This window comes from Semicossyphus pulcher, unplaced genomic scaffold (assembly GCF_022749685.1).
Source record: "Semicossyphus pulcher isolate SPU_LCO1_2020_fin unplaced genomic scaffold, fSemPul1.0.p SCAF_24, whole genome shotgun sequence".
Taxonomy (NCBI): domain Eukaryota; kingdom Metazoa; phylum Chordata; class Actinopteri; order Labriformes; family Labridae; genus Semicossyphus; species Semicossyphus pulcher.
This window is the reverse complement of record NW_027211698.1, coordinates 14,256,352-14,400,530: the sequence shown is the minus strand read 5'-3', so window position 1 is coordinate 14,400,530 and position 144,179 is coordinate 14,256,352. Positions and strand designations below refer to the sequence as shown.

The 144,179-nt window shown below is 44.3% G+C and overlaps 1 protein-coding gene across 3 annotated transcripts; it reads right to left on the bottom strand.

Moving 5' to 3' along the window:
• Window positions 1–36,213: 36,213 nt before the first annotated feature.
• LOC138603673 (zinc finger E-box-binding homeobox 2-like) lies at window positions 36,214–132,840 on the bottom strand. 3 transcript variants are annotated; one of them, XM_069675548.1, is made up of 10 exons: window positions 132,283–132,840; window positions 130,934–131,072; window positions 61,351–61,602; window positions 54,656–54,724; window positions 51,530–51,718; window positions 49,108–49,322; window positions 45,188–45,296; window positions 42,769–44,777; window positions 39,961–40,141; window positions 36,214–38,294 (listed from the first exon to the last, which is right to left on the bottom strand). In XM_069675548.1, exons 2-10 carry the CDS (start codon window positions 131,004–131,006, stop codon window positions 37,723–37,725), a joined length of 3,669 nt encoding a protein of 1,222 aa, XP_069531649.1. In that variant the 5' UTR covers window positions 131,007–131,072; window positions 132,283–132,840; the 3' UTR covers window positions 36,214–37,722. The 3 variants fall into 3 exon arrangements, with proteins under 3 accessions (XP_069531649.1, XP_069531651.1, XP_069531650.1); XM_069675550.1 differs by having other exon boundaries at window positions 40,039–40,141; XM_069675549.1 differs by having other exon boundaries at window positions 130,934–131,065.
• Window positions 132,841–144,179: the final 11,339 nt, after the last annotated feature.

Below are 144,179 nucleotides of genomic sequence, written 5' to 3'. Positions count from 1 at the left end.
TACCATAACTTATCAGCCTGCGTAAAATCAACTGGTTTCAGTTAATTTATCCTGTGATAAAACAAACAACAACAGCATGGTCTTAGCTGAGAGTGTGATGTTAGTCAAAGCCAGTAAAATGTCTGCAAGGAGGTGTTTTCCACCAACAATATGTATATTTTCTAACAGCACTTGTTTTGCAGATGTGATTGGTATCGGCCAATACTAAGGTACAGGTACTTGAATCAGAATCAGGAAGAAAAACTGTATTGGAGGATCTCTAGAAATCAATCATAAAGGGTTAAATCGGTTGGAAAGGAGAGCAGCAACAACACCCAACACGCAAAGAGTTACACCACAATTAAATGCTGTAGCGAGACAGGCATCATGAGGAACAAAGATCAGGTTCAGTGATCGTGGTTTCACCGAGGTGTATTCAAAGTAATGTCTTCTTTAAATTGACATAATTCTTATTAAACGTCTGACTAATTTGGATGGAAATTCATGCAACAATAATGCACAGAGTATTTCCATCTGATGTAATGGTGCAGCTAAAAAAACCATGGAATCTTGGGCCTGAACATTTCACTCAATATAAGCTTCATATAGCTCTAATGAACGGGTGGAACAAGCAGACATATGGTGTAGACGTCATGTTGACTTAACGTGTGGAAAACAGGGTTTCTACTTCCTTTAAAGTCACTTGAAGTGAAATTAAAGGTGAAAATCAGGGTTAAAGTTTCCCATTGACCTTCAGTCTTAAGGCAGTACCGAGACCGTGCGGCTTTTCTCACAGCATCCATATATCCAGCTGTACTTAAACGCATTATCTCTGAGCTGAGCTTCATGTGAGCTAACCCCCTCAGTGTTTCGCCGACGGTGACTCCTGCAGCAACAATCAGAGGATCAGAGAGAGAGAGAGGATCCGCCGCAGCGCAGCGCCGTCGCTCCCCCCATGATAAATGAGTTTGTATTGTCTGTCAGGCCGGCTTCCTGCCAGCCCAGGTCACTGGTTATTAAATTACCACTTGCCAATGTCCTAAATACTGATTGATGGATGAGCATGGCAAATGAAGGACTCCTATGACTTTTGTTCCCCCCTCCCAGTTTTCTCAGCGCGCGGGGAAACCTATACCAGATTGTTATTGACATGTATTGAATGCAGGCTGGTGGCCTCCTTCCTGGATTGTTCTCTGTGGTTTTGTTGCTGCTTCAGTTTCGCACACATTTCTTATAGATTCAAACAGCTTTAAATGTTCAAATGTGACCAGTTTAAAGCAGGTTTTTTCCCCCTTTTTGAATACTAGACAGATGTGAAAGTAAATACGTCCAAATTCTTATTTTTCTTTAACCTTAAGGGCTTGTTTTAGGGATGCCCTTCTGGCCGATTCCGATAAATTAGTCACATGTTTTTTTCCACCTAACTGCAGACAACATCAAGTCTCCTCTGTAGTGGAAGTGAAATCATGCCTATTCTTATTGTCGTGGCCAAAACTGCCATACCGCAGACATCTTGCACCCTTGTAGGCGTGTACAAAAGGTTGTGTGTCTGATCACTCATGTTTCTGAGCGCACCTGAATGCAGCATCGCAGTGAGGGAGACATGCCCGGACTTGTTTACGGCACCTACTACGGAGACATCAATGATCGCTGACGGACTCTTTTTATCGTGTGTGCGTCCGTGAATATGTGAGTTACTTTTGCACCGATGTTCATGTTACTCCATTAGCGTCGGCTTTAGCCGTGAGTGTATTTTCGGCGTGTTTGTTGAGACCGGTATAATGACGAGAATGTGAGCTAACTGAGTTGTGGCGGAACATTTAGGCAGAATATATCGGCAGAAAAATGACATATCTGCCGATGCTGCTAGTCATTATTAAGCCATTATCTGCACCGATAACGTGCCAATAATAATCGCGCATCCCCAGCTTGTTTCACCGTTCTATAAAACAAAACTGCAGCTTTAAATAAGCTTTAAGAACCTGCCTCACAAACACTTTGAGCACCTTTCTGAATAAAATCTGCATTTCTGAACGGCTGAGATGAAATGTGAAAATTGTAATAACAATGCTGACTGCTATGCGTTTGATTTTGACCAACAAAGACAAGAGTGAGTTCTGGAAAATCCATCCCAAACTGTCCCCTCATGCCTTGTTTTCTGCGAGCCCCGACGTCGGGCTGGTGTGTAGCCGTGTGGGTTGTGTGTGCGAGCCTGTGTGTGTCTCAGGGGCGTGCTCAGGGTTAGGGGCATTGATGAGTCTGTGGCTGACATTTGAGTATGATTGAGGGGGGAGTGCAGATACTAAATCACTGCATTGTTCTGCTGTCCGTGCATGCTGTCCTTACTGCACTTTACCCGCTAACATGCGTCTAATAGGATAATAACCAATTAAACAGCAGCACGGAAACTTGCAGCTTGGCTTGCCTGAGGTGCTCAAACCAAAATCCTAAGAAAGTTGAAGAAAAAGGACGCCAAAAAGAAGAAACGGAGCTGTTGAAAATGATTAACTGTGTCTTTATTCAGCAGTCACAAAGAAGAGTTTTTGGCTGCAAAGCCTTCATCAGCCGTATGAAGAAGTTCTGGCTCGCTGTGGTTTTTCCTTCTCCCGTCATTGTTAACTATGCCACATTTGTGTCTAATGATAAGGTAAATGAAAGGATATTTCAAAGAGAACCGGCCCTCCCTGAGTAGTTTGTTCTTTTTTTTCAAACACTGGACAAACTGGAGCACTTTGGAAAAAGACCGCAGGCGTGCCGAATGATTGTCAGCCATGCAAATAATCACTTACTTACACTCAGTGAGTTTGCTTCGGATAAGGCAAATTACCATTTGAAAATGAGCTCAAAAACACTCTGGGCGAAAAGCTTGCATCATGATTCTCAGTTATATTATTGCGGATATGTAACCACTCATACACACACACACAAGTGCCGACAAACATGCACAAACACACAGCTCTGTGCAGCCTCTGAACTGGCTGCAGGGATATAATATGAATGCTCTGATCTGATGGAAGCTTTGTCTTATTGCTGCATCTCATGAAATTGGTTTTCAGCCAGTCAGACGCTGCTCCCGCTTTATTTTCCGGCTGCTGATGCTCCGATTGTTTGAAGGCATTTCTGCAACATTGTACACAAGTAGAAATGGTGGATGTTGACGGAGTGATTATGACATGCCGGAAGGTCAGCTGACTCAAAATGTGCACGATGGGTGTGTTAACACAATTACCCCTCTTCTCGACATGAAACACAAGGGAGCGTAGCTGTCGGCCTCGCTAAGGAGGTGATGCTGAATCCAAGGTCACATGACTTCTCGGCTGAGCGTAGCAATAGTCTTAATAACACTTTTGATAACTACTACAAGGACGACACCGCTACCTGTTTTGTGCATCATTGTCGCGTGGCTCGGACGTGCCATGAAGGCGTGAAGTCAACAATACATCCTCGAGGCCTCCTGCACCCTCAGACAGGTGTTAGAGTCAGCGAGGCCCTCGCACAGAGAGCATCAGGGAGAATACCCAGGTTATAAAAAGCCCTTTAAGCCCATCTTATCCTTTTACTTGCTGAGTCTCCGGCTGAATTCGAAGCCACTGTCAACAATATGAAGTTCCCGACCCGGATTGGGAGGTAAGCAAAGTTTTAGCTACAGTGCTGAACTAATGCCAGTTTGATTAAATGCTCTGGATACAAACAGCAGGGGTTTCTGATCCCTGCACCGTTATAGTTCTCAGGGCTTACAGAGCTCCCGTCATTGTGCTGCTCTCTTCTGACCTTCTATCATATCATCAGAAAATGACCCAACAGTACAGCGGAGTGATTACTTCATCAGCGCGGGGTGTCTGCTTGCCTGAGAACACTGGAACTATTTTCAGCGGCTTTATTTCCAGCAGCCGATGGCAGAGAAGGAACATTTGTTTGCATCCCCAGATACATTAAGTGTTTATTTGATAGCAAACACAATCCAAATTGTCACTTAGCAATGCAAGCTCCAAGTCCAATAAGCCGCGGGTCTTTAAAAGTCACAAAGTGCTGCCATGTTTAACAGGGTTAAACACACAAACAAAGATGGATTGAATGTGTAATTTGAAGCATTCACATTTGGTGCATGGAGGAAAAAAAAAAACAATATTTCTCAGCGAGCGTGCCGCGCTGCATATTAATTCTTATCGTGGTGATGAATAATCATGCGTCTTATGAGGAAGAGTCAGTAGAATACAGCAGCACTTTGAGCTGTCATAATTAACAGACTCACTCAACAATGGGCACATTCTCAAAGAGACTTCTTATTAACACAGACATAATGGGTAAAGTGCATATTAAAATGGGTATTTAGAGTGGAAGGGATCACAACGACCAATGAAAACACAGTTTTATGCTCGACGTGTTTCATTGTTTCAGCGGCGAGTGGATGCCAGCTGACAGTCGAGGCCCGGGCCGTACTGTACGGCTGCCCCGAGGTGTCAAAAAGCTCTGGCGTGACACTGCCATTACCCACGGGGCCAGTGCACACCTCATTAGCGACAGAGTATCCTTTGGCCACCCATGGGCGAGATTCAGTCCCTCGGTGGCTTAACAAGATCACGTTTAAATCTGTGGCGAGATGGAGAATCGTTTCCTGATGAACATTAATCAGCGGGGCGCAATTATTTCCCCGGCTGCTTCCATTTCTGATCGAGTGTTTGTCAGGAATTTACAAGGATCTCACTGACTTCTTGGTGGAAACATGGAACAAAAGGTTTCAGGGTTGGTTCAACCAAATCTCACGTTTCTAATTCACCTTTAGTGGCATCAAGGCAGGCGGAAAGTTTAGGGTTTATATGCAGGTTTTTGTTTATACTGGTCTCTGATATTTTTGCAGTGAGGTTCTCAAAGTGTTAAAATAATAGTTCCAGAAACATTTTCCTGGCTACTGTTAACAATCAAGGGTGTGAAGCACAGTTAATGGAACTACTTTCTACCAAGAAATAAAACGCCTCAGAATCTGGGAAGAAATCTTGAAGTTTGGTGAAGTTGTAAGACGTCTCAAAATGTTCAAATTAAAGAAAACTCTCTGCATCTCTCAGAAAAGACGTGTTTTGTTTAAGAGGTGAAACGTGGCCGGACGGGCCTCGAGGAGTCACTGAGCAATCCTTTGTCTTCCCTAAAGGTGCCCTTGAGCCGAACATCAACACAGAAAAATATCAAAACTCACACAAATTAAAAAGCGGCAACTCGGCCTCGTCAGCGGACTAAAGCTAGAACAAAGAACTTCCATCTTCTAAATGTCTCCTCACATCCTGAGACGGATGGTTAGGGTCCGTAATTCAACGATCAGGCCTGAATTCCTACTGAATAGCCTGTTCCACAGTGTGCCTGTCAAGGGTGATTACAAGCTTAGCAAGAAAAATGAGATACTGGTTGACCTATTTCTGCACACTTTGTTTCATGCCGTCCCCCCACCATCTCCCCTTCCTCCATAACCATCCTTTCTTCCAACCAAGTTTGCTGGTTCTTTTCATTCTGTATTTCTCTCCCTCAGCCCACCGGTTCCCTCGGAGTAGAGGTCGGGTCAGAGGCCATCCTGGCTCCACCACGTTGCAGAGCGTGAGCAACCTGGCAACAAAGGCCTCTGCTGTTGGAGATCTGTCGCTCGGTGGCAAACTTTCACCTTCACCCCCTCCCCTCTAGCCTCTCTGTGAAGAAAACCCCTGCAGGGATGCTTCAATGGGGGGGCTGTGAGTGCTCCGGCCTCTGCGCTGGCAAAGTTTGGACGCTGTCATGAGGAGAGTCACACTGGGAACTCATCAAGGAGAAGAAGAAGGTGGGAAATAAAGGAGGTGACGCACCTCTGTTTCGGCACACGGACAAAGACACCCGGAGACGACGCGGCAACCTTTATGCTCGCCATTTTCTCGCCACGTCTTTGACATCCTTCCACGATTAGAAGCCTCTTTTGGCTGTCAAGATATGTTTTCTGAATGTGTTCAAATGCTGCTTGAAGAGCCTTTTAAAAACAGATTTTCAATCGGCTAATAAAAAAAACGCTTAATTGAAACAATACGCTGTGAAATGAGATGAAAGAGCGTTGGTTTCTTAGCTCCACTGATGTCCTGAATCCTGTGTTGAGTTTTGCAGATAAGAGTTGAAGAAACAGTCTGGCAGCGGGCCCTTTCTCTTCTCATATCCTCAGCAAAGCAACATGGGAGACCAGGGGTTTGGTCTTAAGAAGAAGTAAGTAGAGTTTGTTATTTCACCGCCTTTGACTAAGGTCATACCAAATTAACAGACGACTGACTGAATAAAAATAGCATACCATTAATTCTTTTTTTCTCCTCTCTGCTCATAAATCTTAAAGGTTGACCTGATTTTTAATGTTAAACTATGTGGAGAAATTAAAAAGGAGGAGGAAGACGGGGGGAAAACATTCAAATAAGCAGCCGCGGACTAATTTCAACCATGTCGCCAGCTCAGGTTTCATGTGGGATCTGCGGGGACTAAAAATACTTTTGGTCTTTTGTGGGGGAAACAATTTAAAACCTCAGAAAAACAATGCAGCGTTTTCAATTACGCTGGTAGAGATTCAGAAACTTTATGGTCAAGCAAATGCTGAGAGAATTATAATCAATTTTCAGGTGATAAAAAACATAAACAGTAGGGGGGGGGGGGGGGATGAGCCATTTAATTGCCAGCACATTCGTTAACAAGCTTAGCTCTTGTCTCAGCACTGTGCTCCACACTCAGCATTCAAATACGTCCTAATTATTTCTAGTGAAGGTCTTAAGATTGTCAAACTCTTGTGTTGGCCGATGATAAAACATGGCTCTTTCAAACTCAATCATTACAAGTACATTCGACGAGCATAAATGGCTCAGAGGTTACAGCTGCATTAACTCTTGTGTCCATTTTTGTTTGGATGGCCCGGCGCGCGCCGAAAAGCAGATTACATCCTCGAATCAAACTCCAACTGATGATCGCGCTCCTAAACAGTCAATTATGGAATGTTTACTGTGGTGTTTTGCGGCATTATTTGTTTCTGTTCGCTTGATAACATGCTAGACCGACTTCAGATTGACAAGGATTTATGGGGGAAAAGCGGCAAAAGCCAATCACGTAAACACCAATTACAAGTCCACTGAGAAGAATTAAAGCAGCTGAATCAAGATTTTTTTTTCTCCCCTCTTTTCCTTTTTCTAAAAACAGACGAAAGAGGCGGCGAGATACCGGATGTTTAATGAGGAGAAGGGATGATGGGCAGTGCTCAGTGCATCATAATATGCAAATCAGCTCCGGAATAGTGTCTGATGCATTTCTGTACAGCAGTGGATGTGAATGAAGACGACGGCGGGTACATTATTATGAAAACTGAAGAGTTTTTGGAGCCAGAGCAAAACTTAAACTCAAAAACTAAAACAAGCTCTGCCAAGTGTCGCTTTCTGCGGAGCTCACATAATTCAACTGTTTTTTAAGGGTTGATAAGATGCAGAAGGGTCCTTCCAAGTATGTCATGAGATGAATGCAGAGAAAGTTTGGCACACCATGCTGATCACATGACAAGAAGACCTCAGAGTGTCCATATTAGCTCTGCATTGTCGATATAGAACAGGTAAATGTAATACAAACTGTCCTGGCTCCCAGCAAGGCCGAACAATCAGGAAACCAGTGGCGACAGGTCTGACTGAACAGAATGAGCTACCTGAAGTGGTATCACCCAATTTTCATTGGTATTTTCTACCTGTCAGGATGAGCTACCTTACTTTTGACTACATTTAAAGTGGTATTACCCAATTTCCATTGGTATTTTCCACCGGTCAAAATTAGCTACCTTACTTTTGACCACATTTAAAGTGGTATTACCCAATTTTCATTGGTGCTTTCTACCTGTCAATATGAGCTACCTCAGGTTATATACATTTAAAGTGGTATTACCCAATTTCCATTGGTGTTTTCTACGTGTCAATATGAGCTACCTTACTTTTGACTACATTTAAAGTGGTATTACCCAATTTTCATTGGTGCTTTCTACCTGTCGATATGAGCTACCTTTTTTGGACCACATTTAAAGTGGTATTACCCAATTTTCATTGGCATTTTTTACCTGTCAATATGAGCTAGCTTACTTTTGACCACATTTAAAGTGGTATTACCCGATTTTCATTGTTATTTTTTACCTGTCAATATGAGCTAGCTTACTTTTGACCACATTTAAAGTGGTATTACCCGATTTTCATTGTTATTTTTTACCTGTCAATATGAGCTAGCTTACTTTTGACCACATTTAAAGAGGTATTACCCAGTTTTCATTGGTATTTTCTACCTGTCAAAATGAGTTACCTCAGGTTATATACATTTAAAGTGGTATTACCAAATTTTCATTGGTATTTTCTACCTGTCAGGACAAGCTACTTTACGTTTGACGACATTTAAAGTGGTATAACCCAATTTTCATTGGTGCTTTTTACCTGTCAGTATGAGCTACCTCAGGTTATATACATTTAAAGTGGTATAACCCAATTTTCATTGGTATTTTCTACCTGTCAGAATAACCTCACCTACCTTGAGCTACCCTAACTATTTTCTATAGTCAGTCAATTCAACCTTTTTGGTAGGTATATAAAGATCCATCGGCTGCATCGAAGTATTGATTCGTTCATCAACAATAATCCTCAATCATCAGCAAATTTTGAAGTTCAGAAGGTGAGTTAAATGACGACATAATGTGCTTTGATGAAGTTGGCAAAGGTCCTAAAATGAGATGAAAAGAACACACGACAAATAAACCACAGACAGTAAATCCGTCTCCTGTGATCAAGGTGTAATTTGCAGCTCTGAAGCTTTCATTCTGTCCCCACACTGCACTGATTGTAGAACAATGGAAACAAGAAACTCTGGTGAGCGCTATTAATGAAAGACACATCTCGTCACTCTCAATATGGCAGGGGAACCTCGCAGGCTTTGAAGTCCTCTCCTCTCGCTTAACTTAACCCAGTCTCCTCTCATCTCTCGCTCAAACTCTGCCTTTAATGTGGTGAGCAGGCCGGCCTCCTCGTACCGTCCCAAAAATCACGTCACTGCACGTCTTCAGAACCGGGATTATTTGCATTTCCTGGTCCGTTTGAGCTTCAATCACACAAAAGGGCCAACGAAAAAAAAGAGCAGGAAGAAAAAAAAAATCACCCCTAAAGTAATGTGGTGCCGCAGAACTCAAACCAGATGAATCTTCTCTATTTTTACCTTTTCCTCTGCCAAGGAAACATCAGGCACATCCTGTACGCTTCAGTGAAGACGGGCCGGCTAAAGCTCTCTAAAGAGGAGAGGGAACAAAGATGTTTCACCCCCCCTGCACACAGCTCTCCCTCCAATGTTTGCCTGATTCTGCTGTGTATGATCTTAGAGATGAGGATATTGAAAATGATACGACACACACTGGCATATGTATACACATCTGAGAGGATAGAGCCGAGAACAGAACACACAGAGTCTTTCTCCTGCAGTGTGGAAGCGGTGCGACAGATGTGAAAGACAAGAGATAGAAACCTGAACATTTAACAACGAGCGAGTCAGCACTTTGACGCAACCAAACATATAAATCTGGGCCTGAAACCTTTTTCAAGATGCTTTTTCAGTCCAAGTCCTCATGCAGTCGCCCTCCCCTCGTCAAACTTCAGCCAAATTTACAGCAGCAGAAAGGGAGGCAGAAAAACAGCAATAATTGTTTCATGATGAAGCCCTGGCCAGCAACAATTCTGCTCCTCTGTTCTTTTATAATCACACTTAAGTAACTGTCAAATATGTGGAATAAGTACGTAATTAATAAATGTAGTGACAGGAAGTTGCGGGGTGATCTCTATTTACAGTTTCTACATAGAGAAGTAGAATCTGTAGGTACAGGAAGTGTTCTGGTTTTCATTTGTGGAAGGGTTGGAGTCCGTGTAGCTCTGACCAATCACGTATCAGCAGCCCGCTCCCATCAACAATAATCTGACGATGATTTAGCTTCTTATTAATCTCTACAAACAGACAGCAGCATGTCACAATCTAACAATCTGTTCTCGATCTACTACTCGTGACGAATTCGCTTGACGCCGTGTCACGAATGCGGATCAGCGTTTAGATTTCCCGACCTCCTTGAACGCATCAGAAGTGATGGATCTGACCGCCGTAAAACAAAACGTTCAACTTTTTGAAAGATGTTTTCTCATTCATTTTGACTTGTTACAAATCTGCATCATGATGTTGTTATTTCAGCAAACTTAAAGGGCCAGTTCGCCTATTTACAGCCTCTGTCCTATCATGCTATTAAGGGGAGCTAATGCCATCATGCTAGAAAAAATGCAGTTTCCGCTTCTCCAGTGGGGCCTGGAAAACCTCCGCTAGACTACGTAAATTGTTCAGGGAGCTCGCTAAACTACACTTCCTCAATCTAGGACGCCCGCCTCTGATGTCATGTCTCGTTCAAAATCGTCAGGTTTGAAATGTCGACTGCAGACCTGAAGATTTTTTAGACGATCCACCGGTATATTCTCGCCGTGTTTCAGATTCTGTCCCGCTCTGAGGCGTCGCCTGCAGAGAAACGATAGTATTTTACTCCAGCGTCTCTCGCTGGGCCGTTCCTCTCAGAGGGAGGGGCGCAATGCATGCTGGGTGTTGTAGGAATGTCGAACAGGCGAAACCACGAGCTGTTTGTACAACTTTCTCCACAGCTATGGCCCCAATTAGAAATGTTATTGCTTCTATCGATTACAGAGAACACCAGCTTTGACTGACAGCGGCTTTTTCCAGGGGCGAACTGCTCCTTTAAGAGCCGTTAATTAAAGTCAATCACGAGAAAATCTGTTTTTAGATCTAGAATTTTATCTGAACACACGGTCGCTTCTCAAGCTGCTAACTGGACTGTAAACAATGCAGCGCACGGAGAAGGAAGTCTTAGAAGTCCTTCTCGCTAAACGCTGGTTACACCTGCAGCGTTGTTCCCAGAGGATGTACCGTTGTCACGATAGCCGATGGGTGTTCAGATCGTGTGCTGGGTAAAAAATCAGGAGAATAGAAACAGCAAAAAACCTGCAAGCCAAGGGTTGGCTAGCATGGGATGCTAACTCGATAGCTAGCATAGGTCGTGCACTCGTATCGATAACTGGCAGAATTTAAAGTCGTAGAGGAGAGAGATTAAAATGTCGGCTTTTCATTCGACCTATAAAAAGTAAACATTGCAGGATGAGTCATCAATTTATTTTTATGTTTTACAGGAAATAACCAACTAAAAGTAATTGTTTGGCCAGATAAGTTAAGGCACGGAGGTGTCGATCAATGCAAGACATATAAAACATTTTTGGAGCTCCACTGTTTGCGTTCATGTTTGCAAGCTAGCATTCTTCTTACCTGCCAACGACGGCCAAAATCATCGGATCACTATGAATCAATCAGCCGGTTTGCTTTGCTGCATGCTGCAACAAAACATGGACCTGCTCTTAAACACATTTCTCTCCATACAGCTACATAAAAAAAATGAAACCTTAAAGCTGCACACTAAAAAAAAAGGAAGTGTACTCCTTTGCTTCCCGCCCGTGTGGTTTCACCCAGCCAATAAAATATTTGTGCAACTAAAGCTCCAATCTGCTAATGGCCACATAAAACAGCGCTCCGTTCTGAATAGACTTTTGTGTGCTCTCTTCCTGCACACTGAGGAACACTTCAGCTATTTGCAGCTAGCCCGCCTGATTCAAACAACATGGCACCTGTGACTATTCAACAAGGGCACTTTCAAATTGCCCGTCATCAGTAAAAGCTGCAATTTCTGCCACAAAGACGGGAATATAAAGACGCGCAGCCGGGGAAAACAGATACGAGCCCCGATCGTTGTAATCAGGTGGAGATTGCGAGGCCTGCGCGCACATTCCTGCAGCATCCTCCGAGTATATCATGATCCAAATAATTATTGATTTTCATCTTTGCCTTATCATATTTAGATTAAGCTGATAGCGTGGACAAACCGTCCTGCACAGAAACACTGATTTAAAAATGTGCTGTTTCATATTTTAGTCAGGATATCAGTGGACACTTCTCCTGCACACACTCATTTCTATAATTGCTTTTTCATATTTCGGTTAATGGCAGCGGCTGTTTCACACACACACACACACACACACACACACACACACACACACACACTCAGATCTATAAATGTGCAAACGAGAAGCAGAGATTAATGTGTTGTGTTTAAAGCTAACCTTTTCTGTAAGTCAAGCGTTCTGCCGGGTTATTTCTAATTTAAAACTGGAGCCACACCAGCCCCTCCACGTCCTCATCCTTATTAAAGACATTTCAGGACACGCTGTAGCCAGGAGGCACGGTTCAAATATATATGATTCAGTGTCATTTGCAGAGGAAATCTGGGTTTTAGAGGAAGTTAATTCTGCCTTGTGCGACGGCAGCGGTGACGGATGGAGCCTGTGGTCGAAGATTGAACTATAACAGTAACGTAAGAGCTGCTGTTGAGCTCGTAAAGTGTCGCTAATTACCGTGTAACGGCGCTTAATTTGAATTATTCTCCTGATTTAGATTCTTATTATGCTTTAATCCCAACGTGGCACTGTTGGAGAGTAGCATGACCTTTACTTTGTGCCAGAATCTGTTTGTTTTTAACGTCACAGGAGCAACTCGACCTAACACAACCTCATCCTTTCATCAAGACCGTCTCCACCAGAACGACAACCACATCAGCCGTCTGTGCGTTACTCATACGACCAGTGTTTTCATTTAAGCTAGCTCTAGTGGCCGTCACGTTGTATAAAGGACCTTTCATGAGACCCTGGCCGGGCTACACTGACCCAATCAGCACCGACTTCACAGCTGATTGCCATCAACAAGTCGTTGTCAGTTTGTCCTTCCTAATGTGATGTTGTGTTGATAAAAACAGCAGTGCTAATCCACGAGTCATTTCAGATTTAAAGTCCACTTGCCGTCATGCAGACGGATGACAAATGGCGGCTCGTTTAGAAGCAGTGTTGCTGCTTTGTTGCAAACAGCATAATGAAGATAACTTTGACAATTTGTCCTTTTGAACAATGATTACTCGTTGACACGTCTGCTAACGTTAGCATTTCTAGTTTGCTATCATCTGCGTTGTCTGAGTCTGACCTGTGATCTGACCCTTCACCTCCCGATCAGAAGCAGCTGGAGCACTCGCTCGGCCGGGTCATTGGTGCCACTTTGTGTGACCATCGCTTTCTAATCACAGCCGGGTCTTCCGGTATCCACCCAGGTATTACACATAATGTTGTACAGATCGGATTATAGAATGAGTCCCAACCTGAGACACGTGTCCAGGTCCAGGTCCTCTACATTTCAGTGCTATCAAACGTATATATAATGGAGATTGTATTGTTTGAAACAGGTATCGAAAAGTATTGAAGAATTGGAAAATTCTGACAACCTTAAAGACTGTTTTGTGGCCGTCAGGAGGAACGTACGGCTCAGACTGTGTGAAACCAAAGCTTATCGTTTCCTTCTTTATGGTGACACAAGGTCACATAAGAAACTTAATAACATAAGTCACGACTTATTTAAACCCAGACCATCATCTTTTATTTTAAACGCAGAAGTTTTGGTGCCTAAACCAAACAGAACTGCAATCATTTGACAACATTAACAACGTGTATCAGGCACTAATACAAGCGTGTAGGTGCGGCATGTTCCCTGCAGGAAACGCCTCTTTTCCTGCTTAATCCTCCAACATGCTCGCCAGCTAGCCGTCAGCTTTGAAGGTTGATTGGTTGAACGAGAGCAACCAGAAAACACAGAGGACAGTGTTGCTAAGTTGTCGGGGTCATCACTGAATGTACTTTCCATCTCTGATGTGTAACCGCTCCTCTGAGCCCTCCAACAGTGAGAGCCCCACCCCTCTGGCAAACACAGAAGTTTAAAACAAATGCAATGAATTATTTGCAGCTCCTATTTACCCCCGCTTTGGTATACATAACCAGTGTGTTTATTTGAAATCAAAGGGTGTGGCAAAAGCCGGGTAATGAAAGCCAGCTGCGGGCCGCAGAGACACTGGATGGCTTCCCTCTCGACGTGGGCCGGAGACGGGGCCGAGCCGGAGCGTAACACAACAAGAAAATCGAAAAGATACAAACAAAACGAGTGATTTGCACACAAAACAAAACTGAATCAAGCGCAGCCCATGAACCGGCGGGAGGTTTTTGTAAACAAGTGGCCGTGCTAAAACAATACAGCTGGATTTCCTCTCTGTAAGCGACGATAATCATCACTCACTGTTTACCACAGAGGAGAGGGGTTCCAGCCCTGAGAACCTCTGCTTCCCCAACAACACAAATGAAGCTGGATCCACTAACTCCGTCTCTGTGATGATGCATCTCTGCACCAAGATTTGGCACCAGGCGTCTCACTGGTGTCCAAACAAACCGGAGGAATGTGCTTCATGTTTGTGCAAAGACAGAAAGTTTAGCTTTAAAGCGTTTTGGCATAACTTAGCACCTAACTGTGACAAAAAAAACTTGCTCTTTTTTTAATGTATTCTAAATGTCCTTAATATCTTAGCGCCTGGAACACTTTCTCCCCAGCAACATTTCCTAACCATTCCAAAACTAATCATTCCTCTTTATGGAAAAAGAGCTTATCATATGCAAAGTGCTCGACATCAATGTCTTCATATTCTCGTTTGAGAAATTCATTGCGCGGTGAATTCCCTCGGGAACGCCGCAGCCAAGTTTCTGCCTCGCAAAAGTTTTTTCTTTTTTTTTTTTTTTCATTCTCTCACTTTAATTCAACTTGGCACGTTATTTCTGAGAAATACCGTCGGGCTCGGGGGAGAAACATAGACGTGGTCTCACTTGTTAGTGCGGGTTTTAGTGCTGAATAAGGATCAGACAATGGCTGAGGGGAGAGGGGCTGCAGTCGAGCGAGGTATTGACACAGGAGATATTGCCTGAACAAAGTGGATCCGTGAGAAAAGGGAGGGAGCGAGCGTGAAGGAAGGAGAAAAAAAGAAAGATTATCTTAATTATCATTCAGGAGCTGCTTAGTGCAGCACCTGTGCATGAATAATGTCATTTATAGGCACATTGAGATGTGCATAATTCCCCCTTAAATCATACACATTAGCGGCATAACAAGGGATGAACAAGTCGGCCTCTTGCAGGCTCAATCGGAGCGAGGGGGTTCATTGTCAGCCCCTCACCTCCCCAATAAGAATGTATTTCTTTATTCAAAGACTCCACTCTCCTCTCATTTAACACTTGCTATTCGGCCCAGAAGAGCTGTGAGGTTACATATCCTGCTTCATATTACGGCGCAGGGTTTCATTTGTGCACCGCGGGACTTCAAAAAAGAGGATATTTTCGGGCTGGCGGTGTGATTTAACAGCAGAGAGGGTGTGTGAGAAGAAACAAAGCAGGAGGGAATTCACACTAAAAAAGCAAGAATCAATGTAAAGGTGCTCGAGGTCAGTGCTGAGATGAAGTAGTAGTTAAATTAAACGTTTTGTTCCCTCTAACAGGCGCAACAGGACGAGCTTCCTAAAAACTACATTTAAATCTAAATCTTATCAACATCACTGCCACCAACAAACTGTGCAAACACGAGGCTACAGACGAAACTAGGGAAGGTGTAGCTCAAGAAGAAGCAGCGGTACGAGAAGGACAGGTAGTTTTTGTGCTTTTATAAACGTACATGAACGAGCAGGAGCTGCAGAAGCAGCAGCAGCAATGGTACTGCCGTTCTGTGAGTTGACATTCTCGTCTTACCTTGCGTTATACTTCGTGTTGCTGTGAGATCTGTGATGTTTGAAGATCAAGTGGATGCAGACTCCTCCTGGAAAAATATAAAACATAGTAAGTAAGTAAACTTCATATGAATGTGCTTACACATGCACAGCACTTCTAAGCAGGGACACAGGCCGACGACTGATACATTCCTTATTTTAAAATGAGTCCATAAATAAAGTCGCTGATATCAGAATAATTCAACAACAAAATGCCTTAATAACAACATTAATATTTCATTCAGGGTGAATTAAGATTCAACATTTAACAGAAAGAAAACTTAACTGACAGGAGCGTCAGCAAACACTCACCTCCGCTCAGTACGGCCTCAGCTAACAGCTAACCGGGGGAATGGGCTGTGACATCACCAACGGGGTCAAAGGTCACCTTATAAAGAAAAATAAAATGCGCAAAATAGAAGCTCATTTAAATATAAATAGGGGGAAATAAACATGATAATGTTACGCAGAATTTTTTTTTTAAAAAGTACTTTTTTTATTCACTCAAATTTGGCTAACATAATGAGCCGATTAACGACATGTTGTTTGTGGCTGGAAAAATAACGATTATATATTAAATACATTTATCAGTCTGTCCACACGTACGCGGGTGTTCTTCAAAACGTAGCTGCGTTTTTCGTCCACACACAAACGCCGCTGAAAACGGATCTTTAGTAAAAGAAGAACTCTGTTTCCATGGAGACACGACATACAGTGATGCTTAACAGGACTTGTCACATGTTTACACTTATATGTGAACAGTTACTCGTTCACGAGGAACAAAGGTTTCGGGATAGATTTTTTCTGACTTTTGATTCTTCTTCTTCTTCTTCGCATGACCGGGTTATATCGCCGCCTGTTGCCGTGGCGTTCTCATGAGGATTTTTTATAACCGTGCTCGTGTGGACGGGTTTTTTTTTGGAAACGAAGGAGGCAAAACCTCCCGTGTACGTGTGAACATGGCCTAAAATTTGACATACAGAGCTTCACTGAAGAAGGGGAAAAGAAAGCTAGCATTCCAAGCTAATCTGTTTGCTAGCTGTCTGTTGGAAATTGCGCTAGCTTGGTCCCGAACAATCAATCAAGGTTATACAGTTTATGGAACAGACATACTTATGCCATTGGCTTGTTTTCATCACTAAAATGCCATCAAAGGTTTAATAGGTATTGTAGTAGCGCTAGTTGTAGCTTAGTAGCTGTGCTAGCTTTTTATAGCATGTTGTAGCCTAGCCGTAGCAGCAGCAATAATACTGTTTGTAATCGTGTTTATTTACCAATTCTTCTGTACAGATTGAACACTAAACAAGTTTACAATGACGCGCCGGCTTTATCACATTTAATCTGCATACACACAGAAGTTTACGTGATGTGTAGCCACTGTGTCGATTCGGTAATTGAATAAGTTTTAGAAAACTAAAACAGGAAGTTTCATTTGACATATAAACGGTTATAAAAACATTTGTTCTCGGAGGTTTCTGTTGTTCTTTCAACACTTTAGTAAACTAAAAAGAGCTTCTGATTCTTCATCCTGACCCCGCTCACTGCGTCCCTGGAGACCACATTCACGCCCAGTGCAAGTCAAACAGTCCTTGAAAATAACTTTAGCAGGCCTCAATTTGAGAACAAGCCGAGGGTGGAGTTTGCCAAAAACAGTCCACACTCCGGAGCCGGAAAGTATTTGTCATCCAAATCAGATTTTGTGTTGCATACAGCACGAAACAAGAGTAGTAACAAGGCTGTCATCACGGAGAAATGTCAAATATTCCGCCCCGCTGCCGACTCCTCAGCGCTGCTCGCCGCTGTCGAGGCCCGGCCCACGCAGTCAAAAGTTCAAAACAACAATAGAGGGCATTGTGGGTAGTCTCTAATCAGAAGGGCCTTCCAGTTTGAGCTGAATTCTAACTATGCCAACAGAGATATGGAGTAGGATTAAACTCGCAGTGTGTGGACCTCCTCTGTGCCGGGGTCAAACTGCAATTTTAAAGCACTCCGAGCGCTGGCTTTTAGCCTGGGCGGAGGGCCGGGTGGGCGGGATTCGTCATTTTGGGAGAATGTCAGTCGATTAGAGAGAGCGATGTGATTGGATCACAGAGGGAACTCAGGGGGGAGACGCGCACATCCTCCTTAGATGTTACATCCAAAACTGAGAGCTGCTTCACTCGTTATTTCTGATGAGAAACTAAACCGAGTGTTCAGGCTGAAAACGGTGCTTCATGTGTCATTTTGTTCTCTTGTTTTCACAGCTGAAGGCTCCTAGATCGAATTCTAGTTCCTAGTCTGCGTGTTCTCCCCGTGCATGCGTGGGTTCCCCCCGGTTCTCCGGCTTCCTCCCACAGTCCGAACACATGCTCGTTAGGGTCACTGGTGACTCTAAAAATGCCCGTATGTCTGAATGCGAGTGTGAAAGGTTGTCTGTCTCTATGATTGACAGGCCAGTCCAGGTGTAACCCCGCCTCTCGCCCAATCACAGCTGTTATAGGCTGCAGCCGCCCTGCGACCCCGAACAGGATAAGAGGTGTGGATGATGGATGGATTAAAACATTTCTTTATTTGCTGTTGTTGAAATTAAACCGTGTAAAACGTTACAAAGTTAATTCAATAATTTCGTGTTGAATAAAACATACTGACTCGAGGGCCTCTTAAAGAATCTTTATAGAGAACTCAAAACAACTGCATCTATATGCTGCTTACTTACAAGTAGAGGATTTTAAATGAGGCTCTACACGAGAACATATTTTAAGTATTGCAGACGAGAGCTAAGCGGCTGCTTTTCCGCTCTCTGCAAGTGTTGGGAGTAAACAGTAATCTACTATGGCTGAACAAACAAAGAAAAGATGGATGACTACAGATACAACTTCAACAAGAAGTGAAAATGCAAAGAAGAAGAAACATAAAATAAATAAATAAAAGACTTCCTCACACCAGTCCTGCGTCTCCACCTGATGACACCGCGAGCTCCGCTCTGCTCTCCACTCCCCCCAAATGATCCCTCCTGCACCTCCGCAGCAACATAATGATTCATATGCAGATCATTATTCTTAATACCTCCGAGTATTCTGGTAATATTTGATAATTGCGCTGGAGTGACCTTAGGACAAACGCCATTATGAGTTTAAAGCCCGACGCCTGAAATGAAAGCAGTAATTCCCTGTGAACGCTCGGAAAGGCCTGTCGACGCTCCGCCTCGTGTCTGAACTCAACTTTTATTTATCCACCGCTATTTGATATCTTTAAGATTCTGCAATACAAATAAATTATTCATGTCAATTAGCTTTTCATCTTCCAAGATGCGAACTTGTGTGATCCCTTTAACAACTATTTATTTCATGCTGAAACGGAGCTCTCCCTGGAAGCCCACTGCTATCGCCCGAGGACATGTCTTTTAAATAAAAGCATCAGAGCTTTGCATACCTTTCATTTGCATATTAAAGGCACCGGGAGACACATGATAGAAGAATTGGGTGAAGCAATCTAATCATCGCTCGAGTCTGACTGGAATCCCAAAGTCTTTTGGGCTCGGCCTTCAGAGACGAAGCGACAGCGGCGGAGAAACCGTTCGCAAATTAAGTTGTTTTTGTCGGAGTCTTTCTGGAAGCCATGTTTTCTTTTTGTTCCTACATATTTCTGACATTTCAATTATTTTATAAGCGCAGTGCTGGGGCTGCGAAAAGAACAGACATGTTGAGGTCTTTGAACGCAACCTGCTTCAGAAAATTCGTCATGATTAAGAGTGTGGTCGTTCTGACGAGGTAGAAGAAGAGTAAGACGCTGGTTCTGGAGGAAAGACCGACACCATCCTGTGGAAATGGACCGGAGGACGTGTTTCTGGACTGTAACAAACATGAAGTGGTTCTGTGAGTGTGTCTGTGCGTCCTCTCAGCCGGCATCATGCTGATCACCTCTGATACGCTGCTGCCCCGCGGCTACAAACGTCCCGCTCAGGCACAGACGAGAAGACGTCCTGCTCTGCACGTCTAAAGTTAAACCAACGCACAATCTAAATTCATCCTGAGCTGACACTGAGGAGTTTCCAAATAAATGGAGCGCACGAGACATGTAGAAAAATGTTTGACGTGGTTCATCTGAAAAGGTCAGTAGGCTGGACCGTAAGGTGAGAAAGAAGGAAAGGAGTCGAAAGAAGGAACCTTAATGGAAAGAAAAAAGGACAGAAATAAAGAAAGAACCTTTACAGAAGGAAGGAAGGAAGGAAGGAGGAAAGGGCTTAAGGTAAGGAAGGCAGGGAGGAGGGAGGAAAGGGCTTGAGGTAAAGAAGACAGGAAGGAAGGAGGAAAGGACTTAAGGTAGGGAAGGAAGGAAGACAGGAAGGTAGGGCTTAAAGGAAGGAAGGAGGGGTGGAAGGAGGAAAGGCCTAATGTAAGGAAGGGAGGAAGGGAGGGAGGAAGGAAGAAAAGGCTCAATGTAAGATAGGAAGGAAGAAAGGGCTTAAAGTAAGTAAGGAAGGAAGGAGGGAAAAGGCCTAAAGAAAGGAAGGACGAAATGGTCTAATATAAGGAAGGGAGGAAGGAAGAAAGGATAGAAGGAAGAAGGGAGCGGGGTAGGAAGGAGGCAAGGCTTAATGTAAGGAAGGAAAGAAGGAAGAAAGAAAGGGCTGTAGGGAAGGAAGAACGGAGGAAAGGAAGAAAAGACTTACTGTAAGGCAGGAAGAAAGGGAGGGGTTGATAAAGAAACACAGATACTAATAGAAACTAAAAGAAGGGAAGAAGAAAGGAAAGACAGGATCCTAAATAAAGAACGTTTACAGCTCAAAGGAAGAAGAACAGGATGAAGACGGAGAGGAAGGAAGAATGAGTGACGAAGCTGTAAAGAAATGAACCTGATAAACATCTGCTCGTCTGTGACTCAGTCAGAGAGAGAACGAAACAATCACAAGAACAAATATCCGTGTAGCTAACCCTGCTCACAGTCTGAAGCCCCGGCTGACTGGACTCGGAGTACAGTGAAGTGCAGAGCTGCAAACTTCTCAGCCAGTCGCTGTGACTTCCTCTGATTTGTTTGCCCCGTGGCTACCAGCGTCCTGCATCCACTCGCAGACAGACAGAGCTGCCCCGAGTCCATCCACCCCTCCGCTAACGGGTCACATCACACGCCCGTGTCACTCGCACGTCCACTCACTTCGGACCTGACCCACTTCACCCAGTCCGACTCTCCTTCCACTGCACCGGCGTCATCACCCTCGTCCTCGGCCGATAGGCCCTGACACCCTGCAATCCGAGCCACGCGGCTATTTAAAGCCTTCATACTCGATCAGAGGCGGCGGCTTCTCCTGCGACATCGTCACCGACAGCAGATTGATGCTCGGCGAGATCACGCAAACGAGGGCGGCGAGGGTGTTTATGAGGAGCGGATCATTGTGATGAAGAAAAGTTCTGTGACAAACTTCCTGCTGGAGAATGTCGACGTGTTTCGGGGCAAGATGGTCAGCAACGGGGCGTCAGCTGGGATTAACGTCTCTGGGTTTGTTTGGTGTTTAATTCAGCTCTTTATCGAAGCAAAAACAAGAAAGAAAATAACAAACAAACATCAGAATCATGACAAAAATGCTCACCGGGAAGATAAAACCCCTGAGGGCTTGTGAAAAGGACCTGTCTAACATTGAAACTAAAGAAAGCTGCAAAGATTTGACGTGAAATAACGAGCAGATTAAGGTGTTTTTCAGAATCTCTGCTGTTCTGTGCTCCGTCAAGAGAGCTCGCCTGAGACGTTTTTAAAAGATGGAGGACAAAGAAATGAGGAGTGGCTGCAAAGTGAGGCTGCAAAGCTTTAAATACACGCCAAATTCTAAGAAATAAAAACATATCCGATGCTGTAACAGTGGATTAAAGACAGTTACAGAAATTAAAATATAAAAGTATCTTATTAAAGAAAGAAGCAACCTCTAGAGCTCAGAAATGAAGCCAAATTGGAGGCGCAGTTCCCCGAGTGTCCACTCGAGGCTGTCTCCGAAAGTGAGTCGACCCCCATTAGGCCTCATGTTAAACTTTACAGCAGAATTGGACATGTTTACCGCCTGGTGCAAAGATGGTTTTGGTCTCTATAGCTCATTTCTATATTCATAATGAATGCACAGGTGGAGACTCACCTGTTTATATTATATTAAGGCTTAAAGAGAAGCTACAGTCATGTTTTAAGACGTGTAAAATGCTCCTCCTGCTCCCTCATTAAAAATTCCTGAATCTGCATAGGCCCCGCCCACTATGCGCATTTCCAACCGCCACACAAAAACACGTCTCTGCCGTCAATTAGTGGCAACTTTTTAAAAGTAGCTAGCTTGAAATGTAGCAGTCAGTAGTGGTTACAGCCGGCTCGCATTGCCGAAGTGGTTGCCATAGGTTACACAAATTATATAATAACTTTATTTATATAGAACACCACATGCAGATGTTCACAAGGTTAAACACTGGATCTTACTGGAGGGGGTCTTTAAAGCGATGCATCATTAGGGGCGTGGCCTCTTTGAGTGACAGGTGGGTGCTGCTAGCCGCTTTTATACTGACGGAGATTCTAGGATCAATATATCGATATGTGAGCATGGGAGTCAGGATGTCGTTGGCTTTCCACGCAGAGAAGGAAGCAGGCCGTAGTAGGTAATAACTATACCTACGGAACAAAAGCCTCATATTCCAGTGCATTGTTAGCTATAAGATTGTGTGTAGATGATCGATTATTGCAGGAAAAAGAGAGAGAATTGGGTCAGAAACAAAAAATAAAAAAGGTACCAGCTACAAAAACAAGTTAAATTCCCTGATTTTTTTGTGTAGCTGAGGAAAGGAAGCCGTAGACGAGAGAAAAAGCAAAGTCTTCCCCCATTTCTTTGTCTCGTGTGACTCGTTGGCCAGACGTCCTGGCTGCGTGTCGCGTGCAGGGTCCGAGTGGCGTGCAGACTTCCTCAGCACACATGGCGGCGGGCTCACCCCTCGCCGCCGCCCTCCACGGATCCATTTAGAGCCTCTTTTCTGGAAGGTTCCACCTCGCCTCGCCCGGGGGACAAATGTGAACAGTTACAGTCAGAGCGGCTTTGTTACAAACACTACGGTCTCACTGCTAGCACGCCGGCTGGGCCCTGCTGATAGCTAGTGCCACTGCCAAGGTGGGCTCCAACACGCACACACACACACACATTAACACACACTTACAGAGTGCCACTAACTCCTCCAAGCTGCCCGAGAGCGCACACACACTGAATGGAGATGTGCAGGAGGACGCCAAGTACATGTCGACCCTAACAAGAACACGGAAATCTGATGGGATGACACGGCGGGATGCAACTTTTAAATGTGACACAGAGACGTGCAGGTACGAAGCACCGAGGTTGTTTTAGAGGCCGCGTTTCTGCAGGTTTCTGAGACGAGAAATGAAGGATTATATTTCAATTATCAGCTCAGGTCTCGTCAGCTTCACAAAGAACAAATGCTGCCAAAGCTACTCAATACAAAGTGATTAATCTTTTAAAAGAGCACAACAGTGTAATTGGTCCTCAGAGATAATACAAGATGAAGATAAAAACAGAGAGAGTCGAAGTGGTGCGAATGGAACATTTCAAACTACTGAAAGTGGACATTTTAACGGAGCAAAAGCTGCAACACAGGTGCTTTTTTCTGCATTTTTAGAGCACATATTTGTTTGATACAAACAGCCTCAAACGTAGAACCTAACGACTTAAAAGAGCCGACTTTCTGCAGGAAATATTCAGGAAAATGTAAACGCTGCTTCGAAATATCTGCAGAGCTTTTCAGAGCTCTACTTGAGACAGAAGAGAATGTGTGGGAGGATATTTGGACCAATGCACGAAAGAAAATATCAATCTGTAACTGAACTAGAGCAACACAACTCAAATTAGTACACCTATCGCCTGAGCAGCTCTGCAGGTGTAACCGCATGTTCTCTTCTTTGTGCAAAATAAACACTGGAAACCTCACGCGTCGTCTTGTGCCCCAAATTGCAGACATATTGGGAAACTCCTGCATGAATAACAAAAGATGTTTCAAAGTGAGCTTCTCCTAGGTCTTCCTAATGCACACGTTACTAATGCACATCACAGAAAAGCGTTTAACGTGGCGCCGTTTTGTGCACGAAAGAAGACTTCACTGGATTTCCTGCACGGCTCCGACGCTCCCTGCTTGCTTTAAGATAATTACGGAGCACGAGACTTCCTGACTTGTCGAAAACACTCCCAAACAGCTGCCTTCACCTTCATGTGGAGACAAGTTCTCCAATATGTAAATGTGAATGTGCCGTTTAATTCAGAGGTTTAATATTTGTATATATTATATATTAAGTTTTGTGAGGCATCAGGGCCCAACTACGGTGATTATTATTGTTGTAATAGTGAACTAAAAGACTTAAAGGAACATGCAATGGTTGATAAATGTGCCTTTACTGTCGCTGAGCCGTCGTGCTTCGTTTCTCGTTGTCTCCTTTGTTAAATGCAAAATGAAGAAACTGAATAAACACTTTCTTTTTTAAAAAGACAATTTTTGATTGAACACCAAACACGAGCCTGCAGAGGAAACAACAAGTACAGTGGTGCACATGGGAAATGTCACATTAAAGAACTTGCAATATTGAATTTGCAAGGTGAGATTTTAACGGTGCAAAAACTGCTGCAAACTTCAAACTAAATGTTTATTTGTTTTGAAATTTTAAAGCTTAAATTGATCATAAAACCCTCATAAATATCACAAATACTAAAACACAGAATACAAGAATTAAAACGTCAAACTACCAAAATTGTAACTATAAACGTAGCCGTATTAAATGTGCATATGAAGCTTCTGTTTGGCTCAAGAGCTGCAAACTTTAAATGCATGAGCTATTGTTACATTTTCAAGCATATATCGATCAATAACCGATAATAAATAAAGTGAGACATTTTTGATTCGACACTAAACACAAGCACGCAGAGAACATGAGAGAGGAGCACATGGGAAATGTCAAATTACAGAACTTGTTGATATTTTAACGGTGCAAAAACTGCTGCAAACTTGAAACTTTTTTTTGCATTTTTAAAACACAAATGGATCAAAAATCTCTCAGAAATATCACAAATACTAAAACACAGAAGACAAGAATTAAAGTTGAACATTTAAATCGTCAAACTGCCAAAGTAGCGGAATTAAATGTGCATGTTTAGATTCTGCAAATATGAAATGTATGAGCTATTATCACATTACCGGTATCGGCAGATATTTTCCGTCGATAAAACTTTAACGCTTTAATTCTGCCTAAACGCTCGATGATTCCCTGAAGAAGCCTGATGTAATGCTATGACATTAACTCGCCACGCCTCTTCCTTCAAGCGTGAAGATGCAAGATGTCTGCGGTGCGGCAGTTTTTTTAAGTGCAATGGTTGCTCTGCACCGGTCATGCGAGGAGGGGCCGAATCTCATCATCCAAGCCTGTCTAAGTTTTATTTGTCAGGAAATGTTATATACAAATAAATACAGCATTTTGTACACAAGTTTAAGTTGAAGTAGTTTTAAAAAGCATTGTATTATGTTGTTTCTGCATCTGCCAGCAGGCCACCACAGTAAGAGCAGGCACGATATCAATTCCACAACAGAGACTTGATGTTCTCTGCAATTAGGTGGAAAAAAACTTGCCTAATTTATCGGTATCGGACATTGGAAAATATCAGATAGCGGATATTCAATATCGTGCATCCCTAATTTTCATGCATGAATTAATCAATTAATACAAGACGTTTTTGATTCGACACCAAACACAAGCATGCAGAGAATTCGAGGATTAAAGTGGTGCACATGGGAAATGTCACGAAACAGAAGATTTGCAAGATGACTTTAACACACAGCTGCAAACTTTAAACTAAGCGTTTGTTTTTGCACAAATTTGTGCTTTAAAAATAAATTGTGATCGTAAGAATCCCAAGTGGAAAATATAAATGTATTAAATGTGCCTATCATTCTGTTTGGTTCAGGAGCTGCAAACTTGAAATGCATGAGCTATCTTTACATTTTTCATGCATATATTGATCAATAATCAATCATAAATATCAAACTGGAAACGCTCACTGCTGCTGGATTTATTCAGATATTCCTTAAGTTTTGGTTCCTCTAAGTTGTCCGACTTGTTCACCAATTACCTCGGAGGTTTTCTCGCAGCGAGGACTTCTCTCTGCCGTCTTTACATTTATATTTTACCTACTTGTTACTTGGCAGATATCGAGTTTCTCCTTCCTCGAGCCAAATTTCACTTTCACTTTAAAAAAGGGACGCAGAGGAAGAAATGTTTTTGAGCTGGGCGTTTGAACGGCTTCAGAAGGTGATTTGGATCTCGGGTGTCGGAGAGATCGGCGGTAATCAGAAGCGGGTTTTTGTATGTAATAAAAAAAAATAATAAAAAAACAGAAAACACCCACACAAGTTGACATGGCTCTCCCCTTCCCCCTGCCTTCCTGTGCAAATTTGGACATGATTACAAGTGAGAAAAGCCAAGGGGGGTCTGGCTTCACAGCGGAGATGGAAGACACCGAGAGTGTGTGTTTTTGTGCTTGCATAGTTTTGCATGCGAGTGTGTGAGAGAGAGAAAAAGACCCCCCTCACACACACGTACACATGCACTCCAGCCACACAGAACATACAGTCCCTGCCACATGAAATACCAAGTAGATTTAATATGCACAGTTGCACAAATGGCATGACTCGGAAAGCTTCCATGCCTCTCGTTCTGAGGTGAAAACCTCCTGTAAGTACTTTAACAATGGCATTTTGCTGGTTTAACACACCAGTTATGATTGAATAATTCTTTCTCGTGAGTCTTTGATCTTAAAAAAAAGCGAGGCCAACCTAAATTTTGTACAGATTAAGGGTTGTTCAAAGCCGCAGAATGACTGCAGTTGCTCTTTTTTCCTCCCTCTTTTCCCTCCTGAAACTTTTAAGTCGCCTGAGAGGAGAATCATTACACTTCAAAAGTCCCGGCCCTCGCTGTAAAAAGCCAATCATTAAATAAAAACTCAGGGAAGAAATACACCTAATTACAGGCAGACAAATGCATAATTCTCCTGTTTCCCTTCCCCACCTCCTGTAGAGCTGCTTTAAAAATGCACGTCGTCAACTGTTTGGCGGATTACAACGGCTCAAGCACTTTTCACTTTACGCGTCGACGTTTAAAGGAGGGGGGAAAAAAAGCAAATAAAGTAACTGAGGACGGGAGTCGTAGTCGAGTGCGGAGAGGCATTGGGAAAACGTGCGAAAGCAGATGGTGACACCGCTCGTGCGTTTATGAGTTTACTACGAGCGAGTGATGTCAACGAGAGTGCACGAGAGGAGGCAGAGCGAGGGGTTCACGTGCATTCAGAAGACGTGAGGTGACGTCGTTAGCTGGAAGTTTAAAGCAGCTGAAGGCCTCTTTATTATGGAGTAAAGCTCATGTGGTCCATTTTTATTCATGTTGACAATATATCTTTAATTTTGCAGCTAGAGGAGGCGGTGGAGACCCAAACAGAGCTAAAAGACGAGACCACGTCCACACGTACACGGGTATTTTTCTCTGCGTTTTTCGTCCACACACAAACGCCGTTTTAGGTCGCTGAAAACGGATCTTTTGTAAAACTCCGGCCAAGGTGAAGACTTTTAGAAACTCCGTTTCCACGGAGACCTGCAGACGGGTTAAACAGCGTTTTTGGCTCGTGACGTCAGGCTGTGCGCCGTTATCTCCTTTGTGAGGCGCCACAAAAACAGTGATGCTTTACATGTTTACACATATATACGTACAGTTACTCCTGTACTACACTGAGGAACAAAGGTGTCGGGGTATATTTTTTTCAGTCTTTTTATTGGGCACAATTCTTCTTCTTCTTTGCATGACCGGGTTATATCACCGTTCTCATGACTGCGTTTCTGTTGTGTTTAAGCGTTTTCGTTTGGACGGGGATTTTTTATAACCGTACTTGTGTGGACGGGATTTTTTTGGGAAACGAAGGAGGCAAAAACTCTGTTTTCAATAACTCTCATGTAAGTGTGGACATGGCCACAGAGAGGTCAAAAACGGGACTCATCAACGTTGCATTTTTCACAGAAACATCCTGTAAATATCTCAGTTCTGATTTCATGCATGCACCATTAGCAGCTAAACTCCCTAAACGTTCCCCTCACCATCGCTCCTGTCCCACACGTTCATTGTCTTTCGATATTCGGCCATTTAATTTCAGGGGTTCACAGGTCGAAGAAGCGAGGTGATGCTTTCGTCAGCTAGACGTTTAAAGCAGCTGAACTTGTTTTTTAATCATCTTTACTCTTTATTGTGGAGTAAAGTTCATGTAGTCCATTTTTAATCATGCATGTCGACAATATATCTTTAGCAGCTACAGGAGGCGGTGGAGACCCAAACAGAGCTAAAAGACGAGACTGAAAGAGGACTCTTCATCAGAGCTGCGTTCTCCTCCCTGTGTCAACATGAAAATGTGCTTTGTTTTGTGATTTCCGGCACAGAAACATCCTGTAAATATCTCATCTCTGATTTCATGCATGCACCATGAGCAGCTAAACTCCCTAAAAGTTCCCCTCGCCATCGCTCCTGTCCCACACGTTCATTTTCTTAAGATATTAGGCCATTTAATTACAGTTAAGAGCATTAAGGAGCAATTTTAAGTATAATTTGCAGTTCATGAACTGTTTTTGAAAATTACTCTTAATATAATTAACTTCTGTCATTAGGCCTAATCCCTGCAGGCTACAGAGGCAATGCTTCCTGTAAAGAAATTACATACATGTAACGCTACATTCATTCCTTTTCAGCAGGAAGGTTGGCCTGCAAAGGTTCGCCTCCTCAATGGAGTAATTATCTATTTCCAGTGAGGGAGTACAAAACAGTGCTAAGTCCATTAACTGCTGGGAGTCTCTGTAGCATGAATAATCATAAAGCAACCGAAAAAAGTAATTGGCCTGTTCGCAAGACAAAAATACACAGAGAGGGAGAGGACACATTTAGGCGAGAATTTAGGGGGGAAACGCCACAAAAAGGAGGGCAAAGGGCAAGAAATCATGGATTTTTTATGACCACATTAACCCAGCGTTGAATTGCATGTCTGTTCATTCTCTAACGCTTAATTAGAGCAGATATTTCCTTGTCGAAAATAGTGGGGGCCAACGTCTAATTAAATCAAGAGGACAGTGGCGTATTAGGGATGGGAACGCCCAGGCAGCCATCCACCATCGGCCACGATGATGCCTTCATAAAAAATGCATGCACGCTCCCCGAGAAGAAAGCTCTAATTTACAAAAAGGAAGAAAAAATCATCCGGGGCTGAGGGTCTCGGCGGGGCGAGCCTCGCACCTTGACGGGTAAGCGATGGTTTGCTTAACGTCTCCTTTGATGAGGTTAAGGACGTGTCACTTTGTCTTTGGCCGAGCTTTAATCAGGCTCCAGCCGGCCCTCTGGCACGAGCCGAGGCTTCGCCGGCGCGTAACTGACCGGTGATTTAGAATGATATGATTACACCTACACCGGCATGCTGCGCCGCGGTGCGAATTAGCCTCCCTCCCCTCCTCTAGAAAATGTGTAATGAGCGATGTTCCCTGCACCCAGCTGAGGCCCCGCGGACTCAGCCATGAGCCGGCATCCTAATCAGCCGTCAGCCAAAAACGCCGCTGTTGCCGGCGCATTAGAATCTGTGTTTGTGCATATCAAAAGATCTCCACAAACACATTGGCAAAACACATAATCACTTACCCCTGAGAGAGGGGGGAGGACGGGGGGGGGAGGCTGGAGGGAAGACGGACAGACTGACCGAGATCATTTCCTTTGAGTGTTGCAGGAAATCACCGGCGTCACGTGACAGCTAGTTTGTGTTTAATTGAGGGCTGCAGAGCTTCTCTGTGAGGGAGGAAGTCGAATTCAACAAACTAAATGATCAAAATAATATTAGACACACGGAGGTTTCGGCTGTGATGTTCCTGCTTCACCTCCGAGCGGAGAAAACATTAAAACACGACCACTGAGCTCGACCAGTTCACTCGCAGCAAGTTGAGAAACATCATTAGTGAGAGCGGCGCTGCAGCGTGGTCGCTGTGTGTTCATGAAAAGAGCAGCAGACGCGCCGCTTACACCTGATATCAGCGGAGTGCAAGGAGAGGGAAAGTTTTAAAAGGCTTAATTTCCCTGCAGATTCTCGTCACTACTCTTCTTCTTACACTAATAAACAGTGCGAGGAGATTTTCCAAACATCTTAGACGCTCAGTAAACATTGTAGTTGCTATGTTAAGAGGAAGTCGAGCCTACTACCTATTTCTTAAGTTTTTAATTGTTCGTTTTTGTTGCTGTTTGTTTATCGAGTCGTGTTTGCACATAGAAACAGATATTTACCTCCTACCTGTTGATGCTCCTGCAGGAAGATCCTCCACAAGCATCCTCTGCACTGAAGAGCACAAACAACCAGATCAGAGGGAAGTAAGATGACACCGTCCTGTGCAGAAAGAAGCTAAAAGAGTGACTTTGCAGAAGCTTCCTGTCGTGGAAGCTCGCCTTGCAAATGCATAAAGAGTGTAAATGATTAAACTGTAATGCTAACACCTTCTTATCGGTCATGTTCGCGTCTTTTTACTCACAGAAGTTGAGTTTTCCACCAGATTCAACAACCAGGATGTCGGCGGATGTGTATCCATGTGTATCAGCTGTCAAAGGGAATTCAAATCCTTTGAAAAAACTTTATTTAGATGAACAAAGTGTCGGCCAACAGGGGGAGCTAAACCAGGAAGTGTGTGGAAACATAACACACTGATTATCTGAACAAAACTAAGGTTCAAATCTTTATTGATAAAAATGCCTTTAATTTTCTTTATTTTAAAACCTAAACGTTTAATTGAGCCGACTTTAACAGCAGCAGAGAAGCTGTTTCCTCTGCAGGAGCCTGCTTTACCATCACCATACCATGCCTCCAGACTGTGCCAAACCCGGTGTTTCGGTGGCAGCCAGAGCATAAAACCATAAATGCAAATTAATAAAAGTCCACGCGGGGGTCTTTGCAGAGCTGTCCAACATCACCACGGTGCACCGAGCCCCCCGCCACGGCGGGAGCATTGTTGTCTTTGTGGCGCTCTGCAGCTGCTGTTATTCACTGTCCCCTCAGACTCACACTGTCACCTCCAGTTCACACGACACTCTCCAGATACAAGGCCACAAAGATGGAGACTTTTAATGCAATCTTAAAAATACATTTAAAATGTTACAAAGAGTTAAACGTTATAAAACCTGCAGGGTGTTTGTGTGAAAATGCATGAAAGAAAAGATGCTGAAGTTTATTTAAATACACTTTAGAGCGTGCAGAGCGCCCTGTGCATTCTGGGAAATGTAGGATATCATCAACTAAAGCTAAAATAAACCTCAAACAATGTAAGTAATATAATTTCATCAGAGAAAAGCTTCTGAAAACAGGATAAAATCCTGCTTTAAAGATCTTTTTAGCTCCATTTCCGCTGCGTTCCCAGCTTCCCTACCTTCCTCTAATTGCTTTTTCATTTGTGCTTTGTGAAGCATTTTGGATCTGTGTGCAAAAATGGCACGTAAATAAAAGCCTGAGGTTTTTTTCTTCCAAGAGAAAACAGAGGAATATTTATGCACAACACTGCGAGCTAAAGCGTTAAGTGCCAGGCAGGGAAGAAAGAAGAGTCCAGAAGTAATGCACTAACGTCCACACATTAGGCCTTTTTTTTTCTTTCATCGCCATCTTCTTCTTCTTCTTCTTCTCCTTCCCTCCTCTGTAGCACCGCTGGCACCGGGCTGCACCACCTGCTCCGTGCCTCTTTTTTCCGCTGCGGCCAGAACGAACAGCTGGCTGCTCTTCTGACGCTCTGATTGGCTAATCCCTGCTGGTCACTTGCGCTTTTTCCTCCCTGCATGTCATTGAACTTTCTCTCGCCGAGTGCCAGGTCTGAGGAGTGCTCCCTCTCTCTCCTCTCTCTCTCTCGCCCGTCCTTCATGTGCCCTGCGAATGGTCCGGGTGGCATATGGGGAAATGTAAATAATTTAATGAGGTCAGAAGTGTGAGAGTCGCTCACACAAACCCTCCGAACATGGAAACGATGGATGATAAAAGAACCGTCATACAAGCAGTTTCTGTGTCCAGTGTTGACCTTTATCGCCCGGGGTCATCCTCGTCTGATTACATCAAAACCACACACAAAAATGGCGGGAAAATTGTCTTAATGTATGAGGATTTAAAGGAACAGTACGCCATTAATAGTCGACACTTGCAGGAAATGTTCAGGGTGTGATTAGCGTAGCTTAGCGTAAGGACTGGAAACAGGTGGAAAGAGCTAGCCTGCTTCTTCTCCATGCTTTACCTGCCCCGGTGCTCCAGTTGTAACTTGTTGCAGTGGTTTTCGCTCGGCTTCCTCTGACTCACTCACTTCGTTTGCGTTTCAGGGGCTGATCTGTTCTCCAGCGCGGCTCCGGCTCGCTCCAACATGGAAAAAATACACTCCCAGTCCTCCGTCGCGACCAAACCTCAGACCTCATCTCATTCGCCGGGCTCCGACGTTGCTCTGTCATGCTCTATCGCTCTTATTTTGTGCATTAAAGCGTGCTCTTTTTTTCCCCTTACGTCTTCATCCCGCGCGCTCTGCCTCTCTTTTTCCATACTGTAACCCTCCTGGAGCCCAGCGCACATTTACACGCTGGTTTTTTATGTATAAATAAAGTTGATTTGACAAATGAGACCGCCTTCACCACATGTAATTTAGGCTTTTTTGTCTGTGGAAAGATGAGAAAAGCAGGTAGAGGAGACGAATGAAACGAGACAGAGGAGAGTTTTCAATGCAAACGAGTGCATCAGTGGAAGCAGCGAGTAGCCCGAGGCAGAACGTACACTTAGCTTTGGTCTACAAACGGCCCAGCAGTGAATCATTAGAGCTCAGCTGTCCAAAATACACCACCAATCTGGCCCGGGCATATGGCTGCATGACACTCGTATGAATTATTCTTACTACTACACGCGTGTTGTTGTGTTTTTTCCTGCCTTTTAAATGTTCTCTGAGCCGGGCAGCACTCCCAACACCGGTTAACATCAGAGCGGATCAAAATCACAGCAGAGCGAGGCAGGTCTGAAACCTGAGCCGGCAGGTTTACACGCGTCAAAGGCTCATTTTAGTTTGTTTTCTTTGTGCAAGAAGGTGTTTTTTATTGGATTACGCCAACTGAAGACATAAAATCATACAAATCTGCCAATTTATATACCTGTTCAGGTGTTTGCATGCCTTTTAAGTTACTGAACAGGAGGTTAAAGTGGCAGGAAGCAACATGCACGCACATTTTGCAACCGTTGCTGCGCAGCCGTTGTGCGGTGCGTCTCTCTGCAGCACCGAGGCCACAAGAAAGAGAGAGAGGAGAGGTGCTGTTTATTCCAAAAAGTGCACTTCAAATACGACTAAAGTTCGGATGCTTGGTGTGGAGCACCTTTTTACCTCGAGGTGTTGGAGCTTAGTGCTACTGTGAGCTGCCGCCGTAAGAGCTACCGTTACCTGTCAAGCAGGAGCAAGGCATCGCTCTTCAGCTCCCTCCACTCGTCCGATCCCTCTTTTTATTTTGCACTCTATTTGCAGCTTTCTCCTCCTGCGATCTCGTCCTTCTCTCTGCTTCTTTAGCAGTACATGCCGTCGTCAGCAAACTAGGTACAGGACGTTTACCACAACTGACACAACCTCTGCGTCACGTAGAAGCCGGATGGCGCTTGTTTGTGCAGTCGCTGTGATTATCTAGGTACATGGAAAGCTAACCCTGATTTGTCAAATTCTCGAACAAACTAAACACAAAGGGGCGGGCGCTCGCAGTCACAGATCAGCAACATCGTTTCAATGTAATATTGTGCGGGAAATGCGTCGATCAATCTTTGGTATTTTGACCAAATTCTTATGAAGCTTTTCCAACTGCAGCTTTAATAGCTGTGAATCTCTACAGGGATCATGACAGGTAAAGTTTTAGGACTAATTAAAGTGTTAAAATAAAGAAATACTACATGCACAGACTCAGAGAAGAACAGGTCTGCATTTGGAGCAGCTCAGCAATCAGGTGTGCACGTTTTCTACTTTATGGCGGGCGCAGCGGGCCTTCCTGTGTGGAGTTTGCATGTTCTCCTCGTGCATGCGCTGCTTCCCTCCGGGCACTTCCTCCCACCGTCCAAAGACGTGCTCGTGCGGCTCATTGGTGACTCTCCCGTAGGTGTGAGTGTGAGCGTGAAAGGTTGTCTGTGTGATTGACTGACGATCTGTGCAGGTGTAACCCCACTCCCTGTGATTTGCTGATTAAGTATCTCTTATTTTTTTTAGCATGAGCCTTAAAAATCCCTAAAGAAAGACATAAAAGTGTCTGAATGTGGGGTTGAAAGTTGCAGATGTTCGGTTTACACTGTTGGAATCGCAGGTTGTGATAATAACTGAAGGTTTCAGCGTCTGATCGTCGCTCTGACGCCATATTTATGCACCGATCTTTAATTCATGTCTGCATGCATTAAACAAGATGATACCAGGAGCAACACGTTACGCCAAAACATATTTATCTAAGAAATATAATTATTATTAAGCACGCAAAAAATCAATGGAAGGCAGCATCATGCAGCCTGATTGCAATTAAAAGCTCTCCTCCTTTGAGCCTGAGCTAATAGTCTGAGACAGTATTGATCGGGTGATTGGATTAACATCAGTATCAGCCGATACTCAGAGAGTGACGACTGGACTTACAGACACGCAGAGGACGGTCTGCGGAGGGGGAAGAACATGTAACACAGGTTTAAATGTTTCTTTTTGCACCTTTTTCTCCGAGCTAAAAAAAGTCCTGCGGCGCTTCCCTCCGAGGTTGCAGGAATATTTCATCACATCCCTCTCGACCTTTGACCTCCCTCTAAGTTGCCTGTGAAGCCGCTGAACTGAAGCTCTTCTGCGAGTCTTACAGATGTAAAATGTAAAAGTAGAGGAAGGTGGAAATTTCTCTCTTCGTCTCCGGAGGGTTCCCCCCTCCTCGCTCGCCTCGACACGCGCGCTCGTTTTCCGCATGTGTAATGGTTCGCAGCACATTATCAAATTCATCAGCTAATCATTTAAGACCCCCTCTTTTATCCGCGAGATGCTCCGCCAATGATCCGATGGCACGCCGATCGATAGCAGCAATCGGAATATGCAAAGCGCGTTCTGATGTTTGGCATCGCTCAACCTTTGCCGCTTTCATCTCGGCCTTTTGATGTTGCTTTTAATCTGCATAACGCGGCGAGGGCGGCTGATGGAGTCGAGCGTCTCCTTCAGCGGAGGAGGAGGAGGAGGAGGAGGAGGCCGCTGCTGGAGCCTCCACCTGTCAGCGCTCAGGAAAGTTTAAAGAGGAGACGTGAGATCCTGAGCTTTACAGAAAGTACGGATATTTTCTGGAGTGCATCTCACGGTTATTCTCATTATTGATGATTTGTGTTTTTCTGGTGTTGTTATCAAACGTTTGAGGTCTTTAAAATGCTGCAGAATCCAAGATGTTGCATTCAAATGTCCAAAATATGACGCGTAAAATTATATAAAACAGCAAATCCTCATATTTTCTTGTATGTTTAGTCAATAAACTGTGTGATACGTGGTCCAAAACCCCAAAATATTCAGTTTAAAGCTTTGTAAATGAGCAAATCCTCATAGAAGCAGCTATAATTTGGCATTCTTTATCTTTTTTAAAAATTGATATTTTTTAGTTGTCTATCAGTGGAATACCCGATTAATTGACCTTTAACCTTTACTCTCACTCTGATATCAACATAAAAGCTTCTTGGGTTACCATGCAGCATATTTGAGGTTAACAGCTGTTTGTTTTTTGAAGTAGATTCCTCAATAAAAACTGGAAACATTAAAGTGATTAACAGCTGAAGCTCTTCAAACATCTCGTGTTAAATTAAGAATTTAAAGAATAATGCCGATGTTTTTTCTTATTGTCAACAAATCCCATAAAAACACCAAAAGATAAACCTTTAAAATGAGTCACAGAAATATAGTTTGTTAATTTCCTGAAACAGCTGTCGTCTTTACTTTGTGGCAACAACAAGCAAAGCAGGAGGGAACTGTGCAGCTGTCTGGGACTATTTTCTGTGGCGGATTAACACCCATTTGTTGCTCCAGCCTGTATTCAAGCAGGCAGAACTTATTAGCAGCAACAAGTTTTCGTCTTTCGCCGGGTTTTGTTGACAGTAAGAAAAAAGTTGCTTCTCATGTTTCACTGTGCAGAACAAGCAGGTGAGACGCTGCAGATGTTTGGTTTCACTTTATCATCCAAACGAGACGTGATCAGCGGCCGGGCCGAGGTCAGCTCACTTTGATCCGTTTGAAACTGCATGACATTAACATAATAATGAGAAGCAGAGAGTTCTGGATGCGAGCGCACAACGATTTCCAGTTTCTCTCTTTGCAGAGAATTGAAAGCGACTCGCTGCCAGCAGAAACCTCAGTTTGTCCTCTGTGAATAAACATGAAGCGCCGACGCTCTGGTACTCTGTAATTTGGCTACTTTTATTCGAGCAGGGTTCATTTTCAAGAGAAATTACAAATTAAGAATTCAATAATACTTTTACAAAGACATTTCAGGAAAGATTCTTCTTCAGTCATGATATCATACATAGTATTTAACAGTCCCTCTTCATTTTTTTTAGCTTAAAAAAAGAAACAAAGATGAAGAAAGTGGAATTTTTTCAGTCGAAAATACAGTGTTTTCACAATTGTATAAAAGTTCCCAAATTTGGAATTTCCCAGTAACTGGAAAATAAAAAGGAAATAAAATAAAATAAGATTAAACTTCGCATTTCACAATGTTTCAAAACACAATAAATGCTCTCTTTACGTAAAATTTGCCCCTATGATCGACACCATGTTCCTTTTTACTAAAATATATCTATATATTGAAGAACTATAGTACTGTACACAACAGTATGAAATAAATAAAATTAGGAAATATAAAATGGGCCACATAAATAATGTTGTTTTTTTTTCAAACCTACAAATAAAATGAATGCAGTTTGTTGTTTCCAAAAAGAAAGAGTTGGTTTGGTGTAATACTGACAAAAGAAACATTGCACAACATAATGTAAACTAAGGAACTGCTGCCTATAATACTGACACAACGGTGAACCATTTCATAATACTGAAGCTGGTGAACAAAAGTAACCTTCCTTTTACACAATACGAGGGTGGCACTTGCAGAAAACACACAGGTTAAAAGGTTTGCATATAAGGCTTCTTTTTTCTTATCAAAAACACCTTACAAAGGCTTCATCCTTCATTTTTTCCCGCCCCGTCCGCCCGCCCGTCCGTCCGTCCGCCCGTCCGTCCGTCCATAAACTGTATTTTCCCTTAAAACGAAGGTCTCTGTAAAACTTCGTCCTCTTTCGCACAGTTTGTCTGTTTGTTTAAATTCCTTCGTTTGGAGTTGATTCAAGAGGCCTAAAATAGTGTGGCTGGAGATGTTTGTGGCGAAAACTAAAGACGACACCGTAGGTAGGTAGGTGATAACAAAAGGTAATACTGAAGGACTGTAGTGCAGACACTACTGCTCTTTTCCAACACTGTATAAATATATACATAGGCAATACTTTTTATTATTTTTGTTCATGATTATAGAAGCGGAGTGCAATTTGTACAAGTCACTAGTTGTGCTATAAATACTATGGAACACAGGGGGTTTATTTGAGGAGGTTAGCACCACACATATTTTTAGGCCTTAGTACTGTACATTTTTTGAAATGTATTCATGTATTCATTGTTCGGTTTGCATAATGCAGCTTATTTCACAAACCCATGCCTCCTCCAGATTGATTTTGAGTCCACGTCTTGTTCGGCAGATTTCTTCCCCCCCCCTTTCAAGGAAAGCTTCCCGGAAGCTTCAGGCACGTGCACGTACAGCTTAAAACACGGCTGTTTTAAACCGAGCGGGTAAGAATACTGAACCGAAAACAGAGAAATTAAAACTCTTTTTAAGATGGGAAGCTTTTTAAAAATCTCCGATTACATGCCGTCCTCCATCGCGTCCTCGTGATCCGATTTGGTTTCCGTTTTGCCGTCCAGCGAGCTATCGTCCATCGAGTGCTCTCCGTTCTCCTCCTCGTCCCTCAACGTGTCCGGGTCCGTGTCCATGCTCTTGCTCTCCTCCTCCTCCTCCTCGAACTCGTCGTCCCTCCGTCCGATCTTCGCGTACGTTCCTTCCACTTCCTTCCGTCCCTCTCTGATCCCTCCGTTCACGGCGTCGTGCCTCAGGATGGCCTCGCGCTCGGCCAGCTCCGGGTAACCCTGAGGAGTCATGCCCTGCAAGTATGCCCGCGACATGAGCAGCTCCGTGGGCTCCAGGTGGCCCTTCTCGCGGGCCTCCCTCTCGGCCGCCTCCCGCTCCTCGGCCTCCCGCTTGCAGTAGGAGTAGCGGTGGTTCATGTGCTGCGAGTAGGAGCCCGAGTGCGAGAACCTCTTCCCGCACTTGTCGCACTGGTACGGCTTCTCCCCCGAGTGCAGCCGGGAGTGCTCGATGAGATGGTGTTTGTGTTTGAAGGCTTTCTTGCAGATCTGGCACTGGTGCGGCCTCTTGCCTGCAGAAACACACAAAAAAAAACAGAGAACAAGACGTGAGTCGGCTGCCGCGCTCGTCCTGCTGCTACAGCAAATCACACAAGTCAGACGAAAAAGAGCAAAAAAGGTTGAGAGGGAAAACTCTGATGGATTGGATGGCATGGAGTAAAAATGACATCACGGAGCATTAAATCCAACTTTGACATACGACTTTGGGGTTATTTGTTTATTCAAATTGCGAGCACGATGAGAAAGTGCGCTCGCATTCATGGGCCGACATTATGGAAATTCCCTCCCGTGGTTTAAAGCATGGAGAAACTCAACCACAACTACTTATTTAAAGCTCATGAATGCAACATAAATAAAGAAAGCAAACAAACAAAGAAGGCGCGACAACGGAGTAAACATATCCAAAATGGGCGGAGGAGGAAGGAGGAGGCTCCGAGGGGTTACTCTGCTTATCTCCAAACACTATTCAAGTTCATGGCCTCCGTTAGGTTTTGGGCTGAGGCTCCGGGACGCTTCGGATGCCAGGGCAGAAACAAGAAACCCAAGCTGGCCACAAAGGCAGGGTGAGATAGTTTTATGACACAGGGCCATAAACTGTCGGGCTAAATAAATGTCCTCCTGCTTGTAATGTGGCCGCACGGCTGCTGTTACACTTGAAGTTTATTCCGAAACACCAACATAAACTTCTGCACTCAGGATTTCTTCTGAAAACTAAACATATCTGCTAAAAAAAACATTCAACTCTGGCTTTAAACACTCTTTTTTCCTCCTTTTTCTGCTGCTCAACATGTGTTTAAAAATGGCCGCCTGCCGCCCACAAATCAGGACTCCCCTCTGACACTTGAATGCAGCACTTCTGTCCAACATCTGGCCGCTTCAGATGCTTTGTAATATTCTTAAAAACAACGACATTAAAGCGACACATCCTGAGCAAGACGCAGGAACCGCTGCGCAGATAACGCACCCCCTTTTTTTTTTGTTGAAAGAGTTCAGCGCACTCTTCTAACGGTGAACCCCTCCCTCCCTTTTATGTCGGACCAGATAACATGAAGGCTGCATAAAGCGGCGAGCGCTCGGCTACAGATAGCGGATAAAATAAATGATGCAACCTAGTGAAAGAGGATCTCTGTATAATAACTATAATGAAAGACTTGTTATCAGCGCTGTGAAGCTTCTGAGCGCTGCTCCGCTGATGTGATCTATCACCAATAATGGGGCCGATAAAGGCATTAGGGGCCTTTTTGCTGGGCTTTATATATCTAGGTGAATTGATGTGTGTCTTTTAAGATAGCAAAGTGGTTAATACAGCAGGGTATGATTGGAAAATAAAGAGCACAATCACTTGAGAAGATCCCTCTGCTTGCCTACCTGCATTAATTACAGTCTATTCTTTCCCTCTCAGAAATACCTCTTTGTATTTTAAAAAAGAGAACACACAAATATTGAAACAAATCACACGCTAGCAAAGTAAAAGCTACTCATTCCTGGACAAGCCTGTCAATGAAAAAACAAGTTAGGTGTTGGTTTACATACAAATTAAACAGAGAAGGAAAGAAAGAGAAAAAGGGGGGGTAACATAAAATATATAAATATTCATACTGAGAGGATTTGGAAACACAAACATTTAAAACATAAAAAAGCATGGGGTTTAAAGTAAGGGTCTAGAACAGTATATACCTGTGTGTTCATATTTGTGTCTTAGAAGGGAACTGCTCTTCTGGAATGTTTTGTCGCACAAGTCACACGCGTACATACCACTTTCGGTCTTCTTAATCTTCTTCCGCGACAGACAGGAGTCGGGGTCTGTCATGTCGTCCAGCCCTGACATGTAATCTGGTGTACCGTCGAGCAGGTCCCCCTTCAAAAACACAAACAAAAAAAGAAAGAGAGGAGAGAGAAGAAGAGTGAGTCCGGTGCGTCAGAAAGTGCCGCGGCATATTTTGTGAATATGAGAAAAGTTAGTCCGTTAGCTAGCTAGCTTGTTTGTCATCATTTGAAGAAGAGCTGCAGTTAGCATTAGCTAAAATAGCTAGCTTGTTCACTGTTAAATATTCCCTAGTAAAAACAATGTAGCTTTAAGATCTGAGCAACAAAATGTACTGCAGTTAGGTTTAGCTTAAGCTAGCTTGATGAAGAAGCTAAGGTGCTAATGTTGTTGACATCATTCTAGATGTAATTCAGTAAATTAAATTTGTCTAGAGAACAATATATCTCTAAATGTTCTGTACAAAGCCAGGTCTTCTGTTGCGAAATCTAACTAAACAGAAGAAGCTAAAGACGATACCCGTAAGCTAAAAGCTAAACAAGGAAGCAACAGCTAATTTGAGCACCACCAAAAACTGGTTCAGTCCCAAGTTTATTACCAAAAATGTTGAAAAATCTTCAGTATTTTAGGAAATAAATGTCAAATAATTGCAAATGTCTGATTTAAAAGTGTAAAAATATAGTTTTCGGCTACTGAACTAGAAGCTACTTAATGCTAAGGAGGATATCTCTTTGCTAACAGCTATCCTTGAAGCTTAGCAGAAGCTAATTTATGTTGTGACATTCCTAAAAATGTTTTTGTTTAGAAGCAACATTATCTCTTGATATGACTTTTATATGCTTCTATATAAGGTTATTTTGGCTAGCTTGGACAATTAAGCTACATGCTAACTGCTAAGCATCAAACATTAGCTTAAGATTCTGACAGTATTTTGGATACAGATGTCATATAAGTGCATTTAAATGTTGAGTGAGTCTGCAAGTATTGTTTTCATTGAAACAAAAACAATGTAAAGCTACACTAAATGATATTTCTGAGTCACTTGACGCAACAGAAAAAGCTAAAAACTGAACTGTACCTCCAAAACAATCACACTGCGCTACGTGTTCTCATGCATTTTTAATTACGAGCACACACCAGCGCTGATTTCTTATAAAACTTTCCGCTCTGGAGTAATATCGCCCATCTGTAACTGACATGCTCCCCATTATGAGAGCCAGCCGTAATGGCGGATTCAGTGTGGTCTAATTTTGTACGGCAGCGTTAATTCTGCACGTTGCTTTAAAATTCCCTTTTATGATGAAGATTAGTCTTAAACGTGAATTGATGGGGAACAATATTACGACATTAGAGGCGGCACGGCGCACCATTCTTGAAATTGCAAACTCATATAATGATTAAAATCAGAAGGAGCACCTTAATGGCCAATATTGAGCCACCAAAGCTTTCTTTAATGAATATGAGTGTGATAATGTGAGGACAGCCTGGCACTGTGTTTTAAGAAGGGGCCACTATCACTCTGCAATCAATTTGAACTAAACGCCTGTAGCTGTATTTTTAAAATCTAATTTAATAACTTAGAATAGGAAACATTATTAATACTTTTTTTCATCAAAATGGTTCCCTCTATGTTAAACAGCCTTCAGCATTCAGTGGTAATGAACATGGAGACTGTGCATTATTAATCCACATGTAGGAGCTCATTTTGTGCTGTGGCTCTCTCTTTAAAATGCAGCAAAGTTGCAGTGGGAAATTTCAGAGAAGTGCACAGCTCCGGGGCTCACCTTTGTCATTTTTACAAAGGCCTTTCACCCATATTTAATAACAAAATATCCGAGATCAGGCCAGCGCTGGAAGAGGACTGTGCGCTAATGTATTCCACACACAGCGGAGGGGGAAATTTACAGCGCAGAGTGGTAACAATTATGGCTTTAGTGAGAGGAGATTTTAGGGCCAATATGGTTCCTGTTATTTATTTGAACCTGATGCTGCTTGATGCTTTTTTAAGGCTTAAATTGGTCCCGTTTTTCAGGGTACGAATTAAAACATTGTAAATTACAGATCTTCAAAGTAAAGGAGGACAGTCATAACAATCTGAAACTTTAGAGTCGGATTCTTGTGATAAAAAGCTACCAATATAAGGGAAACTTATAATTATACATTGACATGTTGAATTATAGATAATTTCTTAGAAAATTCAATTACAGTCGATAAATGTCAGAAAATTGCTTTAAGAGCTCAATATTGCGTCTTCAAATTGCTTATTTTCTTGCTCCAAAATGCAATAATTATTCAGTTTACACTGATATAAATCTGAAGACTAGCAAATTATTACATTTGAGAAGCTGAAACCGCATAATATTTTCATTTTAGCTTGATAAATGACAAACTTTCAGGACAACAGGAAGCAAAACTAAAAAATGTGGCTGCTTTTCGACTCGTATTTGTTCACTTTTCTTTACCAATCTTCTTCTGAAAACCTTTAAAGGTCCCCTTTTCCCTCCATGACGCCACTAACTACAGCTCCCCTTTCTCCAGCCCGGGGTCATGTCACTGCTGTTTATCTCCTCTGCCAGCTCAGCCTACCTCAGGTGAGCGTTCCTCTCTCCTGACTCTCCTGAAGTCGCTTTTTAATTAGCACTAAAAATGAGTTCAGATCATTTCAGAGGATCTGAGTGAGCCTGGGGGCTTTCTAACAAAACCACAGGTGGCTTATTTACCTGGAAACCTGGTTTCCGCTGGTATTTTCTCCTCTGCTGCATCTCGGCAAAGGTAGCCGCCCCTGCTGCATAAGTGTAGGCCATGTGTGGTAGGAAGCCCATTTGATCCATGCCCGGGTAGGGCCTGAGACCCGGTATGCTGGCCTGCATTGGGGGCATGAATGTGGCAGGTGGGAAAGCGCTCTGAGGTGGAAGTGACGTGTACAGGGGTTTGGCAGCAAACGGGTTAATGCCGAAGATGGGGCTAGTGCTTTTTTCAAGGTTCCCGTTGTTGAGCGAGCCTGAGAATTCCTTCTTGAGATAGGCGAGGTTCAAAGGCTCTTCGAAGTGCTCTCGTGGAGAGGGGATGCTGTTATGGTCGATGGTGATGCTGTTGACTTTCGGCCTGCTTTTGACAGTCAGTGCATGCTTGGGTTCCTTCATTAGTCTCGGCAGAGAGAGGTCCAGTGGCTCGGCCTGCAGGTCCTCTGAAGTCAAGCTGTTTGGAGTGTAGGAGCTGCTGTGGGAGTTTTTGGAAGATGTGGAGGACAGGTTTAGCGGGGAGGGGGTGTTGCTGCGGGAGTGGTCCAACTTTTCACCTTGTGGTTTGGCGCTGCCGCCGAACTGGTGGTTTTTCAAATGTCTGAGCGGGTTGTCACAGTTGTTCACGTTGTTGTGGAGCTCTGCGATGGAGGGGGACGTGATGCGGTCAGAGGGTTTGAGTAGAGACACAGGTGACCTAGCTGCCATTGAGTCTTTTGGTGGAGTGTGGTGGTTATTTGTTCCGACAACCATATCCATGCTGTTCCTGTGCTCGAGCGGCGGGGTTCTGGTAGTGCCGTACTGGTACATCTTCCGCTGCTCGAACCACTCCTTGACGAATTCCTGAGGAAGGCCGACTGCTATGGAAATCTTGAGCAGCTCCTCTGAGTTGGGCTCCATGTTCATGGCGAAATACGCCTTCAGCACTGACATGTGGTCCCTGTACGGGTTGATGGGCCCAGTGAGTACCTTCTCAGACAACATGGAGGAGGATAGGTGGGAATTCTTCTCCATGAACATCGCCGGTTTGTTGGGCATCAGATTCTCGCTGGGCTGCAGCACGGCTTTGATCTCCTCGTTCATTTTACACAGGTAGCGCTCGTGCTGATGCAAAGGTATCGGCCCCTGGAAGGTTTCTTTGCAATATTGGCAAGCGTAAGGTGTAAACATGATATTTTCCTGCACCTTCTCATCCACACCGCCTTCAAGCATGTGGTTGGATTTCTCTCGTTTGATATTGCTAATCTGTCTCTTTGAGTCTGTTGTCAAGCTCTGGAGGCAGGCTTTGGCTTCGTTCACTTTCTCTAACGTGTAGTCGATGATGCTTTTGGTGGCGCCGTTGTGATTGACAAGTGGAAGACCGACCTGTCCCGCTTGTGCAAGCCCCTGTTTCTGCTCCTCCACCTGGGACCCCAGCTCCTTCATGTAGGCCTTGAGCTTGGAGAGCTCCTCTGGCTTGCAGTCCATTTTCTGCCTGCACACAGTGTTGTCTACGATCTGGAGAACCTTCTGCACCTCGCTCAGGTTGTTTGCGAGCGGACCCGGGTAGCACAGAAGCTGCGACTCAAGCCCGGCCATCCCCAGGTGCTGCAAGGGGCTCTGACCAGTCGAGTTGTGGTGCACCCCCAGTGGACTGTTCCCTCCCATTCCTCCGTTCATGAACGGCCCAGGAGCGCCGAATCCGTGGGACGCCATCATCAGCTTGTAGTCGTTGAAGTCCAGCGGCTCCGTCTTGATGTTCAGGTGGTTGTTGTGGTCAGGGAGGCCGAGCGGTTTGCCGTTCTCCAGCTTCTGCCGCAGCTGGGTGATGGCGGAGTTGGTGGGCGAGGAGGAGGCAGAGGTGGGGGAGGAGCCTGTCTTCATGTTGCCGCGCATCCGGCCGTTGACGGCGATCAGCCCGATGCACTTTTTGCTGCTGATGTGGGAGCTGTAGGAGCCCGAGTGGGAGAAGCGCTTCTTGCAGTTGGGGCACTCGTACGGTTTTTCACCTGCGACAGAAAATATGAAGCATTAGATATTTAATATGAATGATTTCAGATTAAAAGCCTGCTTGGTGTTAAGCTTTAAATAATACTTGTAGATCCCATTTTAGAGCATTTAAAAAAGAAAGTAAAATAAAACAAACATAAATAAATTCAATTTCTTTCAATTCCTTGACATTGTTCCTGACAAATAAGCTAATAAATGAAATTTACTGCCATGTTTCACACTCATACACATTCCTAAGCTAATATTTTACTTGGCAACTGCCCTGATTCTCAACACAGCAGAGTTCAGTGTCCATCAACTTGCAGGGAGGCTCCAAAATAAACCGAAAGGAATTTCTGCACATTCACGGTGTTCTAAAAATCAGTTATGAATATTCACAGAGCGTGCCGGCGTTCCTCCCGCGACTCACCGCTATGAATCCGGAGGTGTTCCTTCAGATGGTGCTTGTATTTGAAGGCCTTGCCACACTCGTTGCATTTGAACTTGCGGTTGCCGGCCGCTTGGTTGAGCAGTTGGTGCTGCGAGAGAAAAAGGAGAGAGGGAGAGACAAAGGGAGAGGTTGAAAAAAACAGGAACGTACAAACATCATGGGGGTGAGAGTTCAGTAAATAATCACAATCAGTCGGCATGAAAACAAGCAACAAACGGTCCTGTCGCCAACCAAGCATCTTGGCTTTCTACTCCCACCTCCGCTGAACGACTCCGGGCAGCGGCGGCGATAACACAGAGAATCACATACCTTTTAATTTCCTGGCTCCTCAGCCAAAGGAGGCATGCCTTTAGAATTTGGCAGCCCAGAAAATAGAATAAATGAAAAGAGGCTTTTTTTAGAGCGTTTCCCCTTCATTAGAGCTGCCGATTTGATCTACTTTTCATTAATTTGGGTCTAATCAGTCTGAAAGGTATTCAGAATGAGCTCTTTCGCCCTGCATACCTGCATTCACTACATCTGAATTACACTTTGTACTTCTTTCAAGAGCAGTTTCAAATGTCTTACAGTAATTGGGTCTTTTTTTAAAGCCTCAAATGTCGCTTTAATAATCTTCGGATACAGAACAGAGCGTATAGGCCCGGCCTTGATTCGCTGTTCAAAGGTAAACATCAGTTGCAATCCAGCGAATTTGCAATTCAAACAAGGTCTGTTCTCTATAAAAGGAAAAGAAATCTAAATATAATACCCAACAACAACAACAACACTGGGTGTGCAGACCTGGCGCATCACTCACGACACAATTAATTCCAAGTGGGAGTTGAGGACGTTAAACGGTTAGTAAATAAAAAAAGAGACATTTTCTGTGAGCTCGCTGGGGGGAGAAACACCCCCTCCTCCCAGTTCAGCCTTGACAAATGCTGGGGTGTGTGCTGACTCTACCCACATTCCTGGGGAGACAGATGGTGGCGCGCAGGACACTGGGAGGACTGGGAGGAATTGTTCAAACAGCCCCAACCTTCAAAGATCAAGCGGGGAGAGTCAGGGGGCCCAGTCAAGCGCCGGAGAGGGACCCCACCGCTCGTATGTTGCTGAGTTGCATAAACAAACAGCAACAGCTGCTGCAGTCCCTCCCCCTCTACCTCCACCTCCATCCCCTAACTTCCCCCTGAGGACCCCTGCCCGGTAAAGTTAAGTCTCGCCACCGCTGCTAATAAGGCACAATCTCTCCGCGCTCTTAATTGTGAATGGCACCGGCAAAATGCTCTCCTTCTTGTCGGCGTGAGCGCCGCCACTGCTGGTTGTGGGCGGGGACCCGACTGAATGTTTGCATATGTATAACCTCTAATTAGTCATATTTCAGCTAATTGGTTAAGAGGAGGAGGAGTATTAAGGCTTGTAAACATACGAGACGGAACAGCAGAGCACATGTTTACCTATCAGGACATTATTCTTTATGTTAATCTGATTGCTGCCGAGTTGGCTGCTAATTGCCAAATGTATGTCTTTTAAACACGTCAAACAGGAAGTGATATATTTGCGGAGACGGGAAGAAACGGAGCACTTCTCTACGGTACTTGTGCAGGCACCTTTTCCTATTTTTCTGCCGACATAAATACTTTCTACTCCTGACATTTGTAAGACAGGGTGGTTACTTTCATGCATTTGAGGGGAAATATCAATTACAGTAATATTGCATCATCTTCCCAACATCTAGACTGATTTAAACCTTAATAAGGGGACGAAAACACATGGAAAAGACGATTAGTTGGTGTATCTATCAGTGGAAATCATGCACGACAGACGTAGCACGACAAAAATGTTGTAAGAGATGCAGAAGACGGGAGGTAAACTCGACCGACAGAGCAGATTCAGAGCAGGAGGTTAAAAGAGTCCTTCCTTAGACGAGTGTCTGTGCTTCTGTGTGCTTCTGCCACCTCTGAATATTTGTGGTTTTACTCGGATACAAAAGAACAAGAAGAATCTGTGTCTGAATAGATATCATGACCAAAAAGACCGAGTAAGACATCACCTCAATCTCATCTCGAGGATTACCACTTAAGCAATCCAGCTAATTTACAAATCAAGATAACCGGCTTTGTGGAAAGGAGCCGCGCTGCCTGAATGGGAGCCTGTGGCCATTGACTGGGCTCCGGAGGGGAGCAGCGGCAGCATTGTAATATGAGGATTGGGACGGCCGGCCCATCTGCTCACGTTTACTCCCAGCTGGTAGATCAGGTGAAAGTGCTGGCTGCTGACATCTGATCAAATCAGCCACAGTCTGAGCCTGTCGCGCTCGCTTCAGAGGGCACGACACGACAGGCACGACCTGGGACCGAACGAGCCGCTGTGATTGGCTGATTTTCTGCTGTACATAACGAGGGGTTTCTAGTGGATGCTGTTCATGAGAAAATTATATATCAAATTATTTTACTTCAGTTTTAAGGGGAGCGTTCTCAATGTATTATTCTGTCTGGTAAAACAACCTGTAATCATTGTGTAATTTAATTAAACAAAACTATTTTAAAATCACTTTTTGACCTTTTTTCAAAACAGATTTTCTATAAATGTAAGAAATGTTTATATTCATTTTTAAATCAACTATTTTTTTTGTTGTTTTTCCAAAAAAAACAAAATATTGAATCCGTAAACAAAAACGAGACCCTAACACGCCTCCTGCTGCCGCTCTTTAAGATGTAACGGGGAAAAAAATGATAAAAATATTAAATTTACATTGAAACGTAAATAACAAAACAATTTAATAAATAAAAAATGAACTATAGTAACAATAAAATACATTAAAAAGTTAATAATGATTATAAACGCATTTAAACCTTTAAAAATCTATAAAATAAAATGATTATTATTAAACCTTTAAGGATAGATTTTTTACACATTTACAACATTACATAGAGCGTTGAGAAATATATATGAAGAAATATAATAATATATAAAGTGACACTAAAACTCTCTGAGGCGTCAGTGCTTCCTTTTTGTCGCCTTTTGCAGAAAGTTCCCCTTCACAGAAAGTTGCTAAATAAGAGAATATCAGTATTAAAAGCAATAAATACTCCTAATTTCTACATGTCAGTGTGTTTCTAAATAAGAAAAGTAGATCCACTTCATTTCAGAGATTAATTTGAGGCCTGAAAACCGTTTTTAAAAACAAATTCCTCTCTAATAACCCTCCTTCGAAGCGCAAAAACAGACTCCATCTCCTTTAATATTTACTGCTCTAATTTTACTTCACTGAGAAGTTATAATTATCCCCCGATGTGCGAAAACTCTGAAAGCGTGCAATTTTTTTTTTTTGCCACAATCTATCTCGCCGCACATCTTCAGCTTAAAGCTGACAAGCGGGTTAAACGCCCGTGACTGCTGGATGTGTTTTCACCTCGCAGGACTTTAAGGTGATTCATGCTAACTGCCAGCGGATTCACATTATATTTCAGATGTATAGGCGGATAAATCGCTTGAGAAAATTCAAGTATACACAGATGTTTATGCAGTGCATGAAATTAGAAGTGGAGGGAGGGCGGAGGGAGGGGGGCGTTGATGGAGTGCTACGACTGCCGGCTGCACCCGAAGAACATTAAAGGCCAGGAAGTGAAGTGAAGTTAAGGAGCTGATAAAAATTTCCAAATTGGAAATTCACACAATCATTCGATCGTGAACACGCGACTGGAAAATCATATCAGGGAGGGCCATCAAAAAACCATTTAGTCCCTCAATTAAAGTTATTACCATTAAAGGGATCTGCATCTTCAAAATGCCATGAAAAATTAATAATGATTGCCAATCAGAAAAAATGATCTCTCTTCTCGGAGGGACATTAGAAATTAAATAGGGGACAGAAGAAGGAGGAGAAACAGGAAGCAGAAATTAAAAATCCGTCTAACCTGATCCCTCGCAGGCTTGTGTGTGGCCATATGCCGCTCAAGCTGAGTGCGGTAAGCAAACGTGTAGTTGCACAGGGGGCAGGCGAAGTTCTCCTCGTTCTTCTCATGGCGGTACTTGATGTGCTCCTTCAGCGATGTCAAACGCTTGTAGCCCCGGTCGCAGTAGGGGCAGGTCAACAGTTGGGCGAAGGCATCTGGCGTTCCAGGTGGCAGGTCTGCACGGGAGACAGCGGGAGGAGGAGGAGGAGGGGAGGAAGGAGGAGGAGGAGGAGGAAAAGGGGAAGGGAAAGCGGGCCAAAAGGTCAGCGAATCAATGGCAGCTAACGGGCGGGCTGCCCAGGAGTGGTATGGGAGTTATCTCTGCAATCTGCTCCACATGAGAGCAGCAGTGTCAGGCTGGCATCCGCTGCACTACGACCTCCTCCTGACTCCTCTCACACACACACACTGTACTGTTTAACACACTCGCCTCGTCCCTGTTTCCTTAACAGAGTAACAAAAGGTACTGTATGTACAAAAACACATGCTAATATGTACACAAAGCCAAGCCCCACTCATACGATCATAATTTCTGCAGCATGATTCATAAACTCATTCCAATTCAGCCCCCCCACCCCCGTTTCTCTGCCTTCAGGGAGCTTCAGAGGTGCACTATCTGATTTCAAGCCCCTGCCCAGCTGTTGCTTAAGACTGTAGGTAAACACCGAGGCATCCGGTGAATCTGTGGGACCAACAGCTGCCCGGCCGTGTCAGCGGGAAGAGCTGCTGCTCTGTCCAGACTCCTGTTCTTTCTTTTTTTTAACCTTTGCCTGGAGCTTACAAGAGAGGGTATCTGAGCATGCTGTGTTTATGCTACAGAAGGGGGCTGAATTTAATATACAGCTAAATATTAAAGACATCGTTCAAAATCTGAATCTGTTTTGAGATATGTGGCATTTATAGGCCTTCAGTACCTGAGAGATAATAACTTCAGCACCAAGATCAAGACTGTGTAACTTATTAAAGAGGAAATAAAACATTTGTCTTGTTGAATATTACAATATATATGAATAACTATTAAAATGTGACCTGTTTCTGCAGCCTTTCAAAGTACGGTTATGTTAGCAAACTGAAGCTAACTAGTGCAGATAGAGTACAGTGACTTCTTTATTATGCAATAACAGTTTTAAGCTAACTCTACACCATCTTAACACAAATGAGTGTAAATTAATAAATAAGTAATTAAATGTGACCCGTCTCTACAGCCTTTAAAAGTCTGGCTAGACCAGTACCTCTTGATCGCTAATGTTAGCTAATTTAAGCTAACTAATAAATTCTGTATAACGAACATTTCTGAGTGAGTTTGCCAACTTCCTAACTTATTAAATTACTTTGAATCTAATACAAAACAAATGTACCATCACCCTGTTAATGGCAGCATGGTCTTTGTTATGCTAATGTTTTGTTTGAGTTTTAAGCTAACTTAGCACCAGCTCAACACAACCAACAATTCCACACAATCTGGGTTCTTGTTGCTACAGCCTAGTATAACCACTAGCGTTTGGGGGCTAATGTTAGCTTTGAAGCTAGCTTTAGATACATGCTGCTGACTCCCTGACTGACCTGTACTTGTACAATGTTTTAAGCTACTTAAAGCTAACTAAACTTGATACTGTTTCCATCACTTTTATTAAAATAGGTAGGCATTAAACTTCTATACTTTTTGAGTTCCCACTAAACAAAACTGATACTTAATTATTATTTATTAAGACATTTTAGCTAGCACCCCCACCCTCATGACAGTAGTGATCTTTGTTATGCTACGTTTTAAGCTAACTTAGCACCAGCTCAACACAACCAACCACACAAGAAAGTCTAAAATTAATAAAGAAGTAATAAAATGTGAGTTGCCTCAATTAAACACAATGTGGGTTCTTGTTGCTACAGCTAAGTCTAGTATAAGCGCTAGCGTTTGTGGGGGCTAATGTTAGCTTTGAAGCTAGCTTTAGAGACATGTTCCTGCCTCCCTGCCTGACCTGTACTTGTACAATGTTTTAAGCTAAGTTGACACCTTATTAAGCTAATTTTACGTCATTTTAAGCTAGCTTGACACAGTTTTAAGCTGACTTTCATAAAGCTGTTCCCTGTATCTTTTAATTAAATGAATCAGTAAATAGCTTTAATGTTTTATCAGGTAGTTTCCAACACTTTGATTGAGGTATTAAACTTCTGTGGCCTACTTTTTGAGACATTTTAGCTAATGCTAGCGATTCACCATTTTCCTGTATTTGTATATAAAACCTTCAGGATGTAAGCTGTAATTTGCTGACAAGACCGCTAACACCTCCCTTACTTCCTTTCCTAACTTAACGTTGAAGCACTCTACCAATAAAAAACACTTTCACCTTTGACCCCTCCCACAAACCCCTGACAGTACTCGTACCGTTCTCCTCCGGTCCGGTGGCCTCCGGCGTGCCCAGGCGGGACAGCTCCTCTGGGGCTTCCGGGTAGATGATGGCAGTGTCTCCCCGCTGCAGGTACTCGGCGATGCTCACCACGTGACTGTCGGCGTCGTCCAGCTTCCGCTTGGCGAAGAAGTCCTCGAACTCTGAAGTGCAATCGACGCTCTTGACTGAAGAGAGAGAGAGAGAGAGAGAGGAAGGGAGACGATGAAGGAGGAGGCCAATAGAGGAAAAAAGGAGGAGGAGGAGGAATAAATTGGATTCATTTTATCCCCGGAGAAATGTCTTACAGGAGGATATTGGTGGAAATGCGATGAGGACAGCCACCCTAAAACATTACAGCCGTGCTTTGGGGAGAATACATCTAAATTACCGGGTTTGCTTGTCACGCCATGCCGCCTAAAATAAGAATTGTAACTTAATCCGTCCAAAAGTCGGAGATTAAGGCGCTACCATGAGCTGCTGAGGAGCGACGTGCAAAGAAACTTCACTGACCCAATTTACTCATGACATGAAATCAGATTTTGGGTTTGGGGCTGTAAAATAAAAACGGATACACATACAGGAACATACATGCACAAGCGTGGCTTAATCAGCAACAGAGCCACGTTTCTTTGTATCGACTTTCACATATAAGGTCAATCAAGACACTGTGGCTTTTGTTGATTCTGTGTTGAACAGATTACCGGGGCCAAACCACAAACCAGCGCTGAAAAAGAGGAAAAAAAAGGGGAGCAGAATGTATCTTAAGCCCGCCAAAGTGCTGAGGCCACACAATGCGTTTTCTCAAATTATTTCCCAGTCCCTTCTCTTTGGGGAAACTCTTTAAGCTGCAGCGTGGAGATAGCTGCCTCCAAAAACAAACCGGAGCTAAAAGAAATCAGCAGGCTTCATTAGTCAAGGGGATGGCCGACTTTCAAGCACACACACACGCACGCATTTATACATTCACACAACCTGGAGAAATTCTGCAGGCTGTTTGGGCGAAACGTCAAAACCCAAAAGCGAGTGACGTCTCATCAGGCTTCATCCCCTGTTAATTAGGCGTTTAGACGGCGAGCCAAGGTGAGGTTTAAAGAGCGATTTGTTCGCCCGTGATGAGTTTGCGGTCCAATTTGCGAAAGGTCAAGGTAGTAGATATTCGGTTGTCAAAAATGGCACCCAAATGTCATGGGTGCCAATGCATCTCTTTTGATAATCGCAGAATATATACAGCATTCTCATTAGATGATTCTTTGTGGCGTTTGAAGGCATGCTAAGCTAATTGTTAGCGACTGAATAAGCAGTTATTTAAGATTGACTGATGATTGACAAGGATGCAGCTTGGTGCAATCAGATTCTAGACCTCGAATGTTATTTAGTGCATGTTTTACTTCCCTTAATGCGACTTTTTAAGGTTTGATATCAATCAAATGCATGAAATAAGCAATTATTCTTCCTTTTTGAGGCATTGTGGTTGAAAAATGTGGATGTTTCTTTAAGGAAACGAACATTTCTGGACCTGAAATGTTGTTTTAGTTTCACTACATGCAACCTTTAAAGCTTCTTTATCATTTAAATGCATAAAATGAGTTTTATTCTTCCTTTTTCAGGCATTATCGTTGAAAAATATGGATGTTTCTTTAAGGAAACGACCATTCCTGGACCTGAAATGTTGTTTTCTTTTCACTTAAAGGAACCTTTTAAGCTCAAATGCATAAAATAAATAGTTATACTTCGTGTTTGAGTCGTCTTGCATGAAATATCTAAATGTTTCTTTAAGGAGGAACGACAGAGACTTCGGTTCCAGCGCAGGAGGAAATCACCTGGATCAAAGTGTGCTTTGGCACCGGCGACGTGATCAAACTGCTCATGTCTCTAAACGAAATCACATGTGATCTGGTGGCGGAGGAGCTTCCACAGCGGTGCCACAGTATTGTTTCCAAAACTCCTCCGAGCAGTTCAAAATGGAAAACATTTGCTGGAAGTGCTCGGAGCGAGAGAAGAAGAAGAAGGAACACGGCGACGGGTAATGAGAGCTGAAGGGAGGGCTTTGAGGCAGGGCTGCGTGGCGTTCTGTGGGGTGCGTTTGGTTCACCATAACAGCGTGCAGAGCCAGTTGTCAGGGTGGCCAGGATGATATCATGGAAGGGAGGGGTGTGTGTGGCTGCAGATCAGCTTTGGTGGCTTAATGGAAAATGGCAGGTAGGGTTCGGCTCCTCCAGGAGCAGGCAACGGGACACAAACACACTCAGACTCACTTCAGCTGCCTTAAAGGGATTTGTCTTTGGTGGCCACTGAGTCAGCAGGATAATATTCCCCTTTAATTACGGCTCACAGTTTGTGGACGTAATTGTTTTCTTGGTGTTATTTTATATGAATGGGCGCCAATTCTGGGCCACAAGACGAATACAAAGAGTCAGGAGATGATTAACAGGATACGAGAGCATAAGCATCACTTCTCTGCGACAAATTGGTCGTTTCTTTCTTTTATGTCATTTGAAAAACAATTAACTTTCGTGAGCATTCAATCCTTAAAGTCAGCTTGGACGTAAAGAATGGTTAAATAAATGGACGCCTACTTGGGGCAGCCAGATCGATGTAAGGGGTCAGGAGGTGATTTTAAGGATGTAAATGCTGCAAATTCTTTCATTTCTTGTGCATTACTCTGAAATTTGCTTTAAAAATGTTGAATCCTTGAAAAAAAAACACAAAATCCATTTAATATGTCAAATATTTAAAGATTTAACAGGGTTTCTGTTGTTTTCTTTGGCGTAGATTGCTTATTAGACATGATTCTCTGTTTTAAAATGTCCACTATGACTAAAGAGACAATAATCTAACCTATGAATACCTGTATTACTCATTCGTATCGATGTAACCTTCCATTATCCCAACAAAAGTCCAACAACAGTCTCTGTACTTTGGTTGAATTGGGTTAAAATGGATATTCCAGGAAATGTAACGAGAGTATGTTTCTTTTTAAAGGCTTCAGAAGCAAAAACAAATGTGGGAACTGTTTTAAAAAGCATGTAGCAGTGTAAGTAATGGAGACATAAAGTCAAACGTACAACAAGGGGAAAGAAAAACACATAAAATAAGACATTTAACGTCTTCAGTCGACTCACCTGTACCGTTTCCAACCGCCTGCAAAGTGGCATCAGGCCCCAGGGTGTCGAAATCATCTTTTATTTCATCTGCACGGAGAAAAGAAGGAGAAAAAGAGGGTACGGGGGGGAGAAGAAGGAGGAGGGGTGAGTACCTCGGCGCACAATCCAAACCAACAAACGCTGACAATGAGGCCTTTAAGAAGCAGGTACGGAGAAAGCAATAAAGGCACCGCTGTGCATCGCAGCGCGCCGCCGCTTTGTTCGGCATGCTTAATGAATGCTATCATCCGGGCCAGACAGTGACTTATTTACCTTTAACATGACAACAAGCGGCGGGGGAGGCAGCGGAGGCTTCAATCGCCAAACAGAGTGATTAAATACAACACGGAGCACATCCACCTGAGCAATCATAGAGCTCCAGCCAACACGCAGGCTGAGCTTATTACTCCCTGGCTGTGACGCCGCTGCAATCCTCTGCATGCACCATCACGCTTGTTTTATCATATGTCATTTGGTGGATGCTTTTATCCAAAGCTGCACACGTTTTTTTCTCCATTCACAACCCCCCTAGCAGGGAGGTGGTGCCTCGCTGCTAGCTTAAAGAATACAAGCATTAAAGCACAAATTAAGAGTTGCACATTTCTTGGAGGCAGAAATAACCTCATTGGTTTGGTTAAACCTCAAGTGGGCGGGGGCAAGGAATTAATCTTGTCTTATGAAGCATCTTGCAATGAAACAGATGTTTAAAACAGGAGGCAGCAAATATTTGAAAGCCTCAAAGTGTTGATACTTAAAGCTAAAGAAGGAGGTTTATTTCAGAAGCGAACGCTGGTATTGGGGCCATCGCAGGCCTTTAATAAGTCCGTCCAATCAATTATTTTGGGCAAATGAGTACAAGCTAAAGCTAACTAGCACACGAGTTATTTCTAAACAGTTGGCACACAAGCTAAAGCTAAGGTGTTAGCCGCACAAGACAGGCAGATAAAACTAGTTTGATACACTTAGCGCCAACAACGATGGGCTTTGCACATTTCCTGTTGGACACCATACATTTGTTCTTACTTTAGCTTTTTTCTGCGGGGTTTCCCACCCAAACTTTAAAGGAAAAGTGGATTTAAACCTAAAGATCTCCAACAATAAAAATGGCAGACCTAGAAAACATTGATTTGGTCTTGGAGAACATTTAATCTTTCAACAAGAAACTTCTAGCACGATGATATGCGAGTATTGTTGGAACCACCGATCGAGATGTTGATTAAATCAAGAAATCAATCCTTTCAGAATGAGTACAAGCTAAAGCTAACTAGCTAGCACACAAGTTAAATCTTCCAGTGAGGCCACAAGCAACCGCTAACAACTTAGCCACACAAAACAAAGGTTGACGGCTACAACGATGGACTTCTGCACATTCCCTGATGAACACCTTGTTTCTGCGGGGTTTCCCACCCCAACTTTAAGGGGAAAGTACATTTGAACCTAAAGAAGATGTTTTAATCTCCAAAATCAAAAATGGCAGACCGAGAAAACATTGATTTGGTCATTTTTAGGTTCTCAGGTTCTACAAGAACGACTTCCATTTGATTTAACCATCAAGTCTTTCGACAAAGATCTCTGGTGGTTGTATTGTTGGTTCCACCAATTTAGACGTCTATTAAATCAAGAAATCAATACTTTCTAGGTAGAATGAGTCACTTTTACTCTGAAAATCTCTGTTTTTTTTGGTTCAACCCTCTGAGATTTTTATCAACCAGTCACTTCTGCCTCCTGGAGAAACCTGGCTCCAACAAACGCTTGCACAACCATCCCTCCAGGAGCAGCGGCTCAAACAGAACTGGTTCTTACTGCCCATCAGGATAATGGCCCCCAGTCTGCGCTGATATTGTCCTGGCACAGGTGAGGCGGCTGTAAACAAGCCGGTGGATTGACAGGCTCATAAACAAACCCTCTTCTGACAAATTAATCCCTCCACGGTCGACAGGAGGACACCGACCGGACAATCAGCTTAAGGAGTCCCCGGTCCCTCCTTCCTGCCTCGTCGGTAGAAATTAAATCAAGGTGCTTCCGAGAACACGGGTGTTTTTTTCTCTCTTTGTAAAAAAAAAAAGGAACAAAAAACCTGCATTGTTTGCCTTACACGCATCTGTTCTAGCTCTGCTGCTCCTGCAAGGACGTTACAAGAGTTGCATTGTGAGGATTTTTCCTTTTTTTCCAGCAGAGCCGGATCTCATGTATCTGCTGCTCCAATGGATCCTTAACAGGGATGAGTATGGAGGGACCTGGCTGCGATATCACAGGAAAGGTGGGTGGGTGTACTGTTGATAATAATGCTATCCTGCTTACATTACAGTGCACAAAAGCCAGAAGACAAACAGTTGTTATTTTTAGTTGAAAACAATGGCTTTAATAGTTGTGGAATGCTTTCCAGGCCTCGTAATTCAGGGTTTCTTGAAATTAAAGATCTGGCTTGTGCGGTGAAATGATAAATACTGCTGTCGATGGCTTCGGAGAATAATGACAGACTCCTCTGTCCTAGTTTAACTTTCCTCTTGCAGGGTTTTTTTTTTTCCCTCTACTGTACATTTGATTGCACGTCTGCCAAACAGCTTCTAAACCACAGTTGCAGCATGAGAAACGGGTTTTAAACAACATAAATTATGACAAAACAAAACAGGTTTTAAAAAAAAACCTCCGCCACAGATTAAAATATACCCACAAGGATCAGATATCAGCAGAACTGCCTCACATTTCCGTGTCCTCGTAGGCACCGTGTTTGCTTTGGGTAATCAAATTTGGCTGCATACTTTCGGTCTGACGCAAAGGGGATGACCGGTGGGATTTACAGGCCCTCCACTCTCCCCTGTTTACCTTGGAGAACTTTTGTTATCTGTGGTCTGAAGGCAGGGAGGGACGCCTGCTTCCAGTAGGAGGTAGGCTAATACCACGAACGCCTCGCTGCTGCGGCCCTCTGGCACACATGCATGCAGAGATCCAGTCCTGACAAAGTGTCATTAAGAGGGACTTCACTCAGTCTAATTTACACACAAGGATCTTAAATGTTTAGAGCATGTCTCAAAAACAAGAGACGGGCTTTATTTCTTCTGCAGTCATAGATGCAACAAATATTTGACGGTTAAATATTCCAAAAGTTTAAGGATCTTAAAATGTTCATTAAAAATGTTGCAAGTTATGTAAGAAAACCAGGAAAAAGAATTATTTCGTCTCCATGAGATGTTTGCAAAGTGTTTTGTCTGCAGAAAATCATCTCCCTGAAAAGTGCAATGTGTTGCACAAAGATTTTATAGGTTTTGAGGATCAAACATTTTTACTACATATAAAAATAATAATGTAACGTGTCTACTTTGGACGCTTCGAAGAGGCTTTGAGGATCTGGAAGTTACACAACATGAGAACGAGGAACATAAAGGGATTTTTCTTCACCACATACATGTGTCTATTTTTGTCCCCTGAATGCTGCGGAGTGTTTTGTCTGCAGGAGATCACAGACGACCCGAGGCAGCGAGGTGCACACCTCTGTGAAAAGATTTGATTCCACTAAAGGCTGCAAAAGTGAGTTTTTATTTAAGATGAACTTTGACCTGGGGCTGTTCTTTAATTTCATAAAGCAGGTCTCAAGTTATGTTAAACAAAAACTAGAAACATAACATTTTATTTCTTCTTGAGTCGTCTATACGACATGCTCGAGTCTATTTCTGGATTAAATGTCGCCTGAATGCTGGAAGAGTGTGTTTTCTCTGCAGACGACCTGAGGCGGTGAGCTGCACACCTGGAACAAAGATCTTATATTCTGACGATCGTTCACTACATAAATATTACAGGTAATGTAACAAACAAGGGGACGAAAAGGACTCGACTTCTTCTCGAGTCATTTATGCCACAAACGTGTCTACTTTCAATCTACGACCGAGGCTGTTTTGAGGATCTGAAAGTTACACGACACATAAAACATTTCTCTGGTTCTGTAAGAAATGTTCTCCACCACATACGTGTGTGTATTTCTGGATTACAGTGTCCCCTGAATGCGTGTTTTCTCTGCAGTAAATCACAGACGACCTGAGGCGGTAAGCTACACACCTCCCGGCTGAGGTTTGGAGCGGCGACTCCGGACTCAGGAGGAGTCCAGCAAACCTCGGCCTGAACCGAAATTCCACCTTTTTCCGCCGCGGCTCGGATGCTGTTTATTTAGAAAACATTCCCCCGCTCGCCGCAGTCGCTTTAAACTTCTGCTTTTTGTGTGATTAAAACTGGTTTTGATGCAGGATCTGATATTTTTAGTCTGTTGTGGTAAATAGCAGATATTTAGTGTCAATGCTCCTTCAAATTTGCGCCTTCGCAGCCAAAGAATCTTCTGCTTTCCTCTGGATTTTATTCTTGGCAGGGTGGGGAACATCTGCACTTAGTGAACAACACGGGGAACTCCTGGATGCAGTAGGTGTTTAAACGACAAAGTCCAAAACTTGATAAATGTGCGAAGAAAACAAGAACCACTGTTTTATCAGAAGCAGCCAAATCTGGCAGCAGACGTCCTAAAACAGAAGATTATTAGTGAAATCATGTGTCTGAAAGATGGAGCGTCTACAACCCAGCAAACATGGAGGAAAGAGGAGGTTTTTTTTCCCCCTGACGCCCTCGAGGAGTTTAAAAAGGGCGAACGCAGGTGATTTATTTGAAAATGTCTGTCAGTGATAATGATGTCATGCTTTCCAGCACATCGCGTCCAGCCTCAATGTGGGATGAAGGAATGTCAAGGACAACGCCAGACACAAGACTCTGATTGTGCCCTGGAATCAGAAGACGCTCGCCGATAAACTGTTTTCTCTTACACGCGGCCCCGGAAAGCCCCCCGAGCTGTGTCTCAGACAATTACAGACGATTTGAAAGCATCAAAAGGCAAGAAATGACTCCTAAACGTGTCTGTTTCGGCGTTTTGGCGACACTTTTATGAGCTTTTACTGCAATATAATCGCTTACATTCCCCTCACACTTCCACAACGTGTGTAAAAACTCCCGATAGGGGAGTGACGACCGAATCAGTCCGAGGAGGAAGGAGGGGTAGAGGAAGGGGAGGAGGGGGGTGCTAACTTATCTCAGGCCTAAGTTATGTGCTGAGGTATCACTGCAGACACTTAGGCACCGAGGAGGAAAAAAAAAAACAGGCTGGGAAACACAGCACCCGCAAGATTGGGAAAGAGACTCCCAAACGCTCTAATGAACTTGACTTGCTCTCCGAAATATGTCAGACGCTTTATCACACGAGAAGCATATTATCTGGGGATTGCAACATAGTTGAATTACAGACATTATGGCACCGCAGGTCTTTATCAAATAAACAATTACCGTATGCAACGACAGCTTGTTTATCCTTTATCTTGATTTATTTACCCAACCGTCTTTTCTTTCCCTCCGCCCTTAAGGAGCCGATACGAGCTGTTATTTAGGCGGGTGTTGATACCCACTAAGTTTTTTTCACCCCTAATAAATGTGCAATTTTCCCCCGTATTAAAATTTAAGACTGCTGAATGTTCCCCCGTTTTTTCGGCGGCGTGCACAGCTAGTTCATTAGCAGAAATGAATAGCGAAGCCCGGCTCATTTAAATTGGCTGTCTTACATGACTTCTCGCCATACTCTGTTCCTGTCACATGCTTCCAAGAATCATTGACTCTTATTATACATGTAAATGGCTATCATAAAAATAAAAATTTCATTTAAGATTGTTAATGACTTTTTTGCAGCAGTCTGGCTTCCTTTAATGATTATACCCCTGCCCCCTAATTAAAAGTATTTATCTTTCAAGCATCCGTGACTGAGGCCGCGGCGATCCAGGCGCTCCATAAAGAAAGAGACGATCCGTCAGTCAAGTTTGGGAAGGCGTCACCTGCCTGGGATTAAGCAGCTTGTTACGGGGGGAGGAATTACACGGCATCAGGCGCTGCTGGAGGTTTTTAAATACTACAAACACTGAAACAGTTTGAGTAAAAGTATCATCTCCTGCAGAATCTGCACACTGAATCGCTCCTTCCTTTGCTTTTCATTTTCTGCAGCTCTCCGGCTTGTTTTGCGAGGTTATACATTACTGTAAATATTTTTCGTTGTTTGGCTCAGAGCGGGACTTTTCTCTAAGCACGAACCAAATGGTCTCTGTCGCTCACAAAGAAACTGTTTATCGCGTCTGTCTGCCGAGGGAGCAGCGCCGGGGCTCCTCCGTCAGACCTGGCTCAAGCACTGTTTGCAGAACGCTCCGCGGGGTTTGTTTAAGTCTGCTCGGGCACCAGATGGGTGGGGTTTACGGCGTAAGACGACGCCGCGAGTGGCAGGATGTGCACACATTTGCTATAAAGTAACCGAAAGTCAGCTTAGGGGTTGTTTTTTTGGATTGACAGCTCACCTGAAGCCCACACATCTGGTGAAACAGATTAAAAAAGCTGCTTTTTACAGTTTTCTTGAGCCAGATGTGCGAGAAATATTGACACTTTTCCCTTAACTTTATCGATTTTATTGCAACATTTACCCTTTAATGTCGGGTTTTTTTGCCTTTAAAGAATGCAGGTCATCCTTCTTTAACAGCAGACATTTTGGTTTCTTGAAAGCAAGAAAATCTTTGTCATTTTTAAGTCAACAAAACCCTTCGGTGCCTCTTTAACCCCGCCCACTTTAACCTCAACCAATGAGATGAAGTCAAATTCAAGACACTCACCAGTACCGTCGACCGAGGCACTCAGCATGTCGTTGTCGGGCCAGATGTGCTCCACGCCGCTGTCCCTCATCTCGTCGTCCTCCTCCTCCTTGGTCAGCAGGCCGTGGCTCTCGGCGCGCGGCGAGGCCTCCGGGTTGCCGAGGCTGGCGGGGCTTCCCGTGCCGTTGATCAGGGGGTCCTCCTCGGACACCGGCAGCTTGTCCTCCTCCTCCGTCTCTGAGCCCGTCTCCACCACATTCTCGTAGTTCAGAGCTGTGACACAAAGAAGATGGAGGAGTCCGGTCAGTACGGGAGAGACTTAATGTAGTGTTATATATGGGCGAGGAATGGGGTGGAGTCAGTTAATCAGCTGTTTTAGGGCTGCAATAATCCTAATCATCAAGAGTACGTGCTTTTTTTTATCAATAAAATAAAAGTCCTTCCCTTGGATCGTCTTAAGAACTTTCACATTTTCCTCATTTCCAATGTTTTGTACATGCCAACATCACTGGCAGCTTGTGATGTTATTGATGAAGGAATGTAGGCGTTTACTTCTGAGTGAGTGTCAGCGAAGTGATGAAACATAAATGACAAATGCATGTGAAAAGGGATTTTTTGGAAAGTGAGGTTTGTTCCCAGATTAAAAAGGTCACCCCACATCACTGCTCCCTCCAAGGCGTAGGCGTTTCTTTTTTTTTTTGTGGGTTACACCCCAATTACAGCATCCGCAACTGGAATCTGTGACTGAACCGCAGCGGTGGGCAGACAGCTGTCGAGGAGATGCGAGCCAAAATAGCCACTAATTTTCAGTCCTGCACACATGCCTCGGATGCCAACGAGCTGCACCTTTCAGGACGGCTCTGCTCGGGAGCATACCCGTCACGTCTGAGATGCTCCGCATAGCACATACGATATTACAAATGTCGCTGCTGCGCATACAAAAGGCTTAACCTATAGTCATTTAGATTATTCATCACCCCTCGGATGTCTTCCCATTTGCATTGCCAGTGAACCATGAACATAAATATAAATGTTTCCAAACATATAGAGACATGACAAAGCCTTAGGCCTGTGGAAGCACACACACCCTCACACACACTCAAAACTCCACGGCAGCATCAGCAGGGCCCGCCCGTCTCCACAGCACTCAGGTCCCAGACATATGCCTGCTTTTCTTTAAATAGACGGCCTGTAAATACGGGCTGTGAACTCAATCAAAGGTGGCTCGCGTGCAAATTAGTCACCGCCATCGGCAGGTTCTCCGCGCATATTTCCCCGCACCGTAAATCGTGGCAGAAAGGGACATCAGACGACTTATTGGTGGAGTGCAGATGGAGCGCTGGGCCAAGCCAGAAGCATGGCATCACATGGGGACACACCTCATTGGCAGCTTGTGCAAGAATGTTCTGCGGTGAGATCCAATCATGGGAGGGCCCCGGGAGTTTGAGCCACCATAGGGAAGAGGTGGAGGCTTTTTTTTACGCGCTTTAGCTGAATTTATGTTTCTGAGTCATAAAAAAAGCTGCAGCGAGCTCATAAGTCTTTGGAGAACATCAACAGATTTATACCTAATGGCTTTGAGATGGCATGTGTTAACGTTTTGTACATAAATAGAGCAGAATGCCTCACACAGTGACCCTATAAGGATTCAGCAAGCGTCATTATGGCGTTTAATGCGCCTGCTAGATTCCCTGCCTCTTGAACTTTCCCAGAATCAAGAGCGCCAAACAGATGAAGTCCATGCATGACATTTCTGAGGACATTATACATATCAAAAGATAAGCCTCCCCACATCTCCTCCAAACACGTCTCCGTACGATTGACTGGTCCGCACTTGCCTTCAGCGAACAACTGCACAACAGGTGCAAATTAAAATGAAAACAGGGCTTTCAAACGTGGGAGGGGGACGGGGAGGAGGAGGGTGGCGGGCGGGCAGGCAGGCAGAAGGGGGAAGGAGGAGGGGGAGGAGGGTGGGAGTGCAATGACCTGCCTCGAATACCAATCGACGGAGGAAACAAAACCTTTTCAAGAGGTGTGATCACAAGGGTTTAGGCAAGTTCAGACTCAGTAATGCTCCTTGGAGATGACAAAAAGGCAACCGGGGCTTGAGAGAGACGTTAGGAATTCCTGGGTGGTCCAGATATACCTTGGTACAATTGATTCTGGGCCTTTATTTGAAAGGTTTTACATTTACTATGAAAGAGAAAAAGCCTTTACCTGCTAAACTCATTCAAATGTCCACCAATCGGAGGAGCCGCTCAACCAGACGACCCTTTAAAACAACATCCAAATCTACCTTTGTGCCTTTATTTGAAAGGTTATACTCTATATGTTTTGAAGGAGTTGAATTCAATCTAGATTTCTTTAAAAGTTTTAAGAGTTAGGAGTCTCTCGACCAGACGACCCTTTAAAACAAGAGTCATCCGGAAGCTTTAAAAAGTCGTCAAATGTTGGATTATCTAAACCAAACGAGCCTTTTATCTGAAACTAACTTGGTACAATTTAAATTGTCTTTATTTCAAAGGTTTCATTGTTTTTTAAAGGACAAGACTTTATCTGTTAAACTTCACACCTGTAATCATTTTAACGTAGGAATCTCTCCGCCGGACGACCCTTCGAATCTACCTTGGTGCTATTCATACCTTAGCTTTTTTTGAAAGGTTGTATGTCTAATTTGAAGTCAAAAGTCAATCAAACTTTAAAATATCTCAACTAAGTTACCTTTCTTTGATGGTTGTATATATTTATTTTGATGGACAAGCCTTTACCTGTTGAACCTTCTGGAATCATTTAAAAGTTTGTCAATCATAAAAGTCCCTCAACCAGACGACCCTTCAAATCTACCTCGGTACAAGCAATATATTGACTTTTTCCAAAGTTTATAGGATTCATTAAACATCAAACTTTGGAATATCTAAACCAAACAACCCTTTTGTTAAGTACTTATTTTGAAGGACAAGCCTTTACCTGTTCAACTCAATGTCTGGAATCAGTTAAGTTCGTCAAGTCTCTCAAACAGACGACCCTTCAAAACAACAAAACAATCGTTTTGGTATTCACCTCCCCGTGCCCCGTGGCCCCCGAGGTTCTGAACTTTTCTCAGCAATGTCCCATCAGCTCTGTGTCCCCCAACATCCAGAGGAGGGGGAGGCAGCCAAGAACAAAAGGCCAAGAGGCTTGGGAAGCTATCAACCCGTCGCTGTGAACCTGATCTCTGGATGCAGATTCAATGACGGCGGAGCAGGGGCCGGCTGAATGAAATTATCTAAGGCTGGACAGGTTTTAAAGGGCCCATTCTTCCCCAATAAAAGGAGCGAGGGAGCTTCTTTTTGTTTGGCAACACATCCAATGCACAGCAACGCACACCGTCCTGACTCCCACGTAGGGAATGCAGCATTGTGGCGGATGGCGAGAAACTTCTCAGGGCATGATTGAGAGTAAATCCTCCAGAAGAGAAGGGGAGCTTACATTTTTATTTTTGACACCATTTTCTGACGTCTTGTTCCCAAGTTTCTGAACAAATTCGAGCGCGGGGGCGTTGAAGTTGTCTCTGAAAGCTACAGTCGACGCAATCAGCTGTCTCCTCCGCATTCAACGTATACCTCCAAGAAGGCAAAATGACAGTGGGGTGCTCGTCAAGAACAAACGCGAAGCATTAACGTCAAGAAAGCTGCCATTGTTTAGGTGCCACCGCTGACAAGTGCCTCTCCCTCTCCGAGCATGAAGCATCTATTGGTATTGTGTCACGCAACAAAGTAATTCTAACCTACTAATATTTTGCAGCCAGTTATTTCGCCCCCCCTTCTTCCAACCTCACTCTTAATCAGCCTTTTGTGTTGCTGAGGAGAGAGGAAGACAAAGAAAAGATAATGTTTACTCCTCAAATCCCTCTCCTCTTCGCTCCCTTTCTTACCTTAAGTGTCATCCACGACAAAAGCAATTACGCCTGACGTCTTACAAACTCTCGCTTTACCTGTTTGCCGTCTCCTCTTTTATTTCTCCCACCATTTAAGGTAAATAAAGGGAGCCTCTTTGACTTGACTTGTTCAGATAATTAAAATGACAACATGTAACAGCGCAATTCTTGTTTAATATCAGGTTTTAAACTATCTGACATAACCCTTTCACAGGCCTGGCATTATTCTGTCACTCACTAAAAAAGTACAGAGTGGAGAGGAATATTGTATATTGATTAGGATGGCTGGAAGCATCAGCAGTGACAGCCCGAGAGAGGAGCGAGAGAGCAAAGTCTTATTAAAATCTCATCATTTCTTTGATGAAGATAAATAAAGAAGAGAAAAAAACAATGGCGCAGGCAATACTTCAGCTGTGACAGTTGTATTCTGCAGATACTGAGGATTAATTTAGTGCCGGGAAACAAACTCCAAATCTAAAATGATTGTATTTACAAGGCGTCAGGTTTGACAGTGAACAAATGGCTGCAGTGATCAAAAACGCCTTTAAAGTCGGGAGTCATAATCGACTCCTGCAAAGACCCAGAGATAACTCACTCGGTGCGCGCCTTTTGACAACAGTTGTCTGACCACATGCTGCATTCAAAGACGCACCAAAGTCACTCGGAGGAATACGCAGCCGCAAACTTGCGCTTTTGATGTTGACCCCCGCGCATCTGTTTGTCCAAAATCTTTGCATGTACGGTATGTATGCATGGAATTCCTTTCAAGGCGTGAGTGCGTGCCATGAAATAAAAAGTTGGAAAATGAGCTTGTGGTCACATTTAGGACGGAGTCTTTGATTTACTTTTCGGTCTTCTCGAGGTCATTAAAACTCGCATGTTTTCTTCTTCTCTGGTCTATTCCGAGACTCGTTCCAACCTCCTTAAAACATCCTTAAAGTGAAGTGAAATAAAGGTTTCAATCTGTCGCAAATAGATCGCTGATTTTTGTTTTAAGGGCTTCGCTTCCCAGATATTCCCAAATGCAACATCAACACAGTAAAAGTCCAACACTTGACGACACAAGGGGAAGGTTAAGCAGATTCTAAGGAGTTTTTAAATCACATGCAACAAAAACAATGCTGGAAAATGAGCTTGAGGTTCCCTGGAGGTCACACAAACGTCTCCAAGGCTGCTTCCAACCTCCTCAAATGGCAGAAATCTGCTCGTACGTGAGGTTAATTTGGAGTGAAATAAATCACACGTCTCCAACCTTTCACCAACGGTTAGCCAATGGTCGGCCAAATTTCTCAAAGAACTACATTACACAAATATCAGGAAATGCAACGACAAAATGGTTTAAGTCCAAATATCAGCAGCAACACAGGAAGGGAAGGATCTTCTGAAAGATTCAGCTCAATTGATTCAGGCCAGCACACCAAACAATGCACCAAACGTTGGATTAACAGCAGCTGGAGTTTAAAGTTTTCTGACCGACAGCTGAATTGATTTGAGTCAGGAGTCAGAAAGGGAAACTTTTCCCTGATTTCCAACGCTTTTCACCTCGGAAACCTTCCCTGCTGCAGCCCTGAAAGTTCCTCGGTGCTACACCTGCACTCTGCCGAGGAAAACCATTTCACGATGCTAACAAGTATAATCACATTTATTTAACGCTCCCTGAGTAGTCGTCCAGTGCCCCGGAGGAGGCTGCACTAAAAGCCCTTCCTGCTCGGGTCTCAGAGCCAGAGAGAGAAAGAGAGGAAGAGAAAGAGAGCTCTCTCTGTTCGGCAGGCCAACGGTGGAGGTGATCGCTTCGGGGAGAATGACTAACACCCACATTCGCGGTCTCACTCTAACCCCGGCTGACTCTTTTTTAGTCGAGTGTCGAGGCTTAGCTCCAGGTGACACGCTCGGCCTCCTACGCCGATAATGAGCCAGGACATTCTCCCTATTGGACGATAACTGCTCACGCTCGCTCCCTGTCTCATGAATGTGAGCCAAGCGGATCACCTGGATGGCTGCGAGGGAGATGGGGAAGCAGGAGTGCAGTGTTAGTCAGTGTGTGTGTGTGTGTGTGGGAGGGCATTAAGGTGGAAGCGAGGTCGCTGCCTTGTGGCTACGGCCAGCGGTAGCGGATTCTCATCGTGACCTTTTGTCTGCCATTGTTCCTGTCTGCAGCAGTTTAAGCACTTCCCCGGGTGAGTCTTACTCCTGTGCGAAGGAAACCTCGCACCTACAGGAAGACGGCTTTCAGCGCCGTTGTCTCCTTTTTGCATTACAAACTTATTCTTCGACGTGTTTCAGAAGCTTTTTGGCCTTTCTTTTGCACTTTGTAACATCTTTCTCTACATTTACGTTCCTTTTTTTCTTCTTTTTCTGGATATATTCTCCATTTAAAGAGTCCTGGATGCTTGTTTGTAACTTCGTTTGCTAAATTCTAATGTTTTCCTTTCAAAATAAAACGCCCAGTTGCCTCTTTTTTACTTTGCAACTTATTCTTGTACATATTAATAAAATCCTGGATGCATATTCGCCTTTTCTCAGCTTTTTTAAACCACTTTAAATCTCCTTGTCGCTCTTTTGTAGATATGTTATTTGCCTTTCTTTTGCTGTTTGAACCACGTTTGCTAAATTTAAATGTCCTTCTTTATGTATTCTTGGTTTTCCTTTCAAAATAAAGCACCTGGTTGTCTCATTTTTACATAAGCAACACTTTTTCTTTGACATGTTTTGAGTTCTGAAGGTCTTTTGCAGTCTGTAACTCATTCTTTTTCTTTGTCCCTTTTCTTGACCTTCAAAATAAAACACCTAATTGCCTTATTTTTACTTAGCAACTTATTCCTTTACACCTTAACCAAATCCTGGATGCTTTTTAGCTTTTTAATAATCTCCTTTTCCCTCTTTTCAAGATATATTCTCCATTTAAATGAGTCCTGAATGCTTTTTATCCTTTTCTTTTGCTGTTTTTAACCACGTTTGCTAAATTTAAACGTCCTTCTTTATGTATTCTTGGATTTTCCTTTCAAAATAAAGCACCCAGTTGTCTTATTTTTACATAAGCAACTTTGTTTTTACATGTTTTTAGGAGTCCTGAAGGTTCTTCTTACATTTGCATGTCCTTTTTCTTAATCTTCTTGTGTTTTCCTTCGAAATAAAGCGCCTAGTTGCCTCTTTTTTACTTTTTGCTTTTTAGCTTTTTATTGCTTTTTAGAACCAGTTTTTTCTGTATGTAAATGTCCTTTTCTCAATGTATTGTTATATTATATATATTCTTTTGCATGTTTTAAAGAATTCCTTTAGATTTTTGCTTTTTACTGAATTTAAATGTCCTTTACTTGGATAGATTTTAGTTTTTCTTGCCATCAAACCATTGATTAAATGCTTGTTTGTAACAGAAAGCATTTACTGAGTCCTTTCTGACAGTTGAAACTTAATTTAAAGGCTTAAACTGAGTAAAATGTTCACTTTTAAAGGTAAAATGTCCTCTAAGTTCATCATAATGTATTCTGAGGTACTTTGGTATTCGGGCCGGGTACACCAGCGGCCGCTCAGGAGCAAACTGAAGTCACGGCGGACAAAAGAAAAAGCCGACATGTTTGGATATTTTGAGCTATCTTGTCTCAGTATAATGGTGCGATCGAGCACAAGGGCCAAATCAGGGCCAAGTCGGTGAAAGGACGGTGGCAGAGGGCAAACAAAAGCTCTGAAAAGAGACGGAGAGAGGGAGAGAGAGAGAGAGGGGTGAGGGCCAGCGAGAGAGGGAGGGAGGGACGATGAATGGTGAAAACTCAGTGAAGTGTAAACGCAACCTGGGAGAGTGTGTGTGTGTCTGTCTGGACTGTGTGTGTGTGTGTGTGTAGGGAGGGGGAGGGCTGACAAATGAAGGGAGAGAGAGTGTGTTTGAGTGATACGAGTCGTCGAGGACGATCGCAGACGTTTAAGAGATGATTTTAATGAACAGGAAGTTTAACGTTAGAATAAACCTCTTTGCAGTCTTTATAGTCATTTAACTAAACCAACAAGGTGAACACAAGTTTAATTCGAGTTTAATAACAAAAGCACGTCACAAGTGCTAAATATAAAGCACAAACCTGCAGAGTAAGCCACTTTTTACAGGAATTTAGGTGCAATTCAGTACGAAAAAACCCCGTAACTCATATCAATTATATTCCCAATAAAATGTTACTGGTTTAAATTTTCTTTTTGCATTTTTTAGAGCTCAAATTCATCTTAATGTTGTTTGCAGACCTTAATGGAAAGTGGGGGCAAATCTTTAAAAGGTTTTCACTATGTCAGGCAGCACATTTGGGCCTGTGCAGACGGCGAACACGTTCACACGACCGCTGAAAGGTCGGGACATCATATTTAAGGCTGTTAATTGCATCAATTTCTAAATTCAGAGCTGTTATATCTGAAAATATTAAAATGATATCCGATTCAGGAACATTTTGTGATCAAAGGTCGCCACCAAATCTCCCAGTTAGTCGCCGCGCATCCCTCAAATCGCCGCTGGGTTTTGTCTGCGAGGAGACCCTCGCAGCAGCTCGGACTCTAATTCAATTAAAGTCCCATTTATTTGCCGAGGAGGCCGGAGCAACAGGCTGGGAGGGGGGAGAGAGAGAGAGAAGGGGGGGAGGCAGAGAAAGCTGCAAGGTTTGCTCAACAGCTCAGAGGTCCCACCTTTGCCGGGTCCTGCATGGATTCACCATCTGTGCCCCCCTTCCTCCCCCTCCTCCTCCTCCCCCAGTTCACACATGTTCCTGCCTCCAACAAATGTTCGAAGTAAACCTCCCCCCTCCTCCTCCCCCTCCTCCCCCTCCTCCTCCTCGTCACACAAGCCAAAGAAGAAGAATAAAAAAGACACACAAAAGCTTCCCCTGGCTGCCCTCAGGACTCCCAGGCCAGGGGAGTGGGAGGGAGGATTCAGAGAGGAAGAACAGAGGAGGGCATGCAGGAGGGAGAAGGGGGGAGGTAGAGTGCATGTGGAAGGAGGAAGGGGGGAGGTTAGAGAGCGTGTGTTTTTTATCCTGGCTCAGGTGAGCCTCCTTTGCCTCCTGATGTTACCCTGACACACGTCAAGCAACGGGAAAAGGGGGAAAAAAACGGTTAAAATTAGAAAATTTAATTTATTTGATAATTTCCCAGAATAATTAGAGTTAATATGGGTTAATTAATATGCAAATCTCTCAGCAGATGTTCGGCAGCAAGGCAGCGCGCGGCTGAGGAAAAACAGCCCCCTTCTACTTTCTCCTGCCTGGTTTTGGCTGTCAGTTATTGGGCCGTAATTACTGTAACTAACCAAACACACACACACACACACACACACACTGAGGGGGAAAAAAGGAAAACGTTTGCTGGGTGAACCGCTTCCAGTTTTGGAGTCGGCGCAAAGCAAAGCGCTGCTTCTCACACACATAAGAGAGACCATCGCTAATTTCCCCTCCACTATAAAAGCCCTTTTTATGCTCCCAGCTGAATGAATGCAGCGAGGAGTTTAAACTATCTGAAATTTGCTCGGCTTTGTGTGTGTGCGCGTGTGTGTGTGTGTGTGTGTGTGTGTGAGGATGTCGAAGAAGCAGCAGCAGCAGGAGCAGCGACTAGTGTGACAAGAGCACCTGCACGTTAATGTGGAGAAGAACACACAGCTAATGACGCAGATGTGTGGAATCTGCCCCGCCACAATAAAAGGAGGGACACGTGTTTATATGTGCGGCAGAATGCTGGTGCCATAAACACGCATGTATTTACATTAAGGGGAAGCAGGAAGAAAAATATAATATTTGCGTGATAAGACGCTTTGATTTTAAAGAAAATAAAATTTGCTCGTCTTTTATTTTGATAGGTTGAGCAATAATGTTGTAAATTTAGCAAAATACGGACACATTTGTACAATTTTATTTCAATAATTTAACAATCAATCGATTAGCTGATCAACATAATAATCCAAAACTATTTCGATTAATATTTTTAGTCTTTTTTTCCCAAAAAAATTTGACATTTTTGCACAATTTAAACATTTGTAAAATAAGTTTGGGTTGTTTTTTAGCCAATTTTGAGACGCCATCTTTTAAGAACATCTTTTAGACAAAACTATTGATCAAATAATTGAAAAATAATCCAGAAAATGATCGCTGATCGCCAGTTTCATCCTTACAAGGAAGACTTCTCTCTCCTGTTTGGCGTTCTTGAGGGAGGAGGGACGGGTTACCTTTAATAGAAAGATTTAATTCATGAATTCTTCCCTGGGGAGGGAGACAAATATAAGAGCCTATCTCAGGGTGCTTGCCAGGGTTCTCCCGTGGTCAGCTCTCTACAATAATAATGTGTTTCCGATAGCAGTAAGTGTGTGTGAGCGTGTGTGTGTGTGTGTGCCAAAAGCTGAGACTGTTATCTAAATCGTTCCTCTTTCTCTACGGCCATGACTCTCTCTCTCTCTCTCTTCGTTTCCACCTCCTCCTCCTCCTCCTCCTCCTCCTCCTCCTCCTGCCCAGTCTCAAAGGGACACCGTGGCTCAATGCCATGAGTCCACGCCCCGGCCTACACACACACACACACACACACACACCTACATGTGGGCAAAGCAGCAACATGCATTCATAAAAATAGACGCGCAAACACACATGACGAAGCGGCATGCGGAACATTTTTATAAATAGAAAACACACGCTTTCGCACACAGGGGAAAACACACACAAACAAACACACACCTCGCTCACACACACACACACACAGGTGGTGGAATCTGCTGACGTGGACTCGTATCAGGTTAGGTTTTAAGGAGGAGGAGGGGGCGCCTAAGTGATAGTCACAGCCTTTTGTTATCAGGTCTGCTTAATATTAGAACCTGGCTCTATATGTGTGTGCGTGTGTGTTTACGTGTGTGTGTGTGTGTGAAGGACCCACGAGAGCCGGTGTGGCCTCGCACCACTTTGTGCACCACCATGATAACACATCTGCTTTGGGTTCATCTGTTTATGAATCACTCTTATCTGCCCTGGAAGTGCTACACCACTCCTGAGTGTGTGTGTGTGTGTGTGTAAGTGCGAGTGTGTGGGAGTGTACATCTGTGTTCCTGTGTACCTCAGTGTGTGTTTTCTCTGTAGGATTGTGTCATTGTGAGTATTTACAAGAGAGGAAGACGAGGAGGAAGAGCGGAAGATCTACTTGGAGACGAGTCAGAACACACACCAGACCTCATTTAGATTTTTGCCAATTTTACGCAAGTAGCTACAATGCAGGCCAACAGTGCAACAACAGGCTGCTTTAAGTATAAAAATATGATCAGCATGATGAGTCATTTGTTTCGGGTAGAGTAATATCTTATTAAAGTTATTATTTAGTTGTCTAAGGTCACAAAACTGCAAACTTTTTTCATCTTTACAGAATGTTTCAGGCGCTTCCTCTCAAGCTAAACGACTAAAACTACAAATGCAATCTGGTTAAGTATGAAACAGCTTTCATCTTTACTCCACATTTTGATCCATATTCATAATTTCTTGCACCCAGAATGCTTCTGAATATTCATAGTGACTTGCAGGAAGTGCAACAGTTAAACACATTTGGTCAGAAACAATGAGAATTGACGACTTGAAAAGTCGCTCCTGCGGGTACAAAAGTTCAATGACAGCCATTATGGAGAGATAGTGCATCAAATTCCCTCACACCTATGAGAGAAACTCTTTCCCTCGCAGCAGCAGAGAAGCAAAATCCAGCAATTCTTCATCCCTGACGGCCCCCACGTGCCTCGTTTTAATAAAAAAGAATCTATAAAAATAAATTACTTGCACTAAGTATATGCAAATTCAAATGTAAGCAATCATTGCAAAATTAATTTTGCCAGAACTGATTAAAAGCTTTAATAAATCTATATACAGTATTGCGCCAATCTGATATTGTAAATTTATTACGCTCCCTGTAAGATTAATTAGAAAGCTACGGTAACATATTGCACTGCCAGGCCAGATTACTGTACTTTTTTGTTAATAACAGTTAAGCAGAACCTGAGCTGTAATTACCGGCTAACAGAAGCTTTTGATGCTGATTTTATTCACCGGGAGGAGGGAGAATAAAAGGAAACAAATGAAGGCTTCTTTGCTCAAAAGCTATGCATCTATTTTGGATAAAAAAAGAAGAAGAATTAATCAGCGCTTGGAGTTCATCTTTCATGCAGAGTGGGAGATCTCATTTTGGGGAATGGGGACATGAATTAGAAAGAATGAGCGTTAGGTGTGCGAGTGCAGCAAGGCATCAAATACAGCCGGGGTTAGGGGTTGAATTCCCCCACAAGAACAACATATTTTCATCTTTTTCCTCAGGCACCAAAGCGGACGAGGAGGCCGCCAGATAGCAGCGAAAGCAACCGGTTTGATCTGGCCAAGGTTGTTTTGCATTCTTGTCCACAGTGACGGAGGCCACGGCCGCGTTTATCTCTGCAAAACAGCACCTGAGAGCTAAACCGACCGCTTCTCACCGGCCACAAAAGCAACACAGGAGAGTTTCTGTGACTTTAGGATTACCCCTAATGCATTGTTTCCTTTTGACTGCTCTTATTTTGCAAGAAAGAAACAGAAAGTGACAATGACAAGCAAAAACAAGAGGGAGTGAGACCTCTTGCTGTCGTAAAACTCTTGCCAGTCACCAGCTGTTAAAAGGTCGATCAGAGTGTGTGTGTGTGTCAGGGGGGGGGGAGTGGAGCGGGGAGTCAAGCAGGGACCTCAGATGGACTGAAGAGATCAGACAGGATGAACCAGGGGAGTGGGGGAGGGAAGGGGGGGTCCAGGTGAGGGGCCACAGGAGGGTGAGGAAGGGGGGGGTGTTGGATGAGGAGGAGACCTCTTCTTCCTCGCTGGTCCGAGCCAATCTGGGGGCCCGGGGCCTCATTCACATGGTAATGAGAGTGTAAAATCACATCTGTTACCCCAACTAACACACACACACACACACTTACACACACACGTGCACACACGCACACACATAGAAGATCTTTGTCACCTGAATAGCATCCCCACCAGGTATCAAACAAGCACCAGGAAATGGTGTGTGCGTGTGCGTGTGTGTGTGTGTGTGTGTGCCTCATCCCCAGCAGGCAACCGGCAAACTGGGCTCTCCAATCAGTAAATGACACACACACACACACACACACACACAGACACACACACTGGAGAGGTGGCCTGGGCCCTCGCAGAGATGGGAAAGCCCTCTGGAGAAAGGCGACTCTCTCTGACACTGTTACCAAGTTCCCAATTAGCTACCAGCCAGCCAGAGGGAGGGGGGAGGAGGGTTTGAGGGGCAAAGAGGGGAGGGTGGGAGTCTGGACCAATAGGGGGTATGGCTTATTGTCACGGCAGCGACCTGAGAGTCCAAAAACCATCTCCTGGATGCTCTTATTTTGGCGGAAGTCAACATGATTGTTGGTAAAATCTCGTCACGTGTTCAAACCCCATAAGTGTCCAATAACAAAAAAACAAGCTAACATAGTGCCCTTGAGCTTGAGAATGACCTGCCTAATTGCTAGGGTGAAATGTGCTAATAGCTAATTGCTAACGCCTTAAATTTAAATATGGTAGTCTATATCTAAATAACACGGGTGGAAATGATCAGAAGCCCGACAATACGACATTATCATGATACTTTAGAAACAATACGATAATATCATGATACTTTCATAGTCACAAAAAACGTATTATGATACCTTCTTTACAATACGATATTATCACGATACTTCAGTCACAATACGATATTATCACGATACTTTAGACACAAGACGATATTATCACGATACTTCAGTAGTCACAATACGATATTATCACGATACTTCAGTAGTCCCAATACGATATTATCACGATACTTCAGTAGTCACAATACGATATTATCACGATACTTCAGTAGTCCCAATACGATATTATCACGATACCTTAATTTCATTACGATATTATCACGATACTTTAGACACAAGACGATATTATCACGATACCTTAATTTCATTACGATATTATCAAGATACTTTAGACAGGACGATATTATCACGATACGTCAGACATAATACGATACTTTAGACACAATACTATATTATCACGATATCTTAATTACAACACGATATTTTCACAATCATCACAATATATTGTCATAATATATCAGCACAATCTAGTTGGCAAAAAAAGCAATTGTTTATTATTCTAGTACCAAAACTTTAATTTGCTTTAATCACTGTAATAATCTGTATTATATATTTCAATAAGCAGGTTGTACATGTGAGCAGTGGTATATTGGTTGATGAATTGACTTTTTGTTAAACTGAATGCATAGATTACAAAAAAAAACGACCTATAGTTCCAGCTTGTGCTTTAAGCTATGAGGAGGAAGTGTCTTTTAAGGATGTAAACGTATATATCTGCTTTCCTTAATCGATTTTAGTGGCCTTTAGTCGATTTCTTCCCTGCCCTTTGTGTGATCGCCAGCTGGATGGGAGATTTTGCACCTTCCTATTTACATCTGCATGTGTGTGTGTGTGTGCGCTTGTGTGTGTGTTAGACAGTGCTAGCGGCAAGGTACGCCAGGTGTAAGACAGCGGCGAGATGACACAACTTAACCTCTCTCTCGATCTGGGTAAACGGCACAAACAGGCAGCGCTGTAGTCGGAGGCCCCAGAGCCCATGACTTATACATGACGTGGGTGGGAGTAAACAGGAGCAGACCGAGGCATTTTGTTTCCTTTTTTCCCTCTCTTGCCAGTTGCATTTTTTTTTCATGTTGTACCTGTCTTTCTTATCTAGCCGCAGGAGGGCGAAAACTACACTTTTAATTACATGGTGGGAGTTGAGGGTGGAAGCAGGAGGCGGGGGGAGCGGCAGGGGGATGCGGATACCTAGGGCTGTTTCACATACTGAGCTACACCTTAATAAGAGAGCGAAGACCTTAACTGGATAGTTCAAGACACCAACAAGCTCCATTTGCACAGGTGTAAGCTCCAATATATCCTTTTATTGGATTCTTTGTGTCCTTTACAGCTCAGTTTCTGCCACTTACATCGCTTTATTTGTTGCATAACCAAGGTTGCAAAGTGAGAAATGAGAAGATAATTGGCTTAAATACAATTATGACAAGATATGAATCGTCATAATCGAGGGTTAACAGGTGTAGATGTGCTCTAATGAGGATGTTTGGCACTAAGACGTTTAACCAGCAGAAAAACGCAAAAAAGAAATGTGACATCCAGATGCAAATTCACATTTCTCGCTCTCACCTTTGATTGCATATTCTCAATCATATGTCTATGTATATACGTCGTACATAATTGAGCAGCTCCATTGGCATGACGAGAGTGACTGCAACGCGCACACACACACACACACACACACACACACTCTGTAGTCTCCATATAGTGTAAGTAAAAAGGAAATTTTGATCTAAGGCTTTTTCCCCCCACCTACCCTTGGGTTCTGCCTCCCCGTGTTTCTGTCAATCCTCTCCTTTTTTTTGATCAGTGGCTTGAAAGAGTCGAGCATGTGTGAGTGCTCAGGTACCTGGGGTATGCCGAGGTGCTAATTAGCTCGGCAGGATAATTGATGTGTAGATTACACCGTTGAACAAATGCTCTGACTTGTTTGTTCTTCGCACTTCTCAGGAAAGAAAAAAAAATTCCCCCCTCGCAGCACCTCCCACCCCCCTTTTACCTCAGCCCTAATGAACAATTTACCTGGCTTGTAAAGGAGGTGGTTAAGCCTGCCAAGGCAGAGGGAAAACAAAGAGCGGGTTGCGCTGGAGTTCATTTCCCACAGGTGGAACTCCTGTCTCCTGTGCTTCAAGACCTGCCTCTATTCCCTGGTGTTAGCGGGGCTGGCTGAGGAAGAAGAGTATGTGTGTATACGCTTTGCCAAACCCTGAAGGAGAGGATGGCGAGCATACATAATTCCAAAAGGGAAACAATTTAAAAAATGAAAGAGCATGCCATTAAGAGCGCCGGTAGGCTTCCATTGTTCTGCCCCCCCTCCTATAATGCTATTTCCTCCATCTTTTGTCTTTGGGACGCTATTATTAGCCGAGCGCGCACGTGAATAACCTCCCCCTCCCACCCGCGTCCGTTCAATAGGGTTTGAATTTGCTCATTAACAGCTAAGAATCCGCAAACACATTCGCCGGAGCTTTTGCTACTGCTAATAAACTAATCATGCCCTCTCGTCTAATTGGGAAATAGAATGAGGGGAGGAATGAGAGCTTCGCCTGAGGATTTTAGGTTTCTAACGCGCTGGCAGAGAAGTGGAAGTGGAGCCCATTAGCAGGACAGATGTAGAGGCAAAAGGTGAACGGCTGAGACGTCGGCTCCTTGCCACACTGCTGGACCGCCCGTAATCTGTCACCCACACTAGTTTACAAGTTAAACACATTATTGTGCTTATTGAGTCTCATTTCTAGGATGCATAGCGCCGGCTGCCTTTTTTTCCCTCCCTGGTGGAGCGCTTACAAACCTGCCAGGGCTCTGTCACTGCATGCAAGCTATTACCATTTTTCTTAGCGGTCCTGATTAGTCAGGCAGGCAGGGCGGAGAGAGAGAGAGAGAAAGAGAGAGAGTAGAAAAAACAGAGATAAGGGAACTAAGCCAAGACATAAAGTCTTACACTCATTGTTTCTTGATACTTCCTTCACATCCCTCAGAAACCTCGTCTCAGCGGCTCAAGAAGCCCCAATGGTCTCCGATTTTCACAGCTCCCGGAAGTCATATCACTGCTATTCTCCCATGTAAGGGTCATATGATTTGCAGAGTGTAAATGTGTTCTGCAAGATGTTCAGTGAGACTGTTAACTCTGTGTTTACCATTGAATTAAAGCCCACCGTGCATGACATACTTCAGCCATGAAAAATGCACTCAATACCACCTCCCTGAAGAAGATCGTTTTATTCTCTTGTTATTGTGTTAGTGGCCTTAGGCACCTCGAGTTTGCTATGTCGGTATGATAAGGGAGAAAAGAGATGAGCTCTGTTCTTTAGATCAACCCTGAACTCCCTGGGACAGATTACCGTGTCATCGAAAACCCGGGGCGGCATGTTTGGACTACACCAGATTGGGAGTCTTGCTGACTAACTGGCAGTTTCCGTCGCCAACCTGATAACTCTCCTCCAACATCCCTCACCCCGGCCCAGCCAGCAAGCCAGCCAGCTACGCAGGCAGGCACTCTTTTTTTTTTTTTTGTTTTTCCTCCCTGCCTTTTTCCTGTCGCCATCTCGGTATTTAATCTAACACCGGCAGGCGGCAAGAAGGGTTTACTTTTCCCCCCTCAAAGACAGCTCTGCAAGGCGGAGAAGGCAAAAGTGGGAGGAAGAGAGCTGAGCACTCAGGCGGGGAGGGACAGGGGAGTCTAGGCAAGGCACAGGAAACCTGGGCCAAGCGTCACTTTTAACAAAAGCCTTTCATCTTTCTCTCCGCTTTCCCCCAAGACAGTGCGCTTCCAGCAGTGGGATCCTTTTAAGTACATACCTGATAAGGAAACTTTTTTTCTTCCCTTTCGAGAGTGCATAAAGGAAAGTATCCCCCTCCCACACACATATACACACATCCCGGCGCAGTTAAAACCCTCTCATCGCTTTGAACGCAAGATACTGTCCCTTTATCCCCAGCAAGCGGGTTTCCTATGGCTATTAACTCATTCAAAACAGGTAATTACGGCGGGCAAACAGAGACGCCTAAGGATCAAAGTGAGACGCTCAGGCCCACTCCACCTTTGCAATCAAACCAGGCAGCGTCTCAGCTTTACAGGACGGAGGTATTCGAGGATCCATTTGCGGATAACTGCACCTAATCCATTTTAGTCAGGAGACGCTGTGGCAGGGCGGTGTGAGCGCCAAGGGAGGACCCATGGGATGTATCTGATGGAGAGGTCATAAATCACAAAGAAGTTGAAAAAGTCGAGCTCCCACGAAGAGGGAGAGGTAGCAGACAAGGGGGGGCGGACGCCCCTCAGAGGAAAACAACCAAGGCTATCATCACCTTAGTTAAAATATCATCAACCTCAGGCCAAACAATGGCCTCGTCCCTGCGGTAGGAGAGGAGACGGATTCAAGCAGAACCTCTGGTGGGTGGTTGTTATTGCGGGACAATTCCCTCAAGTGTAGTTAACATAGCTTGAGCCAGTTGGTGGACATTTTTATCCAAAGCGCCATTGCTGCATACATTTTTAGCACGGTTGATCCCAGTGGGAGTCGGACTACTAGCCTGGCAGTGTAAGCGACTCGCACATGGGGAATTGAACCTTTCACCCTGGCAGATCTAATGCACTGAAAACGGCGTCTCATGTTCCTAAATTGTAACAGAGTCGCATATAAAAGAAGACAGGGAAGGAGATGGAGAGAAAAAGGACAGGATGAGAGAAAATCTTAACTCAATCTCAGGGGCCAAGTGCTCCTTTTTCACCTATCTTCTCATCTGCACAGGAAGTAAATGGCGCCCCGGGGGAGCACTCACTCTTTCCTTCCTCGTCTCGTCTTTTTTTCTCCGCTGTTTGTTGTTTCAGGTAATGAAAACAGAGCGGGCTGACAGAGACGTTTTCATGTTGTTTTCGTGACCCGGACGACATGCCAGAGCCTCCCGCAACGCTTGTTCAAGCCAGAGGTGAAGTTTGACAAGATTCTTAAACATTCTCCCCGCCGCCTCCTCCCTCCCTCCTTCCACTCAAAATTTGAAGCAAGCTGTTGCGTAAGAAACTCTGTATCTATGGTAATGGGCAGCTAATTGATCCCATGGGGTTTCTCTGGCATGGGGAGAACTTATTTACTCTTGCGACAGAGGATATTTCAGCTCAGACATTTTTCTCCCTCCTCTCAAGCCTTCCTCTAATGTGACTTTTACTCTCAAATTCTCTTATCTGTACAAGGTGCAAAGGGGGCCAATGTCTACACCATTTGAGGAGCATGTGTTCATGGGGTGACAACCAGTCGGCCGTTGCGCCGCAGAGAGGAACCAATCAGGCTTTAACACCTTGACTCGTCTCTCCAAATGTGGCCGCCGCCACTGAGCTGCTTCACCCGCCTCGATGTCAGTGCTACAAATTGGCTTCCAACAGGAATCCAAGGTGCCAAAGAGCCATTAGACGGACAAAGGCTTGAAGTCTACCCAGGGATTAATGTGTCAAAATCCTCGTGTGATACACAGGACTCAACCCTCTTCATTAGGGCTTTCTAAGGAACAAGACATACCCTCTTATTCCTCATCTCAGTGTGCACTCTGCTGCTCTTCTTGTAAAGAGAAATTGAACCCATTTGACAGTGAGGTTTCAAATTTACCTGATCCTTTTAGTCGGTGCGAGGTGCCGGAGCCGGCTGCCCATAAATAGGAGGATCATTTCTAAGGCTTTTAGCAGAAACTTGCAGCTTCATTGGGTGATTGCTGATTTGCTATTCCGTCCCCCCAAAGGTCCAAACTCTAGGTTTTCTTGTTGACATTAACACCTGTTCAGAATGCATTTTCACAGGCTGTAGACGCCGTAACACATTGCTGCCTCCACTCCACAACAAGAGTCTAAGTTCAGCCCACAGCTTTGGATGAACTGGTGAATGCACGACTGATGAAAGCACCAAACAAACACCTGCACCTCTGCGCAACAACAGGCCCCGATTGTCAGCGAAGCCCATCTCCAATTAAACAAAGTCGTAATCTGCCCCTGACAGAGCGGATTAGGCTTTGTCCTGGTGGGGGCCTCATAGGGACACCAAGGAGAAGGAGGGGGAAGGAGGTGGTAAACCGCGGCTGGCGACTTAATTTCCTGCGAATACGCCCTTGTATCCTCCCGTGGAGTTACCTGACTCAGCGCCGTCAGTCGGCCGGGTGGCTGACTGGCCGGTCGGCAGGCTGACTTGCCGTCTGCTTGTGGGAATCAAATCCTGTCCGAGATAACAGCTAATCATTTGTCACCCCGAGAAGCAATTCCCTCCAATCACCCGGGAAGAGAGCGCCACTTTATTCTGTGGCGCTGTCAGGATGGCAAGAAATTACATTCGGCCATGCTTTTTCTCCTCAACTACCCAGCCCCCAAATCTCTCCTGAGCCCTGTTTGGAACGACAGAACAACAGCTGACAAGATTGGAAATGACTGTTTTTCCATCTGCAAACACACACATACACGTGTTTCTATTACTACACCTGTGAGGATGTTGCGCAAAAAGATTTATGCGTTCGACTCTATCAATTTTAACCCCAAACCAGGGCCGTAAAAAGGCTTAATCTGCAAAAACTGGGGAAGAATCTGACTTTTCAACCCTTGTGAGAACATATGGTGCAGAAATACAAGAGACGTAATCGGACAGGAGCTTTGGGAAACTCTGGGAAAACACATGCTGGCAAATACATGCATGCAGGCCTGTGTAACACACACAAACGCTGTGGCCTGCCCGTGCAGCTGTTTCCTTTTGGGATTCCTTGAGTTTTTACACTGTGACACTCTCTCTGCTTTCTCAGTTAGACAATCGTTTGGATGGAAAAGCGCCCAACAGCCGGGGCAGTTACAACTTCTATGAGGGCCTTAAAAGCTCCTTGATGATGGGCACAAAACAGATCTACACCTCTCACTTTTTTTTTTTGTCCCTGCAAGCATTTAACATGTCTCAACTTCAGTTTTCTTTGGACAGAAGCGCACATCTCTTTCAGTTTCCTCGTGAACTTTAGCTTTGTTTTGAAATTCGCACCCATTGTCTAATTCTTGAGCAAGAAGAGACATTTCACCGGCAGAAATGTTGATCTGTCTCGTAACTCGGCACTCTGCCAGTTCCTGTCGGACTTTGTGTTATGACAATTCTCCGACTCGATCCTCTTGGCAAGGGTACTACCTGCGCAAAGATGAACCTGTTTTTGTGATAAGATGATGCCAGATAGCTCCAAAAATGGTGCACAAAACAGCAGATGCATTTAAATAATTTGAGACTTTTCCCATGAAGCACAAACAAATGGAGGGTTCAAATTCAAGCCCAAACTAAATAAGTCCTTACAAACCTAAAGAGGGATGTCGTATCACGTCTGCAGCAGCTCCAAATGTTTCTTGGCGCGACCACAAGAGCTGAATGACGGTAAAAGCAAAGCGATGGCAGTTCATAAGGTTTTATATTCTGAGTTAGTGAACTGACTGGCTCTGGGACAGCTGCCCACACTGCATTGGCCATACTTAATTACATTATGCACGGCGCGGGGATATTCATAACATACATGAATGGCAAATTAAAAGCAAAGAGAGACACTAGTGCCAGTGTGGAAAAGGACCTCTGACATTGAACGAATTCGGTGATGTATTCAAAAAAGGCAGCGTCCTATTAGATTAGCGATGCTAAATTAGCGACGATTTAGAAAGAGGAGAAGAAGTCCAACCTGAGAGGAGATCAGTGTGACTGGGAGACACTAGCTCGTTGATGGCATAATGCTAAGTCTGTGCGTTGGAGATAAGAGTGCCATACAGTAGGCCCTAGGCCCAATGCGCGGTGTGTGCATGCGTGTGTCAGAGAGCGGGGGGAGGACGTGTGTTTGTACACAGATATATATGAGTGTGTTAGCGTGCAAGACAAATGAGAAAGGTGCTTGACGGTGTGAGCGACTTATCTCTCATTATGGGGATGAATACGGCGGTCGATAGAAACAATTAGAGAAAAGCATCCAGCGCTGAGTGGAGATTGTTATTTTTAGGTGTGCGAGGAGGGGCGAAAAGTATGCGCCATAAAACCAGGTTACAGGTGATATCAGACGAGCGGCGAGTGATTGCCTAAGCTCTGACTTTGAAGGAGAGCATTGATCGCCTCGGCCCTACAAGTTTCTTTTTTCAATTTCAAGGTAGTATTTGTAAAATGCTCCGTCAATAAATGGATGTAGCAATCATGGAAGAAGAGGAGGAGGAGGAGGAGGGAAAATGTCCACCACGGAGAAATTCAAGAGCACAAATACCGAGGGAGGCGTCTGATTCTTCGCAGGTTTTACTGAATAATGTATGCATACCTTCACTTGGGCATGATGAAGCAATTTTGGCCTTTACAACCTGCGAGCGCAGGGGTGGGCTTCACTTCCTGCATGTTTGAATAATTCAGACGGCCAGGTGGAGAGTCTCAGAATACTTGCCGTCTTTTTGCTGAGAGTAAAAGAGCCGGGTTCTTATTCAAAACGGCTTCATGAAAGATTAAAATAGGTGTTAAGATACGGGGGCCATGTGGCAGGGGACGGGCTGTGATGACATGATGCATCCTTATGAAATTTGGATTAAGATTTCCGGGATCAAAAGGTCACACAAAGAGCTCGCTAAATCATAATAAACACAGAAGGAGGCTGACCTTTTCTCCTCGCCGTGCTTGTTTTCACCTACATCCCAACATTTAGGCTCAGTCTGCCGCTGCACTCTTTGCAAGTCACTCTGGATAAGAGCGTCAGCTAAATGGCTAAAATGTAAATGTAAAATGACAGGCCCTGGAGATCTCCCTGCCCTGGATGTGTGTGTGTGTGTGCGCGTTCAGGTTTGCCCTTGATAAAAGAGAGAGAGGCGGGGGGAGAAAGGAAAATATATTTGTGCCGAAGAGGAGAAAAATGAATAGAGGGATTTGGCGTCACAAAAGTGTGTCTGACAGGTTGAAGGGCTGGAACCGTGAGCGAACGGACACCTTGGTGAGTCTCCTCAAGTGGCGGCGGCTCGCGGGCATGTATGAGACTGAAATATACGATATTAGGAACGTTCAGCAAAAGATCTGCGTAAAAATATGAGATATTTAACGGGATGTCAGTGATTTAAAACATAGGAAAATAAGGCAGAAACAGCTGCCTGGATGCTCTGTATTTCAGACACAACATGTATTTATTGTGTCCCACCTTCTTGCTGCTTCTTGCTGACACTTAAATTTCCCTCTGGGATAAATAGACCCTGTATCTAGCAGAGGCCCTGCTGTTTTAACACACAAGCGCGCACTGAGCGATCAGAGAGAAACCCAGGTACTAGTCCCTGCAGAACCTTCAAATTACTTTAAATCGATGCAGTAAAATAAAGCAAAATGCATAATAATGTGTTAGCTGTCCGCCGGGAACGCAGGAAACGGAGAGAGCAGGATAAAGAGGCAAAAGGTTTCCCAGGCCAGGCGAGCGCTGTCGGTTTCTCGTCTCTCTCTCAAACTCCAAACACCCCACGCTGCTCGCTTCTCTCGCTGCCCCCGGTGGCCAAACAAAGAGGAGGATGTTTGTCAGAGAAGTAACGAAAATCAATAAAAGCGAGACCCGACCACCAACCACCTGGCCAAAGGCTCGAGTTTTCATGCACGCCGCTGCGAGTGCAGCTCCTTTCCCTCCTAGGTTTTTCCTTCCTACGCTAGCCTGAGCAGAGAGGAGGAGGAGGGCTACACAGGAGGCCCGAGGAGCTGCCGGGCTCCTCCCACAGGGTTACCCGTGGGCTGGATGCAGGTGTTGGATCAGGAGGGCAAAGAGCCCTGTTACACACAGTCACATTGAAGATATTTAAAGTAGCGGTTGTAATCTTTCTTTGACTTTGTGTCAGTCGTTGCTAATTCATTTTTCAGCTCTTCTGCATGTCTCTGAGATCACTTGGCAACCTCGCGGTGTGGGCGGTGCTGCGTGAACTCTGCTAACGAACGGTGGGAGAGGAGCGGGAAAGTTTGGGAGGGTTTACTCAAATATCAGAACCAAATATCTGAAACTTCTTTAACTTTCCGAGCGCCCCTGTAGGAAACTGCTGTTTGTAGTGATAATAATAGATAACACAAACTGACCTCCGATTCTTGCACATTTCTTTCGATTGTTCTGCAAACTTTTAGACTAAAACAAGGCAGAAATGTCAACTTTTAACCTTTTGCTCCTAACATTCATTTTCATGCTTATTTGTCTCGACTTTAAAGGCCCGATTTTTATGCTAGTTTCAAGAACATCTTCACATCTTCCCTGCTCGTCCTCCTGCAGGATTCCTCTCAATAATTTCACAAATATTTTGTGCGGTTTCTTCTCCCTTTCTTGTTGCACTTTTCTACCTCGGGCTGTGTTTCTGCACACATGGTTGCACGAGAGAAAAAAAAAATCGTTCAAAAAATCCCGTCCCACTCGCCGTTTGAGCATATGACATCATTTATGAGGTCCTCTGGGTAAGAACATCAGCTGAAAATGAAAATATGACTCACTGACGCTCCCCCCTTTCTCTGACACACTGTTCTGGCAACATGCACTCCAACTGCGGCTCGCCTTAAAACACCGCTGCACCCCTGTGAAGAGGGAGCACTTGTTTCCTCCCACACAATATGAGGGCGACTTAATCTCAATTACACCCAGAGGTGAGCGCCGATTCACTTCCACTACCTGGGCGATTGAGCCGAACTCTTAAGAGCAGCGCTGTTCTGCACTCCTCGACTCCACTTACGCACGGAGGGGGGAAGAGTATTACGGTTGAGGTCAGCAGAAACTGCGGCTGAAGCCCTCGCGGTTCATTCCTGCCTCGCAATCTGTATTAGAGCGTCTTTACAGGAAGGGGCTTTAGCGAGCTGGGAGTATTTTCCTTCCAGTTTTTCCCCCGGATAAGCGATGCCAGCAATGAGAGAATCCCTTGGATACTGTCCGTGTTAGCCGCCCACGCTGAGACCTCATCACGACCGGCTGGTATAGGGGTCAACGCTGCTGCCCTCGACCTCACCGCCGCAGCATTCGGGGGCAGTTGTAGAGATGTAGGTGGAGGTTACGCTGAGGACCTTTAGTGAGCTCAGAGGGGATTGGTTTCTTTGGTTGTTTCCCTACCGGATGCTGTCATTGCATATCGTATTTTGCTTTTATACTCGCAGGGAAAAGAGCAGCAGGAGCGAAACATTCAAGGCCCTGCGTTCTTCTCGTGTCAAAGCACCGAGCAGGACACAGGGAATCTGCTCTTATATGTTTGTATCGCATTGAAAATGTATTATAAGGTGAGGCTGCACTCATTACACCCTCAGCACGATGAGCCGAAGAGAGGGAAAAAGTCAAGCACGAAGCCTAATTGCAGCCCCCCTCCACTCTTACCTGCCTCCCCTCTCAAAGAGGAGAGAAAGTGAGAGAGAGGGGGAGGAGGGGGGAGGCTGAGGACAAGGACAGACGTGTGTTTTTGTGTTTTAAATAAACATGACCCTTGTGGTTTCTCCCAAGGCGAGGCACACAACAACAACAACAAAACAAGATGTCTGAGTGAGCGAGAACGGGAAGGGCTCTTAGCGGCGACGATACCTTTCGCCCGAACAAAAAGAGACAAGAGGAGTTATCGCACGAGGACGGTGGAGGAGGTGGAGGGGGCTCAAGTGCCATTCACTCAGACCTGCAGGCTCTGTGCGGGCTAAAAATAACAGGAAGTTCGCCTCGTGATGCGAAATTAAGAAAATAAAAGCCTGGATTTAAGGGCGATTGCTTGATCTGCACATGCTGCTGAGAGCACCGTGTGCTTGCAGATAAAGCGTGTGAGACAAAATAACAATCAGGGTTCAACAGGTAAAAGTTCAGGCTGCAGCAACGCAGGACTTTCTGTCTCTGTGCAGATAACTGATAGAACGTCCTAATCTCGCTCGCAGGAACATTTGTTGCATCTTTTGGTTACCAGCTTCTTTAATCCTCATGATTTATTTCTGAATTTTGACGCTTTCATTAAAGGTTTTTCTTGCTTTAATTTCTAAAGCAGCTGCGAACGTTGACTTTTAAAGCACTTAAAGAAAGCAACAAAACTTTCCTAAACACCGCTCTTTACGATCAGCTTATGGAGGCAGGAAATGAAGCCTGTCTTGCAAGTTGCCGTGAAGAAAAGCACCAGTTCATTACGTTAAATGTAAAAAAAAAAAAAGAAGTAATGCAGACCCAGAGGAGGAAGAGGAGGAGAGAGGGGGGAGGCGGTGGTTGACAGAAGAAGAAAAGAGAGCCGGGGTCTGCTTTGTTAAACCTCCACTGAAATCTTCCAATAAGGGATTATGACACAGATCATAAATATACTCAACCTTATAAATATTTGAGCTTGGCTACTCCCCTTGCTTAATGTGCTGTACAGGCCCTAATTAAGCCAGTATCTGATAGATGCCACTGCATAATGATGTGCGGGTGTCTGGGGGTGGGGATGGGAGGCAGGAGCGGTGGCGGCGGCGACGGCGGCGGCGGCTGGGGACAGAAGTATCATCCGAACCACTCGCTTTGTAATAATGATAGCAATGTTAATGATGGCACTGCTACTTCAATTAAAAGTACTTAGCTACTACAGCTGCCCCCGCCGCACTGACCCCGACTCTGCCAGTGAGAACAGAGAGGTAAGCTGCTGCTCGGTCTGAATCTGTGGCTGTAAGAGTCCTCCCTTTATCAGGTCCTTTTTGTTCATTACGTCGTCCTATGAGCCCCGTTTTGTTAAAACACGTGAGAAAAATCTGCCCGTTTCACATATAATTCTAACAGCTGCAAGAGTTTCCTCAAATCCTGTGTCATTCATCGTGATTTGAGCGTCGGTTTGGTCTCGTCTACTGACAATATATTGAGATTTTTTAGGGTTAAATGCTGCTAGCTTTCTAAAATTAAGTGTTGGCTTCACTGATGGGTTCAAATTGTTACTCAAAGTGTCTGACAATAACACAGGAAGGATCTTTAAAGAAATCAACCTCTTTGTTAAAGAGTAAGATGCCTTATTTTCAACCAGAAACAGCCGTTACATCGCTCTTCTTAATCCCACCAGACTCCATTGAAAAAAACGGTGATTTTACCCTACACACAACACAGGAGTTTCTGTTCTACCGCTGCCTCAATCAATTTGTTTTTTTGAGTTAATGTTTGTTACACAAATATTGTGCTGACTAAACTAACCAAAGTCACCCAAATTAAATAAACAAGCAAACTGACTGAGGTAGTGGTAGAACAGCAACTCCTGCGCTCTGTGTGGTAAAATAGCTGCTTTTTTTAATGGAGTCTGGTGGGTTCGAAGATAACGATGTTTCTCCTTAAAAAAAGGAGCTGGAAGTCCGTTTCTGGCCTACATAGGGCAACAATTTCAGTTTGTATGAAGATTTAAGACTTATTTAACGACAAAAACATTTCTAGATTTAAGGTTAAAGCGCTGCTACTTCTCCTTCAAGAAACACCTTAAAAAAAAGGCAGAATGAGATCAATACAGGTTGAAATTAAGTCCTAAAACAAGCAGAATTTTCTTGATTAGATGGACATTGTTCGCAGGGCTCTCTCTCTCTGCCTCCCTGTTTCACACACGCACACACAGGCCCTATCTGCATGAGATAGACCAGGCATTGATTTACACGTCTCAGTTTCACTCCCTCCGCGCTCCCCTTCGATTACACTGAACTACCTTTTTCCTGCTGCTCACGCCTCTGGTCTGCTGCACCTATTTGTAAATTTCCTGCTAAATTTTGCAGCAGTGAACGCAGCACTGTTTTTTTTTTCTGCTGATGAGGTCCATTCGCCCGGCAGGAGTTGCTTTGCCAAGCACTATTTGAGCTGTGATTCACTCAGTAACATGCTATCCTGGTCGCTGTTTCAACCTGGGTGACACAATGAGGAAATCTCGGACCTCACAGTAATTTATTCTAATAAAAGGGGTGATAAAAGGTAATGAGACAATATATGTTTCCATTTTTAAACTTTTATAGCGTGTGGTGAAAGCTCCCAACACTCACAATAAAGGGAGGAAACCTGGCCCGGCTTTGGCACGGGGTCTTGAGACGAGAAAATAGACCCAGAAAAGTTGAATCTTTACGAGGCTACTGGGAGCGATTCGGTCCTGATTCTTCTGAGCTTCCCTGAATTTAAAAAGTCGACTTGTAACCTCGTTAAGGCCCCCTCACTGACTTCTCACCTCGAGTTCACAGTGTTAAACCATTGTCCGGTGAACTCCAGCTCCGCTTTTAACCACCGAGAGCGAGCTGGGACCTCAAAAACTTCATGACTCAATTATTCTGCCATTTGATTCATGTGCTAACCAGATGATCAATGCAGATTAATTATGTAATAGTCGTTCTGGCCGTGCGCCATGTGCAGCCGAGGATAAAAAAAAGGAGCTATAGACTCTTGGCTTGAGGAGGGGGGTGAAAAAAAAAGGCACGGGGGCGGGCGACTTGCTCAGGTACTCGGGACTTATTCAATTACTACGCCGCAGAGCTGCACTGGAAGCATAATTTCTGGGTTTTAGCCTCCTCCATTTACACACACACACACACACTCCCCCGCTCCCCTGACCTGGCCTGCTTCTGACAAGCTCTTATTACTGAGCAAACATGCCTGCCAAGTAGCCATGAAGCAGAGCCTAATGAGCACATTATTGTATTTACCTTAGATAAGGTGAGCGGCACGAGGCGATAAGAGCCAGATAACGCCATGTTTGAACAGTGGATGTACACATGCGGAGGGTCTTTTGGTATTTGTCAGTTGTATCGAGGCATGGCAGCTGCTTTAAGGAGCGGAGGATCAGATAGGGAAAATGTGTAAAGCAGAGAAAGTGAGGGCAAAAATGAAGCATCAGTAATCAGGAGAAGGGTCAGTGGGTTTGGAAACGGCTAATTGCCAAATTATATTTCCAGTGAGTGCATTCAGGAGGGGGGCAGGGCTGCAGGAAGTGACCTAGTGATCAGTAAAAGGTCATAAATGAGCCTGTTTTTTGTTGCATGTTATGGGTACAGTTCGTCCACTAAAGGCGCTTGAGACAAGCTCATGTTCAAGTTCTGACAACATTACAGAAAGGATGAACCTTTATGTTGAAGAGGAAGATGCTTTTTTAAAACCAGAAACAGCCTTTTAAACGTTCTCTTCAAAGCCACCAAACTCCATTCACAAAAACAGCGATTTAAGCTTGCAGAACATGGGAGTTTCCTGTCCACTCCTGCCTCGATTGGGTAGTAAGTTTGTGATATTGGATGTGAATAAACTTTTTAAAATGCCAAATACAAATAATGGACACAAACAAATTAACAGAACAAGGCAAGGGTAGACCAGCAACTCCTGCGTTCTGTGGATGTAAAATTGCCGTTTTTGTCAATGGAGTCTGGTGGCTTTGAAAAAAGGGATGATTTCTGGATTAAAAAAAGGAGCAGGAAGTCCTTTTATGGTCTTTATAGGGTCAGGAGAATCTTCCCCAGAGATCTCACATTTAAAACCCCGCTCTGTAGCAAAGAGGGCCTCTCAAATTTATCACCTATTGACCATAGTTCACGGCAAGGTCATAAATCCACGTCCGAGCCTACGCAGATGGCCACCTCAGAGCTCTGTCAGTTCGATAATATGAACAGGATACGGGGCAGAGAAGAAGAACAAAGCCCCCGAACTCACTCTCGTGTGAAAAGGTATCCGCCGCTGTCAATCCTGTGTATTCGCGGCTTCCTGATTCGGAGTTTTTTGTCCCCCGGTGGCACCTATAGTGTGCCAGATGTGTGTTCCCCTCCATCCTCCTGCATGTGACCTGAGACAGGCCCGGGGCAGAATTCTGGGTAATTTCTCGCTCACATCCTACACCGTCGATCGCGGCGCCTTTTTGAGGTGAGGGAAAGTGACAGCGCCGACTCTCCAGGGCAGAGCTTCCCAGTCGAGTGGATCAGCGGACTGAAAATCGCTTATGAATAGTCATTAGGCCTTCATTACAAAGCCCCTCACTACCCACTTCTTCCTGTGCAACCAAATGCCTCTTGTCATCTGCACAAGGTGTATCATTTAATTGCCAATTGATTTTTCTCCCCCCTGTATATGACAACATGTCACATAGCAAAATGCAGCCTCGACCAGCCCTAGGCGGCCACATATTCTTGGCATCCTGAACTGAATATTCTTCAAAAAGAGACAGGATGCTTCAGCCCAAAGAGAGCTTCAGCGCCTCACACAATAATTAAACTCAATGCATGTGAAGACAGAAAGAAGAGAGGAGAAAAACAGGCTTTGTGCGACGACTGGCAATTGTTTCTTTGTGACCCATTTTCTGTTTCAGAGGCCACAAAGCTCTGAGTGTGTTTGCTGCCTTTTAATGTACATAGCATCGAGTCAGGGTGGTTTTTTCCTCTTTAAAATCTGCTATATTCTACCAACCTGCCTGTGTACTCCTCGGGGTCTCTGTCAGGGCCATTAGCAGAAGTGACACACGTAGCACAGTCCCCTGTGATCGCATAAAATTGAAACCTCAATGGCACGCTCAGGCTGGAAACTAACCGACAACTGATTAGCTACAAACGGCTAGATCACAGCAGCTAACGTTAGCATTCAACCACTCTCCAGCTAACATTACTATAAGCTTACAAACATTACTGTTAGCTAACTAACAAAACCGTGAGCTAGGGGTTTATGTACACTTATGCTATCGTATCGTGTAACTCTAACAAACGGTAATGTTAGCTAGAAAGCAGCTGAATGCTTATGCTAGTTGATAGCTTATTAGTCGTCAAATATTCGGCTTTTCATTGCATTTTGCCCAATTTCCCTCCATTTTTTCACTATTTAATTGTTTTTTTTAGCTGCTAAACAATCAGAAAAGAGTTAAATGATTACAATTAGTCAGATTCCTGACATTTAAATAATGTGATTACCTTGAACACAGCAGTAGAACATCATATCAGCATTTTAGCTTTAGCGTGTGTAGTAGTAGTAACTAACTGACGACTATCTAGCTACAGACGGCTGAATCACAACAGCTAACGTTAGCATTCAACCAATTTCTAGCTGACAATACTGTAAGCTAATAGTAGCTAACCGTCAGAGACAGTTAATGCATGCTTACACTATCGTAACTCTAACAAACGGTAATGTTAGCTTGAAAGCAGCTGAATGCTTATTAGTCGTCAAATATTCGGGATATCGTCTGGGACAGATTTGTTTTTATTTAACCCCTCAAAAACAACCTCCACTGGGCTGTGGGAGACTTTTTTTAAAACTAAATATTGTTTAAATTGATGTAAAATCAATGCTACTTTAGCTAGAGCCTTCTTTCTTTTGCATGACGTAAGAGAAAAATGGCCGCCCTGTAAATACGTTGAATGACAGCTCGACAGACGTCCACTCAAACACCTTCTTCTGTAGGTGTTTTCTGTCTACCTCTCCACCCCGCAGGTTAAACCCTGGAAACTCCAGAGGATTTGGTTGCTTCACTTTCCTGTTGCCTCCCTAACAGCTGTCTGTTGTGCTTTTTGCTCTGACGGATCGCACCGTGTGTTCCCAGCCTGTTGTAATGACATCCAAATCAGCAGGGTTATCTGTCAGGTGCACTTCGCCTTGGGTTTGACTCCCGGGAGGAGCGAGCAAAAAGAGGAGGGAGAAAAAAAAAAGGCATTACACGTCGCCTGTATTTACAGAGCAATTTCATCCCGCCTGCATGCGTGGAGGATTGAGCTCGCAGCCTTGTCTAGCCTTCAAATGTGGCAAATCAGCACAGTCGCCCCCTTTGACACGAAATGCGGCGCGATTATCGAGTTGGTGCAGCCTTAATAAGCTGAATAATGAGGGAATTTCAGAAATGCCCAAGCGCCATTATACCCCAACAATAAGAGCTAGGAGTGAGTAAACCAGTGCGGGGCAGAAGGTAGGCGTCGGGGATATAATGAGGCTACTGTGTAAGTAATGTAGTCTCTATTGTATACCCATGTAAATGCCCATTTCTTCACATGCACAGCAACGACGGCATTAAGCCAGTCAGAGATTTTCTGGAAGAATGGCACACACAGAGGCGCTCTTTTTTCTACTTCACCCCTCTCTCTCCCTCTCTCTCTCTCTCTGCCTCCTTTCTTTCTTTCTCCCTTTTTTTCTCGTCTCGGTGACAGCCAGTGACAGTGGCTGGCAGCCGCCCGGCTTCTTGAAGGCAAACATTACAGCGAAAGATGAGCTGCAGGTGTGCCAGACTTGTAAACACGCGCTAATTACACATTTTCCAGCGGATGACAATGAGGTCACTGAAATAATTGCTGTTCTTTTTTTTTTTGTCTCTTTCCGACTCCACACTGTAGTCGAAGTGAGAACGACAGGATTACGGATGATGCTCTGCTGCTGAGGTTTATCTAAAATAATTTGGCAGCTACAAATTGACAAAGATTCACTGTTAAAGAACGACATGTTTTACCTGTTAGGGCCTGAAATTTCAACGGTTTTCAAGGAGAAGCAAAACTGTTTCTATCCTTTGGTCTTTATCCATCATGCTTTCATCTCCAGCAAATCAGTTCAGCATAAAATTGAGTGCTTAAATATGTATTTTAAGGTGATTTCTGTTGGAAATATCCATTCTAACAGCGCAACAGGCTTACAAATGCTGCTGTTACTTGCAGTTTACCTAATCTACATATTAACAAAGATTTTACCGTTAAAGAACGACATGTTTTACCGACTATGGCCTTTAAAATCTTGGTGCGTGTCTTGCTTTTTCATGATTTCTTCAAATTTACAGGGAGGAGCAAAACAGCTTGTAACCTTTTGTTCCTTTTCCATCGTGCTTTTATCTCATTCCACCTTCAAATTGAGTCCTTAAATACGTATTTTAGGGCGATTTCTATTGGAAATAAGCCATTCTTACTGCTCGACAGGCTTACAGATGCTGCTGTGCTGCCTTGAAGTTTATTGGCATCTACAAAGATTTTACCGTTAAAGAACGACATGTTTTACCTCTACAAAAGTCTCGTTTTGTCATGATTTCTCTAAGTTTTCAGCGAGTAGCGGAGCTGCTTGTAACCATGCATGCTCCTTTTCTCCACTGACCTCTAAAAATCTCATTTTGAGCTGATTTCAATGCAAAACAAGTTATTCTCACTGCCTTGTCACACAGGGTCGTGCACGCTCTCCTCTTGTAACCCTGCACACAAAGCCAGATCCCTGCTTTACATCTGTTTAATGTACGAATGGGGGTAAAGGGGGCAAACAATTTCCGCATGATCATGATTCCCATTAATTATATTGGCACTTCATTCAATAGTGTTTGTCCTCATTTTTTGAAATATGACTCGCCCGGACAGTAAATTATGTCAGGTACCTCGCAAATCACGCCTTCGGCCGGCTCGGTTGCTTCAGCTGGAGGATGGTGGGGGGTGTGGAGGGCGGGCGGGTGGGGGGGGGGTCTGTTTCAGGAAAACAATCTCTCTCCTGCATTGTCAGACAGGAGGGGGGGTTTACCCGGCGAATAGGCACATACATCAAAAGAACTGCCAAACAATTGTCTGTTTTTTATTAATAAGCTCTGAATATTGCTGCTGGACAAGGCCAGGAGAAGTGCCGGGCTTGCACTTTTTTCTGCAACACAATACAGGTGCAGAATTTAACGGCCCTGCGCACGGCGGGGGGGATTTTCCTGCAGCATAAAGAGGCTTGTAAAATGTCCTAATCTGTCAGGCTGTGCTGAGGCTCCGATCTATTGAGACAAGGGGGACAAGCTAGAGCCAGGACCTCCAGCCAGGAAGGTCAGCTCTGCCTGAAACCTGAGCCTTAAAGACTCTTTTTCTTTAAAATGGCAAAAACTATTTAATATCGTTAAAGGAAGGAAGGAGGGCTTTGACTTTCTACTACTAACTAAACATTGCCAATATATCCAACATGCATTTGATGGTTTTCACAGGTCAAGTTAACGTTTTAGGATGTAACAGAATGGCATCATCGGCGAATGTGATGACCCAAAAGATGGAAGACTTAAACTGCAGATTGTACGCATCACATGAGGTGTCATTTAACCAAATAAGACACTACATACTTGCATATGTGCGACTATTTGACCCTTTCCATGCAGGAACATCCACCTCCAGCCTCACTGCAAACAACAAACTGTCCCTGGAGCCCACAAACCACCGGCTCGACATCCACGGGAGTTGAGACTTGAACCGTTGAGTTTCTATCTGACGCCCTGATCGGCTGCACTTTCTTTAAGTATCTCTTTCCATTTGTTGGGGCGGCTAATCCTCCGCCGTACTTTTTTACAAGCTGTTAATATTGATTGCCAGTGCGGCCGAAGAGAGAGGGGCGGCTCAATCTCAATAACAGCATTCCATTATACGGCAGACGACAGCCGTGCCGAGTGTGCATCTTCCACGCGGCCACGCATTTAGGGTATTATCAAATTGATAGTGACTCAAATTGATTTGGATAATGAAGGTCGCTGCACCTTGAAATATAATGGCCACTTATTGTAATTACCATCACAATTATCAAGGTCACCACATCAAAAACAAAAGGGGACGACATTGTGACCAGAGAAACGGAGCCTGATGAGCCCGTTTTATTTAGCCGGGTGCTTAAATATTAAAGCGATAAAAGCAGACAAAAGGTCGAGTTTGATGTAATTTAGGAGGATTTAACAGGTACATATTACACTTTTTAGTTAAAAAGCACAGAAAATATGCTTTTTAAGGGATTTATAGGGTCTTTTGTGTACAAAAAATCTGCCAATTAACCTGAAAGTCATCAAATAATTGGATGAAAGTCTCTAATTTCTATGTCAGACATCAAATACTACAAATAACGGACAAAAGAGCTCAAATTCCTGCTTTCATTTGGGTGCAAAAGTACAAAAATATTATATATATTACACATTTACGTGAAGAAAACACAGAAAGGTGCTATTTAAAAGGATTTGGGGGCTTTTTGTGTGCAGAAATGTCCTGAATTTGTCCTCAAATTTCCTTAAAATCTGTAGCTGATTTCATAGTGCTAACTTATTTCCGTGTCCGACATTAAATCCTACAAATAAACAGACAAAAGAGCTCAAAATCCAGGCTTCATTTTGGGAAAAAAAGGTACAAAAACAGAGCACATGACACCTCCTCCTGTATGATTTTGACTTCGGCTGCCCTTCACACACCCTTTTTCTCTCCCTGCCCGCCTCTGACGCCCGTCAACATGTCAGGGAAAACGGGGATGACATCCCAACACGAGCAAACTGTCACGCTCGACACCTCGGCTGGGGCACTCGCGGGCATGACAAAAATCTAACAAAATATGTGCAAAAAAAACGCTTGGGCTCAGATGCAAACTCGACCTGCCTGATGGTATGCTTACATACCATCCAAAAGGAAACAGCGGGGATGTCTGCATACTATCTCCGAGAATCAAACAATGTTGGAGTGCGTTTCCTTTCACACAGTTGAGCCTGCAATAAACCCGTGGCCTTTGTTTCGACCACGCCGAGCAGAAGGATGACCTCAGCTTTGAAACAATAAAGGGCCTGTAATGGTCTCTCCAGAGGCCCGCTGCCTCGACTTTGTTTCTCCTCCATGTGTGAGAAGAGGGGAGGAAAGCAGGAAAAAAGAGCTCAGGTTATAAACTTTTCCTGCTCTTTAACCGAGCGTGTAAATTGACGGCAATAAGGGCGACACTGGAAGATTTACGGGATAAATGGCAGCAGGGAAAAAGTGCTTCTCTTGTTGTAAAGAAGATTACATAGTTTACATTTTAATCAAAGACAAACAGAACTTTTAATGTCATCAGAGAAGCTCTGATGCCATGTTTTCCTTCCCCATACTGTTTCCATTATTAAGACTTCAGCACTGGCTGATACCAAGTTTTCCTCTGATACTAGTGTGATAAAAATGATGGACATTTATACGCAATAGACAATAATTAACTGCTTTTATGAGCTTAACTTAAATTTTATGAACGATAAAGCCTGTAAATGTTTGATGGCAGTTTTAAAAGCTTCCTATTTTGCTCGCTTTTTGTTTTGCTAACCTGTAGTTTTGCTAGCTTGCTGCTCGGCTAGCTTGCTGTTTTGCTAGCTTCTCAATTTGTTGTTTTGATAGCTTTTTGTTATGTTAACTTTTGTTTTGCTAGCTTGCTATACGGCTAGTTTGCTGTTTTACCAGCTTTTAATTTTGCTGTTTTGCTAACTTTATCGCTATCTTCCTTTCTTTTGCTAGCTTGCTGTTTTGCTACCTTGTTGTTTTACTAACTTGTCATTTTGCTAGCTTGTTAGCTTTGCTTTGTTTTCCTGACAATTTACCTTTTATCAATTCTTCTTTTTGGCTCTAAAACTGTAGTTTTACATGTAGTTTTAGAGAAGAAGAAACAAGTAGATTTTTTGAGGGCTAATAAATAACAGCATCAGATCGCTGCTTGACCTGGGGTACTCAATACCCCATTTGAGGCTGTATCGGAGGTATTTCTGATACTGGTTTTGTCACTGTAACAACTCTAAATATAATTTTGCCTTGTTTTCTGAAGCCCCGCCCCTCTGGCAGCGAACAGAGCTTAAAACAAACACCCTTAATCATTTGCTAACAGTTAAACAGGTGACAAGAGAGAGAGAAAGTGAGAAAAGGCTCAACAAAAGAGATTACAGAGGTGGACTAACAGCAAATGAAAGTGTGTGTGTGTGTGTGTGTGCGTTAATGGTAGTAGTAATAGTGTTGGTGGAGGGTAGTAAGGGGGCGGAGGCATGGCAAACTGCTAAGAGGATCAAATATCGAAGCACAACAAAAGCTGTGTCACAGGGGCGTTTGAGTCACAAGTCTCCCTTCGACAACCCCTCCTCTGCCTCCCACCCACCTCTCCCCCCGTGCCCCCCCTCGCCACCCCGTACCTCTAACCTCCTGTTACCACGACAGCGCTCTGCCACAAAGACAGCCCCTGATATGACAAAGAACAAAACGGCAGACAGATGTAGGTATTGTCATGCAGAGTGTTCCCTCCCTCCCTCCCTCCCTCCTCCTGCTCCTTCAGTCAGAGAGGAGAAAAAACAACCTGCCCCCGAGCCTCTGCCTCGCTGAAAAAAAGGCAACCGAGTCACTGCCCTGGAGTCGCCGCCGCCGCAGCTGAAACTTGGAGACGGCCGTGACGGTCAGCGAACATGTCGACTTCATGGTCGCGTCTTCGTGGCTCAACGGTGGAAAGCCGGGTTGATTAAGAGACAAAACATGGAGCCAGAAAAGTTTGTGTTCGGTTTTAAAGTTTGTGTTTCTGCTGAGGATTTTGTATTTGGCACTTTTCGTGCCAAAAATGCACCAAATGCTAAACTTTTGAACGCCAGTAAATTGACAAGTGCTTAGGAGGACGATGGGCAAGCTAATCCGGAAACAAAGAACTTGTTGATTTGGGAATAGCTTGATCGAGGCACCGAGGTTTAAGCCCAAATAATGGCAGATTTTTGGTTTGCATACTTTTGGTTTTTGGCAGATTTTAAAATTTATGTCTGAGTTGAGATGTTTGTCTCCGGACCCTTTTGATGCCAAACTTTTGCACCCCATTAAATAAAGCAGGTGTTTCAGAGAGGATCCGTTAATCTGAACTCCTGCAGCCCTCTCTTCTGCACGTGCAAAGATGGGAATTTAATAACATCGCTCGGGACAAACATGCCTCAAAAAGCCCCAAAACTTCTGCTCAGTTTTTCTCAGTGTGAAAAACACGGTGAGAGTCTGGCCTGAACGCCAGACTACAGAGAAGTTAGCAGCTCTTAAAGGCCGGGTGAGGCCAGCTGAAGCATTGATCTAGTTTCAACATCAAACAGGTTTTATTTTTAGCTTGTTGGTAAACTGGGTGAGACGGGATGCTCTCATTTCATTCTCAAATCACTGTCACGGTTTGCTATTTTGACCGACTGTGAAGTCATGGGTACAGTGTTCACTAAAGGGTGTTAAAAGAAGGCTGGCTTTGGTGTTAAACGCGATTATTTTCCTTGAGAGACGATGTGAATCCAGAAACAATCAGGATAAAAAGCTCGAAGGGACTCGCGGCATCCCTCTCTTCAGGTGTCGGGTCATCGGCGCGGGACTGACCCCTGTCCGAGTCGGGCTCTTGATGAAGCCAGGACATATTTTTACAGCTGGGGGACCCGGGGAGACGCTGGCCGGCGCGGGGACGAGTCTGATTGATTCAGACCAGATGGGCGTCCCAACACGTTGCTGCAACCACGACCGAAATAGCTCCACGCCGTCTCGCTGCATTCCTCAGGAGCACATTGTGAACTTCATGGCAGAGACGGAGGATCTAAGAGTTCCCTTTATGAGGAGAACCTTAAATCCAGCTTTGAACTCGATAGAAATGAGTCCACCCGTGATTATTCTTTCTTTGGGTATTTTTAAAAGCCTCACATCAAGAGATTTTGTCATTTAATAGGCCGTGATAGCTGCTTAAAGTATGGAGTTGTGTCATTTCTCGGAGAGGTAATCGACCACCTGCACACAGCCGTGCACGTCGCTCAAAAACCACTCCAGAAGTGTCACCGTAACGGACACGTTTTTATACTTCTTCCCGACCACATGCGTGAAAAACTTCTGCTTTCAAGCTTCTACTGAGCGCGTGCACCAAAATAACAAATTACTTAACACTGTGGGAGCTGAGATGGCCGGAGAGGTACCTTAAATTAGCCGGGGATTTAATCTAATTGGTTGAAAGTCATCTGCTCCAACCTTCACCGTGCTAAATCCCCCCCATGCTCTCCAGTCTAGACTGAATTCTTGACGCTCCTGCGCTAATGTCCCGGGCCCGGCAGTGGCGGAGGGACAAATGCAGAGCGGCAGGCCAATCTGACATGAGGCCCGTCTCTCGGGCTTTAATGCGGGGTGGCAGCGCGGGCCTCTTTTTAAGGGAATCAATTAAGGTTTAAAAAGGTGATTCCTGGACGCAGTGTCTGGCTTTATTCCTGGGAGGGAAGAGGGGAGGCTGGAGTTGAAGGGAGGGAGGGGAGGGGAGGTCCCATGGGGGTTAAATAGAAACCACACACACACATAATCACACACCTCAATGGCACCATTGTCGTAACTGAGAGTTTGGTGGTGCTTTCTTGGCCGATTTGAAAGTTTACATGGTTGTTTTAGTGTCGATTGACTCTTGGACCCTTAAAACCTGTTGAAAGTATAATTTCACTCCCTCCTCCTCCTCGCTCGTATCATCTTTCTGCTCCTCTCATACGTCCGTCAACGTTGCTTCCTTCTCTCGAGAGCAGTTGTGGGGATTTTTGTGCACGCGGCCAAACGTGTGAGCGAATGCCGCCTTGAAATAATACGACTTTCCTAAGACATGGATGCATTTTGAAACAGGAGAGATAGCTCAAATTAAAATTCAAAGAGCAGAGTCGTTTCTGTGTTGCTGAACTCTGCCTCACCCTGTCACCCTGCATTTAAAACCACTCGCCCCTTTTCTCCGGTCCTTCCCAACTGCGCTCATTAAAACATCTGACACCACTCCATCACTCGCCACCAAAAACTTCCCAACCTGTGTGAACGGCTGGGAAGCGTTCTAAGCTCCTATCTGCACCGTTTAGCGGCGAGCTTGTTGGATTTCACTCGGTTACAGCATGTATCAAAGGGAGCGAGTCTTCACCGACATAAAGGTGCTCCTACACCTTAGCAGTGACTTTAATCTCCGCCCCGAGGCGCCAGACAAACTATTCTTCCCCTCGGCGAGGCACCTTGCATAAGATGTCGAAATCAGCTTACGACATGATCTTTTAAGAGAGCTCGCTCTTGTGTGCAGGTTTCAGACGAACCTGTGTGCGCAGGAGGAGAATAAATGTCATTGTGAGGAATGAAAGATGAACATCCCGCTCGCCCTGATCACGAGCCGTCACATAAACAAATCCAGGGAGCGCGGCTTAATGCATAACTCTTATTTATGTCATTCAATTTAGCCTCCAACGCCTGGCAATTCATTTTCATGATCAATTACGAAACCTTAAGGCATCTGTAATGCATTTGGCTTGACAGGGCGCGTTCACAAACGCTCACTGCTGTGAAATATTCAACCCCGGCGCCTTTGAGAATACGTTGAATCGGCTAATTTTCCTCCTTTTCAGCGAGTGTTTGTTTGTATTTGTCCCCCGGGAGTCGACGGTTACCTACACCTTTGATGCTAATAGCACGCTTTGTGTTGTGTTGAACGCGCACAGTTGTGCGAGGTGTGTCTGCCGCTGATGTTAAACAGGCTGCAAAGAGGTAATTTGTGTGCTGGAGAGACGCTGAGAAAAAGGGTTAGCTGTTACATCATTATGATCAGTCAGTCGCTGCACACACATTTTAACTCCCGCTCAAAGAATAGACAGATAAATCCAATAATCAATGATTAAATGACAGCCTGGATGCGAAAAGTAAATGTTTTTCTCTGCTAATGGCGTCTCCAAATCCTGACCTCTCACACTTTGACCCCACTTTGACCCCGTTTTGTTTGATGTGGCACTCGCGCTGACATACGAGGCCGACGCTGACGTGTTATTGACTTTATTAAATATCAGATATCAGGTGGATGTTCGGATGCAGCTGCAGAATTTGTCGCGTACTTTCTTGAACCTTTTATTTAATAATCTGTTTATTTAAATCAGCCTTTCAAAATAAAGTACTTCCACTTCCTGTGCTTAAACCCTCTGCAAGAGAAATGAGCTGTCCTGTGCGTACAGTGTGTTTTTACCGTGTTTAACATATTATAATGATGTCATCAGCGTACATGATGACGTACGACAGAAATCTAAAGAAGTCGCAGAGCTTCTTTGGCTTCCTTTGCGTGATTTTCAGAGTAAATGTTTAATAAATGGCAGCTGAATTGAGTTAAGGCTTCCAGATACCGACACAAAAAGAGCCTAAGTTCCTCGTACTGAAGCTTGAAGTCAACAGCAGATGTAAAAATGAACAAAACGTTTAAAAACCACAAGTTTGTCCTCCATTTTTCTGCTGTGTTTTCTCTCCTCTCTCCTTCAAACAGGTTTCGATTTTATGAATCACTGCTCGCTCCTCGAGGGAGCGCATTGTGCATTCCTCGAGCCACAACCTCGACCGTCTCCGCTCATATACAGGGAGAAATTCATTTCAATATTTATCTCCATGAATATTTTTCTTCCTTTTTTTTTTTTCTTTAGTGGGGTGAAAATCACAAAACGGGGGTTTGTGGGGGGGAGGTGGGAAAGCTTGGAGGAGATCATCAGAAAGGGAAATTGTGCACAGCGGGGAAGAAAAATCATTGTGTTACCCCAGGTGAAAAATATTGTTGCTTTGCTTAAAAGTGCATGCAAGGCGAGCTACATTATTAGAATGTTTAAATATTAATTCTTCTGCTGGGTAGTAAAGATGATGGAGTCGCCGAGTCAACTACTTTGTTTTCCTCCCCCCGCTTGTAGGACGCAGCTGCTTTATTTCTTCCCGAGCTAACCTCGCTTTGTTCCTGGTTCCTGCAGAAACGCACACGTCTTCTGTGCACCCGGGGTCGCTCCTTACACTCCGGCTGCAGTTTCACATGTTCATTTGTGTTTAAACTAAATATACGTGATGTTACAGGAAGACTCCGGCGTGTCATCTGAGCAGCTTTCATGTGAGAATCAATACTCGTCTTCTTTGTCTTTACTGAAGGTGAGGTCAGATTTCAAGCGCTCTGACAGTTAAAGGTATAACAACATGCACTTGATGTAAAAGCCTCCCATTGAGGGGCGGCTAAAAAGTGCTTTTTGTCAAGGTGACTCACTTCAAAAACACTATGAATAAATTTCAGGAAGTAATTATCACCTGGCGCACAGATAACATTCAGTAAAATGACATTACGTCTTATGTAAATGGTTCAAGATGGCAGATAACTTCGACTTCTGTGCGCCAATTTGCAATAAAAGCAATCTAATTTTCAAATGAAACTCCTCAGACATCAAGAAGTGCTTACAAGGTGTTACTGAGGAGAAAAGAGGAGGAGGAGGAGGAGGAGGGAGTGTTTGCCCAACAAAGCCAGGTGCGATTTAGGAGGATCTTCAGCGGCACTCAGGTAAAGTGGAGGAAAAGCTAAGTTCCCTTGTTATGTCGAAAAGAGATTTCAAAGCCGCGCGGCTTAAAGGTGGGTATTAGGCTGCTCAGATCTGAAACACTTTGGGATCCTTCAGACTGAAATGGATAAAGATACAAAGAGCTGAGGGCAGGGAGAGGTAGGGAGGGGGGGAGACGGGGGGCGGGAGAGGATGGAGAAGAATGAAGACGGAGAGAAATCTGACTGCTTCCACGGTGATTGTTAACCAGCGGGAGCAGAAAGGTGGAAAAAGTTGCAGGTTTTTGGCTCCAAACAGAACTATTCTGATGAGACGTTCAACACCATTCAGGCATTCTGCAGGGTAAGTCCGAGAAGTGACGTCTGACAGCACAAAGCTGCAAAAAATAACCTCAATTTAAGCTATTTTTTGTTTATTTTGGACCCCTGGAAGATGATTTCTGGTCAAAAAACTTGGATTTTTTCAAATGCAAGTCAATTTTTTTCATGCATTTCTTTTCTTTTTCTTCATTATATCTTGCAGAAACCACTTTTTGTACCACAAGATACATCATTTCTCCAAATATCTGCTGGAAAGAGGCTAACAAAATGTTTTTATGAGACATAAACGTCTTTCAGAGATGAGACACTTTGCAATGGTGCAGCCAGAGACCGTGAGGGCAGTGACACGAGGAGCAGCACAGGGAGGGGATCGAGGAGGACTCGGAGACAAAGGAGACGACAGATAGAGACTTGAAGGCCCCCGGTGCATGAAAGTGAGAGTGCTGTCACTCTCGGCTGCCCCTGTCGGCCCTGCCCCCCACCCACAAACCCACTGCCCCTCCGCCCCTCCAACAAGCCCGCTCCACCTGAGAGCGATTGCGATGCATGTTCTAGTCACTCATGCAGGAGAAGCAATACACAAGTTGGGTGTAGAGCCACTTTAAAAGCTCATCAGGCGCGTACTGTGCTTGTAGGAAATACCTTATTCATGACGGAGCCTGCCGAGGCATAGGTAATTACTCGAATCAAGGTGGCCTCGGAAATGTTTAAATCTACAAGGACTGGGAGAATGCATGAATAATGCAAAATAATTTGCATCTAAATTTTTTAAGTGTGCTTTATTCGAAAAAACTAAAACGCGCGATTCGATTAAAGTTTGATGAGTGAAAGCTGAGCGCCGTGTACATGCGTGCAGGAGAGAAAACCTCCTCATTTGTAGAAATTATTTAGAAAGGCGATAAAGGGGACAGAGGAGGCGAGAGGAGAGGCGAGGGGAGAGGCGAGGGGAGCCAGAGGTAGTGCCAATAAATAATAATTAAGAGAGAGAGGTATTACGGCGGCCAGGCGTCTGGAGGACGCTGTGAGCAGCATCCACTGCGGCAAACAGGTTGCTACCACGCTCGCACATTTACGCCGCGGCCGCCAACATCTTGTTTGGAGGTTTTTTCCTCCTCGTACACACGTTTTTACAGCTACAAGCCCTTAAATATTTATGAGCAAGTGTTGTTCACAAAGCAATATTTCCCTCTTCGTTATAGCTCAGGAATTCATCTGGGCGCAGGTTTGAATGTGCGCCTCCATCCATGTGTGTGTGAAATGATGGGTGTGTGCGATGATTGGTGCATGTAAGGAGGTAATGCAGGTGCTGTTTACATAATGTAGCATGAATAAAAAAGACGGAGAACAAGTGCTTACCTGCTTTGGAGCGGAGGAGGAACAGGTGGAGGAGGATCGGCGCCCGGAAAGAGAAAGAGAAATACAAATTAATGAATGCACACTTTGATTAAAAGACGACACAACTTAGTAGCTTCTATTTTGCAGCGTTAAACACGTATTCGTGATTGTTGCATGACTTTTATTTTGAAAATCCAACCATGTGATGCCTAGAAAGTCTTATTTTGAAGCTGAAGGCCACTATGCAAGCTGCTGTATTTGAATTTTTGTGAGCGACAACTTCCAGTGGACTGTTTTGATACACAAAAGGGCGAAAGAATCCAGATAAAACTCTCATTTTTTGACTTAAATATTTAGTTTCAGAATCTCCTCCATCTGCAGTCTGAGTGTAAAGATGTATCTGTCTCCATAATTCCACATCTGACTGACAAAACAAACCTGTCACTTCACATGAAAATAACCTGAATGAATGTTGAGTCAAGCCGACACACACACACACACACACACACCTCTCCCTTTGTTAAACAAACCATATATCACTGCTTTTCTCTATCTGCTTGGCCCGGGCTGGGAGGTGATAGAGGGGTGGTGGATGGGGGATGAGGAAGAGAAGGAGGAGGAGGTGGTGGGCATTTTTAAACGGAGGCTGGAAACAAAGGCCCCTCCTGAGGCCGGCCCCCTGCCCGGAGGATCACCTAGTCCCAGGCTACGCTGCTCCACTTTTCCCACGCTAACCTCCGGCCTCATTTGCATCCCCTGCTGCCCCTCGGAGCGATTATTTTCAGGTGAGCTGCTCTGTATAGAAGCGCGGCTTAAGTATGTGCGTGAGCGTCCCTGTATATGTCTACGTGCATGTGATTTTATGTCCTGAGGTCTATCCGTGTGCATGTTTCGGTGTGCGTCCACCCCCTGATCCTGCTCTTAATTACGACTGACTGGCACCAGACACAATTGCCCCCTTGATTCGTCAGTTTGCCCCCCCGCCTCGGCAGCCCGCGGTGACCCGAATCATCTCCCAGCAGCTGGAGGAGGAAAACATCGTCCGCACACGCTGACGACCACAGAGGGAGATAGTTGAGACAGAGTTTTTCTGTCTCTCCTCCTCGTACACTGTCACTACTATTATACAGGCTTTCTAAAGGTTAACACAGTGCTACAGTGTGCGTCTGTATCAGCTCGGCACGGAGAGAGAAGCAGCCCTGTTCCCCTGTTAACACTGCTGTCACACATGTTAGCCACAATCACCAGTCGACTGTTACACATTAACTCTTTAGGCTACAGCACGGTTCATATACTGCACTAATGGTAATACAGCATGTAGTGTAAGGCTACAGCAGCACTGGATAAAACACATGGTTACATCAGACGAGTAAAACGGTTAATTAGCTTGCTTTAGCATTTTACTATACTACGCTATCATGCTACAGCAAGCTACAATGTGAGACCATACACCTATTATGCTAACTATAAAATACTATATAACACCATAATGTTACAACACTGTAGGCTAATACCAAACTAAGCCAACATGCTAAGCTGTAAAATGTACTAGCCCACACTTCTGTTCTATACCATGCAATCATAAGTGTGTAATACACCATACCTTGTTGTTGCATGCTATGCTATGCTATATGTTCAAATGTACTGTGCTGTATTAAGCTAGGCTATACTATGCTATGTTGAAATGTACCACTGTTTTAAGCTAGGCTATATTATGCTATGTTTCAGTGTACCATGCTATATTATGCTATGCTATAGTATGCTATGTTGAAATGTACTTCAATGTATTAAGCTAAGCTATACTATGCTATGTTAAAATGTACCACACTGTATTTAGCTAGGCTATACTATGCTATGCTATGTTGATATGTACCATACTGTATTAAGCTAGGCTATACAATACTATGCTATGTTGAAATGTACCACACTGCAGTAAGCTAGGCTATACTATGTTTCAGTGTACCATGTTATATAACACTATGCTATAGTATGCTATGTTAAGTATACTATGCTATGTTCCCATACTATAATGTGATATGATTTACCATTATAGCCCAAACTGTATTATGCTATGCTACACTATGCTATGTTAGCATGCTACCATACTGTATTATGCTATTTTGCAGTGTTACATTCTGTAAGCTGCAGGACTTTATGCTATGTTGCAACATACCATGCTGTATTAAGCTAGGCTATACAATATACCGCACTATTTTATGCTATGCTATAATGTAACACACTGCATCATGCTATGCTGCACTATATTTCCCATATAGTGTGTTAAATTCCACTGGACTCGACTATTATGCTGCTAAAAGTTCATTCTTGACACAGTAGTTTCTACCCATTAGCTCGACCGCTGTTCTTAGATGGCAGCGTGGCGGTTGCAGTCGATCGCAGCTCCTTGTAAGTGGACTTATTATTTTGTCAGACCGGACCAGACTACATTTGAGTTACGGAATAAGTTCTGAATCAGAGTGACTGTTCATGTAATGCTGCCTGTTAACCGTCACTGCAGACGCTATCCAAACCACAGGGTCACCGGCTCCTGAAACTTTCCAACACAAGTGTGATAATAGACTCCGAACGTATTGTGTCTCGATAATCGGTGCGACTACACAATTAGAGGACAGACATCTTTACTCCCAAAGGTCAGATATCGTCACTTATTGCGATGAATTTATGTAAAAATGTCCGCATCTTTAGCATTGCTCTCCCAAATAGACCTGAACTCTCTCACCCCAGCTGTGTCAGAGCCTTGTTCTTCCCACTGAGCAACACACACAGCAAACCCACTGATCTCTGCCACAGCAGCCCTTTATAGGGATCGCAAACAGACAAAAACAATGTTTGTCCCGCTACAGTCGGGGAGCCGCACACATAACTACACCTTATTATTTCATATCATGAGCTGCGGACGAACTCTTTCAGCTGTGGCGAGGGGAAAGATGGCTACAAGGCAGCGTACGGGGATTTACACGGAGAAACAAACACACATCCCTAATATAATTGTCAGAGTCTGTCCCTCCCCGTCTCAGAGTGAAGCCCCGGCGTTCACAGAGAAGGGTAATTATCGTGTATCCGAAAGGGAGGATGCGACCATCTCTGGCTCTGATTAGAGGGGACAGGAGAGGAGTGTCGCCTCCCCTTCTGTAAGCCGGCGTTTACAGGGAGGCGCACCTTTCACTGTCCAAACAACGTCTGTCAGCCGCTATCAATAGCTGCCGTGGGAGGAAACAGTAGCCAAGGTGCCTGGGCTGAGAAATGGATATAAATTGGGTGAAAAGTGCATCACAAGGCTCTAGTAACTCCACAAATCCCCGCACGGAGGCGGAGCGCGGCAGCCATCGTCCCAGAACGTGTCAAACATCGTCCCTCTGCGCTAACACCAGGTTTCCATCATGTATCAGGCTGTATAAAGGAAGATTATGTTGTACCTGGCAGCTCCACTGATTATAATCTGTGGATGGATGTAACAGGAAAATAATCATCTATCTCTCACATGAGGAAAGGGGGAACAGATTCTGTCAAAGTCAGTCTTCGTCAGAGCTTTTTAGTTGGCCTGTGTGTCACGCTACCTTCCTCCCTTCACCTCCCCAGAGGTTACCATCTGCACCCCCTCCTCCCTTTCCTCCTCCTCCTCCTCCTCTTCGGCACATTTCATCCCCATTTTATATTTTGCTCCACCAAATTCTTTCCTCGGAGCAAATGTACCATAATGCACCTTTTTCCTCCAGGTTCACACAGAAAAATACGAGCGAAAGGTAAGGCGACGGCTGCAAACTTAATGTGCCGACTGCCTTTGAAGTTCAAGGGAAAAGGAAGTTAGCTGCCACTCGAGATATCGTAGCTAATTGTCCATTGCGAAGGCGTGTATGATCATACGGCAAAAGTGAAAGCGGATAATGACAAAACAGAGAGCGAAAGAGTGAGGGAACGAACGCTGAGGCCTCATTTAGTAAATAAATGAGCTAAAAAGAAGCAGAAGAAAGTAAAAGAGAGGAAGGAATCGGTCTTCCCTGCTCCCCCTAACACACAGCCTGAGTCGAGTGAACGCATCGTGGAAGATGATCGTCTCGACTCAATTTCTGAAAATTGCCACCGCTCCCCCCGAGAGAGAGAGAGAGAGGGGGAGAGAAAGAAAGGAAAAAAACTTATCAGCGGTTACTCCTCCTTCATTTTATTTCATTTATGAATTACAAGGAAAGATGCCATTATATATTATTAATTCTCTGCTGTTGCTTTGGCTCTGGCTGCTGCAGGAGGATGTCGGCGGCGGTGTAATTACGTTCTAGCCGGGCAGCCATCCGTTTCCTTTCAAAAATTTACAGGATTCTTAATCACGTTGCTCATTTGGGTGCACGGTGGCGGGGACGGCGAAACACAAACAGGGGCACGTCTGTTTGCACGGGAACACCTGCTTAGCATTGATAGCAGATGTCAGTCAGTGAACTGAACAAGGAAAAAAGTGCGGCGAGGGGAGGGGGTGGAATTAAAAATGCAAGCATCACCAACTTCTTATTATTTACTTACTCCAAAAATGAACTACTGGAATGGGAGACGGAAAATCCTGGCAAACGCCGGGGATGCTGCACGGGCCTCATAATTGTGCTGCTGCTTTTCTCCTCTTCGTCTCCTCCTCCTCTCCCCCCATCTCTTTCAGAAAGTAGTGAACATCTAGGGGTGTATTTTTTAACCTTTTCCCTTCCTTTCCCCCCCTCTCTCGTTCCCCTGTACGTATCGCACGCTGGAGTCTTATATTTCTATCCGTTTGCATCAGTCTTTGCTGCATTATTCATTTGCATTATAGCGCTGGATGGTAATTAAATCTTGCCTGGGATGCCGTTGTATTTAAATGAAATGTGAATATTTTAGCGAAGGGAAACGCAGAGTGCTTAATCTGCCCCCCCGCCCACTCTCTCTCCCTGTTTTTTCCGTTTTAAAAAGCGCGACGATCGGCCGAGATTTGAAACACTTTATTGTGTCCGCCGCTCGTTTCTTCTTAAGAATAATAGTGTTGAGTCAACAGCTGCATTGACAAACAGATTTCAGCTGATGCATTCGCTTGGATGGGGATATTTGATACCTCTGAGACCCCCCCCCCCTCCTGCCTGCCACACACACAGCTTCCTCTTCTACACACACGAATACAGAGACATAACTGTGCACATATAGAGGAGAATGTCGCCAACAAAATGGCCACTGAGGACCTTTGCCTCACAAACAGACACAGAGACCTTGATTATGAACGCATCACAGTGAAAGATAACGAGAGGGGGAGAGGAAGGAGGAGAGACGAGGAATTAGGAAGGAAGGGACAGGAAGATAACGAGAGGGGAAAAGAAAGAGAAATATAAGTAAGACTTGGTCGCCATGTTGGAAAACAAAAGGCCGGATCGGTTTGATTTCTGTTTCTGCTTCTCGTGTCAAAGAAGAGACGACTTCCTGCAAGAATTTTCTTCAAATTTCTGCTTCGACGTTGTTTGGAAACACGGCAGAAAAATGTGCATTCTCTCAACTTTTAAGAAATCACTTTGGAGTCTGCGTTCGTATCGATGCACTTTCAGGAAATGCTTCAAATTCAGCCTGCAAGTCGTCGACATACGGCCTGTGAGTTTGCAAGAACGGGGCGGTTATGATACAATATATCACGATACTGCAATATAAGATTATTGCAATTTGCTTTATGTAACATATCTAACATTTAAGTAAATTAAAGAGTGCAAAGGAATAAAAATGTGGCTAAAAAGAAGTTAAAGAATTAAATCTGTGCATGCAAATGATTAAAAATCGATACAATGTTTTTGCGAATCGATAAAATATCGCGACACGTATCACGATATTTTCTTACACCCCTCATAGAAGTGTTATAAGACAGCGATAGAAAGAGGAGAGGAGAAGAAGAACAATAGCGACTCAGAGAGAGAGAGAGAGAGAGAAAGAGACAGTGACAGAGAGACCCCGAGAACGAGATGACAGAGCAGAGAGAGAGGGGCTGAGCAGCAGAGGGATGATGCTGTGCCTTTAATGCCCATCTGGCCCGGAGATGTAATAAAATTGACATATTGATTCCTTTGAATTTACGAATGCCTGTTTCATAAACTCCATTTCCAAAGCCGAGGCCTCTTTAGAGCCCTGTCATTTTTCCCCCAAATGGATCAATTATGTGCCCACGTAATCCTGTTACCTGAGAAACCCACGCATACTTCTCCCATTTGCGGCGCTTCGGCGGGCGCACAGACTCGCATTATGTGCACATAAACAAACTCGAGGTTTTTTTGTTTGCGTGTGTGTGTGTGTGTGTGTGTGTGTGTGTTCCTCCCCCCTCCCTCCTCCTCTCCTCCTCGCCTCCTAATATTAGCGATTGTTTTCTCCCCCCCGGTGTCGTCGTACGAGTCTCTCCCGGAGGGCTTCAGGGAGGTCTTTCCTCTGTTTCTCTCCGGTTTGTTTTTGAAGTTGTGGAAATCCTTTTTACCCCCATAAAGTGTGATCTGACACCACGACATCGACACAAACATCACATCACATCCCCGTTAAAAGCTCCAGAAGCATCCACAGGAAAACGATGATATGTGAATCCTCTTACAGCCGCACTTACACGCCACAGGACGACTTTCTCTGACACACACACACGTCTCCAAACGATGCCTGAAGTTAAACACAATGCACACTTTTCATTAAAACACGCAGAGCTGCACGTTCTCAGTCAAAGTCCTGCACAACTGCAGTGATCACTCATCCACTTGTTTCCACTGGAAATCAACTGCTTGCAAGAATTTGGCAGAAAAGGGAAAATTAGAAAACTGAATCTAAATATTTTAGAAATAATTATTCTTTGGAAAAACTGCGACACGAGCAGTTTACACAGCGCTTTTTCTGCAGCGTGAAAAATTTACTTTCCTTAAACAAGGAAGGAATTCTGCAGCTGAAATAAAACTTTAAAGTGTTTCCAGAACGTTCACTGTCGCAATCATTTGCAAAATGTAAGCAAAGTTAAGAAAATACCTGAAACCAGCTGATTATTCGGAGGAGAAACTGCAGAAGCTGCAGCATTAACTTATAAGTGAGTTAAAAATATTAAAAATACTTAAAGAAATTAACTTTTTAGGGAGTTTTGCAGAGAAGATAACCTGTAATGCGATGCACAAGGGAATTCTTTGGGAATTACTTTAAACAAGCAGCTTTTTACTGGATATTCTGACTTTTTATGCATTTTTTTTGCCTCACAGGATGAAGCAACACTTGTGCAAACATAAGTAAACTACAAACATGTAGAAAATATTGATAGAAATCAACTTGTTATCCAGAAGTGAAGGTTTACACTAGAATTAAGAAACCTTAAACTAAGCAAGGAGGAATTTATCGCAGATATTCCCTCCATTCTTTGCTATTTTTGCCGAACATGGTGAGTCACCTCTTGTGCATCCACAGGGGTTTCCTCAGCATGCTCTCATGATTTAGTGGCGTCTATAAAACAGCCAGAATCACCAGTCGGTTCTAACCAGAAACAGAGCTAGAATTGGTCTCGGTTTCACTGGTGCAGAAACGCGTCGACAACTTAAAGACCTTCTGAACGCTCCTGGCAGTACACGGGCGGCTCACACTCACAACCCGGGTGCAAACAGAGGAGTCAGTACGGCTAGTGCCTGGGCGGTAATAGCATACAAGTGGTCACGGGTCAAACTGGTGCGAGTGTAAATGTTGGAGCGATACAGCGGGCTGTCAGGTGGAACGGATATGTATGAGGAGCGACAGCAACGCCGGCACACGGGAGCTCTCGCCGAGCCACTAGATATCTATTTTACTATCTCACATTGTTGTAAAAGCAAGTGAGAGACAGAGAGGGAGGGAGACAGGAGGGGGAGAGAGAAAAAAAATCAGTCCTCGATCTTATTTTCCACACTCCGGCGAGCTACAAGCGGCTCAGTTACACTACACTTGCACCGAACAATCAGTCTGGCAAAGGTTCACAAAACGACGAAATACCTTGTCACTTACTGCCTGACCTGTTCAGCGGAGTGACTCGGAGGAGGAAAGAGAAGAGGGGGAACGAGGAGAGGGATGTGGAGGAGAGGGGGGAAAAAATCATACAATGAAATAATCATGAAGGAGCTCGGCTGTGGCTGAGAGAGTTTAGACGAATTCCTTTATGTTCTTGTTCTTGTTTGTTGCTGGAAACGTGCAACACATTTGCAAGACATGTATTCAAGTTTGTCCTTTTTTTTCCCCAGTTGGAAAAACCATATATTGTAAATAATTCAACTCTTGAAAAAGTTGTATTGTGTTGATGCTTAAAGATATTAAAAGTCAAGACTCGTCTTTTCATGGATGTACAACTCAATCAAACAGAATCATCCTCGATGTCTTTTGCTTCTTTTTCTACTAATTCATGCCGACAAGTTTGCTATCGTTGGACACTTCACATTCTCCACTACAATTCAAAATAAAGTTTCTGAGGTTTCAACATGTTTGGCGGCGCAAAACAAGTTCATAATAGCTGACCCATTGGCAAGACGTTGGGATTCGAGTGGAAGTCTTTAACACTTGGCGTCAAAAAGTCTTCGAAAGCTATTTTTAAATCCAAATCCATGATGCAGGAAATGGGTGCAATCTTGTCAAACCTTGAGCCAACCAATCTAGAGACACAAAGATGTTTCAAAGCTCGACTTTTTCAAGCTTTAAAAGTCGGAGAAAATCAAACATATTCCATCAATCCAAGTTTTTATTGATGTACGTGTCGATCAAATTGAAAGTTTCCCTCGAATTCATCCACAAATTTGGTATCTTTGGACACTTTCGAGTTCTGTGGGTTTGAACAGTGTTTGGCTGCACACAAGCTAGTTCGTAAAAGCTGACCCATTGGCGGGTCATTGGTGGTTTGACTAAACTCTTGTACACTTAGCGTCAAAAACAACCTCTGCAGGAAGTGGGGTAATATCCCCTCCAAACCTCCAGCCAACCAAACTACAACAACAAAGATGCTTCAAAGCTGGACTTTTCCAGAAATTTTCCGGATGTTTTGTGCTTCTTTTTCTACATTTTTCCCCTCAAATTCATCCACAAGCTTGGTGTCTTTGGAGACTTTGGTATCTTAGCTTAAATTTTTAAATAAAGTTCTTTTGGTTTGAAGAATGTTTGACTGCACACACACTAGTCCGAAAAGCTGACCCATTGGCAGGTCATTGGTGGTTTAAATAGTCTTGTACACTTAGCATCAAAAACAACCTTCTTTTTTATCCAAATCCACGCAGGAAGTGGGGTAATATCCCCTCCAAACCTCGAGCCAACCGAACTACAACAACAAAGATGCTTTAAAGCTAAACTTGCACATGCAGACCGTGCTCGACTTTGAGGAAAAAAAATCCTCCAAACACCTCAGGTTTTGTGATGAGAGAACTCAGAGGAATGCAGCCTCGCAACAGAGCAGCTTGGATGTCAAAAGCAGGGGGGGGCAGGCGGGGTGTAAAGTACATGATTTGTCACATAGCAGCCGGAGAAAGTTGGGGGAGCTTTGAGGCTGAGTGAGAGAGACGATTGTTAAAATGTGAGGAGGGGGGGGCGGGGGGTGTTGGGCTTAAGGGGCTGACAGGCGGCTGAGTTCTGCTCACTGGACTTAATCTAAAAGAAAAAGGCCCCAGTTATGATGAAAGGTCGACAGAGTATGTCTCAGCAAATTGGCTTTTCCTTTTTTTCACCTCGTGCTGGCTTGATGCTTCAGCTCCAGCGCCGTGGAAGCCTAATGACCTACGGCCTGCTAGCTCAACCCTTTCGCCCACCTGTCCAACGCCAATTTCTGTGAAAACTTCAGCTGCTGGTGTCATGTCCGCTGAAGTTTTTCCAACATCAACGCTGGTGACAAATCAGGCCTACCAACAGATAACTTTTTCATGCTCAAATGTTCATCCTCTGCAAACCAGAGAACCGAGCCAGGACACCCATGTGGGGCCAAAATGGGATCCCCAACTGGGGCCGAGCCAATTCTGGCCTCAGTTTCCTTGGAGGCCCCACGTTTTGGTCCAGATTGGTTGATGAAGGGTCCTCGGTGGGCTCCATACAGATTTACAGGACCTTGCATGCATGATACTCATGAAAGGGGACTTGGGACCAACCCATTTAGGTGTGCCCAATCTGAGCTCGTGCCCAGTTGAAGAACACCTAAGCAGGTAAAGTCCATTTGTGCTCCACTTGGATGTCTCGTTTAGGAAGGAATCCCAAAAGCCTTTGGAAGTAGCATGTAAACGCTGACATATTTCAAAAACCACAGATAAACAAGCTAAATTAGACAGATAGGACATTGGGGGAATTCAGAGAGAGTTGGGACCCGGCTCTGAGGCCAAGTTCTGAACATGATGGAACAGTTTGGCTCCGGCTTGTTCCAGGCCTGACATTTCTCCAAGGCCAACTATAATGATGGACAATGACAGGTAATTACAAGTGAGGGAGCATACATGAGAGCTGGAGATCAGAAGTATCTGAGAAGTTTCTGGAAACTCTGAGCCGGACGAGGACGGCGGCCAAAATCCTCCGATTGGAGTCAATAGGAAAAAACCACGCCACCGCAATTTTAACGTTGTTTTCCCTAAGTTGAATTGAAAAGTTTACAGCTGACGGGCCTGTGCCCGAGCGAGCTCTGTCAGCGGTAACAGCGGTACACACATTGGACAACTGCAAAGTCAAATGTATGTTTACACCTGGAGAAACCGCCGCTTCCTTATTCTGGCGCTAACAAGTGCTCTTCCTGACTCTTTATCTCGGCGTGTTGGTGTGTGCGGTGCCCTCACGTATCATTACTTAGCCTTGGGTGTTTACTCTAGCGGTTGCGGGGGGGCACAGATGAACTCTAACGAAGACGGAATACCAAATAGCTTCAATATTTTCCAAACAGCTTCACCTGCACACTGGGAAAGCTGGGATGTGGAGGGGGGGAGAAAGGGGGGAGTCGGCGTTGCAATCTCTCGTGTTGCACAGACTCCTCAGCGCTCCCCCTTTATAAATTACCTCATCAGTGAGTGAAATTAACACTGATTCTTGCAGGCAATTTCTCAATTTCCAATGCTAATTAGCTTTTTCTCTTTACTTTTAAATTCTGTAGCACCTGTTTAGGGGGAAGACATCTTAGGCAGTGCAGGCGCATTTAATCACAATTTTAATTAACCATCCCCGTAGATGTGAAAGAGAAGCAATTATAATGCAGATGAATGATGATTTTTCCACATTAAATTGTTTTGTTTCTTCGTTATGTTGATTGCATAAATACTGGCGCCGTTCAGTTTTTATCTACTGTAATTTTGTAATTGTTTTGCAAAAAAAAAAAGGTTTGCAGAAAGGGGTTTGGAAGGAGCGAGTTTGTGTGTTGACAAATTGTTTCATTTGGTTAACCCGTTAATCGCCGGAGCAGCACGCCGAGGATTTGTAAGGAAGTGCTTTCTCTCGCCTAAAACAACCGACCTCCTCACTTGTCAGTCACGCTGCTGCTGCTGGGGGGGGTTACACTCTCCTGCTTCTCTTCCCTTCTGACCTTTACAAACTATTTAACCAAATGAAAGTCATCCCCTCTCCTTCCTCAGCCTCCCCTTTAACTACTGAGCATATAGTCGCAAATGAAAAGCACAGATGGGCGCGACTGGAATGGACTCATAATCTTTATGCCCTCGTGAAATTATCATTGGGTTCGATGACGGCGCTTTCCACGCCGTTTATTGCCCCTTGTTCCCTGAAAGTTTGCTTTTATGTTGATGTCAGAGCGACTGTTGCTGTAAAAAATAAAAACACACCGGTGTGACGCGTTTACTTAAAACGCCGCCGCCTTTTTTTGAGCTGCAAATGTTAGCTTTCAGTCCAGGCCTGTTAACGTGGAGAGTGCACCGTTATCCGGCAGACGTCCTAGGAAACAAGCGGAAACTGATCCTCACAGTTTAAAGGTTTATTCCTTAAATTTCCCCCCCAAACGTGTCGGAAATACAGAGAAATTTGCAGACAAACTTCAGAAGCTGCAGAAGAAGATCGTGCACATTTGCACCCTCTAGAAACCGTACAAAATTCTGCATCGTTTCAACCGGACTTCCTCAACAGAAGACCTATGGAAATCAATTCAAAGGCCTTAGCTATAGTGCAGAAAAAAACTCCCAGAATCCTCCTGTGTTCTCTATCCTCCGCCCTCAGCCAACCCCCAGCAACACTCATTCTGTAATCCCACTGAGCGCTGCTTTCAGTTTGCCCAAAGACCATGCAGGGGAACTCCAACGGACCAGACACACACACCCAAACACATACACACACACACACTTACTTCATATCTCTCTCCCAGTCACAGTGACAGACACTTCGGGGGGGCTTTGCAGTCTAAAACTGGTGCGGTCATCTTTAACGTAAGTGTGAGGGAGGGAGGTTTGAGTCAAGTGCTTGCAGGTTTGAATTTGATCCAGATAAGTTGCATGATTTCAAAATAAAACGAAGGCCTCGGCCGACGTTTTACTCCAAAGATACTGAACTGAAAAAAGTGCAGCTTTGTCGCTCTCGCTCTCTCTGAATCAAAGCTGCAGGTTTTTATGGGTCTATCTTAAATCATCCTGAGGTGCGTCTAAAAGGAAGAAGCTCCTCTTTGAATATTAGCGGCGATTGGCTGGAGGTAAACAGAGCATTAAATCCTGCAAAACTGTGGCAAGGCCAATACGGGCGGCGGGACAATGGCTTGGCCCGGCATCTCTGAGCCTTTGTTCTCGGCTTAACAAAACTCTGCCGTCACACCGTTTTACCTCAATGCTGCCCTGTCGAAACGGCCATCAGCCCGTCAGAGCACATGCAAAGCTCAGGACGGGCGGGGAGGGAGGGAGGAGGAAGAAAAAATAAGAGGGTGGGGAGGGAAAGAGAAAGATTAAGACGATGAAAGATGAAAAGGGGAGAAAAGGTGCAACAGGAAGGAAAAAAGAGTTTTAAGGGGGCAACAACAGCAGAAATAGACGCTTGCAGACGGTCAGAAGGGGGAAAAATGAATGAAAACACGCCTTAATAAGAATATATGGCAGCTATGAGGAGAGGCAGGGGGGAGGAGGTTCGGGCGATGAGGGGGACGCAGCGTTTTTTTTGAGCTCCGTGACGTGGCGGCGACAGAACTGGAGCAGCGAGATTCACTAAAAGTTTCATCACAAAGTCCTTATCTGCTTCCCTCTGAGGGCCGCGGCGAGGTTCAGCGGGAGAAAAAGCAGAAAGAAAGAAACGGCACATCTGCGTCTGCTGTGACCTGTCTGCGTGCCAATTAGCATGTGTGTGAGCCTGTGTGAAGCGTGTGTGTGTGTGTGATATATATAGGGCTATGTGTGTGCCAGTGTGTGTAGACGTCTGTGTCCAAATATGCAGATCTGGAGCGTGTTTGTGAGCGACATTGTGTGTGTCCGTGCAGATGTGCATTTGCCTGGCGAACATGTGTGACTCTTTGCAAGTGTCAGCCATTTTCCAACCCATGGCACATAAACGCTCCCTTTCTTCTCCGTGCTGGTTAAAGAAGCATATTAGCGATTAGCCTTGAAGAACACAGCGATCATCTGTTGCTGGTTTATCAGAAATCTCAATTACATCGAAAGAAAATCTTGAATCCAGCCTTCAGTTACGCCTTGAAGCTATGAAACACACTTCCTGCTGCTATCCGGGAAGCTAGCATGCTAAAAACGTCTCTTTAGGCATTTTAGCCTTAAGCTAGCTAGCTTTAGCTCTAGGTTTTAGCTTCCTAATACCTTGCTTATCACTACTACTCTTTTGAAATAATGGTTTTTAATTTATTCTCATGTATATTCATCTTATAAATAACCGATGGCAAGTAAACACTCCCTTTATTCTCCATGCTAGGTAAAGGTGTCGCATATTAGCGATTAGCCGTGAAGAACAGTGTGATCATCTTTTGCTAGTTTATCAGAAATCCCAATAACATCGAAAGAAAATAAAGAATTCAGCCTTCAGTTACGCCTCGAAGCTATGAAACACACTTCCTGTTGATATCCGGGGAAGCTAGCTTGCTAAAACGTCTCTTTAGCCACTTAAGCCTTTAGCTAGCTAGCTTTAGCAAGTTTTAGCTTCCTTATACTGTGCACATCACTGCTGTGCTGCTGCAGCTTTTAAATAATATCTATTCAATTTTATGTTGTTTTTTTTTATGCATCTTATATTTCCTGCTATCATCAAATTATTATAATATTTCTGTCGGTTTGTGACGTGCAAACACGGCTTTTTAATCCCATTAAATTAACCTGCTTAAAAAGGCAAATTAGTGCTGATTTTGAGCATCTTATTAGCACTTAACCCCAAACTTGACCTCCCGATCTCCATCTTGGATGTAGTTCAGGCCTGTAGTGCTCAAATTCGCCTGCTTCCCCTCCCTCCTTCTCTGCCTCTCCTCCTCTGTCAGGTTCTGGCCTGCCAATTTCCACTTGAAGCTTGACTGGGTCTGATTTGATGCAAACTACCTCGGGGTGAGGTAGGGAGGGGGGGGAAGTCGCAGGGAGGGAGAGAGGGGGGTGAGTGAAACTGATGAACAGTTATGTCAAGTCGATTTTGCACCGTTGGGAAAAGGTAACCTCTCCGTCGGGGAGGAGACGGCGGGGGAGGAGGAGATAAAGGTAGCACAAAAAGAGGAGAAAAAAAAGGCAAGGTTAGAGGAGGGGAAGGTGGGGTTTAGGGGGGTGTGTAGTCGCAGCAGGGTGCACCCACCCCTCTGCCGCTTCACCTCACCTCCCTCTGCTTACCGCCCCGCGCAAAAAACGCTAACTGTCAGTGCGGGTGCTAATTGCAGATGTGCCAGTCTGCCATCATAATAAAATGAGAGGCAGGGCGGACATTAAGCATGGCTGGCTCATTTGTGCGACTGCTGAAAAGGTAGCATAAATGAATATTTCATTACCTTAATTACTAAGGAATACTCCTTTCCGCCAGTCGTGGAATGAGTGTTGCTGTAACTAATTATGAAAAGTAATAACATTAGGGATACTGTGATTGCCAGTTTAGAAGGCGGCGTCTGCTTTGCTTGTTGAGGTTTAAACCGTGTTGGGAAACATACGGCGAGGAGCGGAAGGAAGGAAGGAAGTTAGGGGCTTGGTTTGGATCAAAACGGCATAAAAAAGTGGATGAATGGAGCCCTGATTATTTCAGGGAAGCTTGAGCATGTTTGAAACTGCAAAGTGGATGTTTAAGCAGGTATGAGCGACAGCTTTTTCGCTCTTTGATGCATGTTTCTACCTGGACCGCCTGACGAATCCTTTTCCACGCCGCCCTGAAGTACCTGCGCTTCCGAAAAAGGCCAGACTGCGCTTCAGCGCCACGAGCTACACATTAGCATCGCTTCATCATCCCTCCGTCTTTGATGTCAGACGCACGCGGCTCGATACCTTTGTCCGTTACTCACCTCTGCAGCCCGTGGCCACGTCCCCCATGCCCGCCTGTAATGTATGACCACTGATAAGGTCGTGAGGAGGAGGCGGGAGGAGAGGGAGAGGAGGGGGTGTGTGAGAAAGAAGTACAAGAGTACAAGGTCCGCTTTGATGGACATGCTAATTCCAATACCCCTAAGTAGTAAGAATAACAAAGTGGTGGAGAATTTATCTCAGGAATGCCGGAGCAAGACGGCCGAGCGATAAGGAAGTAGCTTCCCCTGGGTGGGGGAGAAGTAATTAGAGCGGGCTGACTGGTTAGATGACTGACCGGCTGCTGGTGGGATGGATGGAAGTGGAGGTGGGAGGGGGGGGGCACATGAAAGGGAAAAAGTTTTAAGGTCCCACAATGATTGTAAACGTGTCAAGAGTTTCTAAAATATGTCGGTCTCGAGATCTTTTATCCCAACAGCTCCAAATACTTTGTTACTGTACGGAGGAGAGTTTTCGCTGTCTGTACTTTCCTTGAGGACTTTTTTTCCTGCTTCTCCCGCCTCCATTTGTGACATAAATATCTATACTTTCTAGCATTTGAGCAGATCAACATCCAGACTGATTTCAACCTAAATAAATCGGACAAAAGATGATTTCTATCCGTGCATTTCACACGCGACAAATGTAGCATGAGGAAAACGACGAAAGAGTACAACAGGGGGAAAAGTTGTATCCGCTCGAGTGATGAATGTGTCCACCTCTCGATGATGCACGAACCCACAACAAAGCAGTCACACCCTTCAAAGAGTGTCAAACGGATCTCCAGGGACGTCCGTTCGCCTGAAATTACTTAAAACACACAAAACATTTTCACCTCAACGATGTACAAAAACAACCTCAGACCCAGGAGTCATAAAGCCTCCGCCTAACCCTCAGACCCGGCTGAGTCACCGGGACAAATCTGAGCACCGAGCCTCCATCTGTGACCCAATCTCGGTCCTCTCCCACAGGGTTTCTAGGTCAGGAAATACCCGCTCAGCCCTCGGCAGCCAGGCTCGCAGAGGAGCTGTAACCAAACTCAGCCAAAACTCACAGCAGTCCGCTCAAGGCCAAAACCTGAGGCGTCAACAGAGAGCTACGACCACAACCACGAGGACCGCAGCTTTATCACTTCATCGTGCCTTCAGAAAGTGCATAATGATAATAATCGCACAGTATCGTCGCTCTAAGTGCAAAAACCAAATCCTGGATTCTTCCAGAAGTAGAACCACAACCTCGACGAGCTCGGCCCAGCGAAACCTCCTCATCATTAACCTGAACCATCCGCACATGACTGCATTCATGTTCCTGCTTATTGTGATGACATTTCTACGAGTGTCTTTAAATGCATCATATCTCTAGAATCTGCACGACCTCAGGGTGATGTGCGTTTTGTGAGTGATGCTCTCGCTGTAAAGGTTTTTATTTTAGATGCATTCAAACAGCGATCTCCTGCAGCCAGCCTGTTGCCTGCAGTTTGTCAGCTTGTTTTCTACCATACGTAATGACGTCATCAACAAACGTGCACCGTGATGATGCAATCGACGAAAGCCTTGAGCTCTTGTTGCTGCGATAGTTTTTATTTTACATCCATAACTAAAAAAATTAGTTTCCAACTTTCCCTGAGTCCTTGACCTCCTGCTCGACCACCTCGCCCTGCAGCCACGCAGCCCTCCTCTCCTCTCCTCCCTCTCCTCTCTCTGCAGCCTCAGCCCCTGTTCGTCCTGCACGTCAGAAAGGCTGAGGACAGGCCTGTCGGTGTGATTATCCCCCCGCTACCTGAGGAGGTGTTTGTTTGACATCCGCGTTTGACAGCGGCGGGACACGAGGCGTTCAGGAGCGGGGGCTCCCTCTCCCGTCACAACTCATTAACACGTGAATCCACCTCTCTGAGTTCTGAGCGGGGACGACTCTGCTACACATGTCCACTGACTGCGCCACAGATGACATTTAAATGGGGAAGATGCACTCGCCCCCTCCTCCCTCTACGTGTTCCAGCTCTCCTTGACTCACTCTTGCCAAAGGTTAAATGTATGTTTGAATAACAACGAAGCCGGAGCAATTTCTGACCATTTCCTCTTTCCCGCTGCACCCTCCGCTTAAGAAGGTGCTTGATCACCGGCGAGATGAAAGCGTGGAAGTGAGTGGAATTTGTGCAACCGCAAAATGACCTAATTTTGTCCTAATCTCGCTCGGCAATCGGCTGCAATTAAAGCGAGATAACGCATCTGAATTTACTTCCAGAACAGGGGGAAACCGGAGCACAAACGGAAGCAGACAAGTCCTCGTTAGAGAAAAAAAGAGGGAGCGAGAGGGGTGCACTTAGGTGGCAGGGAAGCGGGACACCTTGTGAATAATGAAGTAGAGTTAGAAAGCGAGCCCTGATCAAATAGCATGTTCTATTATCCTGAATTAAAGGTAAGAGCGGCTGCAAAACGTGGTAAAAAAAAAAGGGCCTAGATTTCCAGATGTCACCGTGCCTTAATCTGGTGATCTGTTATTGATTGTTCCACGCGGCCGTGACCTTGCCAGAAGAGCTCTTCCACCCGACAATCAAACACACATCAAAGAGTGTGCGTCTGTGTGTGTGTTTCCTTAAATGTGTGTGCACATGTGGCAGCGAGCGGCGCTCGCAGATCAGCGGTGCCGACATCAGAGCAGGAAAAAAATAAACTGGAGGCTGCTTTCAACACTTGTTCGCACAAAGGTGTCATCTCAGAAAGCAGCTGCAGAAAAATATGAAAAACAGGGATTTTAATGGGAGATTGAGGTGATTTGTTTCTGCAGAAACGTCACGAAGCGGTGCGCCGCTCTACGGGTGACAGCAGTGAAAAGTCACACACACGAGCTGCACGCAGCTGTGATGCATTTCATGTTTTAAATATGTTCCTTTGTTGCTCCATTAAGAGAAATCCTGTTTGTTAAAAGCAGGCGACAGCTCCCTCCCTGACTGCTCTAAACTTCAGGAACGTGACACATAACAGGCGACTGCTGCAGAAGTGTGGAATATTTTACATTAATTCTTCCAAAAATACATAAAAATCTCCTCATCTGAAATAAAAACAGAAAACGACGGCGACGCCTGTCCAAAAACTGCAGATCTGGAAGGTATTCTTGGACTAAAACTCCTTTTAATTTGGAAGAACATCCTCCTCTCGTGCATCCAAACCAGGATGCACATGCACACATATAGCATTGTTGGAAAAAGGAAGGTGTTTTTAAACTTGTTTCTCGCCCCCCTGCCATTTGATTATGAAATCCGAATAGTTAGTTTACACCTGCTCGGCAACCTGTCGTCTGTCGCGCCCAGACTCCCTCGCAAATGGGAGAAAGTCGGCGCGTGGAAAATGTCGAAAAATCACACGGCGAGACGCAGGCGCAACAACTGAATAAGTGCAAACAGCAGGACGAGACGGAACGGATGGGCCAAATAAAGACTTTGCATTTTCACTTGAGAAAGACTCAAATGAGGCATGATATTTCCGAACGCGTTTCCCCCTCCCACGCAATGCATAAAACATGCCGGCTTAGGGTAAAGAGTGTACACACGTAAATGAAAAATACCAAATGCATGCAATTATTTGCCGGACCAGTGAAGTTTTCAATTTCAGTGTTTGCTTTTTTGTCAAAACGGCAAGAGAGAAGAAAACAAGGAGGAAAAAAGAGAGCAAGAAGGCATGAAATAAAGTCAGGGAAGCAGGGAAAAGACATCTGACTCTGCTGCAACTTTACTTAGACGAGCGTGTCGCAGAACAGGCGTGCATCGCGGCGGAGGGGGGGAGATGATACGACCTGTCAAATCCTGAGAGGGAGAGAAAGGAGGGATGGAGGGAGGTGGGTCAGAGCTTGACAGGCAGAACGCCGCCGCCACCAAAACACCTTTAAGTCTGTCACCTTTGCTCCGTCACTCTCCATCTCTGCCGGCGTCGGAAAGGTCCGAGCAACCTGGACTCCTGACAACCGCTGCATCGCTCGCACGATGCCGAACAAACAGAACTCACCCTTCAGTCTTACAACAGAACCACATTTGCATAATTTAACCCAAAACTTGAGTATCAAGTGGCCAACAGGCGAGAAAAAACGGATTTTTCTGCAGCAATTCCTCCCGGAAAAGCAGCACAAGTTCAGCAACAGTTCAGCTGCCCTGCTCTAAATCTGACTCCTGCACTGGTTACACGTGAAACTGCCTCCTTCCCTCAAAGAAAAGGCACAAGATTGAGGCGGAAAGCATGCAGGGAATGCCACGTCGCTGCCCGTGTCACCACATTGTTTTCTACGATGCATCATTATTGCTGTTTAAAACATAAAGGGAAGTCGCAGGGCGCAGAGTTGGCTCGCTATTGGCTGATTCATGCCTCGGTGTTAGTCAGGCAACGGATCCCAGCCACCGCTCTCGCTTTCATCGTTTTTGGCAGTTGCTCTATGTGTGTGTGTGTGTTGTTTTGTGTGTAATCGTGCATCAACCAAAATACACTGTAACTTCTGCAGCTTCCAAACCAACTATCCCGTCACAAAAATCACACGACAACTCAAAACCGGAGCCCGAACACGCAGCTCGAAGGAATTTTTTTTTTAAGGGAAAAAGAGAGGGGGGGGGGATGCACAAGCAGCAAAGAGCTGTCATACAAAGAGTTAACCCCCTCCCGAAAAGATTTCTCCAAAGCACGGGTTAATATCATGGCTGCCTGGTAAGGCTTTATCCAGAACCTCTCGGAACAAAAGGCCCCTTTTGCAAACAGACTCCTACTTTCCCCCCCAGTGTCCAAAGGTGTTTGCTGAAGTAAATCTGCCTAAATCCTGCGCAGCTTGGCCAGCGGCGGGGGGAGGGGGGGGAGGGAAGGTGTACCGATAATCCTTCTTCTTAACCAAAAAAGAAAGAAAGAAAAAAAAAAGTTCTGAAAGGGAAGAAAGAAAAGTGGAATCCATATCACATGATGCCATTTAAAGGGCCGGTGTACCCCCCCTTTTCCCTCCCTGCATGCCCCCATCTTTGCTTAAGATTTGCATACATCCAGCATGGGAATCAGGTGATAAAGATATCCTGCTAATCGTTCTGATAAAGCAGCAGATAAACTGCGTTTAAATAAAGGGACGTAACGCCATTTTCCCCCCCTCGTTCGAGTTCATTGGCAGGGACTCCTTCTCGTTTAAATCGACGTAAAATAAAAACTACAGCAGCCACAGCCGTCATTCTTTCTGCAGCCAGAAGCTCACGCTTCCTTCACTCCACGTCAGCTTGCTGTATGTTCGCCGATGACGTCACAAGGCCGTGCGTTCGGATAAAAACGGTGGTGAAAACGTGCCGTTAGCAGGGGGCGGCTGCGATCCGCCTACGGGAGATCGCTGTTCTCATAATCCTGTTTAAAATGATATAACATAAAAACACTTAAAGCTACAGCACGACGTTAAATTCTTACGTCACCTTTAGGTTGTGCAGATTTCAGAGCTGTGAAGCGTCTGGAGAGAAAGTGAGCAGTTCCTGCGTTTCTACTGCAGATAAAGCATCAAAAACGCCTCACGCTCTGCACATTAAGAGGAGAATATCTCAAACACTTCAAAATGTAAAGAGTTCAAATAACTTCTGGAGCGATAAGAAATATTTTGTTCATGTTTCTATGTTTAGAAATGATTTCAATCTGTTTGTTTTGTGTGTTTTTGAGCAAAATCTGGTGAAAATACACGTCTGAATTTTCAAATGTTTGTATTTATGGCCCAATTTTAATACTTTAATATATTATTATGCTTTATTGACTTACGTAATGTTGTAGCTGAGGTTGTGCAGATTTTAGGGATATGAAGCGTTTGAAGATTCTCCAAGAAGTGACATCACAGCGAGCAGAAACAGCAGAGCAGTCCCTGCGTTTCTGCTGCAGATAAAGCACCAAAAACGCCTCACACTCTGCTCACTAAGATGAGAATATCTCAGAAACTTTAAAATATAAGGAGTTCAAATAACTTCTGGAGCGATAAGAAATATTTTGTTCATGTTTCTATGTTTAGAAATTATTTCAGTCTGTTTGTTTTGTGTGTTTCTGAGCAAAATGTGATGAAAACACACGTCTGATTTTTCAAATTGTTGTATTCACGGCCCAATTTTAACACTTTTATTAATTACTATGCTTTACTGACTGACATAATGTTTGAGCTGAGGTTGTGCAGATTCTAGGGATGTGATACACTTCAAGATACTCCACGAAATGACATCACAGCGAGCAGGAACAGCAACGTATGCACTGGCTGACTCACTTCTAACGCACAGGGCTGAAAGACACAGGAAAGGTTTATTTCCTTTCAAAATAAAATCAAGAAACGTGCGGCCATATTGGGGTTGTTTTTTTTTAATGCGTTTTAAGCCACAAAGAAGTTTTGGAAGAGAAAAAAAAAGGCGCCTCGTGCAGACACCTGCTCCCGACTCTTATCTCCTCCAGTCGAGGATTTTCTTCTTCTTCTTCTTTAAGTGTGACTCGCCACGAATAGTGTGGGCATGCCATCTCGTAACACTATCTGTCTGTCAGGAGGGGGGGCGGGGGGGTCCCTGCTAGAGTAGGGGAGGCTATAAAAGGCTTGTAACCAGGGGACGACCAACAAACAACCACAAACACCCTAGTTATTTCTCTCCACCACCCACCCACCCACCCTTCCCCTCTCTCTCTATTTTCTCCCTTCCTCTTCTTCTTCTCGTGCTCTCCTTTTTTTCCTTTTTCTCGCCCCCCTTTTCATCTCAGGCCCTTTTCTGATGCTGAATGCAAATGTGTAGCCCTGCTGCTGCTGGCGGGCGAAAGGGGGCTGAATTGTGATTAAGAGGGAGAAGGAGAAGAAGAAGAGGAGCTCCTTTTCTTTGTTCTCCCCCCGGGGGATGTTTACCAGGAGAGACACGGCGGATCAGATATGAAAGGCATTCAGGTCAGCATTGATGTGAGCGAAAGTGAAATCGTACCTAAGGCATTCCAAAGACCCGCGGTGTCAGGGGGTCCGGGCTCGCGGTGCCTCTGCGAGTGTGTGTTCTCTGGCCGCCAGGCGCAAAAAATATCTTCACACATGCAGGGCGGTCGACGAGGAGGGAAAAAAACGGAAGAAAAAAAAAAGAAAATGTGTCAAAAATGTTTTTTTTTTTTAGGGAAGACGAGGAAAGTTTTCTGTCCAGTGTCCAGGACGGAGTTTAGATCATTAGATGTCTCTTTTTTTTGAGTGTGTGTGTGTGTGTGTGTGCAGCCACAAGCCATGCTATTTGCTTTTATCTGCCTTATCAAAGCAGCAGGGAGAGAGAAGGAAAAAAAAAAAAACGGTGCATGTTTGTGTGCTGCTGCTGCTCAGCTCCATTCCTGATTTAATTCCTGGTGGAAAGCACGTATTAGAGGAGTTGTCGAATAACACATCAGCTCGCAGAAAGCCGACGACATCACACTGAATCTCTGTGACACACGCGCACGAGGAAAAATAAAATAAAACGCCGCCCTGACACACATCCTTCTGCTCCTAAACGCAGAGTCACGACGATCTCGTAAGGGGAAGTCCATTCATTTTTACGCGCCGTGCTGTATACACTTGACTCACACACTTTGGAGCAGATGGATATATTTAGCTCTGCAGCCGAGGGAGGAAAAAAAAATGATGCAAAAAAGGCTACCGGAGAATAATAAGGCCTCACGCAGCACACCAAAGTGCAATGTGTAGTTGTGACAGGACAAATATGGCTCCTTATTAGCCTTGTGTTAAGAGGAAGCTGCTAGCCGTTTCACATGGGGGGTAATTGGAACGTGTCTGTTTTAAATCAGGATATAAAAATACTCAGTCACAGAATGATCCCTTATTTCCCGCAACACTTTCCCCCTGCTCATTCCTACAAAATAAAAGCCTTCAGGAGTGTGAGGTGTCTGGGAATGGCAGCGAGTGAATGGCACGCTAAACTGGACAACCCCCCGCCACTATTGACGGTATAAACATGTAAATGAAACACATTACCGCTGACAATCAATTGTCCGCGAGCGCCCTGCGAAACCTGCCCTCCTCCTCCATCCTTTCCCCCCTTTCTTTCTCCTCTTACCCCCCTCCCTGTTTTGGTGGGTGAGGATGGCAAAAAAAAGCAGCACCTACCAGGAGGAGAAGAAGGAGGGAAGGGAGGTTTAAGGGGGGGGAAGAAGAGGAAGAAAGGGAGCACCTTGTCCCCCTCTCCCCTCCCTCCCTTCTTATTCTCTCCTGCAACTTTAGAGGAATAATAGAGATGGACAAATTGTTTAGACTGGCAGAAATGTGGCATTGTCTGCGCCTGAAAGCAAGGCTAACTCCCCCTCCTCCTCCTCCTCTCACACACACACACACACACGCAGCTTTTCCCCGATTTTTCCTCCACCTTAAATCTGTGATAATAAGCACATTCAGACGTTTATATCAAACTCCAGCAGACGCAGGAGGAGAGGCAGACCGGCCTCGTCTTCTTCTGCTGCTGCAGATTATGTAATCAGAGCGTTTCCGAGGGGTATGTCCCGACGTGGAAATGTCATCAAACCGCTTCACAAACTGGATCAAACGAAAACACTCGCAGAAAAATAACGCAACATCTGTATTCCCTCTTTTTTCCCCCCTCGCACAAACGCTGACGCAGGAAACCTGCGTTACACTTAAATGAACGGCAAACAAAAGGCATGTTTTTGATGCTGGTTCTGGTTGAGCAACAGGAAAATAGGGACAGGTGTGCGAGCGCTGCACAGCTGGATGTGACAAGCAACACCTGGCGAGGGCCAAACTCTCAAACGCTTCACGCTGCCGGGATCAAGTTTCACACCAGGAGAGGAGATGGAGTTTTATCGCCGGGTAACAATGAAGAAATATAGAATCTCTCACGCTTCGGTGTTGCTGTTTAAATATTGCACGTGAGCTGCAAAAGAAGCAGAGAGCGGCGAGGCGAGGGAGAGGACGAGGAGGGGGATATAAGTCATGAACTGTGGTTAAATACCACATGACAGGCCGGCCAGTGACTGAGTAAAGCTACTGTAGCACCTCCAACCCTGAAGGCCAACAGTCATCTGGATGAGAATGTCATTGGGTAGACAACTTAGTGAGCAAATGCCTCATTAATACTAATTGGCAAGAATGCTGCGATGCCCCCCCTTCATTTGGAAAGAAATAATCCAGCGTGTTTTTTGCGAGAGGATGCAGGAAGTGGAAAATTTTACCCGACAAATTAAACGTAAATTTATGTCAAACATATATTTTTTAACGAGAGTAAAAACAGGTGGCGCAAAAATTATAATTCGCACCAAAAAAAGTGTCGAGAAGCGTCCAGAAAAATTAGATTTAATTGTGCATTTTTAAAATTCATGTAAAAACAAGGATTGCGGCCGCAGCCGAGCTCGTCCTGCTGAAACATTTAAGCAATTCCCCCTGCGTGTGTGTGTGTTCACGGTGCATTTTTTGGTGCATTCGAGGCGTTGTTATTTTTTTTTTTTGCTGCCGGAGGAGTCAGAGTCTGTCCTGTCGGCCGCTTCGCCCTGCCCTGCCATCAGAGCCAGGCAGGAAGAGGGACGGAGAGACAGGCGGAGAGAGAGACAGAGAGAGGAGAGGAGAGGAGAGGAGAGTGGCCAAGCCTCAATAAGCCTCTGCATTCCCAGGGGGGAGGATAGGGGGTGAGGAGGAGGAGGGGGAGGAGGAGGTGGGGGAGGAGGGGGGATCATCAGACAGAGCTGCTTCTTATGGAAGAAAAAATAAAAGATTTTTTATCTATTTTTTTTAATGCACACTCTCCTGCATGAGGACATTTTTTAAGGGATAAAAATATTCTTTTACACGGTGCCAAAGCTCGCCGTGTCTCGTCAGGTTTCAGGGTGTGAAAATTATATTTGCTTTGCTAATATTATTTTATCAAACGCTGCATTTGGACTGCTTCTCTCCCTCTAACACTCCCCCCTTTTTACAAAACAGGTGGCCACAGCTAAACAGGCTGTCAGATCTCCAAACGTGTGTCTGCTTCTCTTTTAAATCCTGCACATGTACATATATATTTAATAAATATATATATATAGTAGAAATCTCCAGCATCACTGCTCTGCTCTTGTGCTATTTAATGTGGAACAAAATGCTTGTCTGCCATCGATTGTGTGCAATCAATAAATGAAATCTGATCTAGATAAATAACCTGTGGGGGCAGAGATTTAAAAACTGTTGTGGAGCAGAGCAAATAAAAGCCTCATCTCTATATTTCACACACACGCACACGCACACACACACACACACACACACACACACACACACACACACAGAGCCAGAGTGTGTTTGGAGCCTATATGGAATAATCAGGAATAACGGGGCCAGGAAATGTCAGTGCAGATTTGCCTCTTGTGGGAAAGTGTGCAGTCAAATGGAGGAAGAAAAGCAACAAATCTGCACCTCCAGCGCTCCCAGAACAGAGCCAATTAATGTGCAGCATTTATCGGACATGTCATCCTCTTTAGATGTGATTCTTCCACTGTAATAAACTTAAACAAAAACGCACACAGTCACAAACTACTGCCATTATTCCAGCACTCAGCTTGTCCCGGAAAACAGCGACAATGTGGAGGTAAATCACTTCAAAATGTGTCACGTAAAGGCCTAAATAAAGACTACAACATCGCTGCAAGCGCGTGGATTGAAGCAAATCACAGCTCAAGTCACAAGATTGGACTTTTCACACGGAGCAGCATGAGTGTGCACCCAGCCAGCGACGCTCCGAGTGACCGTTACACAGCACCCCCATGGCGGGTTCTGTCCCGAGCCGGCACCGCTACGCTCCAACTTTTTACATCCACAAGTTTCCAACTTACTTCTCCGCAGCATATAAAAATAACCCCCCAGAAAAGACACAATTTCAACCGCTATTTTTGTCAGATTCAAAAGATATCATTGACGCATTTACGCACAGTTTCCCAGCCGGATAACGGTCCCTTTCTGCCTGCGTAAAAGGCAGCAAAGCGCACCAGCCGCGGACCCTCACACACCCCCGACCCGCATTAGAAGCCTCCAAACCCGGCTTACATCCAAAGATACCCCCCTCATCGACTTCCAGGTTGATTTTCTTACCGTTTTTCCGTCTCGGGTTGGCTTGTTTTCGCCTCTTACACCTCGGGCCATCCGCCATGATCTCTTGCTTCATTGATAAGTGTGTGTGGGATCAGATGGCAGCTCGCATGGACTCGATTCCTTGATTTCAGCCTGATATCTGACGGGAAACACACGCACACACACACACACACACACATACAGAGACAGACACACACACACACAGAGGAGGACAGACAATGTGGGTATTAGCGAGGAGATCCACTTGCGCCGGACGCGCGACAAGAAACTGCAACTTGGATGGAGGGACAGACTGTAAAGAAGAGAAAGAGTGAGACGCGGAGCGGAGAAGGATCCGCGTCCATCTCAGTTTGATTTGCAGCTGATCGGCTCTCAGCTTTGTGGCACTCACAGCAGCAGCACGAGGAAGAGGGGAATTCTAATTTCTCTTAATAACAAAAGCACTTTTCATTTCGCTCGCGAGGCGAAAACATGAAACCGAATGTTTTTCATTCAGAAAAGTTTCACAGTCCGGTTTGTATTTTTCTTCACTTTTCAGAGAAATAAATCATTCACTTATTTTAATTCGAGCTGGCACACTGCGTTCATGTTCTGCGCTTTTAGTCCGGCTTTGGCACAGGACGCGAAGCAGCTTAACAAATCAAATTTCTGTCAAATTTAAGGGTCAAATCCGGAGTTTTCACGTTAAAGACGGCAAAGCGAGCGCGAGCCAGAGCCTGGGCTCAGCCCTCACTGTGTGGTCTGATTAAAAGTCATATAACTTCAATAAACACTTTGAATCGCCTGAGAAAATTGCTCTTGTAGGTTTAATAAACTAAACTCGAGCCCTGTTGTCGGCAGTTAATAAATAACAGATGTGGAATAATTGTTAAAATGTGCCAGAACGCTCCGGAATGGAAGGAGATCTTTGAGGCACAAATTGCGCATAAACAAAGCGATAAGATTCAAATCGGCTGTTAAATTTATCAGCGCAAAAAAGCGCTACAAGGAGAAGTGGATACTGACAAGAGGTTTGTTTGTTTTCGGCAAACAAACAGACTCAGAAATAAAAAGAAGCTTTAGAGCAAAAAGCGGGATGCATATCGTGTTTTTCCTCCAAAGGATAGCGGTGGTGAGCAGCGCCAAACGCCCCGCAAAAAGCGCGTTTTCCCCGGCTGTCAGGATCCTGCAGCGCGCCTCTGCCTCCGCGGAGGTAGAAAAAAGGGAAAAAATCAAAACAAACGCACCTATTTCCACCTGTGCAGGTAAGGCGAAGTTGAGCTCCAACTCTGGCGCGGGCGCGTGGAAGTTTAATATCCAACCATTCCGGGGAAAAAAGGTCTAAATGTGAAAAGTGAGGAGGAACATACCTGCTTTTAGTGTTAAAGAGGGGTCTCGTGGAGAGGAGTCGCGAGGAAGGATGATACCGGAGCGCGTCGGTGAGCGGATCCTGTTCCACCGGTGATAATAAAGCCTTAGAAATAAAAGCCTTAGAAATAGTTGGGAGGAGGGAGGGACCGCTATTCCTGCTAGGGCAGGTTTACAACTGATGTCTTACACCCACTCCAGGAAACAAACCTGGGTAGGGACTGACGTGTTACGCCTCTTCTAATGACATTTTTTTTCTTTCCACCTCCTTTTCTTTGCCGTGTAACACAGAGGAGAAGCCCCCTGAAACGCACGCCACCTATCTTCACGGGAGGGGATAATTGAGGAGAGCCAAACGTGAGCATCTTCTGGGTTGAACGTGAAGTTTTTTTTTTCTCTCTTTCTCCCCCCTCCTCCTCCTCTTCTTCCTCCTCTTTTCTTTCCCTCACTCTCCTCTCTCTTTCTCCATCTCTTCTCTTTTTGAGTGAAACCAACTATGTCGGGCTTCGACGCGGAGCAAAGAACAGGCGACAGTGTGGCTTTTTTTTCCTCCTCTTTTCTTCGTGTGAATGTGTGTGTGCGTGTGTGTGTGTGTGTGTGTGTGTGTGTGTGTGTGTGTGTGTGTGTGAGAGAGAGAGAGAGTGTGTGTGTGTTAGTGTAGAGAAAAGGGGGGAGAAACTTGGAGCGCGTCCACACCAGCCGCAATCATGTAAGGATTTTTTTTTTCTTTATTTCTATTTCCACTCCGTTTAATTTGCAGAAATGGCAGGCTTGATACGGCAGGATGCAGGAGTTGGGGTGGGGAGGCAATTCCACATATTCTTCATTATTGTAATTGGCTGCGACTGCAAAAGGTTTGGGGATGTTCGGCTTTTATCTACGCTGCAAAAAATGTCCGTGTGGACGCTGTCAGTTGCTGAAAAACGGCGTGTTTTTGCGTAAAAATCTGCAAAGTTTTAATTGTTTTCATTGATAATTAACGTTTTCTTTAATTACGGATAATTCCCGAAATGTCAGATGTTTTATTTGCTTTTTTAAAATTTAATTTGTTTAAAGAAATTATTGAAGAAAAGTGAAAATGTTTTGGAAACAAGTTTGAGTAAAAATCAGACTGCAGAGATTAAAATAATAAAGCCTGAAGATGCACTGAACACGGACTATTTTCTGCTGCGTAACAGTGCATAATTGTACTTTTATTACCTGTGATGCACCTGCAGCATCACCGCGTGCTGCAGGTACATCACCACCTGTGTTTGCATAACAGGGATGCATGTAAACTCCACGTGCAGCTACGCTCTGCGCGGACTGAACGTGTTTGCATTTTCCAACTGGAACCAAAATGAATCCGTATATTTATTCCACAGCTACAGACTGTTACAGCGGTTACAGAGACGGCTGCAGCCTCTGTGGGGATATTCTAATGATATTAAAAGAGGCTGAAAAATAAAGTAAAGTAGAATAAAGGGAGAGTGAAGTCACAACGTGCGGTTATTACAGGAACATCACAGGGACGCTCCGGGATTGATTTTAGTCGAGCTGGACGCAATTTAACAGGATGAATCTCGCGTTTATTACAGAAGTCAACCATCTCAGCCATGTCTGACAGAGAGAGAGAGAGGGAGAGAGAGAGAGAGAGAGAGAGGAAGCTCCACCTTTGCAGCGCCCTGATTGGTTATGTAAATAAAGTATTATTTTGTGTCCTGTCCTCCTGCAGTTCGCCACTGTATGGCTAATTAAATCATCAATCAAGGGGCTGAACTGGTTTATGCCCCCCCCTAAAACACCCCCCCCCCCCCCTTCCTAAAAAAGAAAAACAATCAGATGCAGCAAAAAGAAATCATATTGACAAAAAGAGTGTTTGCTTTTCTGCAGGAATGTTCGATTAAAACATCTGTAACCCTGCTACTTTGATTTGTCTTATAATGACACTAACACTAACATAATTAAGCTATTATAAATATAAATATGATTTAAATATTATTAATAAACTACATTAATATCTTTTTAAACTTTTGCTTCTCTGCAATTTATCCGCACGAACCGGAAGGCTCAAACCCCAGCCTGAGTTTTTACCTCCTTCTGTTTAGTTTTTTAATCATTTCCGGTTTGAATTCTCCTCATTTTCTTCTTCTTCTGTTTACTGAGCGACAAAAAGGAGGAGGACGGAGGAGGACGCGGGCTGAAGCTGCCTCACCTCCCGTTTTTTTCCCGGGTCGAAAGCGGATCCAGTCCTGGGTGAATTATTGTCATGCGTAATTTACTGCCACGGTGCTTGCATGTAAACGAAGCAGTCCCTCTCTCTCTCTCTCCCTGTCTCTCACTCTCACACACACACTCTCCCACACTCTCTCACACACACTTGAACCGTATAGCTGCAGCTCTGTGTCCCATTCATCCGTGCGCGCGTGGAGTGGCACCTCTCGCCTGTGTTTTTTACGCACACATGCAGGCTGCTCTCCTCCGCGGGGCCGCGATATTCACCGTGAAAACGGATTACAGTCGGTGTGTGACCTATAGGGGGACCTTGTGCTTAATGAATATATCGGTTTAAATGAGTGGAGGAGGGCGGCAGAACAAACACGCGCGTGGATTTATTATATGTTGTTGATTTCAAATTAAAAATGCAGAATGTTGACGCACAGAATTCAGAATATTTAGATAATTTCAGATTAAAAGTGCAAAATGTCAGAGTGGTTAATTAATAAACAGAAGAATTGATTGCTGGTTGTGTTTTGGGAGAATTGTTTTTATTATTGACAAACATTTGATGATAAATTGTGCTGATTTTTAACTGTATGGCTCCTCTGTATTTGTGTTTTTCCCTCTAAATAAAAAAGGAAGCTTTTGAAGCACACGATCCGCCGTGGTTTATTTTCCTCAAGTTGAAATGTTGCCCCAGAAAAATCAATAAGTGGGAACTCACTTGGGTTTAATGCTTTTTAATGTCCAACACCTAAATTGGAGCTGTGCAGTTGTGCAGCTGTCCGCCTCAGGCATGACTGCTGATTACCAAGATTATAATCCTAATTTTCTCTCCCTCTCTGCCTCCGTGTGTGTGTGTGTGTGTGTGTGTGTGTGTGTGTGTGTGTGTGAGAGAGAGGAGAGAGAGGCCCTCTTTTTAGCTTCTGACAGCATAAACACAAACACAGCGGTGCGGCGGGGTTGTAGGAATGTTTGAGAGGATCTGTCAGGCTAATTACGACTTCTGTTTGTACGTCCGGAGCGCTCGAGTTACGGATCGGCCGAAGTCTCACTGCTGTCACCGGGCCGGGAAAGTTTGTGCAACAGAGACCGACGTTTCAGCTCGACGGAGCTCAGAGTAATAAAAGTCTGTTTACAATCGAGCTGATTATTTTCTGGTTTGAGCTTTAAGCTAAATATCTGCATCACAACAAAGCAGAAGCAAAAGGTCAGAGGTCACGCAGCTTTAAAATATCCTCCTCACGTCCAAGTTTTTGCACATTTATGTTAAATTCTTTGGATTTATTCGTCAAATTTGACGAGCATATTTATTTTACAGAGAGAGTAAAATATTTGCTGAAACAGACCTGAGATCAGCCGAACGCTCACAAAACAAAAGCAGGTTTCAGCACAGACCGACCGTCTCTTTTTAAAGCGGTCGTATAACATGTCTGATATTTAATAAAGAGAACATCGTCACGGTGATGCGGTGGTCAGATCATGTAAAAAACAACCCATCCCATATTTGTCTTCCTGCAGCAGAACCAGACGAGGGAGCGAGACAGACGGCACAGCCGAGCTCTCCTCCACTTTGCATCTATGTATACGTTTGTGCATTCAGCAGCTCAGCCGCCAGGCGTCCCTGATTATTGGCCTCATTTAGATCTGTGAGAGTCACATGACGTCGTCGAGCATCCAGAGATGAATCTATGCCCAGTCCTGCTCTCGAGAAAAAAAAAACACCCAGCAGCTCCAAAAACCTGTTACAATCTGAGGAGGAATCATGGTGGTGATTTATGCTGAATGACTCGTGACGCTGAATTCAAGACTTCTTCATGACTGTTATGAATAAGACATGGTAGTGATGAAAAGAAGCCCACATTAAACACTATATTGGTTATTTTTGTTAATCATTCCGAGTGAAAACTTGGATTCTGGAAGTGCAGGTTGAAGTGTTTTTATCATTAAAAACGATCGATCTGGCAGAGTACGAGGACGGATGAAAGGACGAAGTTTCAAGAGTCTCATTAAGCCGAGCGTCAGTGAGGAGACAGAGAGATGGGTCACTGAGACATAAAATAATTTAGATTTCAGAGATGAGAGAGAGAGCTCCTGTCAGGAGGTCAAAGGTCAAAGCTCTCACTGATGTGTCTACAAGTTACACGACACTAACGCGGATGTCTTCGGCCCGAAGCTGCCAGCAGCTGATATACGGTGCCAGCAGCTAATACTTTCATTGTTGGCACAAACAAATCTGACACTTTTCCAAGCAAAACAGTGATTCAGCTTTTCCTGCACGGCTCCATTCTTACAGCGAGAGCAGAATGTAAACGGCACGTCGTCCAGCACGAGACACAAACTGTCGTGAAAGCGGAGATTTGGATTATTTAAAGATGAACTGCAGAAAACACAGAATTGTATTAATTAAAATAAATTCTGCTTTAAATTAAATCTAATGGAGATGTTAACACAACGTCAGACATCAGCTGGAGTTTTAGAACAATATGCTCTACGACCGTGGCGGGTCGGGGAGCTGTGTGATGCTGCGCTTTTATTTTGAAGGACATTGATTTCCTATGAGGGCAGTAGTAGTGTTGTGTGTGATTGGGTAATCCCAGCTACAGATACATTTACATCCTTGAAACCTGATGTAGCTGCATTTTTTAAAAAAAAAAGCAGCTGTTATGTTATTATATTTTCCTGCTGGTCAGGGATCCGTCTTCAGTCCAAACGGCTTCATTTTTTATTAAATACATTTGAGTGATTGAGAAATTTGCATCGTGAGTTGTGATCGAGGAGGTGCTGAGGCTGGACATGTATAACATACTGTATTGTATAGTGTATATTATATCTACGGAAGCCTTGAGAGACAATCAGAAAAAACTGGTGATCCAGTTTTTAAAATCTCTTAATAACTGGAAGATCTTTTTTTATTTTGCAATCATAATGTTCCCAAGTTACTGAATTATTTTTCTTATTTGTTATTTATTTTACGTAGTCGAGAAAAAAAAGATTTTCCATTTTCTTGGATATTTTCCTTTTTAATTCTGTTTTTTTAATCACTTGTTTTCAAAGAGAAAAAAATAATCATTATTCTGAGCAGCGATTTTACAGTTAACAAAAACTAAGACTAAAACTATCAGTGAAAAGAAAAAGTCATAACTGAAATAAAAATAAAGACGACAGTTTTAAAAAAACAAAACAAGCTAGTTCCAGAGGGTTTTAATAATCATGTTTGATGTTCTTTCAGCCTACTTTTTTCAGCTTCTTTAAATCAAGACTTTCCTCATAAAACCTGAAAAACTAAAAGTCGTCAAGTTCTACTTACGAGCTCGTAAAAATACACTGAAATCAAAAACAGAAAGACTAAATAAAAACAAAAACTAAAGGAAAGCTTAAAACTATAATAATTTTTAATTTTAGATCATAACTAGAAAATTGGATCACCACATTTTTTTTCTCTCACTTGCCCCTCTGGGCTTCCGTACGAATCAAACCTAGAGGTGCAAAATGCTCCATAGGTTTTGTGTATTTCTTACAGAGCAAAGACTGATGCTTTATAATATCTGTATTTATTTTAGATCTTATGTATAATTTATTGTCGCCTGTACGTCGCTGTGTTTGCCTTTTGTCTTTTAATGTCCAAACCAATCGGCCCTGAAGAGATTAATAAAGAATTTATTTCACACTGGTCCCTATAAATAAATCTAACCCCCGTTTCCAAGAACATTTGTACAATAAAAAGTGGATTCAAGGCCTCATTCCACGTCTTCCTTTAACCCTTCATCGAAACCAACTCATTTGGACTTCTGACAGCAGCACGAGGACTCGGGTGTCCTCGTGCTGGGTGGTGACGCTTTGCTCAGCAGTTGCATCATGCATGAGTTTGACATATGACATCTCTCAGACATGAACTAAGAGGGGATTTTTTTTTTTTATTTGGGATGAAGTGCGTCATTTTGTGATTCAGATTTGCCTGCAGGGCTGATCATTCTGTGCAAGTACGATTATCACCAGCCTGCATATGTCTGTTTCCTAATGATTTGTGCAGTAGATGTTACACGGCACTTAAAGAATTAAATATGTATGTTTTATTGATTAGTACAGAGTTTATAGAGAAGAACATGTTGTGAAAGTTTGCTCTGCCGGCCCCGAGCTGAAGGAGTTGTTGGTGTAAATACAATTAGGAGAAGTTCATGTGATGCAGAAAATCAAACAAAGCTGGTTTGACCAGAAAGAAAAAAGAGGAGGGACATTTTGAAAATTCACTTCTACAATTCAAAACAGCTGTCAAGTGAGAGTGCGGCCTCTCGAGTGTTAAACCCTCAGCACACAGTTTGTGCTTTTATTCTGAAAGCGACTCTCGCCTCTCTTTAATTAAAAAAACGGGTGTTTGGTGGCGTTCAGAGGTTGTTTTTTTTTGAATGCATGACAGAGAAGCCGTAGCATCCTCGATCACATCTCCTCTCCGGCTCCTCTTGGCGCTTGTTTGTGGCTCTTCCAGCTCCGCAACATCAAACTGAACATCTCTCGACGGGGTTTGGCTCTGTGATAGCCACCGCGAGAGCCTCCGCACCACAACAACTCCACAGATTGACGGACAATTAAAGAGCGAGAGGCGAAGGCTCGGCCGTGTGATCTGCGAGAGCTCCGCAAACATGCAAAAATGAATTTAGTTTACATTTGCCGTGAGCGAGACAGAGAGAGAGAGAAGGGGAGGAAAGAAAAAAGCTTTTTTCTGAGCAGTTCTGATCTCTCTCAGACCGACAAGGACGCTCGCAGAGAGAACAAGCCGGCTGCATAGCAGATTGCTGCAGAAACAAATGCTCACACCGAAAAAGTATTGATTTTTTTATGTTGTTCTTGTTAGCCGCAAAGCGTGCAGAGGCTCCTACAAATGACCACTTATTCGAGTGAGAAAAAAACAAACAGATCATGTGTTGGGTTCTTTTTCTCCTGCAGAACGAGGTCAGGCGCTCGGCGGATCCAAAGCAAGTTTGGAAAGACGGCCGAACTAAAGTCAAAACTTTTCTTATTTTAGAAACACTGGTGACCTTTTTCCTCCGCCTAAATTATTCTTTAGATTCTTTCTGCCCTTTCACAATGTGTGTGTTTCAATATAAAAGCATCTAAGTTACCAATTAATATCACCGATCTTCCAATTACAAACACTGACCAGGGTGCATTTAAATCACTCCATTGATAAAGACGTTACGACTGTCAGAAGTGGAGCTTCAGTTAACATAACTTTCACACTTTATGCTCTCGACATGTGAGCATATATGTTAATGCATACATTTTCTCACATGTAAACAGGTATATCATCAGTATATGGTGTAATAATTCACTATAATTAGGTATAACCGTATATCATCTGCATGAATCACTGCAACTTCAAAGAACTGGAGGGAAAAAGGGAGTTGAAATGCATCATTTCTTCCTTCTTCTTTCACTCGTATCGATTGCCGACATGAATGTGACGCTCCGAACCTTTCAGAATAAAAGTCTGGATTCATCTAAAAACATCTGACACTCGTCTGAGAGCTGAAATAAAACCTGTTGATATGAAAGCAGACACTCCAGATTTATTTCAGCTTTTCACAATTTGTTATAAATGTTGATGCTGAAAGGTCGCTCTTGAACAAGCAACTTTTACTTCCTCTTTTTTTGGCCTTTAACTGACAGGACAGATCGATGGGTGCAGGTAAGCATTGGGGTGACATGCGAGAGACAATCAGGGATGTTGTGTTACATGTTGTGCATTATTTGTTGCTAAAGCTAAAAGCCAAAGCCAAAGCCACTTTTGGAGAAGGTCCAAGCATCTTGGAAGCAGACAGGAAGTATCTTACATCCGATCCAGTTGCAGCTTCTGTACCCGCGCCACCAAAACAACTCCTGCACACTTACTGTACCCGACAAATAAAATGGTTTTGATTGGGATTCTGATAGATCCCACAAGAAAACTTTTCACTCTGATGAGAAAGAGGGAAAAAAAGGCGACTTATCGCCGGCTGAAATGAATAATTGACGTCGTCTCCGATGAATAATTAATCAAACATTTGAATAATTGTTGTAGCTCTAATCTCGACAGACATTTGCATATCGGCGTGCTCTTAATATCTGCCACTGTATATGAGTTTACATCCTCTCAGGACACAGAGATGGAATTAAAAGATCTGACTCACATCTGCTGAAGCCTCGTCCGGCTCTCAGATCTCTGCACATGAACCGGCATCAGCTGGTGTGAACGCGGCAGAGAGAAGAGAAGAGCTTATGAACTCACTGTATGGACGAACATCTGAAATCACGTTACAGTGCAGCTACGTCACTCTGGCTCCACGGAAATAACTTCATCCACTGCTCATACATCTATGAGTCCAAGTAAAGATCTGAGACCTGCGGGTCAATCCGACAAAGCAGCAGCACAAGTGGTTGCAAACAAGCCAACGGTTTAGCCAGATTATCTCAATCAATTCATTTGGATGTGAAAACAAAAGTAAGCACATTATGCTACGGGAAGCAAAGAGGGTCAACGTTCAAACCCAAGAATAATCGGCATTCTGCAAAAACTTTCTTCACGACCAATTTGCTGGATGTCGAAGCTGCTTGGATGTTTTTGGGCAACTTTTCTGCAGCAAAATGACCAGAGTTTTGTCCCCTGCAGACCAGGGTTCATGACCTTTGGGCCGTGTTTTCTTTGGGTTACATTAACGACACACTTGGTTGAGTTCAGGGACAGATTATGGCTTTGGTTAAACATTGAAAACATCAGATTTGGCAATGTGCATTGACTTCTTTAAGTATTTAACCCAAACCACAGTCGTTCCCTTAAAAGTGCTTTGAGTTGCGCCAACAAACCAATAAAAAAAGAGCCGTATTTGAGTTGGAAGAGGCAGATTCTGCAGGATTATTGTTCACAAAGCACATTAGCCTCGCTTCAAGCCTAAACATGTTGTCCAAACCTTTTACCAATCTACACCAAACCACACACAAATAATCAACACATATCACAGAAAAACAAACTTTCCAGACTCCCAGGACTTCGCCTACGACGCTCCAAACTTCCTTTCACTCAATGTTCTGCCTCCAAACTCGGCTGTCTGACCAAAACATCCTTCGCTGCAAACTAGACGGCTGCAAACTTCTTTTTTTCCCACCTTCTGTGGCAGAACTTTGCAGAAGTCAGCTTTGAACCTTTTGGCCTCTGCGATAAGACTCCAGAGTTTGCAGTCGGCTTGTTTTGCGGTTTCAAGTGTTTGGATTATTTTTCAGCGCTGCCTCCGACAAACTGTTTCATCCTCCTGCTAAAGTTTATGGCCCTGTAGGACTCGGAGAAAGTCAGTTCACGGTCTGCTGGATGCGCCGGACACCTCCACAGCTCATTTTAGACAAACCATGCTTCTCTGCAGCGTCATTCTTGGCGTTTGTTATCTCCACACTCAAAGGATTTTGGGAAATGTTATGAGCTTGTGTAGGAAGCAAATTGCTGCTGTGTTCTCCACTTCCTGCCATCTCTCACCTCTCACTCTCCTCCATTTTTCTTTGTGGCTGCCTGAAAACACACCAACAGCGAGTGTGTGTGTTGGTAGGGGAGTCGATGATTCGTCTTTTGATCCCGGCGTGCTTGTTGTCAAAAGCTGCCCGGTTTGAAGAGACTGTTGGCCACAATTGACTGTGACAATTAGGGCACGATCACAGTCCCCGAGTGGAGCACTTAAAGGCTAATTTACATGTCACTTTGCCGAATTAAAAAAAAAACAGCGAGAGAAAAGATATTCTGCTTTGGCTCGCCCGCCCTCCCTCCTTCTCTCCGTGTCTATCTGCTCGCTCTTTTTTTTTTTTTATTCCTCCATGCCTTGTAAACTGTAATTTGTACACTGCTTAGGGGAACCTGGCAGAAGAGAGGCGATGGGATTTCCATTTGAAAAGAGGCAATCACCAGGCCACTGCTGAGCCTATTGTCCGGTGGTGGTGGAGGTGGGGGGGCGGCGGCAATTTACAGGCAGTGAAGTTAACCTTCTGGCGAGGTACATTACACACGAGGTTTACACCTGTATGTATGCAGATGTGCTCATGTTTGCTGATACACAGGCTCTATATAAATGTGTCGTTGAGGTTGGGCAGGATAATGATGGAGCATCAGCCTCTTTGTGAGGCCCTGACACGGGCCTGGCCTCATGTGGACGTCCTGATTTCTATCAAGCATGCTTCATATTTTCATCCTCAGCTTTGAGAGGCTGAATTCCTGTTTGTATTTCCGATTATTACCAAAAGTACCAGGAACTTTTAGTTCCAGGAACGTCTCTTCAAGGAACCAAATGTGGCCCTTTGTTGTCTGCGTTTCCACAGCGGCCTAAAGTCATTTGAAGAAGCAGAATCTTGGCGTGCGCTTTCTCGTTGCAGGTCACCGTTTCCAATTCCCGCTCGATGTCCTCTTTCGCATAAATGCTCAGCAAGGCCTGCACCTCGCCGTCAGCCCATCTGTCGTACGCTTTCTTCTCTGACTCCATCTCGAAGCACGATGATAACAACAAGCTTGCAGCTGCAGTCTTTTAAACATGGCGGTGGAAATAAAACGCTGTGAGTACTCGACCAATCAGAAACGATCAACACTGCAGGCCCCCGCCCTGAAAGTTCCTGGACCTTTGGAAAGCACTACCCCACACGCAGGGACTTGAGTTCCTCAAAAGGTTCCTAGTTCCTGGGGAAAGTTCCTGCTGCCGATCACGTTTTGTAGGCGGGATTAAAATCATGACAAACACGGATCTGATTGGTGCGGAGGATGGAGCTCATCCTTCTTAAAGAAAAAGGAGTTTAATCGTACCTTACCCTGGCAGGAAAAAGTCCCAGTCTTTGCTCATTGTTGTACGACAAGAAGGCGGATTTAACACCAACTTTTGTCCTGCTTCAGAAGCTGAAAAAAGTTTACCCTGCACAATCTTTGCAAGACCAACTGCAACTAAAAGAACAAGGTGGCAGCACTGGATCCGAAGTTAACGTAATGTTATGGCCGAACAAACGAAGAAAAGATCGACTTAATGTTACGAGAAAACACCCAAAAGTACCGCCTATTTCCTGAGGTGCTAAAAACAAGGTTTATAAGTGAAGCTCCAACATGTAAGCTCTTAATAAATGTTGTGATGTCACATTGGGGGATTTATGGGTAATGCAGTTCTACACCTTTAATCATACGAGTTGCATCAGATATTTCCTCGACTCAACCAGCTCGTCCTCCTGTCTGAAGTTTCCTTTCTCCCGCTCTGACAGGCTGTTTGTGACAGGTGCACAGTGTGTGCGTGCATGAAAGTGTGTGTTTGGGTGTGTGAAAGGACCCCTCCCTCCCACCCATCTCTCTCTCTCACACACACACACACACACACACACACTCCTGCTGTCCTTTCAAAGGGAACACAGAGGGGACAGAGTGTGTAGAGAAACAGCAGGTTGATGGGATAATGCCCATCATCTGTTGCACCGTGTCATTTCTGCGCTGCTGTAACCTGCTTTTGTAACGGCCCTGTGCACACACAAACACGCATGTAAACACACACACCTTCTGACAGCACTTTTATGTACGTGCTGCTATTTGATTTCTGCAGCCGAGCGTCTGTGCTTCTTTATTTAAATGAGCAAAACAATGGAATTAAAGCGGATCGAGTGTGTTTAAGGATACAAAAACACTCTTATAGACAATATGCACAGGCTCAGGTGTGTGTGT

Coding starts and splice junctions, on each gene's coding strand:
- LOC138603673 (XM_069675548.1), bottom strand. CDS start 131,006: ATGAAGCAAGAGATCATGGCGGATGGCCCGAGGTGTAAGAGGCGAAAA. Junction 61,603..130,933: donor CAACCCGAGACGGAAAAACG/GTAAGAAAATCA, acceptor TTTGTGTCACAG/CTCTGAACTACGAGAATGTG. Junction 54,725..61,350: donor TGCCTCGGTCGACGGTACTG/GTGAGTGTCTTG, acceptor TTCTCCGTGCAG/ATGAAATAAAAGATGATTTC.